The sequence below is a fragment of the Enoplosus armatus genome, chromosome 4 (assembly GCF_043641665.1).
Source record: "Enoplosus armatus isolate fEnoArm2 chromosome 4, fEnoArm2.hap1, whole genome shotgun sequence".
Taxonomy (NCBI): Eukaryota; Metazoa; Chordata; class Actinopteri; order Centrarchiformes; family Enoplosidae; genus Enoplosus; species Enoplosus armatus.
The window spans coordinates 8,294,532-8,406,733 of NC_092183.1; the positions used below are offsets into that span (position 1 = coordinate 8,294,532).

General features: G+C 40.6%; 14 protein-coding genes across 16 annotated transcripts; 5 read left to right on the forward strand and 9 right to left on the reverse strand.

Annotated features, from left to right (window-relative positions):
• The first annotated feature begins 1,540 nt into the window (after positions 1-1,540).
• Positions 1,541-3,738, forward strand: enkd1 (enkurin domain containing 1). The gene is made up of 7 exons (XM_070905040.1): positions 1,541-1,625; positions 1,991-2,215; positions 2,417-2,589; positions 2,670-2,825; positions 3,060-3,202; positions 3,329-3,465; positions 3,578-3,738. The coding sequence occupies exons 1-7, from the start codon at positions 1,541-1,543 to the stop codon at positions 3,736-3,738; spliced, it is 1,080 nt and encodes a 359-aa protein (XP_070761141.1).
• Positions 3,739-4,351: 613 nt separating this feature from the next.
• Positions 4,352-8,657, forward strand: polb (polymerase (DNA directed), beta). The gene is made up of 14 exons (XM_070904216.1): positions 4,352-4,466; positions 4,774-4,831; positions 5,405-5,471; positions 6,381-6,455; positions 6,546-6,604; positions 6,794-6,843; positions 7,018-7,069; positions 7,179-7,233; positions 7,313-7,385; positions 7,486-7,556; positions 7,675-7,761; positions 7,888-7,955; positions 8,147-8,286; positions 8,426-8,657. Exons 1-14 carry the CDS (start codon positions 4,406-4,408, stop codon positions 8,518-8,520), a joined length of 1,011 nt encoding a protein of 336 aa, XP_070760317.1. The 5' UTR covers positions 4,352-4,405; the 3' UTR covers positions 8,521-8,657.
• Positions 8,658-9,896: 1,239 nt separating this feature from the next.
• On the forward strand, positions 9,897-12,214 carry dynll1 (dynein, light chain, LC8-type 1). Its single transcript, XM_070903970.1, has 3 exons — positions 9,897-9,974; positions 10,741-10,879; positions 11,829-12,214. The coding sequence occupies exons 2-3, from the start codon at positions 10,748-10,750 to the stop codon at positions 11,964-11,966; spliced, it is 270 nt and encodes an 89-aa protein (XP_070760071.1). The 5' UTR covers positions 9,897-9,974; positions 10,741-10,747; the 3' UTR covers positions 11,967-12,214.
• A 488-nt stretch (positions 12,215-12,702) lies between these two features.
• Positions 12,703-15,639, reverse strand: rpl6 (ribosomal protein L6). Its single transcript, XM_070903971.1, has 6 exons — positions 15,465-15,639; positions 15,264-15,362; positions 14,712-14,855; positions 13,332-13,380; positions 13,001-13,185; positions 12,703-12,883 (listed from the first exon to the last, which is right to left on the reverse strand). The coding sequence occupies exons 1-6, from the start codon at positions 15,609-15,611 to the stop codon at positions 12,731-12,733; spliced, it is 777 nt and encodes a 258-aa protein (XP_070760072.1). The 5' UTR covers positions 15,612-15,639; the 3' UTR covers positions 12,703-12,730.
• A 2,092-nt stretch (positions 15,640-17,731) lies between these two features.
• Positions 17,732-23,117, reverse strand: acaa2 (acetyl-CoA acyltransferase 2). The gene is made up of 10 exons (XM_070904247.1): positions 22,990-23,117; positions 21,215-21,381; positions 20,957-21,085; positions 20,445-20,561; positions 20,171-20,318; positions 19,845-20,020; positions 19,453-19,582; positions 19,253-19,323; positions 18,489-18,643; positions 17,732-18,396 (listed from the first exon to the last, which is right to left on the reverse strand). The coding sequence occupies exons 1-10, from the start codon at positions 23,003-23,005 to the stop codon at positions 18,315-18,317; spliced, it is 1,191 nt and encodes a 396-aa protein (XP_070760348.1). The 5' UTR covers positions 23,006-23,117; the 3' UTR covers positions 17,732-18,314.
• On the forward strand, positions 21,293-26,126 carry mrpl40 (mitochondrial ribosomal protein L40). Of its 2 annotated transcripts, XM_070904248.1 has the most exons (6): positions 21,293-21,607; positions 23,458-23,556; positions 23,732-23,815; positions 24,391-24,546; positions 25,404-25,485; positions 25,599-26,126. In XM_070904248.1, the coding sequence occupies exons 2-6, from the start codon at positions 23,495-23,497 to the stop codon at positions 25,824-25,826; spliced, it is 612 nt and encodes a 203-aa protein (XP_070760349.1). In that variant the 5' UTR covers positions 21,293-21,607; positions 23,458-23,494; the 3' UTR covers positions 25,827-26,126. The 2 variants fall into 2 exon arrangements, with proteins under 2 accessions (XP_070760349.1, XP_070760350.1); XM_070904249.1 differs by lacking the exon at positions 23,458-23,556 and having other exon boundaries at positions 21,294-21,607.
• c4h22orf39 (chromosome 4 C22orf39 homolog) lies at positions 26,101-28,366 on the reverse strand. The gene is made up of 3 exons (XM_070904250.1): positions 28,330-28,366; positions 27,184-27,351; positions 26,101-27,043 (listed from the first exon to the last, which is right to left on the reverse strand). Exons 1-3 carry the CDS (start codon positions 28,354-28,356, stop codon positions 26,912-26,914), a joined length of 327 nt encoding a protein of 108 aa, XP_070760351.1. The 5' UTR covers positions 28,357-28,366; the 3' UTR covers positions 26,101-26,911.
• Positions 28,367-28,805: 439 nt separating this feature from the next.
• Positions 28,806-32,615, reverse strand: ufd1l (ubiquitin recognition factor in ER associated degradation 1). Its single transcript, XM_070904402.1, has 12 exons — positions 32,490-32,615; positions 32,143-32,275; positions 31,802-31,834; positions 31,583-31,704; positions 31,345-31,475; positions 31,186-31,258; positions 31,034-31,102; positions 30,880-30,948; positions 30,755-30,805; positions 30,560-30,648; positions 29,668-29,752; positions 28,806-29,430 (listed from the first exon to the last, which is right to left on the reverse strand). The coding sequence occupies exons 1-12, from the start codon at positions 32,490-32,492 to the stop codon at positions 29,356-29,358; spliced, it is 933 nt and encodes a 310-aa protein (XP_070760503.1). The 5' UTR covers positions 32,493-32,615; the 3' UTR covers positions 28,806-29,355.
• A 530-nt stretch (positions 32,616-33,145) lies between these two features.
• Positions 33,146-43,908, reverse strand: dhx37 (DEAH (Asp-Glu-Ala-His) box polypeptide 37). The gene is made up of 26 exons (XM_070903550.1): positions 43,806-43,908; positions 43,529-43,698; positions 43,036-43,148; positions 42,545-42,923; positions 42,267-42,415; positions 40,399-40,491; positions 40,133-40,229; positions 39,540-39,653; positions 39,190-39,406; positions 38,444-38,542; positions 38,288-38,358; positions 38,033-38,168; positions 37,861-37,937; positions 36,998-37,230; positions 36,781-36,892; positions 36,559-36,665; positions 36,124-36,312; positions 35,895-36,019; positions 35,631-35,747; positions 35,376-35,548; positions 35,174-35,288; positions 34,508-34,645; positions 34,323-34,417; positions 33,863-33,936; positions 33,637-33,734; positions 33,146-33,538 (listed from the first exon to the last, which is right to left on the reverse strand). The coding sequence occupies exons 1-26, from the start codon at positions 43,906-43,908 to the stop codon at positions 33,462-33,464; spliced, it is 3,471 nt and encodes a 1,156-aa protein (XP_070759651.1). The 3' UTR covers positions 33,146-33,461.
• Positions 43,909-44,554: 646 nt separating this feature from the next.
• gp1bb (glycoprotein Ib platelet subunit beta) lies at positions 44,555-46,636 on the reverse strand. Its single transcript, XM_070903554.1, has 2 exons — positions 46,570-46,636; positions 44,555-45,718 (listed from the first exon to the last, which is right to left on the reverse strand). The coding sequence occupies exon 2, from the start codon at positions 45,704-45,706 to the stop codon at positions 45,083-45,085; it is 624 nt and encodes a 207-aa protein (XP_070759655.1). The 5' UTR covers positions 45,707-45,718; positions 46,570-46,636; the 3' UTR covers positions 44,555-45,082.
• Positions 46,637-47,892: 1,256 nt separating this feature from the next.
• Positions 47,893-55,068, reverse strand: septin5a (septin 5a). Its single transcript, XM_070903551.1, has 11 exons — positions 54,868-55,068; positions 53,170-53,260; positions 52,782-52,868; positions 52,195-52,318; positions 51,948-52,082; positions 51,697-51,814; positions 51,473-51,574; positions 50,526-50,622; positions 50,275-50,410; positions 50,038-50,140; positions 47,893-49,056 (listed from the first exon to the last, which is right to left on the reverse strand). Exons 1-11 carry the CDS (start codon positions 54,940-54,942, stop codon positions 48,994-48,996), a joined length of 1,131 nt encoding a protein of 376 aa, XP_070759652.1. The 5' UTR covers positions 54,943-55,068; the 3' UTR covers positions 47,893-48,993.
• Positions 55,069-66,748: 11,680 nt separating this feature from the next.
• Positions 66,749-91,193, reverse strand: LOC139283589 (septin-2). Its single transcript, XM_070903552.1, has 12 exons — positions 91,116-91,193; positions 85,442-85,497; positions 84,839-84,938; positions 84,666-84,752; positions 84,086-84,209; positions 83,349-83,483; positions 82,556-82,673; positions 71,941-72,042; positions 71,614-71,759; positions 71,341-71,424; positions 71,205-71,262; positions 66,749-68,226 (listed from the first exon to the last, which is right to left on the reverse strand). The coding sequence occupies exons 2-12, from the start codon at positions 85,466-85,468 to the stop codon at positions 68,161-68,163; spliced, it is 1,047 nt and encodes a 348-aa protein (XP_070759653.1). The 5' UTR covers positions 85,469-85,497; positions 91,116-91,193; the 3' UTR covers positions 66,749-68,160.
• A 1,774-nt stretch (positions 91,194-92,967) lies between these two features.
• cldn5a (claudin 5a) lies at positions 92,968-94,708 on the forward strand. The gene has a single exon (XM_070903553.1). The coding sequence runs from the start codon at positions 93,173-93,175 to the stop codon at positions 93,818-93,820; it is 648 nt and encodes a 215-aa protein (XP_070759654.1). The 5' UTR covers positions 92,968-93,172; the 3' UTR covers positions 93,821-94,708.
• Positions 94,709-106,220: 11,512 nt separating this feature from the next.
• cdc45 (CDC45 cell division cycle 45 homolog (S. cerevisiae)) lies at positions 106,221-111,408 on the reverse strand. Of its 2 annotated transcripts, XM_070904710.1 has the most exons (18): positions 111,358-111,408; positions 111,156-111,215; positions 110,428-110,520; positions 110,160-110,297; positions 109,760-109,909; positions 109,603-109,661; positions 109,463-109,511; positions 109,179-109,240; positions 109,024-109,074; positions 108,761-108,880; positions 108,492-108,623; positions 108,254-108,352; positions 107,999-108,160; positions 107,751-107,889; positions 107,566-107,649; positions 107,333-107,451; positions 106,790-106,866; positions 106,221-106,477 (listed from the first exon to the last, which is right to left on the reverse strand). In XM_070904710.1, the coding sequence occupies exons 1-18, from the start codon at positions 111,406-111,408 to the stop codon at positions 106,413-106,415; spliced, it is 1,710 nt and encodes a 569-aa protein (XP_070760811.1). In that variant the 3' UTR covers positions 106,221-106,412. The 2 variants fall into 2 exon arrangements, with proteins under 2 accessions (XP_070760811.1, XP_070760812.1); XM_070904711.1 differs by lacking the exon at positions 110,160-110,297.
• Between the last annotated feature and the right edge of the window lie 794 nt (positions 111,409-112,202).

The window sequence follows — 112,202 nt, forward strand, 5'->3', positions numbered from 1 at the left end:
ACATTCAGCTGTGGGGAATATGCTTACAATGCAATTACTGCAATTGTATTATATATTTATATTATTATATTTATTATTTTTATAACCACAGCCAGTGTGAAACAACAGTGGCAGGCGCAACGGTGGTAATTCTGCATTTGTTTTGGTGTAATAAAACCAAAACACCACTCGGGGGCAATGACCTCTAGCTAAAATCCCTGGTACTTGGGGTCTTGATTCCCTGGCGAGGGCCTGTCAGGCAGACCATAATATCAAAATGTGTGGTGTACCTTCCCAGCACGCTCCAGCAATAAAATGGTTATGTTTTAATTCAAGTTGGGAATAGTTAATATTAGGGCTTTATTTGGGGTTTGGGTGTGGCAGTCGTACTGAATTAGGAGGGGAACGCGATAAACCTGAAAGGTAATACTCAGGGAATAGAGTTAAACACACGGGATCCAGTGGGATTACAACAGAGATTCACCTGCTAGAACTGAAAACTGATCCAAAGGCATGGGAACACAGGTAAATACCGACTTGTCAAGACTAACCACCAATTAAACCATGGGGCGTTGGTTATATATAAGAACTAAGTGCTGTTAGCAATATTATTCCCGCAATATTATTAATGTAGTTATTTCAGCAATCACTTTATGGCTGTGTCCTAACTAATGAGCCACATTTTTGACCGACACTGATTGCGAGATAGTTGCCAGTAGCACCCTATTGTGTGTCTTATTTCGGATAAACTCACAACTGCTTATCAGTTAAATGATTTGGATAAATTCGGATTAAATGTTGATACTTTTGGCGAACTTCTCCCTTCTGTTTGGTCTAGTTCTATGTGCGGCTGCACCGTTCCCATGGTGAAGAATACTGAAACAAGTGTTGATACCTCGGCGTCATCGAGCTGCGTGAACAAAATCCTCAACAGATAAACAAGACGATATTAGAGGTAAACTAATTTACTTGATTACTTTATAGAACTTAACCCTTTGCAGTTGTTTTGGTAAGCTAATGCAAATATTCTTCGTTAAACGCATGTCTGCGTTTCGTTTCTGAGCAGGAATTCGTCGACAAAGCGTGTGTTGATTCACAGCTAGCTAATTTTGAAACAAGCTAGCGAATTAACAATGGCTATAGTTAGACACCGTTAGGTAACGTTATTAAGCAATGTAACGATGGGTGGACAGGATTTTTCATTGCTGTATATCGAGAGTGACTGACTGATTTATTCATCCATTCATTTTATCCAAGTGTTAACGTTACAGATATGCTGCAGCCACCAACCATCTGACTACTGATCAAAACATTTATAACCCTCAAGGACTCATATTTTGAGAATTGCTAAAAACACAGTTACACCACCTGCAGGCCTAAGGAAATCAGTGGTTAATATCTTGATTGTCACTGAGTTACCCTAACCAATTGTCAACTTATCGTTGTGAAAATGTATGTTTGTGTTTGACTTTGATTATATTTCTTAGCTGATACTACCTTTGTACTGTTTTTGTTTTTATTTATGTTTTTTTTTTTTTTTTTTTACATTTTACAGCTACAAATGTGTGAGGGACCCTCATCAATATCTGGGCCGATCCCTCCGGATCCTTCTCTGTTTCCTCAGTACTACAAACGACCTGCTTCAGGTTAGATGCGGCCACAGGGTTCTACATTAATATCCCCCCCCCCTCAAAACAGTCTGTGTTATTTTCCAGTGATTTTTGGGCAGTAAACTTAATATCTATGAGATTAAGATGGATTTCTCCTTTTGTTAGACATCACACCAACACGATTTGAACTGTTGGAACCATTGTGATTTTTTTTGGAGTTAGTCTATTGAGATCAATGAGTCCTTTAAATAACTGAGGCCCCAGATAACATCACATGTAGGAAACTGCTATTTTAGAAGAACATCTTCTCTTCATGTTTTTGAACATTTGGAGAACTCTTTGTTTTTTGAACTAAACATTAGCCTCAAGTGAACTTGTCTAGTTTTTCATTCTTTTTCCAGCTCGTGGCCGTTTAGAGGGAAATCAAGATGGGAATTTGGCCCTGCTCTCGGGGCCACTTGCTCCAGATCCTGTGTTGTACCCTGGCTGCTACAGTGCTCGTACCCCACCACATCCTCCCCGTATTGGCCCAAATGCCACCCATATTCTGGAACGAGGACAGAGAGGGGTAGTGGGTGAACTACTCAAACTAGACGGGGTCTCAATCACCCCTGTTCCCAAACAGAGTAAGTGCAATTGATATTTCAGGTCTGTAAATTTGTACTATACAAAAAATAGCTGCTTTGATTTGTCTTGCAGTCTACTTATTTCTATTTTTTCCATTTTTGAGTTGTTATAGCAAGTAAGAGAGTTTGATTGTGCACACTAACCACGTATATAAATATTATAAAGTATTAGAGACAACTTTTGCAATTCTTGACCCTCAGAACAGCGGGTACATGACTTTGGTAAAGAGAATGTGCGTCGGCTCAGGGAGATCCAGAGACGCTGCAAAGAGCAGGAGGCTGAGAGAGCACAGTCTCGTCCGGTTCCAGTCAGAGCTCTTTGGACCTCCTCCAAATACCAGAACGTCCCATCCAGGGTGATGGTCCAGCTACAGGTAACAAGCATGTCTGCGAAAAGTCCTTGAGAACTGAATATTTCTTCTGGATCACTTTTACTCCTGTCTCTTTCATGCAGGTCTCCAGTCCAACTGCTAAACCACAGTGTCAAAACTTTCTGAAGGCCCACTCTAATGGTGGATCTACTGCCCCACCAAGACCGCACTCCAAAACCTCTCCTGTAGCTTTGCAACGCCCGGCCTCCTGCAACTCTATACAGGACCAGAGTTTGCAAGTGAGAATTGCCAATACATTTTTACTTACTGATACACATTCACATGAACAGACAATAAGAGGTATATTATATTGATTTCAACATATTTTGCCAAAGAAGTTGACAAAAGAAGACTCTTGTCTTTGCTACAAAATGATTTATTAAACAAATAACAAGAATATGCATTTTTCTCACTTTGGTGTGTATCTGCAATGTTCCTGTTTTAATTCTATACATTGTCATGTGTGGATACAGTTACTGGTGCAAGGCCAGACTATAGACTTCATAAAACATAATGCCCGGGCTGCAGGAAAAACTGAGCTGCGTCGGCCCCAGTCACTGACTAACCTCAGTGATAAGCCTATCCCCAGTGCAGTCAAGGGACAAGTGCCTCAGTAGTGAGTATTATTATGCCATATTTTACCTCCCTACCTTACAATCATGATCAATTCAAAAGCAGCCAATTTGGTAAAAACACATGATTTTTTGCTTGTTTCTGTTCTTCCTCTCATTGACACAATCAGTCTTGAGGAAAGGAAGGAGCAGTGGCATAAAGAGGAGGAGGAGAGGAGAAGGAACTTACCTGATCGTACAATCCCAGCCGGTCACACCCTGATATCTGAGAGTGAGAGACAAGAGACACTGAAGTCCCTCAAAGAGAGTATGCTTCTGTTGCTCTATCTCGTCCTGTGCATTAATGATCGCAGCATTACCTTAAAGTACAACATGTATAGTAAATATTTGCTCATCTAATTCTGATTTTGTTTCCTCAGCCCATCGCTCCCTGGTGACTGAGCTGCTGTCGCTGCCTCTCAAAGCTGACAGTCTGAGTGTTCGCTCACGACGGGCTCATCTTGATTGTAGGCTTTCTGAAATTGAGGAGGCCATTAAAATATTCTCCAGGGAGAAAGTTTATATAAAAATAGACTCCTAACACATGTAGAGGATGAGGTAGAGGAGAGAGAAAGAAGAGGAGGAAATGGTCCTGTAAATTCACTGCTTTATTGAGATTCATTTTCATTTTGTAGTTGCATTATGTAACATAACACTGAACCTGATAACATGCATGATTATTTTAATGTTAGGAAAGTATTTTCTTTTATATATATATTTATATATATTTTATATGCAACGGAATAATAATTCTCTTGGAAGAAAAAACAAGCAGATGCACTGTAAACCTATCAGTAAATATCATTAGCTGCTTAAGCATAATCTGCTGAGATGTGATTTGTTTTGTCATTGTGTAAAACTAAATAATATTTTCTTTTGAAGTCACGGTATATGTTTATTTTTAATTATTGGGTATTAAAACATACAACACAGTACATTGTGTATACCGAAAAGGTGCAGAGCGCCAAAGAAGTCGTTTTATTTACTTGAAAATGAATGCTAGTTGAGAAAAAAAAAGCTGACGTATCGATGACGTATTACGCACGCACAAACCCCCTCTACGTCTTTGGTCATTCATTGTTCGGCTTGAGCTAGCTAAGTTGCTAGTTAGAGGCTAGCCACGATCTTAAAGAGGTCTTAACTTTTCATGCTTGCATATAAGCCCTTTTGAATTTCCCACGGACATTTGAGAGCTTGTCAAAGCAACCATGAGCAAGAGGAAAGCGCCGCAGGAATCCCTAAATGAGGGAATAACAGATTTTCTTGTCGGTACGTGAAGAGTCAAGACGGTTGAGCTGAGCTAACAGTAGCTAGCGTGACAGCTTGGTTGTGTTTTTAAGTAAAAGTAACCTCCAACCTCCACTGCATAAGTAGTGTATATTTGTGAGAAATATGCTAAATTATGCTGTTTCTCTCTCGCGTTTGTCATGTGGTTTGCTTGGAACTGATAATCACAGTGTTGTCATTTAAATGTCTCCTACCTTCAGCTGAGGTGGCAGCTCCTAAAGTAGTGGCAATAAACTGCAGGAGTAGGAAGTAAATATAAAGCCATGCGATGTCTTACTTCTTTTTCCAGAGCTGGCCAATTACGAGAAAAACGTCAACAGGGCAATACACAAGTACAATGCTTACAGGTAAGCTGTGAAGCTTCAGCGGTGAGCTGTGCTTTGTTTAAGGATGAGGGTTTAATTGATGCTCATACTACAACGTATGCTAGCAAATGTAATGCTATTGAAACAATACGTCAATGTCGGATGCATAGAGAGCATACACTAAATTGCCAGTTTATAATGCGCAATCATCTAAGATTAATACAGTCTGAAGCCATGAAGACCAATGACCACTTTATATTGAAACTGTTGATATAAATGGGTTGGAAAAACCACCTCTCTGTAAAATGCAACACCGTCCAACAGCACTACAATCTACAGCCTCCAAAATGACTTCATTAAAATTATAACTTATGGTAGGATTTATTGCAGGGCTTTTGTCTTATACTGCTACCAAATAAACTGGCAATTAAGTGTATAATAGGAGAGGATGGTTGATTAGCAATTGTGATCAAACTTGTTCATGTAATTGTAGTTAATATGTTGTGGCATTGAACAAAAGCTTTCTTTCACCATATTGTTTTGTTGCTATATATATCTTTTACATGTGTGTACTTAAATTATCTTTTACAAATATTTCGCTTATTCCCTGTCTAGGAAAGCAGCATCCACCATTTCCAAGTACCCTAACAAAATCAAAAGTGGCGAAGAGGCCAAGAAACTGGTATGTACACTGAATTTGGCTTTAAGGTCATCAGAATCAGAAATACTTTATTGATCCCTGGGGGGAAATTGTACTAAGTTGTTGCCTTTTATGCAAAACACATTAGTGAATTTTTGACACACATTAAAAAGTAAAAAATGTGAAAATGGGACCTGGTGACAGTGGTCCAGATGCATAATAACATTTTGTGTAGCAACTCAAACTGAGGCACAGCAATGCAGTGTCCAGTCCTGCAATAAGTCCTGCCTTTTTGAAGGTTATAAAGACATTGGTGCTGATAGACTGGTCAGTAGTGTTCAGTATGTTTTTCAGTATAACGGTCTGATATTTCATGTGTATCATGTCTCCCTTGTGTTTGTGCCATGCATGTCCTTGTACACATGGATACATCCATCAAATTACTCATCAAACATTGGTCGATGAAGAAATTATTTTGTGTTTTTATACATGTCTGAAAGTAGGGTGGTGTAACTAATGATGACTTTGATTTCCCACTATAAGCATGATAATCCGTATTTCACTTTTCAAATTACAGTCATAACAGAGTTTTATGTTGCCATGTGTGCACTTTTTTCTTGGGAGCTTTTCATGGTGAATTGATTAGATTCACCATGAAAAGAGTCAGGTTTTAATATCTCTCTCTGTATTGAACTTGACCGAGACAGATGACTTGGTCTTTACTGCTTTTAGACAATTAATTTCAGTGTAATGGTGCCTGGAAACTGGAAATGACTCCATCATTGTTTGTCTTCCCTATCACTAATGTGCCCATGTTGGTGTGGTTGTGTGTTGTCTGATGCCCTCTGCTGTAGCCTGAAAATGTTAGTCAACAGCTGCCCTGAACATCTTACGTAACTGCTGCAGATCGCACCATTCAGCACCCTCATGTTTGTTTTCACATTTCAACAGGATGGTGTTGGAGCTAAAATAGCAGAAAAGATTGATGAGTTCCTTCAAACTGGCAAACTACGGAAACTGGAAAAGGTGAGTCTTTGGGTGTGAGAAGACATGATTGATCCACACTGTCGCATCACATTAACACATTACACAGACAGCGCTACTTTTATATTTTAGATTCGAAACGATGACACCAGCTCTTCCATCAATTTCCTCACCAGAGTTACTGGGATTGGGTATGTCTTAAATGTTACTAATCCAAATTAAAAATCTATTAAATGTTTTATATGGACTTTCTCAGTGAAATGCATCATGACCAATTAAAGTGACCAATTCAACTCCAGAGGGGGGCGATGTATTTGTTGATGTAGATTTACTGTACATGCTTCATGTAACAAACTGCATCTCTTGGGTCTTGACTTTAGGCCTGCTGCCGCCAGGAAGTTTTTTGAAGAAGGGGTGAAGACGTTAGACGGTTTGTTAAGCAATTGACTCACATTACAATTGTTTAAATATTGTGTTTAATTTCATTCTTCATCTGTATGATTTTATATTTTATTTGACATTCAGTGTATAAATGCTGTGGACAATGTACATTTAGCTTTGGTATCCCTTCAAGTGAGCAATGTTATTTTTTTCTGTATTTTAGATCTGAAAAAGATTGAGCACAAGCTAAACCACCATCAACAGATTGGACTCAAGTAAGTTTGGCTGAATGCTTTTAGATCTCTAATTCTCTAAAGATTTCTAAATGTGTATTTCATCAGTATCTTAAAGTCTGTGTTTGATGGATTATTTTGCTGCCTTCAGGTACTTTGAGGAATTTGAGAAAAGGATTCCACGAGCTGAAATGGAAAAGATGGAGGTGATGAAGCATTTACATTTTTCTGTTATTTACAAATTAGTTTCATTTAGAGTTTTATGACACTGTGTTCTTTGTTTAGACTCTTATCATTAGAGAGTTGAAGGAGGTTGATGTAGAATACATTGGAACAATCTGTGGAAGCTACAGGAGAGGTAAAACTTCCCATTCCACTTTATTACAGTTGATGTTCAGTTAATGATAGGAGTCCACTCTGGTAATCGTGATATTGATTCATGTGTTCATAATTTCCAGGTGCTGCATCGAGTGGTGATATTGATATTTTGCTGACCCACCCAAACTACACCTCTGACACTGAGAAGCAGGTGATACTTTTCTCTACTGCAGCTCTCTTATCCTGTTGCAAAGGCAGTGTAGTGCCATTAATTGCAGTTTGGTTTGTCTTTTTACCATTAATTTTGGATTATTTATCTTCTTTTCCAGCCCAAGCTCCTGCGGGCAGTGGTTGAACATTTGGAGTCCCTTGGGTTTGTGACTGACACTCTGTCCAAAGGAGACACCAAGTTCATGGTGAGGCCTGTGCTTATTTTCTCTCGTGTGCTCAGTGTTTGATGTTGTGATTAGTAACACAGTTAGTACAGTAACTATACCCAACCCATGAAACGCATGACTGTGGTGATGATGTGCTGGATCTAGGGAGTCTGCCAGCTGCAGCAGAGTGATGAAGATGAGGAAAAATACCTTCACAGGCGTATTGATATCAGGTGCCCTACTTTATATTGCTCTCAACATTTACATTTTAGGTATTTAGCACATATTTATGCAATACAGCATGGATATGGACATACAGTTCTAGTTACAAACAGTTGGATATACCGCAAAAAACAACCTTCTGTTTTTATTTGTTTATTTTTCTAATCAACCATTTGTTCCTGCTCTCTCCATTCCTCCCAAGGTTAATTCCCAAGGACCAATACTACTGTGGAGTTCTGTATTTCACTGGAAGTGATATCTTCAATAAAAACATGAGAACTCATGCTCTGGAGAAGGGCTTCACTCTTAATGAGTACACCATACGACCACTTGGGGTCACTGGTGAGTCTCAGTCAAATATGACATATGAACTTGCTGAACACTTTTTCAGCTCTGTGTGACTTCTGTCATCAGTGAGTAACCAGTGATTCATGCTTTCAGCTTTTAATATCAACTATTTTTCTTTGTGGATGTGTTGTAGGTGTGGCAGGGGAGCCTCTGTTGGTGGATAGTGAGAGAGACGTCTTTGAATACATCCACTACAAATATAGAGAGCCAAAGGACCGCAGCGAGTGAAGCAAATGACAGCTTATATTTACATCTGTATTTGAAGCTACAAACAAGATCAGATGCATGTGTACAAATGTGTGTGTTAGTGTGTCACTCTTTTATATAACATTCAACTGTGTTATTGAAAGGAAAACAACTGTGAAAGTCATTTTAATTACTTGTTTTAGACATTTTATTTGATCTTGAGTTGAAATCATCCCTCTCAATGAAACTACACAATAACACTGGTAATTTGTTTTACTTTAGGTGTAATTCTTCATGGTCATGTATGTTTGTGAACATTTTTGGGCTACATTTTTGAGCACATTTGTAAATCATGTTTTTTTTCCACTTAATTTTTGATATACCAAAAAGGGACTCTAACATAACCTGAGAGGAACAATCTTAATTTAGTCTGGCTTCTGTTACAGTTGTTGTTAGTCTATCATGAACTAAGATGTGCAAAGGTGTTTTAAGTTATAGTTGTTACACATGCAGACAACACAGCAGTATCACTACTATATCTTATTAGTTGTTTTTTTGTGTGTTTTTAAACCTGTAGAATTTCTCTTCCGACTCGAGGGTTCGGGGTAATTGAAATACTTTATTTTCGTGATACATATTTTAATATGTAATGCAAAACTTGACTATTAGGATTAGGACTTTAGTTCAGTTTGGTATGTGGATGATTGCAAACATTTCAGAAAATATTTAAGAAAAAAAAATCAATATGAAGCAATGGAGTTGTGTTTGTTTGTGCTGTTAACACCCAACTGTTAACTTAGAGTGTGCATGAGAATGTTATGAAATGTGTTTATTGTGTTAATATACTTTATACTAACTATGTTAGTCGAGAGTGTACCAGTATCCACACTATATTAGTATATATTTCATCTCTATGTACAACAATGCACACAGGCTACAATGTTTTTAATTTTGCATTTTGTAACAACGCGAAAGTTTTTTTTCTAACGACTTGCTTTAATGAGTAAACATACGCGAAACATTTATTCTTATAACGAAATACGCTGGTCTGTCAACATTTCTTGTAACATTTTTTTCATGTCAGGTACGTTTTCTTTTACAAAACGTGTTATTAAAAGGACAAACATTTAAAATAAAATAGCTTTGCTCGATGGCGTGTGCAAACAAACAATAATGTTAAATCAATTCATGACATAATGGTACTATTGCCAGTTAGGCACGGGCAAGTTATTTACAATGGTTGCCTCAGCAACGATCGTGTCGCAAGGCATGATGGTTTGAAATAAAATGCAGACAGAAACACCGGAAAGATAGACCTGAATGAGCCAATGACAGTGTCCTGTGCATTAATATCAGCCAATGGGAACACGTCAAGGCAGCAGTCTCTTACCGCTACACACCCACATTACTTTTGTGTCAACCACTTCGCGGGAGTTGTCAGTACAGGAGCGGTCGTCTCTTTAAAACTAGACAAACAATATACGGGAGACTAGTAGGTATGTATAAGTATTTCGCATGCATGAAATTATGTGATGGTTAATTTATTCTCTTTTAAGTATTATTGTAACGATAACATCTGCACTTGCTGTTTGACGGTGTTTTTTCCTTTTGCGGGATGAATGACTAGCCAGCGTTAACGTTAGTTGTTTTTTTTAACGTTAGCTAACGTTAATCAAAAGCTCGAGGTGTTGCGAGCTAACCCTTCCCCATATCACACCTTACTTCGGATAATGTAAAGTCCATACCAATAATTATAACCAAAGGTTAATTTTATGAGAATTGGGTGTTTATTATTCTATCCTGCACGTTGAAGCTGATAAAGCTTGTTTTCTCACTACATTCTAGCGTTACGTAGTTGCAGAAATGTGCTTTCATTTTGCAGCCTCATATTTCATAGGATTCTTGTTGAAACCTCGGGTAAATTTGAGACGATAATCTCAAATGTCTTGCGTATCCATAGAAACTACGCAGAGCGCGCATTCAGCGAGCTTGCCGCTGTTGGAAGTTGTTATGCAACACCTGTAGAAATGGCTAGTTCAGATATAATGTGTCAGTTATTATGTAATGATAGCTTCGTCATTAACTAAACGATTCTTTCTTCTTTACTGGCTGACGAGACCCGTTATGCTCTCCATACAGTACCGTTTAGTCAATCGATGGTGCGGACTGCTGGGATGCTCAGTGTCTAGAGTCGGTTGCATTGTGTGTGTGCCAATGAGCCTGTGAAGATGATAAATCCTCCGCTGTGTTTTGGTTTCCCAGAGCAACCATGTCTGAAAGGAAGGCAGTGATCAAAAATGCCGACATGTCGGAGGACATGCAGCAGGATGCCGTGGAGTGTGCCACACAGGCCCTGGAGAAGTACAACATCGAGAAAGACATCGCCGCATACATCAAAAAGGTAATACCACTCTTCCATTCAGTCCAATCCACAAAGTAGCTTCCCACAGAGTGTAACTTTAACCTACTGACTACTGTGGATTTGACAGCTTTTGCAGTGATGTGACTGCAACCAGTAATGTAAAGCTATTATGCACTCACTGACCAACCATCCTGTGCATCATCCATGTTACACACCCAGCCTGCTATATTCAATTGTTCCACTCCTCCTGAGGAAACCTGGACTGACTGTCCTGCAGAAGCCATATGCCCACATTTTTGTCTCCATGGTGGCATTCCTGCTCAGTGTAGGGAGGGGCACACCTCTAACCATGATGTATAATTGTCATAGAAACAGTTTTATGAACTTGGGTATATCTGTATACTGTCTTCTGAGTCTTAGCGAGTGTACACCCTTCAGTTTTACAGGGAGAGTTTCTACTGCTAGGTTATGTTGACAGAATTGTCAGCCAGAAGACAATTGAAAGAAAAACAAATATCATCAAATGGGAAGAGAGATTCATTGTCAATTTCACTTAACAATAACAAAGCTGCTGAGACCTAAAAGACGCCATTTTAGAATCATCACAATGGCCAAAATCCCAGAAATTACCCACCTCAACCTTGGGGTATGTGCTGACACTTCAATGTGTATGGCTCTTAGATCCCAACAATATAGACAAAACTTAAATCATGTATTTCTACTCTATTTAATCTTAGCTTTGAAGGGTGATACACATATGACCAGAAGAAAACCATTTATTTTGATGGCGAGGCAAGTAAATTTCTCAGTTACGATCTAAAAATTGTATAATTTGTTTGTTGTGAGACAAATGAAAATAAAGTTTGCCACTTTTTTTCTACTACTGTACTAGCTTCATTAAGCAATACATTCTTACAAGGAAATGTATCTCTTTTCTTCACACCTCCAAACTTGTTTGGTGAACACGATGCTTCTTTGTCCCACACAGGAGTTCGACAAGAAGTACAACCCCACCTGGCACTGCATCGTTGGGAGAAACTTTGGCAGCTACGTGACTCATGAGACCAAGCATTTCATTTACTTCTACTTGGGTCAGGTGGCCATTCTGTTGTTCAAGTCCGGCTGAGGGATCGCAATTTCTCTACATCAGCTGACCATACATACAGTACTGACTGACTCGACAAAGGCACTTATCATTCCTTGGCAAGGGGCCGCTGCCTTTTTCTGTGCTGCTTTCTACTATGTTGTTTTTAAGGATAAAAAAATGTGGCCATGTTAACAGATGAAACACTTGTATTTATTTTTGTCTTGTTACATTAGACATGTCATTTTTTTAATTAAAGCATAGCTTTCAAGCTGTCTGGGTCCAATGCACGGTGTGGTCATTTCATTGCACCATTAAACACTAATCAAACCGTGACATCTATAATCTTGTGACCAGATACTTGTCATGTTTTGAGATGTACAGATTACTTTGTGGTATTGACATGTATATACATTTCCAGTATATTCATAACAAATGGAATAAAATTACTTCAGTAGTCAAGTTAGTGTCTCTATCTTCCCTATGAACTGACATTTCTCAGTTATCAAGGAAGTGTCTTACACACACCACGTTTAGTTCAACAAGTTCAATATGATTTGAGTCACTGCATCATGCAGGCAGCCTGTGACCTTTCTCAGAATTTACCTTGAATGGTGCTTTGAGACCATTTCTGACGTTCAGTTGTAGCCAGGGATAGTTTCACCCATAAAACGATTGTTAATTCAACAAAAAGTGCACCATTAGGGCTGTGGAAAGTCGCCCAAGCTCACTCCATCCATACACTCAATTTCAGCACAAATGAGACGAGAGGGCAAAGGACGGTGGTACTCTTTATTACAACACATTTAGAAAACCAGCTTGTGTGGGTAGACACCATTACCCAGACAGAAGGAAGAGCGAAGGTACCCTTTCAGTTGAGGTACTTTCTTGATGAGGGGCAGGAGCTGAGAGTCAACAGCTTTCTGGTCCTCCTTCCTCTGCTCTGTCAGCTGGTACTTCTGCAGATTGAGACGAGAAAAATCAGTGAATCATGCATCATAATTCAGGGAGTTTAAGTCCTATTGAACTGGTTAAAAACAGTAGTGTGCTCTTAGACAATATCAGAGTTAGTTTACCTCTTTTTCTGTATCAAAGATCTCTCCTTCCTGGTGACGGGGTCTCCTCAGCTTCTTCTTCTTGAAGTAGGCATCATTCAGAGTTTTGGGGATCTTCATGCCAGAGATGTCGATTTTGGTGTTGGTGGCAATGGAAAACTTCTGGTGAGCCCTGCGCAGGGGGACTCTGTTAAGAGCAAGAGGACCTAAAAGTATGGAAACAAGGATACTAATGTTAGAAAAGGAGTATAAAGATGCCAAACATCATGCTGATTGTGCTACTACTTTGACTTGTGGATGGTTCTACTGTAATGTGCATAAATATTGAGTTACCAAAATCAGTCATCCTTACCAGTGACAAGCAGGAGACCACTTGAGAGCTGCTTCAGGAACACCACACGCTGAAAAACAGGCATCATTAGTATAAAGCTACTGTTTTGAGTCTACTAATTACAGCATCAACCACTATAATATTTAGTGCCAACCTGAAGGATCCTTTAACTATTCAACTCAAGTAAAGAGCTCAGAAAAGTCATTTGTGCCATTTGGATAAGAAAACATAACTGCAATCCCCTTTCATGCCAATTCATTTAGACAAGGGAAAAATAAATGTACTTGACACTCATTGTTTTATCGAGAGGGCTCTCTGCCTGTCAGTTTCATAGCTGAAACATTATTTAGGTCAGCCACTGCTCAAAGAGTGTGTGGGCACACTTGCAGCCTTCCATAACTTGCCCATGTAGCGTTTGAGTGTGGGAGGGAGGGACAATGTCTGTGGTACTGAGGGTGTGTGATTATAGTGATGTGTCCAGCACGCTTGTTATTTTCATGCACAATAAGGATGCACCACTGATATTTATGCAGGGCCAATATCTTTTCACACCATGTGTTCTAGGACTCTTAATGAAAACTGATGATGGACAACAGTACTGTCATTATGTTGCCAATTTAAGACAGTTTTACCTGGAATAGTTCAGAAAAAAAGACGAGTCCTCCACAATTGCAATCAGCAAAAACAGTCAATGGTAGAGTTAGAAATGGTATAAAGATTAATGTCACACAATAGGACATTAATAGACTAAGCTGAAGAACGCTGCTGGCGTTCCCTTAAACCAAGTCCTGTTGCTCATTTTTAGCATTAGACTCCTGACCCCATTGAGGTTATAGCATGTCCATTTTCAAGTGCAAGTTGTATTTTTTTAGTTTACCTGTTACCTGTTTTTTTTGGCATGTTTGCTTTGTTATAAGAGTGACATGATATGATAGTGAGGGAGGCAGGAGAGAGAGAGGGGATGACATGTAGCAAAGGGCCTAGGCTGGAATCAAACCCATAAGATACCTGTCAATCAATGGGAATAAATGCAGATCATACCACGCTTTAATATTTTGATGGAAATATTTGTTAACAGATTACAATGACTAATATGTTTACATAATGCCCTTATCAGAGTCTGCATCAGTCTAACAAGTTTTGAGTAACACGAAGGTTAAATCCTAGTCCTAGAAACAAGCAGATTCCATGCCCTTAAACGCCCATATTGGACATTATAATGTCAACATTTCATGGTGGCACTATGTCATACAAGGGACATTACATATTCACCTTTTAAGTTTTCCCAACACATTAGAAACATTGTGTTAACGCTTTCATTTTTCAGCCTGTGATTTGAGTGTCAATTATTTCTGCTAATCCATGAGAACATTTAAATCGTGTGCTAGAAATGGTTCTCACCTTTCCACGGTGGCGACCAGTCAGCAGGATGAGTACAGTTCCTGGGGTGATGGAGGCACGCAGCTTCCTCTTGTGCTGGCTGAAGGGCTTCTTCCCGTGGCTCTTCAGTTTGCGGGGAACATCCTCTGTGGGGTAGTAGCGGGGCTACGGTAGGAGGACATTATAAATTAGTATGTAAATTTTAGGTTCGCTGCATAAACCCAGTGGAAGACATGCACATACAAAAACAAACCAAAAAGCCATGACAACACTGACAGTTCAGTTTGACAGCACTATCAACTAATAGGACAAGTTGTAATGAGATGGGAAGTGATCACCTGTCGCAGAAATTAAAATTTTGCACACCATTTGTGCTCACAATACTTGTAATAGAAAAAGAAAATCAGTAATGGTGTATATGATTGAGTAATTTCCCCTCACATTAGCACACATACTGGAGTTTTCTAAATGTGTGTGCTACTTATTTTTGAATTCCATTTCTCTGTCAGCATAATGACATTTACAACTGCAACAATCAAACTGAACAAAATAAATTCTGGAGACACAACTCACCATTTTGCGCAGCTTGACAACGCGAGTGCCTCCATTCTTGTCTCCTCCAACAGTCTTGACAACTGTGGCCTGTGGCTTCACCTTCATCTTTTTCTCCACCTGAAACAAGCGCAAATTATCAAAACATTATGCAATCAAGTGTGATGTGCATATGGCTTCTTATATCATTCATTTTGTGGGGTGTCATGGATCGGCCCTCACCTTGGTCTCAGTGGTCTTGGTTTTCCTCTTGTACATGGCCCTGCGGGCGAACATAGCGGACCGGGAGTAGCGGCCGATGCCCCGGGCCAGAACCGGGTTCCGGCTCCCATGCTTCTTCTTGGCAGAAGCCTTGTCTCCCTCTGCCATCTGATACAAAGTAAAACAGATGTTAGTGTACCAACTGCAGGAATGTTGTGTGAAATGTCACAGAATGTATTTGATGTAGTTCATTTCTAATCATCTTAAAACCAAATCATTCCAAACTTGGTTTGAAAGTACACTGTATAATTTACTGTTTCATAGGTATGGTATCAACTACAGAAAACTAGAACTGTATCAATAACCAGTACAGCGTTTAAGTAAATAGTGTTGCAAATCTGAACTACACAATGCAGTGGTAAACGGCAGAAACACCACGAACATATTTCAAAATGCACTGGTAAAGAGCTGAAAACATCACAGCCATACTACAAACTATCACTACATGAATTTGGTTGAGCGCTAAACACCACACCAATGCACAAGAGGCATGACTGGTAACGTTAGCTAGCAGTTAGCAACACAGTACATAAGAGTCGCTTTACTGGTCAGCCAGACACTTCTTCCTTTTCGAAATGTGTCTTTAATGTTTAAACGGAAAACATGAGTGTGTGAAAGCGGAATGGTATGGTAAACAGTACAGAAGACTAACGAAGGACAACACGTTTCTATTAGCCAGCTAGCTAATGTTATAGACAGCACGAAGGCTAGCCGGCGGCCTAGGACCGCCGATACACCAAACTGTTCATTATTACAGAAACATGACGGATACATCATGCTAATAACGATATCTAACGCATCGTCTAGATATACAGATTCGTTTCCTGATATTTGGAGATTGTATTTTTATTCTGTAACGCAGATGAGAACAGATTTTATTCCTACAGCAACATGAAGGCAAGGGTTTCTTACCTTTGCTATGAAAAAAAGACCGACATCCGGGGATGTGACGTTTATAAGGACGCTGCACGACGAAGCTGACGTAATTGCGTCGAGTTTCAAGGACGTAATGGTCCTTGTAGTCCTAAATATATATACTTCTGTATTCTCACTGTAGATTAGAAATAAAAACAACATTGCAATAGTTTTTAACGCAAATTATATATACAGTGCTTAACAAATTTATTAGACCACCACCCAGTGTAAGGTGTTTGCCACCGCTGCCCTAAATTAACAGTATTGCTGATTACCAAAATATTTTATGTTTCTGTAATGGTTAATCCACCAGTATGTGCAAGCCAAGCTCTTTAATCAAAATGATATCTTTAATGCTAAAATATAATTATTGTTGTTATCCATGAATTCTCAAATTTACAAAAAAACAGAAAAAAATAGTACAGCACATTATTATTTTTTGATTGAGATGCCAAATTACAGTTATTTACTTGCATTCCTGAACAGAAACATTTGTTTTGTGGTTGCAAGAATGCAAGCTGTTATCAGGGCCAAAGGAGGTCATACAAAATATTAAGATTTTTGGTTAATATATGTGAATAAGGACTATTTAGTTGTTCCAGTTTGTTATTTGCCTAATAAATAACAATACAATTTTTAGTTTGAAACAAGTTTTTGACAGATTTCTAAAATATTTGTGTTTTCTCATTTTTATGGCAGGTGGTCTAATAAATTTGTTAAGCACTGTATATATATATATAATTTGCGTTAAAGTATTTCGAGTCTTAAAGATCATATCCATGGACAAAGAACAACAACGTTTCTAACTGGACTTTTCTAATTGGTATAATTTTTTTTTAATGAAACAAACCTTAAACAGTCTCTGTAACAGCAGAGCATAAAACTGATTTTCTGGAAGATATTGTAAAGCACATTTAATACATCCATTTTCCATAACTGATTCTCCCTTGCAGGGTCACAGTGGGCTGGAGCCAACTTTTGAAAACGTTTTAAGAGTGTTGTTATGATCCAAAACTTGTCACTAAGTACATGAATGTCCGATATCAAATACCACCCATTCAGTAATTCTTTCTCCACAGTTGTATGCTATCAGTTTTTCTAAAACCATTTTGAGCGTATGTACCAAAATAATCAAGAAGATCAAAAGTCCCTTTACTTGCTGACTAACATATTTTTGGTAAAGAGATAAAACCAAAAAGAAGACTGATTATGTTGAAAACTGAATTGAATTCCCTGCTGAAGAAAGAAAATAGCTTGGCTGCAGTCAAGGGCTGATCATGAAAACTTAAAAAACAGAACTTCACTTCTTTTTTTGAAAATGTCATTTATTGAGATTGAGATTAATTGAGACAGAAATACAAAGTGAGTTTTTGCTGGAGCCATCACAGGTCAGACATATTTTCAGGCTGATACCTGATAACGGAGTGATAGAGAACATTTTAAGGCAAACATCAGAGTTAAGAGTTCCTTGAAACCTTACTATAACCCAACACAAACTATACTTTTTGAGTTAATAAGATACTACACATCTTCATGTGACCAAGGACCTAGCCCTGTATTGCAGGCACATACATAAACAGTCTCTTGCACCCTGGTACAGAGAGCGCAGAAACATCAGTGGCTTCCAAGGCAACACTGGACTGAAATATTTACTGTACAATTTTGAATAAATAGACTGAAACATGTATCAACAGTAAGCAGAAAAAATGCATGTTGCGTGATAGTTTTCTTTGAGTGCCAGAGAAAAACCAAGCAGCAGAACATTTGCTGTTTAAGTGTATGTGAAAGGTTTTTTAAAAAAATCTCTTTTTAGCATGTGTCATTATTTAATGCGAATGGATGGTGGTGCAAGACATTCTTCTACAGGAATTCTTCTGATTCTGGCAGCTTCTTCAGTCAGTAATTTTCAAGGATGATGGCGATGCCCTGACCACCACCGATGCAGGCAGAGCCGACAGCGTACTTGCCTCCTCGTCGCCTGTCGAAAACAAACCTCATTATTAAAAGCTTCTTAATGCACAGACATCTCCCCTGATATACCATTCATATAATTACTGAGGACAAGGCTACCTGAGCTCATGAACCAGGTGGGCAGTGATGCGTGCTCCAGAAGCACCGAGAGGATGTCCGATGGCAATAGCTCCGCCGTCAACGTTGCTTTTATCTGGATTCAGACCAAGAGCCTTGGCAACCGCCAGGTACTGAGGGGCAAAAGCCTCGTTCACCTGTAAGCAAATCACATCAATGACACAACTGAGTAATAACTACCAGAATGAATCAAAACATATATGAAGTACATTTAAATCAAGTACAATCTCTACTCCACTACATTTTTCTGACAGCTGCAGTTACTGGTTACATGGCAGAATAAGATTTTACATTTAATAAAAAAACATGATAAACATATCAAATACAGCACATCCTTAAAAATTAAACCAGTTGTTTCCAACCTTTTTTGACTAGTGTCCCCTTTATAAACAAGCATTATCTTGTGACCCTTAGGAGGGGGCCGACCCCTAGGTTGAGAACCACTGGAGTAAACTAGATAACTGCATATAAAAGTAGTTCAAACTAGCTCCACCTCAACCAGCAACAACTGTAAAAGGCTGCTTATACATGAATGCCTCAGTAATAACAATTTAATAATTTTCCACAGAGCAAGTACTTTCACATTTTGCTGATAATACTTCTGTACTTTGATATAAGTGACTTTTGAATGCAGGACTTTTACTTGTAATGGAGTCTGATGGATTGCTACTTTGAGTACTTCTTCCACTACTGATGAAATGACTTCATAGGAGGGAAGTTACAGAGATTTTTCACTAGAAACAAACCTCCACAAGATCCATATCATTGATGGTCAGACCGGCTTTTTTAAGAGCTTCTGTGATTGCTGGAACAGGACCTAAGATGATTTAAAGAAAACCGGAAGTTTAAGGAAACGTGTCAAATACCGCAACAGTTTATTTAGTCATTCATTGCTTTTAATTCAAAAGGGATTAAATCGCATCTCCATAACAGTGGTGTCACTCACCAATTCCCATAATGCTCGGGTCACAACCAGACACATGGTAGGCCACGATTCTGGCCAGTGGAGTGAGCTTATGTTCATTAAGTGCATCTTCACTTGCAATCACCACAGCAGCAGCACCATCAGATACACCCTGGAGATCAAGAAAGGAGTGTTTTAGTAATAGAAGGTTACGTAACAATAGTTGCACAATATTTATATTAAAATATGTGTTTCTGTGGAACGCTAAATGTCACTGCCTCAACTCATAACTCATTTAACAACTAAATGGATGCTTCTAGCTTTTCACATTACAGCATTAAACATTGTTATTGTTTAGTAAAACAACAACTAGAATGATAAATAACGGGATCACTTCAGATCCTGAAGAGTCAGCACCTCACGCATGAACTCACCGAGGCATTGGCAGCAGTAACAGTCCCTCCCTTCTTGAAGACAGGAGCGAGTTTGGCCATCTGTTCCAGTGTGGTCTGTGGTCGGGGGTGTTCATCCTGCGCCATGGACACCTTGCCTTTCTTAGCTTTCACGTCAATGGGAGCAATTTCAGCTGTGTAGCAACCAGCCTCGTGAGCTGTAATTAGAAGAAAGTTATGATTTAACTATTAATAATGAGCTTGTCTTGAACTTCTTAACTGCAGAAATACCAGATTTCCTGTTTAAAAACAACATATTGAAAATATGAAAATATTTAAAAAATATCAAGAAATGCAACCCATCTCACCTGCCTTCCACTTTTGTTGAGTCTGGTATGCATAGTTGTCACAGTCTTCTCGTGTGATCTGGTATTTCTCAGCCAGGTTTTCTGCTGTGATGCCCATTGGGATTTTGATGTGCAGGTCAGTCAGACCCGCCCACAAGGTGTCCTCCAGCTGTCAAGCAGATGAGGAGAGGTTTTATCTTTGTGTCAACAAGCTGACTTCATGGCCTTCACGTGGCTTCATGTATATTTGTGTCAAGCGTTAGAGAGAAAAGAGAAAATCAACCAAAAGCCAAACCTTGAGATCGACTCCAAACCTTGTACCAAATCGAACATTACGAACAGCGTACGGGGCCTGGCTCATGCTCTCTGAGCCTCCACACAGGACCACCTCTGACTCCCTGAGGCAAATCTCCTACAAACACACAAGGTAACAGGGTTTTGTTTTGGAGCAACAAGACAAAAGGTAAGACACATTATGTTCAATTGATATATGTGAAATATTGTACTTTTATTAATGTATGGATCATGCTCTTTGTAACACATACACCTCTGAATATAATACAGTCCAGTGCAGCATCACAGCTAACTATGACCTCAATGCTAACACATAGTTAAGCCCTACATGATAGTGCCTGACAGGCATCATAAAAGCAGACTTTATGGCAGAACTGTTTTGGATTGGATTGCATTGCATTGCATTATATTAAAGATGTACCTGATAAAGTGGTCACTGAGTGTACAACATTAGAGTTAATTCTACATTTGTATTTCTGGCAGAATGTTTTTTGCTCTTGGTGGAGCGCTTACTTGAGCACCATTGATGATGGACTGGAAACCAGATCCACACAGTCTATTCACAGTGAGAGCAGGCACTGGGATGGGAACACCACACCTGAGGCCCACATGACGAGCAATGTAGGGTGCATCGGCTGAGCTCTGAAATTAAGGGGGTACATGAAGAGAAATTAAAAGGTGAGGAACAAACCAAGGACACGAGTCAGCACACAAGTAAGTATTTTAACATTTTCATGTGTTGGTAGTTGCAATCTGTTAGATTTTAGGTACCTGCATGACATTTCCCATGATGACACTGTTTACAAGTTCTGGTTCCACACCCCCTGCAGCGAGGGCAGCTTTGGCTGCATGCTCAGCCAAGTCTGTTGCACTGTGATCCTTCAGCACGCCACCATAGGTACCGAACGGAGTGCGCTTGGCACCTACAACAAATACACCTGCAGAGAAACGCAGCATTTCAGTACAGCGACAAGGACTTCAAACCACCCACCACTGAGCTAGAGCCAGATCACAGCGTCAGGAGGTACTGGGCGGTGCACACTGCAGAGATGGTTGTGCATTGAGATACAAGATACGGTATAAAGGGGGAGACTAACATCAGATGGATCAAATTAGACTGGAGGGATAAGAGGAGGAACTTCTTGTGGATTTTCAGTCCTCAAGGTAGAGTATACACCTCTTTCCCAGGAATATTTCTCTCTCACACACACAGGCATATGCACACTATTAATGTTCATGGATTATGGAATTTTTCTGTTATTTAAAAAAAAAAAATTACAAACTATGTCTGTTGATTTAAGAGCTGTATCAAAATGAAGCCACAATCAATGTACTGTGAACCAGGGGTGTGGTGGATGTTTTTATCGGCAAGTTAAACCTGTTGGTTCACATGTACTAAACTGTGGTGCCTTCTTTGAAACAACAAAATCATTCAAATTTCCTTTTATTTATATATAATCTTCATTATCTTGGTCAGTTAACATTTATCTTCACCAGAATTGCCAAGAACTCATTTGAAAAACACATTTTCTCAACATTTTGAGTTAATGCAAATGCCTTGATGCAATGATGCACAGTGTTTCATAATAAACAAGTCCCTGATACTTATCTTGAACTACAGCGCTGATATGCCTTTAAGTTTCTAATCAGAGATTGAACTGTTGACTAACCTCTGGTACGTGTCAGGAAGCGCAGGATGCCTTGGCTTGCCATTGCATTTGCACTGCACTGAGCTTTCGTTTTGGTTTTTGACTAACTAACCGTATAAAGTAGCACCTGACAGCTGGAGGTGTGCGTCTAGTGTTGTGAAATATGTCCTGAATTTTAGACTCTCCTCTGTATATGGATTAAAATACAAATTGGAACTGTAACTGTATTTAATTTTTGAGGTACTTTTTCCATTTCATGCTATATTATATTTCTACTCCACTTAATGTCAGAGGCTAATATTGTTCTTGTTACTTCGCTACACTTATCTGAGATCTGTTGTTACAAGTAGTTAAAGTGTGCTGCAACTTGAGCAGCCAAGCCAATGCATCAATATCTATGATCCAAGGATGTAATAATAATAATAATTGCAATAATAATAACACTGAAATAGGTCACTTCGTACTTCATATTTTTGCTTTTTTACTGATAATATTTTTACTTAAATATATTTTGAATGCAGGACTTTTACACGTGCCCCACCACTGGAGATAATAATAAACATTATTAGTAAAAAAGCAAAATATTTGGACTTAAATGGGTCGAAAGGTGAGTGCAATGGACGGCTGTTATTGATCTTGACACCGTCTCGTCACCTTTCGCCTACTTTGTGATCTGAAAACGTTTCACAACTTTTCTGACATTAATATTTACATAGAGTCGACTTACAGTGATGACACTCATTTTAGGTCACAGATAATGCTACATTAATACACAAGGAAAAATATAGCTCTCACATTAACCATTCTCAAAGCAGCATAGCTAGCAAAGTTAGTTTGTCCACCAGCAAGCATGCCTGCTTTTTTTGCTTCCTGATGAACTGAAAAGTGTATGTTTACCTCTGAGTAGTGCCATGATGCCGATTCAATAAACCACCACAGTCAGGATCCAACTTTTCGACTGATAGCTTCTTGTGGCACTCCGAATCAGTCGGCGGTGAATATAAACCCCATGGATAACCGCGACCTTTCCCCTAAATAAAGCATCCTATAACTTTTCACTCGTCCAGTTAGATTCGACAAAAATGTTACATATAAATTCAAACTAAGACATTATTAAATCCTCAAATTGCTGTGAATGTCTTGCTTCGTTTTATTTAGTGGTTGTATTTTCGAAGTTTTCTAAATTTAACGCCGTATGTTTTCTTTGTGCGCAAACAAAATACTCGAAAGTGCGACCGTTAAATTGCGAGCGAGACCGTTCGACAACGTCATCTTACCGCGCCGCGTCTGTTCTGTCACTCAAGCAAGGGGACAAGCGAAGTGATATGTAACTACATGTGAACATTTCTGTTATTCTGACCACAGGAATGAGTTTAAAGTGAAACGACAGACAGTGGGAAACATGTCTGTGGCTTTATCGCGCTGCCTCTGCAGGGTTTTATCCCGACAGACAGCTCCGTCAAGGTGAGTGTCTATAGGATGATGTGAACTCTCTTTGATAGCTAACAAGTCGCTAGCCACCTAGAGCTAAAATAGCTAAGGTTATTCAGTAGAGAAATGCTTCTGAATCAATTCTGTGGTAAACAAAAAAAGGCAGGTGTTTTGACCTGTGTACTGTTTGTTGTGTGTTGTTTTGCAGTTTCTTGTTGGGAGAACATCACCATGCTGTACAGAGTCCTTGGTTTGCACCAGTGATGACACTGAAGACATCTGCTCCACTGAGGTATGATCAAGGCTGGATTATAAACCAACTGCCCTGAAGACCCAGAGCCACAGGGGCTTCAAAAGTCCCAGGTTCACTGCATGTCAGTTGGTTTTTGGTGATGTGATTAATTGCAAATTTGTTTGGGAATATGCACTATTCAAACATATTATTAACTAAAACAGATCCTGCATTTAACTGCTAATCTAGTGGCTCTGTGCCAAAATCTACTTTTAACATCTTTAACACCTTTTATCATTGCAATCACTATATAATTAGTAACTGGAGGTAGAGGTGTTTAGTCAGTAGGGGCCCTAACAGTCCAGATTGTACAGCTGAGGTGTGTTCTTACCTCTTAGGAAAAAAGGTCTAAAAACAGAAGTCAAAGTAATGTCGTGTCAGTTTAACTGTAGAACAGTAAAATTATATGGATATGATGCTATTTGTTGTTCATAATGACAACATAAATCCTAGACAATATTGAGTTTCATGTCACAGTATCAGTATATATTATATTCATATATTCCCCAGATCTGTTTGAAAATATATCTTGTGATTGAATATGCTCACATAGGGCTATACTTTGTACGTTTAAGAGCAGAGCCTAAAAAGAAGAAGAAAGTGGACCCAAGAAGGGAGCAGATGATAAGAGAGAGGCTGAAAAAAAAGCTGAAGAAGCTGGAGAAGGTTCCACCTGAGCTCATCCCAATAGAGGACCTCATCACTCCAGCCAAATGCTTGGATGAAACAAGGTACAGCTCATTTCACTGTTGTCCATGCCGTCATTTTCAAGTAATCACGTGACATTTGTGCTGAAGTATTGTTAACCTACCTGCTGTGCTGGGTGTGGTGACATACATACACAATGTTTTTCTTATTGTCATCAAATACAAAGTATTGCCTCAGTGGCTAAAGCCTGATATAGCTTATCAGAACTATTAAATCTATTAAAAATGCATCAATGAACAACATGTTGGTTTTGGTCTTTTCATGGAATTGTTTTGACAGTAACAAAAAAGTAGGATAACGCCAGCCGCATCCTTTTTGTCTTGATGCTTTGTCACATTTCGACTGAAACTGTCAGAAAAAGAAATATGTTCTCACCTCTCAGCTGTAGTACTGTCGGGAAGCAGCGTCAAACTCCTCTCGCACCGGATACAATTAGCAGCAGGAGGAGCAGTTTAATTAATCCAAGGAGGTCAACATTTTTGCTGTTTCTGCCCACTGGATCTGTGGTCAAGATTATGTTACATAACCAGTGGGCAGCTGAAAATCTTAACTCAGAGACCAGACTGAATCCAGATCTGTTCTCCACAGATTCAGATTTCAAAACAGTCATGACTTGGGTTTTACTTGAATTTTTCTTCAGTCAAGTTTGCTGTTCCAAACAGTAAATTTAAAAAGTCTTTTGGTATTAAGGCTCTCAGACATTAACACAACATCAGAAGACTGGCTAATACTTGCTCAACATTAAAATGACAAATTTTAATATCTTATACGTATCATTCGCCTTCCTTTGACGTACTGTACCTTTTGTTCTTTCCCTGCTATTGTGGTGCTTGCTGACTTTAAAGTGCTATAAATTGGTGTTTATTATTCTCTTACAAAGGAACCGCTCTGCACCAAGGCTGTCATTTGAAGAGAGTGAGGGTCGAGCCCTGCTGCTGAAGGAGTGGTGTCGATACAAACAGGTCACCACTTACCTATCACACCTCCATCACTTAAGCTTTTATAGAAAATGCTTCTGACCTTTGCGCTCCATCATGCATTTATTGAGCTATAGTTTGATGTGCTCGTCTTGCAGGAGCAGCACATGGCGGAAGTGCAGGCTGTTGAACTTGCTCTGGAGGCACAGAGGGAGGCGATGGAGGAGCTGAAGTTAGAGTCTGAAGAGCTGTACCAGGCAGCGCTGAAACCAGACCTGCTTCTGTTTCCCTTCTCTCATGAAGGTCCTACCTACACACCGCCAAAGACCACGTATGAAGCTCCTGATGGGAAATACAACAACATCACTAAAGTTTACACACAGTGATGGACAGGGAGTAGCTGTGGGTGCAGCCTGTGTGTATTGTCATTTATTTGTGTGTCCTTGTTTGTACATGATTCAGTGAGACAAGATGCAGCCTTTGAACAGCCTGCATGTACAGATGTGAAGGACACTGTGCATATGTTCTTTCTTTGTTGAATTCTACAGTCACCTCTGTCGTTTAATTTCTGTATCAAGTGCAACAACATTCATGGAAATTATGCACTGAATAGTCTGATTTTTTTTCACATTCACATCTCTGTATAAAACACAACAGAAGAAAACAAAATAAAAGTTTTTTATTGATCCAATTTGTTCAGAATAATTTTAAACATTGTTATTTAATCAATTACATAAGACAGAAAACGGATGTACAACTCTGTATGGGCTGAAACTGTAAAGCTGAATTCTGTCATGCACCAATATGTATTCATCACAGAAGAGTACCTACAGCATCAAGAACAGCACATTTAATAAGGTTGAAGACCATTCATAGTATTATTGAGAAATGTTGACCGGCTTCTAGAGCCAAATCTCCTGTTTTATGCCAACAAAAGCGTGTGAGTACACTCTAGTGCACCATCAATTTTTTATTTAACTCCTATCAAAACAACGCACGACAGATCATTCATTACCTATGAGGAATCTCGAAAAGGTATTCATTGCATTATTTGACTTAATATTGCCCTTTCCTTAAACTAAACACAGAACAAAACAAGGAAATTAATACTAAAACTAATTTACAGCGAGTCTGTGGGTGCTTCAGGTTACACAAGCTTTGGAGAATTCATTATTTATGAACAAAACACTTAACACTAAACAACACTGCCTTTGCGGAGATCATGTTGTAATTAGCAGGTTGAACAGACGCTGTCATCCTCATCATTGACCACCAGATGCTGCCACCACTTTTTTAACATCTGTTTTCAGACGAGCTCATTGAATACAACTTGAGATGAGTGATGAGAAGTCTCTCCTGCATGTGGCTCTAAACGATTTCCTTAAGTCCATTAAGTGACAAGAATCTAAAATCTTCATTTCACTTTGCTTTGGCCGCCATGGAACAGACATAGCAGGTTTACAGTGACCGCTCAGGAGTCCTGAGGCTTTTCCTGGTTCAGGGGCATGTGCCAATCTCTGGGAGGGTCTCGCCTCAGTTCCCACACTGGGGTGAACTTTCTCTGCTCTGCCACTCTGTTCCTCTCACTCTGCAGCAAGGCTTCCTGCAATACAGATAGATGACGTATAAAATGGCTGATTTCATTTTCAAGTTTACATGCATTTTTTTGGACAGTCACCCTGGATAGTGTCACACAGATCAAAAGTCTAGGTCTTTAAACAATGTGATTTCCTGCAACTGTACCTTGGCCTTGGCACCTCTGTGTTTCTCCCACTCTCTGCAGTTTTGATAGTCCTCTTTCCACTGCTGGCAGGATGGGAAGGTACCGTAAGTGTAGTAGTGGTGAAAACGATTCCACAAGCTTTTGCAGTGTCTGAATTCACACAAATAGTCATCACAGGCCCGGGGTGACTGTGCAAACAGACAAAGGCAGGAAACATCACCAAAACAACTTGTACAAATGATATTTTCCCCCCCTACTGCTGTGTCCGGTGAATTACTGCATCACATCCACTTCTCTGGTTACGCCTAACATGTAAGAGAACAGGATCTACCTGGGAAGTGTTAAAGTTGTGTGGCTGGCCATGGTTTGTGCTTCCAACCTCATTCAAGACCATTTGTCTTAATTGACTTGGTGATACATAAAAAGTGACATTATTAAATAAAACTATAATTGGAAAAAATGGCACTGAACAAAGTTGGGGAAAAGGCCATTCTGAAACAGAAACTCCTGGAATTAAATAAAAATGACCTTATTGTGAAAATAGGCGGGATTAAATAATTTCATACCAATGAGCAGAAGCTAAAATGTTGTGAATTATTTAACAATTTAAAGCATTTATTTAGTCAATTATTCATATGATATTTATTTCGTAATGTCTTTGTTAAACGTTGGGTTTACAAATATATTTGAATTAATTAATCGTCCACAAACAAGACGCCTTCTGAAGTATTGAGGAGCTTAATTCTGTGTTCACTTATTTTAAATAAAGCAGGAATTAAATAGCTGTCTGACAGCACCTCCCTACGGTCGCTAAGGTTTAGATGAACATCAGTCTCAGTGGCTAACCTGGCGTTACAATTATCTATTTTCACATGTAGCGAGTTTTTAAATTGGACTAAGCTAATGTTAGCTTGATTTCAAAGCAAATCGTCGATCAGATAAATAACTGCGGGTTTCTGTTAAAACCTCCTGCTCTATCTGACATTGCTTATTGCTAGCTAAGGTTAGTTCGGCATTTTAGCAAACAGCTAATTTGGCTAATGACTTTGCTAACTATTTGGTTCATATTTGGCACTCCCCACTCTTAATCAGGACTGTCAAGAACAAGCCAGATTAAATTAACTCAGGACATTAAGCAATAACGTAATAAACGATATCATATTTACCCTCCACGGACGTTCTGGCCGCTCCATTGCTAGCTGCGTTAGCTTCAACAGGAACAGTACGTCCGGTTTGATTTCATTTCACAATAAAAGCCCCACCACACAACTTTACAGCACTTCCTTTGAAAAGACTCACTTAAGGCTATAAAGCGCTTTTGAAAAGCAAACATCAAAATGAATCAAGAATATCGCTGAAGATGAGCACACTAAACATTCCATAATTATAGTCACATCATTGTGTCCAATTGATTTAAAGCTACTCTGCATGAAATCTAAGTCAAGCACCTGTTTCAGTAAATTTCTTATTGGCTTTCAAATATTTTAAATATTTTCCATGCCATTACACTTGGTCTAATTACATTATTACACTATTAAATTCCAATCACATTTGGTAGCTCATGTATATGCTTAAGACATTACAAAAATAATTATTACCTGCAATCAATTCATTTCAAAACAGTACTTTATTTGTCTGCAAATAAACTGGGGAAAAAGGAAAAACACTTGCAAATTATTCCTGTAACTCAGAAAAAAAACCCTCAAGCATAAAATGTAATTCTTTTAATAATTAAAAACTGAAGTACTGAGCTATTATTGCTCCCATTTTATCAGTGGGACTCTGGATAATAGTATATTTAAAGAGAAGTGTAAAAATGCAACAAATATGGAAAATGTACTCAATCAAAAGGTAATTCAAATCTGATATCATTACAACAATGCAAGTTATTCTTTGTGTTGGTGGTGTGGTGATATAGTTTACTACACCTGGCTCAAATCAGTCACCCTGGATTTATGAATACCAAATTACAACTGACAGCATTTTATGCAGCTCAGCCTCTGTTGAGCAAAATATTACTGTCAGAGTTTTAATGACATATAATCCAACTCCACAGCAAAACTCAGATTTCAGAGAGAGACACAAAACCCCAATGCATCTGAAGGCCAGGTTTTTTTTTTACTTTGCTGTTGAAGGGGACAATAGATATGGTGAGTCTGTGCACATTAGGCAGTCTCTCCACTTGAAATCCTTCAAGGCTTTCTGCCCTTCTTACGTAGTGACTGTCCTTGTCCAGAGAAGGCGATGAATCTGTTCAAGGCGTCATCCTGAGAGGATTAAAATAGATTTAACAGTGAAATTTAAAACTGGATAATTACAGCATGAGTGCTACATAAGGAAATGTATTTAGAGAATTCAATACAAATAAATAGAATGAATCACACAATAAAATAGTTTGGTTGATGTGCTACAGAAAAAGGCTGTACTGGAAAAGAGTGTGAGAGACTGCAAATACAGCCTAGTTAAATATTTACAAATGCGATAAAATCCTTCACTTTTCTTACATCGTCTACAAATTTCCTGGGCTGAGGCCTCGAGTTTCTGATGAAGGTGATCTTGCCAACTTTGAATTCATAGTTGGGAATGCCTCTGTAATGAAAGACGAGAGTTTAAGATTAGGAATTTACACTCAAGACAAAACACTGGTAGAAAGGTTCAATGTTCAGTGATGTGTGGTAAAACAAAGATTGAACAGGTTCCACTAATGGTCTCCACACAGTGTGGACCTCCAATAATCTCGTGAACTAATATGTCACATTGTGCAAAGTATGAATTACATCTCCTAAAAGCAAAGGAGACCATGTCATGTGACACCAAAACAAGATGACATGGGGAAGTGAGCAACGAGCAGCAGAGAGTTTAATGCCTGGAGAAACCCAAGGATGCACAATTAGAAGGGTGTGGACGCAGTCTTGGTTTGGCAGTGATAGGCGTGGTTTGGTTTGGCAATTCTCCAACAGGCATTAGACTCAGTATTTCCAGTTTTTTGTAATTTCCTGTTATGCTCTACTGTACCATAGTGGCATAGTTTGTACACCAGTCTGTAGCACCAGCAAAAAAGTGAGAACATGATACAGAATTGCTCACACTGCCAGAACCACTCAGAGTTTACAACTCTATGCATCAGCTGACAATCTGCTGTGTCTCACCGTGTCACACTGTAAGATGTAAGATTTACTCCTATCTGAGAGATCTTGTCTAAAACAGCCAAAGGACCAAAAACAACATAATGTGGGTTGACTGGTGGCACTCCCCTCATTTCCTGTCATCTCTCTACCATCTGCTGTCTAAAAAAACAAAATCTAAAAGGAGAAGCCTTATAATGTTGCAGCGTTATCATGTTGAATAGTTAAACCATTGTGTTACACTTGTATGAAATACTGAACATCTTTTCACCTTTTGATGTCACTTGGGCCAAGAGGGGCAGGGCTGGGCTCAATGCCTTTTGTTTTACCATCCAAACGATTGCCAGAGCCGGTGAAAGCCTAAGGATCAGAAACAGGTTAGAAGTTACATTAGCTCCAAGAATCACGGCTATCAGAAGTCATAGGGACATTTATTTGTCACTAACCCACAGCAACATTTACTCACTCTGAATCCTGTATCCATGTCAGCGTAACTGCTGGGATCTGTTTCTTCCTCCTGTGAAGAAAATTAATTTTATAAAATTGTTCAGAGCACAAAATGTAAAGGTGTCTTTAGGGTTTGGTCCTTACTGTTGGTTCTTCCTGGTGCTGAGGTCGTCGTTCAGGCTCTTTGTAACCCAAAGGAGCATCGAAATCCACCTGAGAAACAGAGTCACAACACATTTAAAGTGTAGAACGCAACGGAATACTTTAATGTTGTCTGAGACAATATAGAGAGTCTTACGTTCATATCGCACTCGATGATGGATACTGCTTTATCTGGCTTGGTCTCCATTACTCGCAGCTCATATATCTGAAACAAACACACAGATTCCATTAGCAGAGATAAACATATACACATATTAGTTCAACACTAATTTGAATAAATGTATTTACCTTTTCATTGTAGTTGATCGCTATGACATCACCAGTTGTCAAGCAGGCAAAGTTCCTCAATGCGTTCTCCAGTCTGTAATAAAGTGACTACTCAGTTAATCACAAAAACACAAAATATGAAAAAAGGTCTATTTAACGATCCTAACTGATGTTTCTTACACAGCCTTGGGGTTTGTGATGTCCAGGAAGTCAGGGCTCTGTGGCTGGAACTTTGAGTAAGTGGCCACCATGAGGTTAACACTTTCCACTTGGACCAGACCACCTTCTTCCAGCAGGAGATTCTGCATCATCTGCAGCACACAAAACAAAGCAAATATCAGTACTGCCTTGACTGATACAATACTTTAGAATTCCACCACTGATGACAGCAGACATTAAACTTGTTACTGTTTCTCACCCAGTGTGGCAGGTAGCAGATCCCCTCATCTGCCACAAACTCCAGAACACCACAGTGTGTCATTCTGTCTGAGTTCTTGTTGGTCAGTTTGAACAGCATTGGATAAGTGATATTAAGCCTGCCTGTACAAGGAAAAGGAGGAGAAAGGTTACAACCATGAAGGGTTCGTTCACACAGGACATTTATAATGAAGAGGATCTTGATTTAACTTGGACTTACTGAGCTGGTCGAGGGCTGAAGGTGGCATTATTACTAAGAGAAAAAAAGAAAAGTTAATTAGTTGAGACATTAGCAACAAACAAGATCACGTTAACAACACAAACACATAAGGTACAAGTATGAATGAATGGTAACTGTTTGTTATGAATGAACTAGACCTACTAAGAAAGAAAATGAGAAATTGATCACTCTAATTAGACATTTCTTTCTATCATTTCACCCCTATGTTTACTGCAGAATTCTTGAGATTTTACCAAAGATGCCAAAACCTGTTTGTTTTCAAACGTTTAACTGGAAGTGTCTGAAAGTATATGGCCAACTTTTATGACAATAATACTTACTTTTGCCTCCTTTCTCCACGTCGGAGCGGTCGTTAGGACCTGCCAGCATGGACACCGAGTAGCAGCGGTACTGAGTGGAAAAGCGGTTCTGAAAACCCCGGGACATCGGGTGGTCAAATACGTGGAAGGAAAACTGTGGGGCAAACAAACTCTCATTAACAAACACACACACTTATATTTTACGTGAGTCGGTAACGTCCACGTAGGACTTTAATTCCAACATGACAGGGCACCTTCCTGCTGCTGTCGTGTTGTTGTTAGCCGCTCGCTAGCTAAACTGCTTCAAGTACGGTTTGTTTTGAGATGAATGTATCGTCAACGTTGAATAAAAGCAGAGTGTTACTCACCATGTCGACAGTTTGGGTATTTGGTCGTCAAACGACTCAAATCGAAATGTCTGTTTCTGTTTTCTTATTTGAAAATTTGCCTAGGGGATGCAGATTTCCACTGTTGTCATCCGCTTCTTCCGGAAGTGTACTCGCTGACAATAGGAAATGACGACACGACAGAAGTTGGCCAATCACAGCAGCCCATTGAAATAATCATTTTCTAATTCCTAATAAAATGTTCCCTGCAATATCCTCCATTTTTAGATGAAAACGACTTCCCATTTAGCTTCCCATGAGAATATTAAAGATGAAAATTTTACATTACATTATTATAAATACTCTAACAGCTGCAGTTGGACTCACTTTTTTTAAATAAAAAGAAGCAACAGAGGCTCTTAGTCCCTCGCATTAATCAAACTCCAAAAGCGGCAAATACCATTTAACATCTCACAAGATGCATTTCGTTAGCTACTTAATGGACCATGTGGTGGGTGTCAAAAATTCAATCTCAACCAATACCATCTTCTCATTAGACACTGCCTGCCTGGTAAATGTTCAGATATTTCGCGTAACTCCGCCAGTTTGTTTTCTGTTAAACAATATTTGCCTCCATGCTCAAGCTTTACAGACAGCATGAATAAATCACACAGCAGTCGTATTCAGAGCCACACAGTTTTAATGAGTCTTATGAAGACCAAATCAGACATACATCACTCACAGCAGCACACTGACAACAAGTTAAAAGTCATTATAGAGCTTGAGATGAAATATCTTCTGGATGAAAAAAAACTGTACAAGTCATAGATACAGTATATAAAATACAAAACTGAGAAAAGGCAGTGTTGTGGTATTGTAGTTGCACTTTGAGAATATTTAAGGTGTGAAGAAGCCCTCTGATGGTGAAGAAGGGAGTTCTACGGATCTGTATGTCAACATGGGTCACATTAAGTGTGTAATATCATTTTCTGCCTTCTTTTCAGATGTAAGCCTTCACATCGGAGGCCAACTTTTGGCTACTTCTTGATGCATGGCTTCAGGTAACCACTGGCAGTATGCAGACAACAGAACTGTAGGAGGAGAAAAATACATGATAGAACGACAAGATTAAATAATAAGAATCAAATCAAACTCGGGCAACGTCATGCTAAGCACATTAAATCCTCACATTTATCTTCAGTTTTCCAGACAGAGAGGAGGGCGTCTCTGCAGTCAACTCTCTTTGACACCAGCACTCCCAGCAAAGCCTCCGTCCTCGGCTGCAGCCTGAAGCAGAAAAGATAAAACGGTAAGATAAAAGCCCTTCCATGAAACAAGTCAATTTGTTGATTGACCAAAACAGAGAAATGCCTCAAAGGCAGCAGAGCAGTGTGTATGTGAGAGTACCAACTTACTTTGCCCATGTTTTCAGCATGATGGAGGGGTTTGAGAGAAGGTGGCTGCTGTGTTTCTTTAGTTTAGGACAAACCTGCAAACCAGACAAAGCAAATATTACGCTTAATGCCTAAGCAATCCTGTCAGGTTTGATCAGGCCCAGGCATCACTTTTACAGCTTTTTATTGGGTTGGTGTAGTGGTGATAGTGTCAGTGGAAATATATGTTGATTATACTGTATATAGAGTAGTTTAAGAGTAGTTTTTCCAAGGTAACAACTACTAGGGATCTAAATAAACAATACAAGAGAGGAAGTTCAATAATTATTACTACTAATAATTAATACAAGGTAATACACAATTTTAGCCTCTAGCAGTGGTCAGGATTCTTAAGGACATAATGATCAGGCTCAAGCTTTCATGCCCAATTGAAACTTGAGACTGAACAGAGATGGGGAACTGTCAGGTTTTGCTGCAGTACCTGTCCCTCCAGCAGAAACCTGGCAAACAGCTTGTAACGCTCCAGGCCTTCTGGATATTCCATCTCCACTGCTGGCAGCTGCCAAGCTACACGGACTGCAGGAGAGACACAGAAATCAGACAAATGTAGCCAGAGACACCTTTCAGTAGAATCGTATCAATGATGCTCAACTGTAGAAAACTTACAGAAGGTGCTTGAGCGGTGACATTTGATGGTGCCTGCAGACGAACAGAACCACGGCGACGGAGAATCCAGAGGGGAGCCGAAATGACAATACTGAGGCAGAAGCTGGGGGACCCACTGTGCTTCTACTGCTGACATACCTGACAGAGACAGAAAGGAAGACATTCCACCAGGTGAAACCATCAGCCTGCAAATCTAGCTTCAACAACAGCAGCAACAAAAACAACTCAAGACAAACTTTGTTGTCCTGAAATTTGGCTTGTCACCTCAATATTGTGCAATGTAGAAGTCACACAGATGCAAGAATTCTGAGATACGATTGGCATTTGAACACATCAAAACTTCTGAGCCGTGTGAAGCAAAGAAAACATTACACCAAAAATCCACTGATTTGCCCACACAAGGGGGTTTCAGAGTCTGACACTGTGGTGATAACTTGAACACAGTAAGCTGTCCCTGTGACTGGCTTTAATGACATAAAATGTGGCCCAGCGGCACTTCACATGAACTCAAAGGTATTTTTCCAGTGAGGGCTTGAAAGGGGGGAAGCTATACTGATTGCCAGCTTGAATCTGTGCCACACCTTAACTTGACACTGCATATTAGACAACTATAAATAATAATTAATGAGCCCCCGTTTTTTCACATTCATTCACAAGCTCATTTACCTCTCATGTACATCTTGGTGGTCTCCATGATCTCCTGGTAGACGACAAACTCCGGCAGCGTTTTGAACAGCGCAGAGGTGGGATGAATGAACACCGGCTCGTCCATAAGAGGCGTCTACAAACAACAAGAAAACAGATAGGTGGGAAAGTGAAGGATAGTAGACTCTCCTAAATCACAATTACAGTCCTAAGAGTAACTTACCTTGTATCCATTCCTCCATTTTGGGTCCAGTATATCTTCTGCCTGCGCACGCCTTGCAAGATGGTCTCCCAGTCCGGCCAGAACGATCTGCCGCAAGCAAACCACCTGGTGCTCTGTCGGTGGAGCCATCTTGGGATTCACAAATACTCCCACCTCTGGACACACGGCGTTCACTGGGATGAGAGAACACATTATTTTCCGTTTTGTTTCTGCAGCACATTATGTGTCAGGTTTTCTGTGTGTGTGTGTATGTACCTGCGTTAGTAAGTTGTCCTCTGAGCCTCCTGATCTCCACCATGGCTTTATACCTCAGGCCGTTCTCCTCGCAAAACTTAGGAGTACAACCAGCAAATTCACAAGCACCAACAGCACCTGTAGTCAGAAATATAGTATAATAATAATATATATAATAATCAATGTACTTAATATAAAACATTCTGTACCCCTTCATGCATCTTGAAGGGGTGAATGTAAAAGTTCTGTCCAAAATAAAATGTGTTTGTAGACTTTTGGGTTTACCCAGCATGACCATGAGGTCCCCCAGCTGCAGTGACGCTCCTTGTCCAGCCCACAACCTCCTCATCTGGGTCAGCCGAGCTCGACGCTGGGCGAGCTTGGAGCTCTCATCTTCACTACCTGCAGGTCTGAGGAGAAACAAAAACGTGTTACAAGTAGAAAAATATATAAACAAAATGAAGTAAGCTGCATGAGGAGACCACTGAGCTTTAGTGCAAACATGCGTCCTCACCTGTCAAGGTCTTCAAAGAGCTCCCGCACTGTCATGGCTGCCACCACAGCGATGACGTAGGGCAGACAATCCTGCTGCTTACCGAGAGCTAACATTTTAGCATAACGCGGTGCCACAGGGAATGAAGCCATTGCTCTGCCCAGGGGGGTGATGGGACAGCTCAGCCTCGCCCGCTCCATCTCGATCACCCTTATAGGACAAAAATAAATCAACAGTTGACTTCCCTGGACAACAGGAGGAATCTGATAACACCCGTTTGTTATACTCTCAAATGTCCACAAAAAAGGGCAAAAATCTTTTCTTATTGATTAACAGATTATTCTCTCAAGTAACTTTTTTTTAAGGCTTCACTGTAAGAATCAGAGTGTAGGCAGAATCAAATATCCCTCAACACTAGGTAAAGACTGGGAAACCCATCGACAGACAGTTGGTTACCTTCCAGTGCGAGGCGGCTCCTGTAGAGCCCCCAACGAGACTAATAACTGCTCTGCTGCAACAAGAGCTTCAGCAGAGGGAGACGTGGGGAAGGGAAAATTGACCACCTGCAGAAAACAGTAAATATGACGCCATTTTTATGACAAGACTTCTTTTTTTCTCTTATACAGCAGCATTACACTCAGTCGGCTGGTAAGTTTGAGTCTTTCGCTTTTTACTTACCTTATCTATGTTGAGGTCCTTCATCTGTAAAACCAGGTCCTCCACAGGCCTGCGAGTGATCTCTGCCTCCGAGAACAAACTGAAGTCTCCAAATACTGCAGATGAGTACAACCTGCAGAAACATCATAGAAACAGAGCGACAAACATTATGAATATCCTCCTCAAGTAAAGAAAACAACCATGTAATTATATTATCACACAGCTTCAAAGTCCTGACCTGTAGCAGTGTCCTGGCTCTGTTCGCCCTGCTCTACCTGCCCTCTGATTGGCTGAGGCCTGCGAGGTCCACGTGACCTTGAAGGACGACACTCCGGTCACTCGGTCGTAGAAACGTTTCTTAACTCGGCCGCAGTCAACCACGTACTTGATGCCAGGGATGGTCAGAGACGTCTCGGCCACGTTGGTGGATACCACACACAGACGAGTACCAGGTGGAGGAGGTCTGAACACCTACAGACAAGAGACGCACGCATACAAGATATCATAGTAAGTTAAAAAACCTAAATCTGTACAGAATAGACCACTGTCTTGTTAATAAATCTGATTTACACAATAGCTAACATAAACATACAGAGTAATTAGTTATAACTAGTAGCTGGTTGTGGTGGTTACATGATAAAATCTTAAATCTTAAATACATTTTCTGGAAAACAGTGTGACTTTAATTGTTAAGTTATTGTGTACTAGTAAGCACAAATGAAACGTCTTCTGAACAATCCCCCTGTAAGACTCAAATAAAACTGCCTTTCGTTATTTAAAGTAATATTACACTAGTTTCTAACCGTTCCAACATCATATTTTTTAAGAGAAACATCAAGACAAGAAGTAAGATACTCTTCAAATGCTGTTTCATTAAGAATTTAGTTCACTTAATTCGCTTACGGACTAGAACCAAGCAGGGTAACAACATGATTCTGCAATCGACCATGTAATAAACTGGACCTACATCCACACTACAGCCACCTTTAAAGACCTCCCCCTTTTTCTAGCCCAGTTGTGCAAAAACATCCCTACTTCTACTACGACTCATGGATCAAAGTTTGTTATCGGTTTTGTGCGGACATGAGATATTAATCTCACCTTAGCCTGCTGCTCCGGAGCCAACAGAGAGTACAGGGGGAGAACATAGAGAGGAATGGAGGGGTCCGCCTTCTCCTCTACAGAGACAAAACACAGAGAATTAGTGAGCACTTATCTAAATATGAAATAAATCCGACTGGATGTGGAGAGTTATTCATTTGGAGTAGCTTGCCTGCATTAGCGGGGTCGTCTCCAATCTCCAGGTCAGAGCCTCCGTCCTCCTCGTCTCCAATCCCCGCCTCTCGGTCCTCGTCCCCTTCATCCACCGGGAGGGCGGAGTAGTTATCCAGGTCGATTCGGGGCAAAGACTGGAGGCACAGATGACCCTCTTAAAATACGCTTTAATCACATCCCAAAAACACACACATAAAAAGGGTCTGTTAGGTTACAGACGCCTTTAGGGGCATTTTACTAAAAGTAGACTTACGACAGTCTTCTTCTGTTTGGCCTTCTTAAACTTCCTCATCGCCTCTGAGGTGTCTGCTTCCTCGTCTCCACCTGAACACAAAAACACGTAAACATAGAAAATAAAACTCAGAGATTTGTCTGTGTGACGGGGCAAACAGGTGTGTGTTACACTCACCAGTGGTTGTGTTACCCCTCCTGAAGGGGAAAGCTTTTCTTAGTCTTCTGCACAGAGTGTGAACTTCTGCCTGACCGGTCAGAAACACCAGGATACCACCTGAAGGACAGAGACAAGGCATCAGTGTGGTGGTGAGTGTGTGAAGGTTAAACTCCTGCAACTGCAGTTTGTCCTGCTTACTTACAGCAAATTACTCTGAGTAGTTATTCTAGATCTGAATTGAACATTTGTACAGATAAATATTAACTAACAATTTGCAATTCATGCATCTCGCCACATTATCTCAACAAACACCTATCAGAGAGCTACAAGATTCTCCTTTCTTTCTTTAATCTGATGGATTTAAAAGATATTTTTCAGTTAGTTTCCCCTCAAATAAATAAGAGTGTGTTGTTATATTTTCATTATTGTATTGATCTGTTAATTCAATGACGGTGATATTATTAATGAGAATTGTTTGAATTGAGATGTTAAACATGTGTATGTTAAGACTTTAGTTAGTTAGATAACGCATGCTCGTAGATGAAAACTGGTATCAGTTAGTAGAAGGATGCCAGCTAAATGAAGAGTAAAAAGTATTTTCATCATATAACATGAAAGAGACAGATTGGTTATCTTCCAATGTTCTTTAAATGATTTGATGATCTTTGATTTCATCCCTGTAGATCAATTTAGTATTGTAGTAAACAAATCTTAATACTAAAAAGTACAAAATCTGAGACAATGTGTCGTGTGTGTATGTGCACCTGGAGGCAGCATCCGGTGGATTTTGCAGATTTTGTGGAAAACTTCTCCAGTGTAATCATCCAATGGGGTGCGCTTGTTGAAATGTATAGTGACCGGGAACTGGCGAGCGTCCACCTTGATTACAGGCGGAGGCGTCCGAAACAGCTTGGTGTTGTCTGTGAAGTCCTCCACTCGCAGAGTAGCTGACATGACCAGCAACTTCATGGGCATACCTTTCTGCAGAGACGTGAAGAGTGGGACGAAACAGAGTAGGGATTAAAATGAATAAAACACAAGATGATGTCGTGCATGCTGTCTGTAATTCAGGCTTTAAACATTAAGTGACTTTTTGCACAGCGGAGTCTCTTACCTTGTTTCTGAGCGGGACGATACGAGACAACAGTCCGATGAGGATGTCTGTGTACACACTCCTCTCGTGAGCCTCGTCTATGATTATCACACTGTATCTCTGGAGCAGGAAGTCCTATGAGACAAGACACAGAAACATCGAGGTAATTAAAGGTTCATGCAGATCAAATGTACTGTGTATTACAAACAAGTCAATTGTTGATGCAAAAGTGCTTTCAGTCACAGTTTTCCACTTTTCCATTACTCATATTTATATAAAAAAAACTCCAACGTCATGTCGGCTCATTAAAACAGGGAGTTTTTAAGCTGAATTAGCTACATTTCAGACTGAAAATAATGCGTCTCACCATCCTCATATTCTGTGTTCTGGACTATAAATATGGTTTCTCATCACTACATCAGCACGGGCAGGATTTGTTTTTATTATGATCGCTCTGTCTGTCTGTCTCTCAGTCGTCATGAAGGAAAGCAGAAGTCACCTGGATGTTTCCTCACCACCTACATTCATGGTAAAATCCAAAATACCAGTAGACCAAAGTCTGTCATGTTTACTTCATTTTATCAAAATGAGTCAATGGAGAGTAAAGATGATACCTTCTGAATCTCCTTCAGCAGAACACCATCTGTCATGAACTTGATCTTGGTATCGCTGGTCACGTTCCCTTCATATCGAATCTGGTACGACACCACCCTGAACGCAGACGCACAATTAAATTCACAAAATATTTTTTCCAGCATATTTTTATTTCCAAGCTCGTCACAAAGATTGCAAAAAACAAAATAGTATGTATACTCTCTACGTCTGTGGATTTGAGAATTGAAAATATTTTGAACATCTACAACGAGCAAATGTTTGTTACCGTGTGGACAGGTTCATCTCTTTGGCCACTCTGTGGGACATGCTGACAGCTGCTACTCTTCTTGGCTCTGTGATGCCTATTATTCCACTGCCACTGCACGATAAACCAGAATGAAGAAGATGATGGTACCAGCATGATCTCACACATGAATGTGTCTCCACATGTAAGCCATTTTTCTAGCTAATACAGTGCATCCGGAAAGTATTCACAGCGCTTCACTTTTTCCACATTTTGTTATGTTGCAGCCTTATACCAAAATGGATTAAATTCATTTTTTTCCTCAAAATTCTACACACAACACCCCATAATGACAACGTGAAAAAAGTTTTTGAGATTTTTGCAAATTTATTAAAAATAAAAAACCTGAGAAATCACATGTACATAAGTATTCACAGCCTTTGCTCAATACTTTGTTGATGCACCTTTGGCAGCAATTACAGCCTCAAGTCTTTTTGAATATGATGCCACAAGCTTGGCACACCTATCTTTGGGCAGTTTCACCCATTCCTCTTTGCAGCACCTCTCAAGCTCCATCAGGTTGGATGGGAAGCGTCGGTGCACAGCCATTTTCAGATCTCTCCAGAGATGTTCAATCGGATTCAAGTCTGGGCTCTGGCTGGGCCACTCAAGGACATTCACAGAGTTGTCCTGAAGCCACTCCTTTGATATCTTGGCTGTGTGCTTAGGGTCGTTGTCCTGCTGAAAGATAAACCGTCGCCCCAGTCTGAGGTCAAGAGCGCTCTGGAGCAGGTTTTCATCCAGGATGTCTCTGTACTTTGCTGCATTCATCTTTCCCTCTATCCTGACTAGTCTCCCAGTTCCTGCCGCTGAAAAACATCCCCACAGCATGATGCTGCCACCACCATGCTTCACTGTAGGGATGGTATTGGCCTGGTGATGAGCGGTGCCTGGTTTCCTCCAAACGTGACGCCTGGCATTCACACCAAAGAGTTCAATCTTTGTCTCATCAGACCAGAGAATTTTGTTTCTCATGGTCTGAGAGTCCTTCAGGTGCCTTTTGGCAAACTCCAGGCAGGCTGCTATGTGCCTTTTACTAAGGAGTGGCTTCCGTCTGGCCACTCTACCATACAGGCCTGATTGGTGGATTGCTGCAGAGATGGTTGTCCTTCTGGAAGGTTCTCCTCTCTCCACAGAGGAACTCTGGAGCTCTGACAGAGTGACCATCGGGTTCTTGGTCACCTCCCTGACTAAGGCCCTTCTCCCCCGATTACTCAGTTTAGATGGCCGGCCAGCTCTAGGAAGAGTCCTGGTGGTTCCGAACTTCTTCCACTTACGGATGATGGAGGCCACTGTGCTCATTGGGACCTTCAAAGCAGCAGAAATTTTTCTGTAACCTTCCCCAGATTTGTGCCTCGAGACAATCCTGTCTCGGAGGTCTACAGACAATTCCTTTGACTTCATGCTTGGTTTGTGCTCTGACATGCACTGTCAACTGTGGGACCTTATATAGACAGGTGTGTGCCTTTCCAAATCATGTCCAATCAACTGAATTTACCACAGGTGGACTCCAATTAAGCTGCAGAAACATCTCAAGGATGATCAGTGGAAACAGGATGCACCTGAGCTCAATTTTGAGCTTCATGGCAAAGGCTGTGAATACTCATGTACATGTGATTTCTTAGTTTTTTATTTTTAATAAATTTGCAAAAATTTCAAAAAAACTTTTTTCACATTGTCATTATGGGGTGTTGTGTGTAGAATTTTGAGGAAAAAAATTAATTTAATCCATTTTGGAATAAGGGTGTAACATAACAAAATGTGGAAAAAGTGAAGCGCCGTGAATACTTTCCGGATGCACTGTATATAGTGAAACCTTCAAGGACAGCCCCATAGAGAGGGTAACCTACCTGGCATAGCCGGCTTCATACAGAAACTGAGGCACTTGAGTGGTCTTTCCACTTCCTGTCTCTCCACAGATGACAACACAGGGATTTTCTCTCACTGCCTCCATGATGACCTGCTCCTCTGCCAGCACGGGCAGCTTCAGACGAGCGTCCTGCAGCAACAGATCGAAATACACTCAAAGCAAGCTTGCAAAAAACACACCGACCTGAATGGAAAACCTGTAGTTTCCAGACGTACTCAGTCGTTCTCAGACTCACATATACGGTGAGCACACACACACCTGTATTTCTTGTAATCTGTCAACAGGAACGAAGACTGCCGGCTGAGACGGCTTCTTGTTTTGGACTTTCTCCTGATCTGAAATCTTCTTCTCATTCTGTCCATTTTGTTCTGTTTGGTGTTGTTCTTCCTTCACTTCCTGTTTGTTCTCTGTCTCCTGACAGGAAGAGGTGGTTTCCTTAGATTCACTCATATGCGCAATCTCATTCACTTCTTCATCCTCCTCCTCATCATCAGACGAGGTGTTCAGATCACTACTTTCTTCTGCCTTTTGTTCCTCTTCTTCATCCTCGTCGTCTTTCCATTTCCTTTTTCTGTTTGCTCCACTGACGCTGCTGATCTTTGGCCCCGAGTCTCCATCTTTTACTTCATCTGATGACCTGGAAATAAATTAAAAAAACATCAGACTCCGGGACGCCACCTTCTCCATAACTTCCAATGAGAAAAAGGCCTTTGTTTATCTTAGCTAGTATGTTGCATATGTGCACTTACTGTTTAGTCTGGTAAAGTTTGTCTCCTGTTCCCAGCTTGGACGTGGTGTACAGCAGCTTCAGTTCAGACTCTGGAAGCTGCACCTCAGCTAGTTTGGTCAGGATGTCTGCTCTCTGGACAGGACAGACAGCGGAACACCTTTATATCCCATTTCTCCCAAAGTCTTGTTGGCAGAGTCTAACATGTTTAAGTCCAGCATACCTGATGATCTTATGGAGGACGACTTACTGCGAATAACTGAGTAGGAATAAATTCTCTCTCTCTCTCTCATTTCCTTGTCAACAACCCCTTTTTTCACTTAACAAAAGAAATCAAAGTCAAATGTCTAAACACAAGCAGGCATACAACAGCTCCTAAATAAAGAGTCTAAAGTTGGCAAACAAATCGAAGAGTAAATAAACAAGACAACAAAACTGACAGTTTTGGGCCAGTCTTTGATGCAGATTCTTAAAGCTACACATCTTTGTTTGAATCTGCGGCATCAAACTCTCACCTGAGCTTTCTTTTCCTTACGCTCCAGGACCTTCTGCAGCTCTTTCCTCTGCTTCTTGGTGAGGGGCTTTTTGGAGGAGACAGGTGTCACTGAGAGCTTCTTCTTCGTGGCTTTGTTGGCTGGGAGGACCAAAGCGTTGCTCTCGTCTACACCTTTTAGCCTGCCCCCATCTGATGAAAACAAAGCCCGGACACTGTTACAAGCCACAGCCAAATTTAAGTGGCAACATAGACCAAATAATTCAACCAGTTTATGAATATCACTTTTGAATTCCTACCTTGCAGTTCCACCACAACCTCTGTCTTCTGTTCACCTGCTGGTTGTTGAGGGTCACTTTGCTGTCTTCCCTTCCAGTTGCGTTTCTTTCTTAGTTTTCCCATTTTAAACTGAGGTCTGGGGATTAATAAATAACAAACTATGTATACCAAAGCACTACGTGATAACTTGTACTGTGAGACACCACGAAAAAGCCAGCTAACGTAACAAGAGCTAACTAGCTAACATTACTAAATCTTTATGAGTATTGTAAAATACAAACCTTTTTATTTTAGATGGTCAAACGACGGGGTTTGAGATTTCAACACTTGATGTTAGAAATTACAGCCCTGCACAAACCTCACGTGTAAACATATGAGGGTCCATCACGTAAAACTATCCGCCGCGGAAACGTTGTCTCCACAGAAAGGTTCCGCTACAAAGACACACGAGAAAAATGAATCCCCAATATGTATTTGGTGTCTTGGTGTTGTAGAAGATCTGAATATCTCCATAATATAATAACTCATGACTCAACGTCTTGTCAATTAAAATACATTTCAGAAAACTGTGCATATAATTTAATTTTTCCATTAATTATTTTTTAAATTTCAGCCACAATGAAGGAATTTCTTCTACAAAGTAAATAAAAAGGAAATACACAACACTGCCATACGATGTGAGTAAATCTTGATTACATTACATAATTAATAACATTTGTTTTGTGTTAAAAACATCAAAACAAAGTTCCATAAATAAATATCTAAAATTGTATGTGGGACAAACATAAACATGGCACAATCAGAATCATTTAAGATTTTTATTTTACTGATGATCAAATTTCACAAAGAGAAAATGGCAAATTACTAGATCTGAAATAAACATTAAACTATAATTTACATAGAGAAACTAAAACAAATGCCAGATATCATCACACACATAAACACCCCATCAGCAGTTCATGAAGTACTGCAGACATAACCATTTCTCACTCGGTCTTATTTTAATTACTTACATCCACAAATAAAATATCTCAAGGTGCTAAACAGAAACTGTTACAAACACATCCATATTTGTTCATCAGTTTTTCAACAATTTCAACAAACAACCTTTGTGCCCTTTATGGAAGCCTTTGTTTTGTTTCTTTACTCATTTATTCAGGTTTTTCCTTTAGTTTGTCATGTGTTTGTGCATAAAGATGATCTTTGGAACAATAGTTTGAAACACAAAAAGCATGTGAGACATTTTCTCTCCAAATGACAGCTCTTTCTCTTCTTTTGTGTCCAACAATCATACATCTCAGAAGTTGCTGTCCTTCAAAGGCGCATACTCGTTCTCCCTCAGACCCTCCCCGGCTGTGAAGCTCTCCTCCTTGGTTCTCCTCGCCTCCTTGGTCAGCCTCTCGAACCTCCTCAGAAACACCAGGAGAGCTACCAGCAGAGCAGCCTGCACCACCACAAACACGAACAGACACACCTGCGAGGCCAGAGCCAGGTCGCAGTACCAGTAGTGGCAGGAGTCCAGGACCTCCTCCTCCGTTAAATACACCACCAGCCGCCTTCTCAGGCCGGGAGGGGAGCTGCAGTTGACGCCCAGGTGTGATGTGAGGGTGGCTGGCTGACGCAGCAGCCAGGCTCGCAGGTAGAGGACGCCACAGTCACACACCCAGGGGTTACCATGAAGGGAGACAAAGCGGAGGGAGGTCAGATCATCCAGGAGCCCATTGGGGAGGTGGGTCAGCAGGTTGTTGTGGAGATGGAGCTCAGTGGTCCCAGCAGGGAAATGGGTGGGCAGCGAGGAGGAGCGGAGATGCCTGCTGCTGCAATTCACCTGGCTGCCATGACAGGAGCAGAGGTGGGGGCATGCTGATGACCTTTGACCTCCAAACAAGAGTAGCAGACACGGGAGCAGGAGCCCCTTCATGGTAACCAATCACTGAGGAGAGGAGAAGATGAATCCTCAGATTAACTGCATTGTGAGATGTAATTGGCTCTATTGTAGGAACCACAAGCAGCTGCTGCTCTTTGTATCTCTGGACAGCTGAAATATTTGTTTTTGTCAGATATACTAACATTTACTGTCTGTCTCTTCAGTGTATTCTATCGATTTAAGGCCTAAAAAAATAAATAATTCAGCTGTTACTGGAAGGAATATGCAAGATTAACATCAAACAGTAAGAACACGTCTGTTAAAACATAATATCTATAACTTAATTTTCTTTGTGGGGATTTATCAAATCTTGCCTTATCTTATTTATGTACTTATGTGGTTTTCAAAACCTATTTGGATCTAAAATTATTAGAAAATAGACACTGATGCAGTCCAACAGTCCTGCAGTTTATGAAACTTTATGATTTTCTGTATGAGAGGTACTGACTCAGCTCTGTGGTATCTTGTGAGGCTCTGGACTACAAGTGCATTAGAGTGTGTAGGGTTTAGTTTATTTTGTAAATATGTTTTATTGATTTTCATAATTTTTATTCCACAAGAGTAAAATATACGAAACATGTTCATTTGACTTCAGTTCATCTACTCATCCCCTAAATACAAAGAAGCACTATCCATCCAACATGTCCCATTGATAATTTACAGCCCCCCGCCATGTTCTTAAAAACAGAGTAAATTCTGCCAAACTGAACTTCACACACCAACTTGACAGCTTTCTAACTGCTGGGATATTTTGAGAGCAAGAAACTGGGTCATGGGTCATGAAACCCTGTTTTAATATCAATAATTATTCATTAAAACAGCTGCAGAACTAAAATAGTCTTAATAAGGTCATTTACCTTCAGTTCTGCGTGTCTTTAGGAGAAGACTGTGTTTCTTCAAGTGTGTGAGTTACTGCAAGCTGGCACTCACTGATAAAGACTGCTGTCAAATATGAACACACACACGTACAGTACAGTACACACACACACACACACACACACACACACACACACACAAACACACACATAAACAGGATATGGGAAGTATCTCAATGACTCTTTATTTTAGCGTTCCTTCATTTCTAATGAATTTCTAGAACGTTCTGTGGAAAGAACTGTTTACTTTGGTACTAATTAGAGGTCAAACAGAGACAGATAGAGTTCAGTTAGTTCACTTACAATTAATTTGTTTTAATTAATTGCTGGTGTGACCTTGAGAGTGTTTCAGTGAAATTACAGCCGGTCAGCAAGCACGTTCTTTCCTAGAAAATTAATAGTAAATTACTGACCTGTAAAAGCGTATTTCAAACAGTGTTGAGATCCATTTCTGCATCAGAACATGCAGCAAAGAAGACAACATGTGTCATGATACACGTCAGGTGTAACATCAAGTGTAATATGGATTATTAGCAGTGGAGGTTTACTCAAGTACTGTATTTAAGTACAATTTTGACGTACTTGTACTGTATTTCCATTTCCATGTATTTTATACTTCTAATCCACTACAAGGCAAATATTGTACTTTTGACTGAACTATATTTATGTTATAACTTTGCAGATTCAGATTAATAATACAAAATATAATATAATCATCAAATAAATGATGTTATACTATTATATGTTAAAATATGCTAGCCAGCAGTATATAAAGTAATTGAAATTAGCTCCACTTTTACCAGCTGCAACATTAAAGGGATGAACACATTAATGCATCAATAATCATAATCCATACTTCTGAAATGGGTCAATCTATACAATGAGTACCTTTACTTTTGGTACTTTAAGTAGATTTTGATAGTACTTTAACTTAAGTAAAATTTTGAAAGCAGGAGTATTTTAAAGAGTTAAGTTAAAAGACCTGCGTACTTCTTCCTCCACTGAATATTAAAAAGAAAAGAAATATTTAAGTCCTCTTACAGAAAATACAGATATTTCTATCGTTCATGCTAATCTTATGTCTGCTTGTGCCTCCTCTGACTGGCAGGGAGAAGATGTCGTGTACAGTGCAGAGGAAGAATGGCTGCAGGAGATAAATATGAATTAGCAGATAGTGTTCCTGCAGCAGTCGTTCAGACACTGACGGCCGGAGGTGACAGAGAGGACATTGCATTGCGCTCACTGGACGTTCATGTACAACTCCACAACCTTCAGAGAAAACAACACACAGGCAGTGAAGCCAGATGGACGAGAAACAAGAGTTTATTTGTCACACCTTTATAAACGGGGCACAGGCTGAGCTCACGGCCTTCAGGCAAAATATGTTCCTCAGCATCAGTCTACACACACACGCACACACACACACACACACACACACACACACACAATCTTAACTCACACACAGGACACACATCTTCACTGGCAGAATGCAACAACTCAAAGTTAAAACAGACACAGTATGTGCTCCTCGTTATTGATCTATTTTTACCATCCCAACAAAGTGGCAACAAAGCATCCTGCAGGTCACGATGCATTTTAATACAAGCACAGGCCATCGGCTATAAAGCGGTAAAAATAGGCCCACAGCGTTTGGCGGATATGAGTAATGGCTGCATGCTCTCACATGCACCCTGCACTGCACCAACCCTCTCATTATGTCAAAGGCTCTCCATTCACAGTTAGCCACTGGCAATAAGTGCATTTTCAGCTCAGCCAGCACATATAAAAATGCTGGGAGAGGATATTTTGACTTGCCATTGAGGATCAGAGAGCAAATTAACAAGAGCAAAAGTTGGATTTTAACAAAAGTAAAGTCAGAAGGACAAATGGGACTTTTATGGACGGATAACTGGTGATAATCAGAGGAAATGTCATGAAATACACACACTCACGCACCCAAACACACACACTCACAAAACACGTAATAAAAAACAATATCCATGTTCAAATTTAAACATCACCAACAACCTAAATGTCTTTACAAAACATCTTGTAGCACACACGTTCATACCCTGACAAAATATCCAAAAAGTTTAGCATTGCATTTTATAAATTAGATACACTGAGTAGTAATTTAAATTACGCATTTATATTATATATGTTAAGACTGTTAAACCACAGTGAGGGGCTCAAAGTGGGCAAACGGATAGTTTCAGAGAGAAAAAAACACCTCTGACAAACAACCCTCCAGGCAGACAAACTTTACAAAGCACCAAACTGAGGATAAATGTACAGCCAGAGTTGCCACTAACACGTGATATCCATGTTCAACATCTGAAGGTCTCACTGTCGTTCAGAGGAGAAACAGTAGGCGGCGCTGCAGCCCAGCTCTGCTCCGGCGAGACGTCACTGGTCTTTGTCGTGCATCTGCTGCTGCATCTTATTCAGCATCTCCTGCATCCTCTTCAGCTGCAGACAGAGAGGAACGTTTGGCTCAATGGTCTGGAGAGTTCACAGTGTTTCACAGCATTTAGAGCATGTGATGCTAAGAGTAGCCTTTGAATCGAATGCAAGTGTGTGTTAATCTTTGAATAGATTAAAAATCACACAGAGTGGTTTAAAGGCAATAATCACTGCTGTGGATTTAAATATACGGCAGATATTACAAATAGAGTAATATACTTCTAAATGGAGTAACTACTTGATATCAGTGTAAAATAGACACAACTGTGTTTGATTTATGGTCGTTGTTCAGGTTAAAGACTCGGTGCAGATTGTAGTATGAAACCGACAGGATGACGATGATGATGTATATTTCTTGCACTAATTTGATTATACACTTTTTATGTCATTTTACATGTATTTGCAATGCCAGGCTGTATATCAGCAGCTGGTATTGCAACGTTTTGTAGTTTGGGCCACAATGTACCAGCTCTGTATATGTATTTATGTGTATTTCAGTGCCAACAATATGTGAATTATATTAGTGTTTTTAAGATATACTTATTTATGCATATGTTTCTTCTCTCCTTTTCTCATCTTGTACTTATGTTTACGTTTTAATGTTATATTCTGCTTTTGTTTTATCTGTTGTGTTTTTTTACATTTATTAAATAATGTTTCTATTGTTTTTGCCTCATAACCAAGTAAAATTAATAAAGTATTAATCATTAATGCTCGTGTATGTATTTAAGATAGCAAGGCACCTCTTAAAAGAAGAAGAAGAAGATTTTCTTACACACTATAAAGTTATCCTACTCTCTTAAAAATTAGTAAATTGAAGTGACACTGAATAGTTTGTACTTGTTGAAGTACTTAAGTACAGTACTTTAGTAAAATTACTTGGCTACATTCCACTGCTGGTTACTAGCTGGACCATTATTTCATTATATGAAATATTCTCTCAGTGGTGAACGAGTTTCTTGCAATCATTTCACAGTTGTTTGATACCTCCTCATCTTTCATTTTTATTAGTTTCTCAGTCTCCACATCCGGGGTGGACAGCGGCAGGATGGGGATGGGACTCTCCATACGGTTGTCCTGAGCAAGTTTACTGAGGAGAAGAAGAAGAAGAAGAAGAAGTAAAGAAGAAGAAGAAAAGGAGGAAGAGAGGTGAAGCATGCAAACTGTACTGACATCTGTAAACATCAGAATTTATCTGCGACGTTCACAAAACACTCCACACACCTGGTCATCTCCTGTATGCACTGCGCTCGGTAGTTTTCGTAGTGGACGTCGCAGGTCACGTCTTTGAGGTCGTGCATGTGCGAACGAATCAGCATGTTCCTCAATTTCACAAAGTCACAGTGCGACTGGTTCTCCACTGGAGCAAAGAAATATGTAAAATGAATGAACACTCCGAGTCATGACGTTCAAACTGTGTCTGAGTGGCATTCAGGCTGATGGCAGCTGCACAGATAGATAACATATGAACGAACCTTCAACGATCCCCCAGGGGTACAGCCTCCCTCTCACTCTCTGCCCTCGAGCCTCCACCACTGTGTTGCTGCCGATCACAGCGAACGGGGTGCACTCCTGCACACAGAGATAGAGGGTGGGTCGTTTTTTTGACCCCTATCCACCCAGAGACAGCCGACTGAGCATGCTGAGCCCTGATACACATTCACAGAATTATACAGGTTCACTAAAGGCCTCTGAACAGCTCAAGAGAAGCGTAACTGTAACGGTTGAGACGCAAAAAACGGTTTGTTGTTTATTTTTCTTGCACAGATTTCCCACCTGATCAGTCGATTCATGTCATGAGACGAAAACTTTGAGCGGCTTGTACACTTAAAAGGTCAAAAGGTCCACTTACTACCTACTGAGGAAGACCACGGAAAAAGCTAGTAAGTAGACCTTGAGTTAAGATTATTTTAAGATCACTTAAAACGGTTAAAACCAAAATTACGACTGGTATATTTTTCTACTCTGGTGCAGTGGCACTGTCATGTCTTCAATAACCAAGTTTCAATGCAAAGCAGCGAGTAATAATGTCATTAGTTACAACTGCGTTTGACAAGTCAGCCATGCAGATAGTTTTAGTTGCTCAGGTTTTGGGATATCTGATTTCTGCCACCACTCAAAATACTTTGGGGGTGAATTAAACTTTGCTTGCGGCCAGCCAACAAAATAAATAAATGAAAAAGGATTCACTTATGTCCACTACAAATCTAATATGAAAAATCCATCATAATTTAATTATTATTGTATTTAATTTAATACAAACTCAGTATCTCTAACATCCTGGCTACCCCGAGTGAGAGATATGTTTTCCTGTAAATCCCAGAGAAGTGAAATGACCCCAAACTGTGGCCAAAGGTAGAGTCACTTCCACTTGCAGTGAATCAGTTAATTCACTGGACTCTGCAACAGGGACCTGACTCACCTTCAGCTCTTTGTCAAGCTGTTTAAACTCTTCATCCTCATCGGAGTCACATTCGGGGAACTGGTACACTTTGATCCCAAACTTGTCTATTTCCTCTCGTATCTAGACACACACACACACACACACACACACACACACACACACACAGATAAAATCAGAATCATGGTTACAGTGAACAATCTGCAAACAGTGAAACATGTTGAATTCACCGTGGAGGGACTCACTCTGTCTTTGAGCTTTTTGATCTCGTTGGGCGTGAGGCAGTCGGCCTTCGCGATGAGTGGAATTATGTTCACCTTCTCATGCAGAGCCTTCATGAACTCAACATCCACCGGACGCAGCCTGAGGGTAAAAATACAGACGTTTTGAGAGCAAAGTAAATCCGAATCAAAACAGTTTTAATTGACGAAAATGGAAAATAGAAAATGTGTCGTTTCAATAGTTTGTGTGCGTGTGTGTGTGCGTGTGTTATTACCCGTGGCCAAATGGAGGGATGAAGTAAAGGCAGCAGTGGACTCGGTTGTCCTGGATGTTCTTTCTGTTCAGTCCACTCTCATCCCTGAAGTATTGCTCAAACTGCTGATCGATGTAGTCTGTGATCGGCTTCCAGCTAGGACACACACACACACACACACACACATTAGCAGCTCCTCCAGGCCCTGTGAAATCAAGCCAGCAGGCTGAATCAGGCACACGTCAGACAAGCAGATCTTCCAGCTCACCACTCGTTGTTGTTGACGGCGTCTCCGAACCCCGGCGTGTCTACGATGGTCAGCTTGAGCTTCACTCCTTTCTCCTCGATGTCTACAGTGTGTTTGATGATCTCCACCGTTTGGTTAATACGCTCTGCAAAGCATCGACACAGGGAAGGAGAAGGCGACGGGGAGAAGATGAGGTGAAAGAGTTGCAAAATAAGCCCTGATGGAGTCATTCAGGGTTTTGATTGTTTTATTACAAAAGCAGCTTTACTAATGCCTTTGACATTAAGGCTCTTGAACACTTCACAATACAGTACACAAACATGTGACTAGTTATAAGGAATGAATCAGGAACGACCTGGTAATTAATGAATTGTTAATGAGTAGTTAACGACGGAGCTCTGAGGTTCAGAGGAATAAGAAATATCAGGCTTTTGGCTGTGCAGACAACACTTATTAGTGGGATCAATTCTTTTCAACTGGACTTCTTCACTGCAGCTGCATCACAAATGTAAGATGGATGGTGGTCTGGTTTACATAAATACCTGACCTCAGAGCAGTGCATTCATTATGACTAATGCAGAGAGATAGTAAATAGCATGAAGACTCACCCTCAGCGTTCAGTAACTTCCTGTCTTTGTAGAGGTCTGTGAGGAACAGGCTGTTGACCAGGGTGGATTTACCCATACCAGACTCTCCTGCAGCACACAGACAGACAAAAGGTCACGATGTATGTGAACCTAATCTGAATTAAATCCAAATAAACTAAGATACCAGTTTATTAGGTACACCTAGCTAAAACGAATGCAGTCTAATGCAACAGTCCTGAAATAAATCATTCGTGAGGGTTATAATGCTCAGTTTTTTGTTGAAAATTACTCAGATTGAATTTAAGTAAGTAGGATTAATTGCAGGACTGTGGTTTCAGACTGCATTAGTATCAGCTAGGTGTACCTGAAAGCTTTTCTGTCATGTGTGCATCTTGAACTGCAAACTGACCTGCCACCATCAGCGTAAAATCGAAGCCTTTCTTCACGGACTTCCTGTGGACCTGGTTGGGCAGAGTTGCAAAACCCACATACTGTTTCTCCTGGGACAGAAAAAGAGGACACGAAGAAGAAGAAGAAGAAGAAGAAGAAGAAGAAGAAGAAGAAGAAGAAGAAGAAGAAGAAGGTGTAAAGTATTAATTCATGCTTTGTGAAAGAAAGTATCAGTAACATAAGGTTGTGACTAATGATTGTTTTTATCTGACAGTTATTGTGGAGCTGAAACAACCAGTCCATTAATCGAGCGGTCGGTTGACAGAAAAATAATTGGCAGCTATTTTGATAATCAATTCATTGAATTAAAAATGCTAAATATTCTTTAGTTACAGCTTCTTATTTGTGAAGATTTGTTGCTTTTCTTTATATCATTTGATAGTTAATTGAATATCTTTGGGTTTTGGACTGTTGATCAGACAGAACAGGACATCTCAGGATCAGCTTGGGCTTCAGGAGATTTTACATTTTTCGCTATTTATATTTTCTGACATTTATAGGCCAGTTTTAGGACAGGTTGTCTATTACTAGGAAAGATAATTGTCAGGTTAATTGATAATGAAAATAATTGCAATCCTAAATCATCGTCTTGATTAATCAATTGATTGAAAGTAAAGAAGAGTGAAAATGCCTGTCTCAATGTCATAGAATATTTCTACACTGTGGGATTACTACTTTTACTACAGTAAAAGATCTGAGTACTTTTTCCACCACTGAAAAAGACAAACAAAAGTAACACATCCTCACATTTGAGAAAGACACCAAATAAGTGTAAGAGTGCTGGGAGGGTTTCTAATGTGAAAACAAAATGCATCTGGCAGCGTTCGATGCAATAAAACGACCACAACAGACAGACGGCGTCTATAACGCAGAAGATCTACAACTGCATGGAAAAACACGTGCACGGCATTCCTCTCTGACCAGCTGAGAATAACCAGCGTCTCAGACTTTCCACTAAACCTCTCGCAGAGACACACAAAGAGGACCAGAGGATACCAGTCTCTCACTGTGTCACACAGAGACTCTCAGTCCGGCAGGTTTTCTCTGCTGCATCTGGCAGAGCGTCATCTCTACCCTACAGTACGTGCTGACATGTGTGGATATAAATACACACTCGAGGCCCGTGTGAGAGCATTCACACACACAGACAGAAGCTACATTCAACAGACCTGAAAAGCTCTTTTTTCACTCTGCAAACACACGAGCCAAACACGCAGTCAGCGTCCTTATATGCTGTCATAACTTGTCATAGGCATTTCCGACAGCCCCCTCGGGTGAGGATCGCTTTTACAAAAACACACACATTTGCACAAAAACACCACAGGCGGTGCAAACAGTGCCTGGCAGACCACACTTGCCAGAGAGCCAGAGGCGTAAGTATGAAGAAAGCTGTAGATAAATCATTGAGTAATCATAAAAACACATCTCATCTCAGCAGTAAATCTGACAGTTTGCAGAGCCATCTCAAGAGAAAACACCTCCACAGAAAAGCAGAGACATCACCACAAGATGCAGGCAGTGGGTCTGCGGGTGTTAAGGCTTCTTTGTTTATGCATTTATAAAGTTATCCTGAACTCTGTGTCTTTATTCTGATATTTCCCCCCACTTTTTTTGTCTATTTTACACCCATTTTGTCCCCAGAAATCCGACGTTTTACCTTCTGCCTGGCTGTTCTCACTCGTGGGCATAGCAGCCGTTCCACCAGTTTTTCTTGCAGCATGATGGCATCCATCCTAAACCGCTCCAATACTGACGGACTGAAATAGCGACGGGTCTCAGAAAGTTGAAAAACAGCCCAGCAGGGAACAGGGGAAAAGCAAGTTTGAAGCCTCGAGACCTTGATGAACTCGCCTCTCGCTCTCCGTCTCTAACACACCTCTTTCCTGATTGTGCTCTTTAAATATGCGCCTTTTGTTCCTCCTACTTTCCTTCTCTTGATTCCCTTTCTTTTCTTTCTTTTCTTTCCTTCTTTCTTTCTTTCTTTCCTCTGCCCTGCAGCGCTCTGACTCTCCCTGTTCAGACAGGTACGTAGGAATTCTCACTGAGACGGAGAGAGAGGGAGTAAGAGAGAGAGGTGGCAATTTGAGGGAGGAAACAAGGGAGGGATGGAAGAAGCGAAGGTCTAAAAGGAACTCATTCATTCAGCCTGTATTCCCTCCCACAGCTCCGACAGTTGAAAAATAAAACTCAACTGCACAGAGAGAAATGACCACCAGCTCGCAAAGAAAGACAGAAAGAAAGTCTGGATGCTTTGTTGGCTTCAGTGTTAAAAGATGTGAAACAGAACAAGAACTTGTTTGAACTTGACGGTGACAAAAGGTGCAGTGAAACAAACAACTGATAAAGACACAAACACTGCAAGTACAGACGTGCGGAGTGAGATTATCAGATTATTGAGTAATTTGTCAATCTGTGTGCTTTCTGTGTGTGTGTGGTGAGCAGAGGCGGCTCACCATCGTCTAGACCAGAAATTCACAGTGAGTGCCTTACAGGCGAGTGGTAGAAGAAGTAGTCAGATCCTTTTCTAAAGTAAAAGTACCAATAAAACAATGTAAAAATACTGCATTCAAACTTAAATCAAAGTGAAGAAGTATCGACAGCAAAATGTACTTAAAGAATCAAATTAAAAGTACTCTTTCTGCAAAAGAATGGACCCTGACTGATATATTATAAAATATAATTCATGAGCAGCATTTAACAGTTGTAGCTGGTCGAGGTGAAAGTTGTTTTCACAACTTTATATAAAGTTAGGAAGTTTAATCCGTTCCTAATCGAGGGATCTGGCTCCTCCAGAGGGTCACAAGATAAATCTGAGGGGTCATGAGACGATTAATGGATCTGTGTTAATTTTTTGTACTTTTCTCTCATCTGTGCTTTTTTTGTGGAATATTGGATCATTTTACCTCTTTGGGACTCAAATTCAATGAAACCATCTTTTTTTATAGATGGTCACAACCCAAAGAGGTTGGGAATGACTGGTTTAATCGTTAACAATGCACTGTATTTTGTACTGTAAATGTTTTTTGGAAAATCTTAATCTGAAGAAAATACAGCACAAAATAGAAAGACTCAACTAAAGTATAAGTACCTCTAAATTGTACTCAAGTATAGTAAACTACATTTTATGTTACGTCTTTTAATGTACCAAGACGGAAGAAATAAACATTAAAATCACCACATTAAAAATCCCGTTAAATATGCAGTTATGTTGCAGCTCACAGTTGCTGGTAGTCATAGAAACATAAGACGCAGGTGAGTTTTCCAGGTACACAGAAGACAGAAACACCAACTTTTTTTCTGTTGCTGACTATACGAGTCCTCTCTACTTGTGATACTATTACTACTAGTACTACTGCTACTTTTAGCATTTACCAATTAACCTATAAAAACTATGTGTGGATACAGTAGCTGCTGTACAGCAAAAATTATACCGGTTCATCTTAAAGAAAGACAGACAAGTCACCACTTACTCCCTTTTTTGCTGCAAGTTAGACAAGAAGATCAGTTTCGGTTTGGTTAGCTTAGCACAAAGAGTGGAAACGGGGGGAAACAGCTAGCCTGGCTCTGTTTGTGGGTAACAAAATCAACCTACCAGCACGTCTAAAGCTCACTAACATGTTAATTTACACAATTGCACAGAGAAAACAAACAAGATATAACGTGTTAATTAGTGAGCTTTAGAGGTGCTGTAAGGAGGATTTTTCAAACTTTAGGACAGAGCCAGGCTACCTGTTTCCTCCCATTATCAATCTTTATGCTAAGCTAAGCTAACCAGCCTCTGGCTGTAGCTTTATAATTACAACATGAGACTGGTATCAATCCTCTCATCTAACTCTCTGCAAGACAGCAAATAAATATATTTCCCAAAATGTCAGGCGATTCCTTTAACATTGATGTTTGTCCACATTTATCACATGATGGACGTCAATCAGTCGTATGGTTAGTTGTATGGGTGGACATGGAGGGGCGTCATGGTTTAAAAATGTTTGGGAAGCGCTGGTCTAGACTGTAATGAAAAGGATGTAAAGGAGATCAGCCACCATGTCGTCTGCTCTGGTTACCTCAGAAGTGTGTGTGTGTGTGTGGGTGTGTGTGTGCGTAGAGGTGAACGAGGTACATTTCATGGCAGAGGTTGCAGTCGATTGCTTCCAGATGTGTCAGTGGTGTGTGTGTGTGTGTGTGTGTGTGTGTGTGTGTGTGTGTGTGTGTGTGTGTGCACACGGGTGTGTCCGGCTCATACATGATGTGGGCAGCAGAGCTCAAATGCTCTTTGAAATAAAAGACCTTTTTTTTCTCCTTTCTTTCCCAAAGCAGGCACACCCCGCGGCGATGCCACGTACGGGATGTTACCGTCCCACTCCGCACCACAGGAGGGAGACAGAGGACTCGACTCACATTAAAAAGAGTCCACTGACGCAGTTCAAAGGGAAGAAACAATCCTGGTTTGCTCAGATATGGTGGTGCTGATGCAAACATTAGAGATGCTAGATGAGGAGTTTACGTCATAGTAGAAAGACATTAGAAAGTGTGCAAGTGTGTGTGGAGGGGAGGGAAAGTCAAACTGAATAGAAGAAAGGAACAGATGTCTTGAAGTAGTATTACAATGGCCCCCCCGGCTAAACCCCCCACCTTCAGTCTTTCTCAATGGCCAGCTGTCCCTTTCTCCCATATACACACATACGACCAGACAGACAAACTACACATAATCTTTGCCAGTCACGCTTCTTTTGTTACTTGCAAATTCGATATCATGTTCAATTTTCTCACGACAAAGTGAAGCCGAAAGTCTTGTATAATCTTTTTTTATTCACCCCCTCACTCCAGACACTTAATGTCACGTCTTGTTGCTGCTTTTACTTCTCATGTAAATGCTTGTTATCTTCGAAAGGCATCCATTTCTAGGTTAAGACTTGTCAAAACACACTGTCAAACTCATGAAATATCATTATACGCAGAAGTTGTCCACCTCAGTCTATCAGAACATCTGGATAAAAAAGGCTGAAAACTTACAAGAAATCATCATAGTTGCTGTTATTGTAGCTACACAGGCTCACTAAGTTGTCAAAGTTGCGACTCGGCGTCGCCTCTCTGGCCTCCTCCAGCTGATCAAACACAGGGAGAGAGGGAAGGTAGAGCGAGCGGCAGGTGGACGTCAAGGAGAAACCATGAGTCAGGACTAATGACGGGAAGCAGCAGGCTGTGAGTCTTCAAACTCACTTGTTTCTCTCTGGATTTCATGATCGTGGATCTCTATATTTCGTGGTTTGTTCACTTTGTGTGCATGTTTTCAGACATTGTCTTGTGTGTCCCGTCTGTAACGCACTTTGAAACTACTGTTGCAAGTAACGGTTATTTACTAGAGCCCAAGATGACGTACTCTGATTGCTTGTTTTGTCTGAGCAACTGTCTAAAAGCCCAAAATGTTTAATTTTCAATTATGTTTTAATATAAAACAGAGAAAAAGCTAAAAAATATTCACAATTTAGGAGCTCAAACCAGACAATATTTGGCATTTTTGCTCAACCAGTCACTTAAATCTATCCCTAACCCTTCTGTCAAACAACTAAACAATTCATTAATTAGTCATTTCAGCACTGAATGCACTTTGTATTTATTGCTTTGATTACTTTCTTACTTGTACTGCACTTTTGTTCTACTTTTAATCAAACCTCTATACAAGTCTGCACCAACTGCCAACCTGTTTAAAAGTGTTCAGGATCCTCATGTGGACAAAATATGGTCTTCGACTTTCTCACTGTCAGAATATTATTTCAGTGTATAGATGCACTCTGTCTGTTGGTTTGTCAGTCAGTCAGTATGTCGGACGGTCCTGCAGTGGCAGAGATCCAGAGATCAGCCACTCAATCAGCAGGCAGCGCTCAGCTTCTTCCTCTCAGTCAAACAAAGTAGTGACCTTAAAGGAAACGAGTCTCAAAAGGACCCAGCAGTCAACGCCGCTGCCAGGGCACACACACACACACACACACACACACACACACACACACACACACACACACACAAATACAAAACTTAATCCAAATGAGTCTGGTCCAACAGTGTACCCATCATTCCCTGCTGCCAAGCACTTTCAAGAGGCTACAGCGATGAGACACCACAACACAGACACACAGAGGCCTTTTTAAAATCATAACTGACCATGAAAAGACTGAAAATCACACCAACACACTCGCTTGTCATTAAACTGTCAAAACTACAGGATCACTTCAGATTGGTCCAGTGGCTAATGTGTTTGTACAAGATAATGTACGAGGAGTATCCTTGGTGGCGTGTCCTTGTGTGCAGGCACCAGGTATCATTCCATGACTAAAAACCTTGAAAACACTACAAAAGCAGCTCTTTCAAAGACTATGTTGATTTAAAAGTTATTCACTGCATCATCAGTATGAAAAGGTCAATGTGGTGTCATCTACCAGCCAAACCTTCTCCATTATAGTATTATAGTATATAGTATCTGCTCTGACCAGTGTGGACTCGCAATAATCTTTAAATTCAGTCGTCACAGTGACACCGTGGTAATAACTGGGCTTAAAACTGAGTGCCGTGTTTCCAGCTTAAAGCAGCCAGACGCCCTGTGATGCAGCAGTGAAGAGCGCTGACCTTTCCTGACGACTTCTCTGCATCTCTCAGTCGTCCAGATGACACTTTCACACCATTAACCCTGATTGCCTCGCCTAAACGGTTGTCTGCTGACCAGCAAGTGAGGCAGGAGAGGGTGAAGAGGGAGATAGGAGGGGGGTGAGGGTGGGCTAGACAGAAGGAGAGGGGTACAAAAACAACATAAATGGACACTGAGCACCCGGCCTCCTCTGTTTTCTCTCCTCCTTAAACATGCTAATCTGACAGCATGTAATTGCTCAGGCAACAATAAAATTGCTTCACTAAAGGACACTTGGCTGTCGTAGCCCAGTTTTAGCATCCGCCTATTCAATGACAATGGACACTTATGGGAGCAAGGCTATAACCTCGAATGGTATTAGGAACATAGCATCCTCGAACATTTAGCATTTAGCTAAATGTTGTCAAGACAGAAGGTAGAAGATGAAGAAGTGTTTAGGAAGGTTGGAAGGTATGCAAAACAAAACTTCTCTCACGGGATAAGTCAAACCAACAATGCATTAAACAACTAACACGTGTCATCTGTGTAGTTAAAACCTGATATATCTTATTCTTCTGTGTCATAGAGGTCTTCGGTTATTAAACTATTAAAAACACATCAATGAGCCACATTGTTGCTCTCCCTATTACCATTAACACACACTGTAGTTTATTTTGAATCAATCCCACATACAATGTCCTACAGCCGGAAACACTCACTAATGTACCAAATGTGTATCAATCCTCAGCTGAAAATAGTCCTCAACAAATCATCAAACCATTTACTCCTATTTGAGTAACGTCAGATAAAAACTACAGCGCCCAACTGTTTTAGGAAATGAAGCCACATATTTGTAACCTGTTTTGAAAGTTTAACGTGTTCAGTAGGACTGAGGAGGGAAGTCAGAAGGTGTCAGGAGATTAATAGATTTCTGGTTTTGGTCTGGATGAGAAGTCTTGGAGGTGCTTAAAATCGTGCAAAGTGTGAACAACTACAGTTCCATGTCAACTGAGCAAACTCAATAATGCAGATAAAGACCATGTGACGTGCAACATTTCAGTGTTTTCTAGTCAAAAATGAACTTTGTAAGTGATAGATTCAAGTATAATTCAGATTTGGTCTTTATCACATCGAGAACAGTGATGAAATAATCTTAATTCACGTAATTCGTTTCATTGGATTACTGCTCAGACTCCTGATCCCTATTTCCAAAGAACTTGTAATCCCAAACATATTGAGGCCGACAGAATACTTGAAAAGATTTTTTCAAAGAATCTCTCAGCTATCTGGGTCAGCCTGCAGTTACTTTCTAAAAGCTTCTTGAAACACAGAGCCGGGGCACGACGAGCACTGCTGTGTTATGAATAAAACCCGGGGAAGAAAAGGAGGTGAGCTGCTTCAGGTACAAGACAAACACAAGCCCCACACCCGCTCTGCTGGGTCGCGGGCGTTACATGCATGTTTGCATCATGACAAGATGAAAGTATGTGCATGAGAACACACTGCAGGGCAGAAACTCCTCAAACAAGAACGAGGACACCAAATGTCAAGAGAGGAAAAACACTCCAAAGAAAACTTGCAGAGGCAGAAACTCACAGAGAGGACAGAAGCTGCTTTGTCCTCCATGATATTCAGTGAAGTGTGTTGTACGCTATGTTAACATACAGAAGGATTATACAGAGAGGTCTAATGTAGTGGTCTGTTTAAGGTTTTCAGCCAAGCTGAGTGGGATAGCTCTATAGATGTCAGTCTTTCAAACATGCAACCACTTTGGTACAGACTAATGTCAATTATTACATGTGTAATCATCATGTCAGAAATTTAAAGACATGTTTGACAGGATTGTGAACACTGTAAACACTATACCTGCTAAACATCAGCATGTTAGCATTGTTTTTAAGGTTCCACCATGCCTCAGAACAGCCTCACAGAGCTCGCTTTAGTGTATTCATGTGTTCTTTACTGCAGTCAAACATTGTTAAACCCACAGAACTTTATTTTAAATTCTAGTCTACTTAGAAAAACAAATGTCGGCTAAATTTTGGGAAAAAGTGTATAAAATGATCTACAAGGCATCTAGAATATGATGAAGCCATAAAGAGACTCCATGAAGAGTTTGAACAAGCCGATACAGAAAACGTGATATTAATTCAGTAGATAGTTATTAAAGAAGAAATTCGAGACTTCTTGGATCAGCCACTCTCTCCTTCTCTTCTTACAACTTCTCTTTTCTGCTGAAAAGCCGGAGCCACAGGGGGTCCAAATCCCAGTTTCAACACCCCACCCAACCCCCCTGGATACGCCTATTCCTGCTCCGCAGCTGGTCCTCACTGAGGCTCCCATCTGTGGCAGCGTGTGTGTGTGTGTGTGTGTGTGTGTGTGTGTGTGTGTTTAAAGAGTGAGCGGAGTGAAGCGAGAGGTGGAGAGGAGAGTTGAGTGTATTAAGTACCTATAAGTATTAATGACCTAATGTAATTGACTCATTAACCATTCATAAAGGCATTGATTACAACTTATAAACCCTCATTAGAAAGTTGTACCGTTAAATCTTCCCCTGTTGTATCTGCAACGTTTGATTCTCAGTGGCGATCCAAAGTTTTTGTTTTCAGGTAAAGTTTGTTCATAAAGGCCAAAATCACACATTTGTCTCGGAGAGCTTTGTGATCCGAACAACATACAATACAATTTATTATTTATTATTTAGCAGATTGGAAAAAAGACGCCAAAAAAAAGAGAGAAAAAGCAGGAGGAACAGAGGATGGATCCATCTTCCAGGAAACAAGCAAACGATAAAAATAACATTCTTCCTTCTACAAACGACAAGTTGAATTCATAAGATATAAAACAGACCCAAACTCAATTTACTACACTCACTTTTTCTTGTGTGACCAGATTTCTACTTGTGCTGCTGTTGCACTTTGTAAACATACCATTATCCTGTAATTGTCACTTGTGGCTACAGTGACTGTTAGAAGTAAATAAAGTACAAAACATATAATATTAGTGTATTTGTAGCTGTGTTACATTCTGAAACTTGTATTTGTGGCTCTTCTGTGATTGATTTCTTCTGCCTGTATGAAGACGCTGCTGTTATTTATTTCTTAATTCTGACACGAAAATCCAGAGTTGAACAGTTACTAATGAGCTGCTGTTTCCAAGATCAAGATTGGACTTTAAATATCACATATTAGGCCAGCGTGGACGAGGAGTCCTCCGAAAAGTGGATATTTTTCCTATAATTTGTGTGATTCGATCGAAAGCTACCGACAGACTCTGTGGTCCTGAAAGTGACGTCAAAACATTTACATTTGATCAGGTAGGACGGGATGTTTTACAACGACGACCATTATGTTACATACTTCCTTTGATCCTTGCGTGCTTCGCTGCATCGAGGTGACACATCTCAGCCAACTGTTAATTGTGATTTTCTTGTGATGATAAAATGTTCAGTGAATAACCGCCCACACACACGCACACACACAGAATAATCACCACACGGCATTGTGGGTAGGTCAGATGGCGCCGTCCCTTCCTTCGTATCAGTGATGAAATATGGATTAAAAAAAGACTGTTGCCTGGCAACGTAATATCACAGCAAAAGAAGTGATGGGAGTGTTTCAGGCGATGTGAGGGAGTGAGACGTGGAAAGAGGAAGAGGAAGAGGAAGAGGGGAATGTTGTTAAAATATTGATTTAGGATTGATTATCAGTTATGATTCTTTCAGCAGTTCTGATCTCAGCATTCAGTCTCTCGGTCCTCCTCCTCCTCCTCCTCCTCCTCCTCCGCAGCCTGGATGATCCAGAATATGAGATATTTTTCTCTAAGTGCTCAACAGGGTCAGATGCTGTGGAGTATGTGGGAGTGAAGAGCGGATGATAGCCAAAAAGCAAAACTCACAAGGTGTAAAAACTGTGTAGTAATCCAAACACTGAGAATGAGTGAATCACTCTATGAGTAGATGACTGTTTATTCGAGGAGGGAAACAGCTGCTGCACAAACTGGAAATGCTACATCTGCGAGCACACCACTCTGCAACAATCATACTAATCCAGGTTTTCCAGCAATCTACTCATAAGCTTGCATGTCTGTGTGTGTGTATGTGTGTGTGTGTGTGTGTGTGTGTGTGTGTGTGTGTGTGTGTGCGCTGTGGTGGCGATGCCATGTGATCACAATTGTTTCAACTACTGGATTTGGTCCAACTGTGAATTTCTGGGAGAAGGCAAATCTGTCTGCAACCTGACCAGCTTACATGTGGCAGCAGCGAGGGGGGTGGAGGAGGACAAAGGGCAACGAAGAGACTAAATAGTGGACAAATAGGAAGATGGCGACAAAATAAATGCTAAATACTACAGAGTGAAAAGACAAAGGTGCAGGAATTAGAGACCAAATGCTTTCATGCTGCTGTCATTTAGTAAACGCTTAAATGTTTTACCCAAAGTGGCGGAAATAACATTTACTGAAGTATTGCATGCAAGTACAATTTTCAGGTGCTTGTACTTTCTATTTTCTTCTTCTTTATTCTTCCACTCCACTATCGTACTACATTTATTTGACGTCTATAGTTACGACTTACTGTTACATGCAAACCCGTGACTAGTTTATTAAACTGTCCAACAGTATGTACATTTGTTAAAATTAGCTCCACAATGACGAACTACAACATCAAAATGCTGCTTGAACTTTGACAGTAAAAATGATTAAATATACGATGACATTATAATAATATATACAACTCTGGGGTGTGTGCAGTGTCCCCAGTTCGAGTTCATGTTGCAGGTTCTCTCTTCCCACATTTCCTGTCATCTCTCTACTGTATGCTTTCTAACAAACAAAAAAAAGGATAAAAAATACTTAAAATCATTTAACATTTTGAAAGGTTCAATTCTGCCTGATGAGCACTTTTGATACATTTTGCTACAAATACTTCTGAACTATTAGTACCATCATGAATGTCATCATTGTGGTATTACTACTTTTACTTAGGTAACATATCTCAATACTTCTTTTACACCTGCCAAATATACACACATCGGTAGCAGCAATATATATATATATATATATATATATATATAGAGAGAGAGAGAGAGAGAGAGAGGCCATAAGTGTTCATGTGTTGTGGTAAAATATTTGGTATCAAAACGCCTATTGATGTGAGTGACTAAACTGTAAATCATTTCAGTTTTATCTCTCAAATATCCCCTTTTGAATCATGTTGCTGATGGACCCTATTTTTAATCTCTTAACAATCCGGTTCGCTGAATCATCCACGCACAGTCCGCACGTGCAAATACTCTTCTACTGACATCAGACACTACACGCCAAGAGGAGGAAGAGGGTTGTGGGGAGGAGGAGGAGGAGGAGGAGGAAGGCCCAGGGTCATCAGAGATGCGACCTCCCCTGCAGGCTCATGTGGCAGCTGTGTTTCTGAGCTGAACAATGGTCAGGAAGGGTTCACTAAAGGCAGCAGCGACTCTAATCATGAGTCGTGCTGATGTAACGATGACAATTAGGTCAGTTAATCGGTCGACTAAATGACCAATAATCGCTAATAATTCTGCGGTGCCACGGAGGAGAGGATGGAGAGGGCGGATGCTGCCTTTTGAGTACCATGTTGGCTGCTCGCCTCTCGTGACGCCGGCCTGCTCCACATATGCGTCTAAAAATGAAACCTAACCCCCCCCCCCCCCCCACCATCCGCCTGCCAGTCTGCTGATCACAGCTCAGCCTGTGATGGCATGGCTGCCCTCAGAGCATCTTGCGTTTATGAAACTGACATCGCACATCGCGAAATAACTAAATAAACAGAAATAAAACGCTAAAATGTGAGATCTGAGACGTAAACACTGCTGATGCTGCTGCAGCCGAGGCCGTCCAGTACGAGGCTATATCCTGACAACGCACCATGTTGAAAATGCATCCTCAACAGCACTTAGAAACAAAACAAAATAAACACATAAAAAGGACGTCTCTTACCTCCGCGCTTTCCTCTATTGGCCATTACAGGATGGATGAGGCGGCGGCGCAGGTGCAGGGATGCAGAGCGACGCCCAGGAGACAGAAACATGAAGCAATCACTGCGCTGGTTCTCAATAAACAGATTTGGATGTAAATCAAATCCACGCTCACCTGTTTTCACCGGGATCCGGCTTTTGTACCTGATGTTGGTCGTCATGTTGACCGCTCTCGTCCCCTGGATCTTACCGAAGCGACGGCTCACAGAAAGCGGCCCCCTCGCCTCGCCTCCAAACCCCGGACAGACAGCAGGAGGGTGGGCTGAGCTGACAGATGAAGGCCCCTCCTCCTCCTCCTCACAGGCTCAGCCAGTCACACTGCAGAGTTTTCTACAACCAGGGGTCCTACAGGATGCCACGAGGGGGGTTAGGGTCCGAACCAACCTCACTGGCATCAATGGAGCTCTTCATTTAAGACTTTAAATGCACATTAAAGGCTTTTTAATAACTCCTCAACCAGACTGAACATAAATATCTGGACTATCTACTCACTTGAATTGTGTTGAGCGCCAGTTGAAGCTCTTACAGGGTTTCCTTGAACTATCTCACTCAATTATAAGTTCACACTCAGTCTGTGTCAGCAGACCCATAGAAATAAACAGATAAATACTCAATCTATAATCTTTTCTAAATGTCAGGCACTGGTCTGTTTGCTGCTGTTTACTTTTAATAAAAAGAATATTCTATAATTTTGCTTTTTTCTAAATTCTGCGCTAAAGTTATAGCTGGTACCTATATGGTGAACAACAAGGCACAAATCAGCAAGAATTATATTAAAGGTTAGAACAGAAATACTGCTGATGGAAATCAAAGGGTCTCTGACTGCACCTGCATCTCCACTAAAATAAAGACTAAAATGTTAAAGAAATACAAAAGTAACTCCAGAATCACCTTTGTCTTTTTTCTTCTAAACAAATTTTATTTCAGGGAGAAATACAAAAACAAAATGTTGACGCCTAAAAACAAGTCTTTACTGAGATATGGTTAAGAAATAATAATCATGTTTGTCTTAATAAGCTCAACAGACACATTTGCATATGAGAGTAAAAGACAGAAAAACAAAATAATGCCAGTGGCACGTCAATGACAGCACGGTTAGACGACGCTGCTGAATAAAAGTTAGGATGTTTAGTCTGCTGCTCACAGAAGGCTGGAGGGACTTCACACATAGGACAGTTAAATATTGTAGTATTAAATGGGAAAGCCCAAACACAGTACGATGAAACTGCACATGTCGTGTACCAACAGACCATTTTACACATTAAACGGCATCACTGAAGCAAATATGGACACATATTTAGTTACTGGTCTGAATAGTTTGATTAGCTTTCAGTCTGCAGGTGTAGTTTGGCACTGTCATTGAGATCTGGCAGCTCTTGATGATAAATACAAAAAATGAACAACATGGCAGCTTGATTCAACTATAACATCCTCCTTAAGTCTGGTTGTTTCTCTTTATAACCAAGTGCTATTAGTTTGACTACTAGCATGTAGATTTCCAGCCTAAAAGCCAAATAAACGCCTAAAATAGAAAGTTTGTAGTGTTGGCTACAAAATAAGGTTTCTAGTTGAACACAATTAAAGACAAATATTTTGCCTGGAAAACCAGACACACGAGCGTTCCTCGTTCCTGATATGGACAGTTTGCCTCACTCATAACAACAATTACCTTTCACTGTGGTAATATTTATAGTTATTGCATTAGGCACTGATGGTCAGAAACCATCCAGAGGTAAAAGGTGAAGGGCTACTGAATCACTCTTAAGTTAAAATATGCTTAAAACAATCTTTACCTGATAGTAAAAGAAATGGAAACTCTGAAGATTGGACTTGAACAAAATGCATGATTCATACATATATTTTTGTAAACATGTTAGTGTGAAAACAAAACATCTTAGTACCGTTGTCACTGGACCACAGTTAAGATCAGAGACGAAACAACAAACATGTCAATGACGATCATCCAGTTTTGGAACATTTTCATATTCACGATTCATACATTTTGCCCAGTACCACTCAGAAAACTCGTACCCACAAAACAGGACAATTAGCGAGATTAAGATGTGGATTGTCAGCGGAGTCTTGACAAGATTATGAAGACAAATTAAAAAGCATCAGTGGTGAGCTCCTGAACAGCTGATGGATGGATGTTTGGAGGGAGTGTGCAGATAAAGACGATGTGACTCCTGGTGGATCTGCAGGGCGGTGGCAGGCTGAGATGGATTCAGGAGTACCGTGTGTGTGTGTGTGTGTGTGTGTATGTGTGTGTGTTGGGGGGGGGGGGGGGGTTGGATCACCATGCTTCCCTTCTGCTCCGACTCTTTCACTCGTCTGATTTCATCTTCATCTGTGCCTGCATCTGAGCGATCATCTCCTGCATGCGTCTCAGCTACAGAGGGAAGAAAAATAAAAATCCCAATGATGGAGAGTTTTTTCAAGTAATAGTGAAAAATTAAATATTAGTCATTCAGAATGATGAAAACTGGAGGTACGTTATTTTCACTGAACAAACACACAAAATAAGTGCAATCTGTGAGACAAACTAAGCCAATTAAGAGCGATCAGGAAACAAGGCTCAGATAATGGAAAGGAAAATAAATAAGACATGTCACTTTCTAGATAAAATATAGACAAACTGACAGGACTCCTGGTTTGACCTTGAGTGCGAACATGAATTTAGACTTCATGGTCTGACCGATCAGATCCTCGTGTTCATAAAGTTCAGTATGCTTTAAAGTTAAAGTTACATCGAACCACAATGACTGAGAAAAGAAGTGCAATCTGTACAGAGACAAACTTCAGAAAAGAAACAGCCGGTCGACAGTACAGTGCTGGACACAAGCTGACTGATTGGCAGGTGATCGCGAGTGCAAAAACAACAAGGCAATGAACACTACTGAAAAAGCATCTCATGGATTACAACATGTAACAGTTTAAAGGAGTTATACCATGATCATTTCTTTACCATTACAAGGTAACCTGCAACATCACTGTAAATAAACTAAACAGAGGACTGAAGAAAATCACTGTTTTAATGCGCAATAAATTATGATATAATGCATATTATATTATATTATATCAGCACAGCGGCTGTAATAGCAATTGAAGAAAGTGTTTAAAAATGAATGAAGCATAAAATCAATGTCAAACAACAAATTAATAATGGCTAAATGGTAAATAAATGTTAATGAGATGGGCCCATAAATAAGTGAATAATCTAATAAAAAACTCAACTCAGCTAAAGAGGATGTAAAGTCATAGTCACACTGTTAAACAACAAACACTCCTGTAGCGTTCTTTAATGTCTATCGCCATCTTGTGGCTGAGAACAGAACTTCAAATGATTAATCTGCAGAGATGTTTTTCTTGTCAAAGCCTGTTGCCTTTTGTCTTTCCTCTGGTCTGATGTGTTCAGGAACATATACATTTAATCTACATCTATCTATTTATATTTATATATCGAGGTGTATATGTGGTGCACCTGGCTACACTTATAAAGTGAGTTGTTTTGTAGACAACTAAAAGGCTGACGTCTCCGCTATTCTACAGATGTTTAGACAGCCAAACTTTAGGTTCATGATAAACTGAAAAACATGAAATGTGAGGGCATATTCAAAGTGACTGACGTTGAAAATTTAAACTGTGTATTACTTCAATACAGATTTAATCTATTTATTCATATTAAATCTAGGTAAAGACTGCAACAACTGACAGGGATCAGTTTAAAGTTAGGTGAATGTTTATTTCTTAATGGAAATGTTAGTCTTTATATTTACTGAATTGTATCTTTGCCTGTAATTTAAATCGACACAGGAAGACAGATTTGACAGCTGACCTGCCGTTTGAATAAATTCACTGAAGTGTAACATTTGAACACTGTCTCCATTTTCCCTATAGAAAATACAAATTCCATAACGCTTTCCAGGAACCTTTCTAAGAAATAACAGTTACTTATCAGCTGCTTCCTGGGAGATTATTAGGAAAGGAACCTGTAAAATGAAGTGTTACCTTTTCATGTATAAGTCTACGTGCAGTATCATCAGTTACTGTAATCTTTCCTCCCAACCAAAACCCTGACAACACGTAAACAAATGGACCACTGTCTCTCCGGCTTTGTGTTTGGGCTCCTCACACTACTGAGGTCATTCCCACCATAAAACTGGGCCAGGACATCCAGGCAGGAAGTGATGGCATATCCTGCCTGGGCACATTGTTTACAAACAGCTCTGATTGCACCCCACCCGCTCACTACGGTGCACTGCAGCAGCAACACAAACAGGCCAATCAAGAGTAATCAGGAAACGGGTTATTGCCTGGTGCCGTGCAGGCTCCACGGCCCAAAAGGTAAACAACACATATGGAAGATCGTAAAATATAGTGACACTGAAGCTTTCCTGGTTTGACCTTGATCTATAATGCCATATGTACAACAAAGATGACATGGCAGTTTTCCTACACAGTCAGGGTGAGGCTGCATACTTTACTACATACAGTACTCAGGGTTAATGTGGTTTGAGTGATCAGATCCTCGTGTGTTTTTAACACATTTAATATTGCCATATATAGACTGAAAGAGTGCTGAAGTTCAATTGAAGCTAATATGAGGCTTCAGCAGTCAAATCAGGTAGATACACTTGTCAGGTAATACACAGATATAGTTCATTACACAGGGATTTAAAGGACCATGTAAGTGGTTTTGCATGTTTAAGCCATATAATTACTATCTGCTTACATCTTCCATTGGTGCCAGTCATTTCCCAGAGCATGTAGCCATATTTCACCGTATGAAACATTTTGCATAATTGTTAAAGTTTTCAAATTGTACAGTACTGGTGCTCCCATTTAAGAGTAGAAAGTAGCAAAAATTTAGAACTAAAAGTATGTACAAAATATAAAAATAAGAAATAGAAAAAAAAATATATACACATTTACAATATTTAAGTGAAAAATAAAAGTAAAAAATATATACAATAAATATTATTATTAATCTCTGTGAATTAATTTTCATAGTGTACTAACATGAACTAAAACCAATGGGCCGCTGGAAGGTAAAAATGACAGCGCCATTTGCATGAATTGGGAAATGGTTGTCAGTAATGTGAGTTGTACACAAGATTTACTGGGCTGATTGTACAAAGGCACTGGTATGGTCCTTTAAACTCGGCTGCCCAATATTTAACATAGGGGAAATAGAAATTTTGCACCAAAAAGACTGAAACTCAAACTGCTGAAGCTACAACTGAAAATGACTGGAGCCTGTAACCATCTATTTATATCAACCCACTTGGATCACCAAGACATATGTTTAGCACAAAGAGACAAGAATAAGAAAAGAGATTTTGTTTGCAGCTGTGTGTGTGTTCTTACCTCGGCCTCTTTCTGTAGCAGGATCTGGTCCTTATCCACCACATCCTCGTCCACGGCTCTGCAGAGAAACACATTACTTAAAAAAAACCCTGCCTAAAACAGAGCAACTCATCTGCTTTTCGTGTGTGAGTCTCACCTGCCCGCTCTCTTCAGCCTCTCTGAGCGGAAGTTCTCATAATGCAGATCCTGAGTTACCTCCTGGAGGTCCTGCATGTGGGTCCTGCAGACAAACAGACAAATGCAATCCTTTCTTCACACACTGGGAGGCAGTACAGCGCCGCTGTAAACGTTTTCTCTATAGTGGACTTTTACAACCACCTTAATGAGGAAGAAGTTCTGTTGAGGTTTTAAAAGACTTTCCTTCCGAAAATCCTATTACTTAAGCAGTTTTATTGCCAGGGAGACTCACACAAGCATGGTGCGTAGTTTGAGGAAGTCATTGTGCTCGGGGTTCTCCACTTCAACAACTCCCCAGGGGTAGAGACGACCACGGATCTTCTTCCCCTTCACCTCAATCAGCTGGTTGGAGCCAATCACAGCAAAGGGAATGCTCGCCTGGGAAAGGAAGATAAAACGTCAGTGGATCTGCAGAGAGAAACAAAGTCAGAGGAAGGGATATGGATGGAGACATGGAAGATAAAGGTATCAGAGAGGCGGGAATGAAGTGAAGGGAAGCAAGGACGAATAGGAAGAGAAGGGTATCCATCACTAAACCAGCTGTGTGTCCCTCTCTCACCTTCAGGACTCTGGTCTGCTCCTTGAACTCCTCGTCCTCGTCAGAGTCGGCGTCAGGTAGCTGATAAATTTTGATCCCGTGCTCTGCGATCTCGTCCAGGATCTGAGAGGTGGAAACACAAGAGAAACACAGGGTGAGCCGGCAGGGTCATGACCTCATTGTGAACTCCTGACATGTCCCACTACACGGGGAAAACTTGACTCACCTCTGACCCTGCAGAGGTGTCACTGCAGACACTAAGAGAGGGTCAGCTTGACTTTCTATTATCCATCTGAACTCAAACTGTCCAGAAACCAATGATCTAGACGGCCACCTCATTTAGAAACAATAAAACATCCCCACTGTCACTACCACTAAGGACCCTTTTCCTTCAAAATGTCTTTCAATTAAAATGTCTCCACTTTTTTCGTTTTGCTCATAATGTATACAATATTCTAGTGTTTTTAAAGTTACTTATCCACACTATGCATCTGTTCTTGTACTTGTACTGTACTTGTAGTTTATCTTATCTTAAATAAACTGACAATATAACCTGAATGTAATGTAAATGAAAGCTACAGCCCATTACTGAAAGTTGATTCAAGCATGGCACAGACTATAAACATATATCTATAGATATATATAATGTGTGCATTCACTGTAAACTATGAGTCATATGGACAAAATAACAGCTGCCGCTCTGACCCATAAACAGAAAGTAAGAGGGCTCTATAGACTAATAGGAGGGTGCAAGTACCTGTTGTTGTAGCAACACATTTAATTAAAGCCCCCCGTGGAGGAAAAGAGGGGAGAGACAGAAAGGGCAGACAGGTGAAAATATAATAATGGTCTGTGTGTGTTTAAGTTCTGAAAGAGTCAGAAACAAAGTTCTCACCCTCCTTTAGTCACAGGCCGACCGGTGAAGAAACAAGTTAAAACAAAGAAGCTTTCTTCCCCGCTACCTCGGGGACAGATGTCAGTATTTATTATTCTAAACATCAAAGCTGCATTTTTCTTTTGTTTGCCCCAGAGCAGAATTTTTAAATCCACAATGTAGTCTTATGTAATGGAGCCAAAAAATGTCAAGTGTTGTTTTCCTGACTTTTTGGGGGACTTTCATGTACTGTAGTGTATAATAGGACAGTGGTCCCGGCCAGGAGCCTGGGAAGTGAGCGCAGGTTTTCCTACCGAGAGCAGCTCCTGTTTGAGCCGTTGTTATGGCTGTCGCTTGTTTTCTCAGTGAGCTCTGTGCGCAGTGTGAGCAAGATAGTGTGTGTGCGGGGAGAGTCGGGTATTGTTGTGAGGGCAGATCTAAAAACAAACAGGCTTTGCAGGACTCAGAGGAGAGCGTGACACAGGGCCAGAGCCTCTTTTTCCTTCAGTTACTCAGACACACACACGATTTACAGATCCGTCGAACTTGGAGGCTGGATAAACATCATTCTGGTGGGAGAGAGCATGAAGAATTTTGGGAAACTCTGCACTCAATGGGAAAATAAACACGCATGACACAATGGCAGGAAAAAATGACACAAACAACAAATCCAGTCACACAAGTAGATAAGATAGAGCTCAGATTCAAATGTGATAAAACTGAAAAAAATCCAACTGAAACTCATTTGCCTCAAAGTTAAATGAACAACCAACAAAGACATATTTTATGAACGCAAACTACCATTAAATATCTAGAGCAATCATCTGTTTCCAAACCCTTCTAAGCCAAAAGCTGCAAAATGGCTGTTTACCTGAATTATTCTGTTCCATAACATGTGCTTAGTACAACCTGACACCTATAATCAAGTCCTCTCAGGGATCACCAGTCAAAATCACTGCCTGCTCCAAATCCCTGTTGTCTCCTGCTGATTTACTGTACACAATGTAGGCCCTAATCCCTAATGTTACACCAGTCTCTCCTCCGCCTCCTCAAAGTTGTGTATTTTCGTTGGCACAGAGATGTTGGCAGTGGGAGCCATTTTGATTTTATGACCATCCTGTCCAGCTATAATACACCCCCCACGCCCCACCCTCCGTTTGCTGTTATGGTTGGCCGTGAAGGTCCACTCAATGCTGTCAGGGCAGCGGACAAACAATGCCACACAAGACTCTGCCTCAGTATTAATTAGAAAAGGAAGCTAAAGATTTATCGCCTTATGTTTCTGGCTCACATCGTTTTATGCGAAGCATTGTTTGTGGAAATATTCCGTCGTGTCAGGCAGTTATGATAAGTGGGTGGAGGCTGATGCTGTCCAGTAAGAAAATGGGTTAGAAATGAGACAAATTGCAGGTGAATCATGCCAGACATGAGTTCCCAGTGTAAAGTCCGGCTCATTCAGTTCTAGGTATAGCAGTATTTTATACTGTAGCGGTTATGTGTAGCCCAAATATAGCATGCCCACAGGTCTATACATAGACATAATTACACAGGGTGAAGTCGTGGGAGACATGGCTATGCAGTTTTTCTGCAATTGCACAGCAGGTAGAACCAAAACCTCCAATCATAATGAAACAGGGCGCAAACCCATCATTACAGAGATCAAGTGTTTCATCACGTCAACCTGACGAGGGAATAATATTTTTATGATTTGTTCATTCTCACAAGCAAACCCACAAAAATATGAATGACTCAAACACCTGCTAAGCAATGAGAAAGGATCCCTGGACAAACAACACTGGAAGAAAACAAATAGCTACAGAAGAAAAGAGCAAAGACACAAAAGACGGGATTTGTGGCGAACACTGTAGTCCTGGCATTCAACAGGTAACCGCATGCACAGGCACACACTCGCAATTATACAGTTATCTAGTGATTGTTGAGGGCAGAGTGGAGCCTCCTCTGGCCTGGCATGGTGTTTGTATCTATCAAACTAAAACTCTAACAGGGAACAATACTTGGAAGTAGAAACATGCACCAGAAAATTCTTTAGAAATCAACAATGCAGAGGGAGAGAGAAAAACATCCACAAAACAAAACAATCAAACTGCATCTCGACACTAATCAACCCTTATTGAGAAGAGCAGGGATCGGGAACTCAGAGGGACCAGACCAGCAGCACTTTTACGTAACGTTTATGTAACCTCACAGCTGCCTGCCAGCTCCTGCAGAGTGGCCCTGGGACGGAAACAGTGCATCATTGCCATTAGAAGTAGTGTATCTGATCAGCTTTCAGTCGCTGTTGAACCTTGTTTCATACTGAGAAAACCCCCTGACAGACAGGGGCCCTCTTTTTCCAAGACTGCAGAGTTTATTAAAGGAAAATTCTGGCCATGGTGAGCGTTAAATCTGTTTAGCTGAGTGCTCTCTGTCCCATATGAGATTCCTGTAGATCCAACTGTGAGTCTACATATCGATGCATAAAACAACTGCTTACTTTGCACCTTCTAAATTAATTTCATTCACACAGAAATATCTGCTCTTCAGAGGAAACTTGAGGTGATATGTAACCACAGGTCAGCCGGCAGCATTCAAACTTAATAAAAAGTTACAACTAAGGTGAAAGTTTTGCATGAAAGGGGCTAAACTTCCCAGAGTAGCATTTGTAGAAGCTTTATTATTTAGTTTTATTTCATTTTCTTCAGAATCAAACGTTGTTCCAGTGACACACTTATGCTGTACATGGTGTTATGCTCATTTCCTTGTTTACATTTTTGCCTAATTGCTTCACATTTCCTAAATGCTATATACAATCATGCTTGGCAAATAAACTGTAAACACACATAACTCCAGTTACTCTATTACAAGGACACTGTTTTAGAGTAGAGGAGGGCCACCACACCTGAAACTAAGACCACCCAAGCTAACATCATAAAAAATGAAAATACTATTCCACACAACAAACACTTTATATTTAATAAGTGTGGCTATTGTTTAGGCCATCATCTACTAACTAAATTTATCACAAGACGAGATACATCAAGTACATCTGAGTGGCTTATCACACCGGCTCTACAAATATGCTAGAGGAAACCCTGATTACTACCATGTGGTTTTGGTTTGATATTATTTTGGAGCAGAGTGAAAGCAAGTAGGAAAACAATTGACATAAAAACTGTTTCTTCAACAGTAGAATGTAAAGATCCATATGTTAAAAAAGCTGAGCTTCATATTTGCTGTTGACATTTAATGTCACATCAGGAGATCTGTCCTACAGCGGCTAAAGCATCAAGCTTCAGTCTGTCGCAGGAGAAAAATGAAGCAATTCCAAGTGAATTAATTCCAACTGTCCAGCCAATAAACTATTTAAAATATGAGTTCTGGACAAGCAAAAATATGGTCTCTTCCTAAATCTAAGTCAAGAACGGTAGTAAGCCTTTGAAGTTTCAAGTGCAGACTGCAGACTGCATTATGTCCATAAATTGAAGATGAAGGTTGCTCTATCGTCTATCATTCAGTCAGTCTCTCACATGAGGCATCAATGTGGCAACAAATATAAATATGTACACTGAGTGAAGAGTACTGAGCTGTGCGTCAGTGTAATGCATATTTCAGACAACACATTTTACAAACCTCAAGTATAAGATTACAAGACAAACAACAGAGGTCTGGCAGCATGAAAAGAAAAAGCTGATTCCTAAGATTATTCTTTAGTTTCCAAACTTAATTTGCGAACCTTCAGACACACGAGAACAAATCCTTCTCTCTTGCCAGGAAACGCCTTTCAACTAGCCGGCTCTCTCCTGCCTGCAGGGAGTCTTAGGGGGTGAGGGAGCCCCAACAATACCTGATCTAGGGGGGGTCGGAGGGCTTTAGACCTCATACTAGCCTCCCACACAAACACACACACACTTTCACATACGCATAGCTAACTGTTGCCTCACTTTGTGAACTGGTATAATCTGGCGTCAGGAGTAGGAAAAAAGTTTACATGTGGAGCTTTGTAGCTCCAGGAGGCCGGTGGATCACCAGAGATGGAGGATGACCTTCAGACCATCTACAGACCAAATCCCTCTGACTGTTCAAATATCATCTCCCTAAAAGTACCCATGCAGCACGTAGCAGCTCAGGAAAACAATACCTTTCTGTTCACTGGATTAAAGACACTTGAAAGCATGCACAAAAACGCATTCCAGATATATTCAGTCAGAGTCTGAGACAGAGTGGACAGTCCTGACTGGAGCAGACTGGACCAGAACAGCTGGATTTGTTCTAATGGAAAGTACAGAGGAAGTCACCACAACCATGGCAACATGAAGGCATCATATGAGTTACTGTGATCAACACTCTTGCACGCACACACACCCACACTCCTATTGTCTGGGATAAGTATTAGTACAGTTAAGACCACCCACCTCTCCCTCTGATCAAAGAGCATGGGGAGGAACAATCGGGCTATTCATGTAATCTTGTATCTAAGTGAGATTTAGAAGGGGACAGTGTGAGTTTAAGATTGCAAACACACTTCAAGTTTTGTGACTTGGTCTGGTAATCAAAAGGGTCTCAACGGCAAACTCAACAGCAAAAAGCGACTCATTAGCAGCACGGCAAAGTCCGGAAACCATCTTTTCAGGTTGGCCCTCAAACAAGGAAACCTGCTGTTTTCACACTGTAGTCGGCTTGTACTTGAGAACAGATGACTGTGTGTAATAGAGCTGCTCGCTACATGAGGAAAAACGCATATTTATTGTTTTAAAATCTGCAGAGACGTGGAGCATGCTCTGGCACAATGACCGCTGGAGGGCAGAAAAATAAATATGTCCGCGTGTTTGAAACACTGGCAGGAAAAGAACCGAGCTGACCAGGGGCTCATACATTTACACACATACACACATGCACACACACACACACACACACACACACACACACACACACACACACAGGGGCAGTGAGGTAGGAATGAAGTAATCACCACCCAACCTTTACTCATGGGGCGCTAGCTTAGACATGTACAGGGGAAAAAATATTTAATTATGCAAGTTTGTTTTTCACATCATTATTCAGTTGCCTTTCCTTTTCTAGCTCAACCAACCTGACTGCTGAAGTTTACCCTCTGTGTTGAAAGTGCTTCACTTTCTGTTATTGCCATTTAAGAAAACCTGGTGACAATACTGGCCAGTGCGAGCTGTCCGGCACTGATAATGTGTCCCAGCGGGGCCGTAGAGCTGGTTCACACAGCGAGAGTATGGTGGAGCGACTGGGGGAGACGACAGCGAGTCAGACAATGAGGGGAAAACTGTGACAGTGCCTCGGCCGGGGGTGAAATATGGCAGCTGAGGGAGACAAACATGAAGGAGGGAGATAGTGAGCAGAGATAGGACAAGAGGCTGGCTGGGAGAAGAAATGAGAGGAGATGAGGAAGATGAGGGAAGTGACAAGAGATGTGGAGTGAAGGCAGAGAAGGGAGGGGAATAGGAGGGAGTGGAGGGAGAAAAAAGGGCTGAACTATTGTCTGCTGCTTGTGCGAGAACAGAGGAGGAGCTGGGTTCTCTAGCCATCGCTGACCTCTGGCCTACGAGAACAGCCTTTGGTCTTCACACAAAAGAAAAAAAAAGAGCAATCACATAGACTGGGGTTGAGGCCTGTGGCAAAAATGCATCTGGTTGGCGAGTTGGAGAGTTTAACACAACTTTCTTACAGCTCAGCTTATCGGAAAAGCAAACATGCCAATATTTTTGTACATTTCTACACAATTTCCTAAAGCTCAAATCTTTTGTTTTTAAATTTTGCTTCTTTTTTCTGATTACCTGTCTGAAATTATATTTAGTTTACTATCACATAAGACAAGAGTAGCAGCAAATCCTCTCAATTGACGAGCTAGAAGTAGGGAGTATTGAATATTTATGTCAACTGACTAATCCATGAATTGTTGCAGCTATATAATTGTGTGAAAAAACAGACACACATAAAAAGCACTCTTCTGTTCAGACAAAAGTAGGCATTTTTACTTCTTTGCCTCCATCAGGATTCCAGTCTAAACCAGTATCGTCCTCCGTGTTCAAACAGAAAATATCCAGTAAAGCAGTTGGAGACTAAAGCCCTACACAGGATATGACTATGAGGTCCCAGACTGAGAGGATCAGTCCCTCAATATACCCTCCTCAGGGCAACTTATGAGCTAGAGACCACAGCGACCCCGGTGAAGGAAATTGGCATTAGAGTAAATTGAAAAGAGAGGACACAAAGAGGCAGAGGAGGAAAGTAGGAGGCAGCTGAGTGAGGTACTGCCAGGAGAGGAAGGACTGGGCGAGCAGCAAGCAGAACTAAGGGGATGAAAGGTGAACGGTGGGAGGTTTTGTTAACTTTGTCCGTGAGCCTGAGCAGCACAGGGCAGCAGGTTGTGTCTTGTCAGTGGAACAGTCTTGACGCATTTCAGGAAACTTATATTGTTCTGTACAAGCTGTTTCCCCTTAATAATAGGAGAAAGGACTGGTCAAACCTTGAGAGGAGGGGGGGGGGGGTCCCATTTACTGAGAGACAAATAGCTCCAAATGGTGAGAAAGTACCCTGCAAAAAAACAAACTAATAAATACTGTGGGAGAAACGCTGGGGGTTATCAATCATCCTCTAGCACTCGGCTTTCTGGCAGGTTCTTGGCTGCTGGTGCTCTGACCTCAAAGGAAGGCCTGGTGCCCCGCTACACTGTACTGGACTGTATGGCAGGAATCAGGCACGTATACCTAAGAGCCACTTCAACTAATCTGATCGAACCAACAAATACTCAAGCCAGATGTATTTGTTCTCCTGAGAGACACTTAAAGAGATGAATGAGCATTACTATGACGCTTAACATTAACAATGACTACGTTTACATGCACACAAGAAACCAGATTACTGCGATAAATGAGTAAAGGCAGGAAATCCAAGAACGCATTTACAATAGCTACAATTGTCTTGATTACTCTGAAATTCCAATTTACCTGAAATTAGTGAGTAATCTTATGTCATCCCATGTTTTTTGTAAAAGTATTAACTAAAATATAGTAAGTGAACATGTCACAAGAAACCTGTTTGGTGATATGACGCTGCCATTTTTGATAGTTTTGGACTGCAAAACATGCATTGCTCCCTGTCCCGATATTTGTTTTATACACGTTGGCATGGAAAAGGAAACCAGATTAAGGATATACATGGTGAAATATTCAGGTTTCTCCTGCAGGAATTTAGCTGTGTCAACTTGCCTGAGAAAGCCAAACAGGTTTTCAAAAGCCAGGAATAATCATATTAATTAAATGCATATAAATGCAGCCAGTTCTGTTGAATAAAATCAGGGCAACTGTGTAGATGTGTAATACACAGACACTGCACAGAAGCACCTCTGCAGCAAACTTATTTTTACAAACTGAGATGAAGATAAAAGTTGTATATGCCCAAAATGTGGCCAAACAAGAGATAATATGCCTTCCTTAGGGACACATGATGCCATTTCTAAATGTGGGGCAGATAGCTCAATTAACCATCTGTATTTCCTGACAATAATGGCTTTTACAGGAACTCACTATCATTAGACACAGTCAAACTAAATTTAAACTTTTTGCGTGTGTTACCAGTACAAAATAGACCTATGTATAAATCTAGTTCAGAAATAAACATGTTTTCTTCATTGCTAGAATTAGCAAACGTATGGATTTGGGTAGTGAGTGTGTGTGTGTATGTGTGGGCCTATGTGCGTGAGTTTGTCTGTTTTGTTGAACTCTGCAGCTAATTGCACCTTGGTGTACAGTGGGAAATGTCTGTTAAGGGAACACTTAGCGAAGCATGTGAACAAACTCATTTGGATAGATAGTGCTGTGGACAGTTCAGCAGCAAGGAGGTCAGATCAGAGTGATAGTGTTACAGTATTTCCGCTGCCACACTTTTATCATGACCTGCTCTGTCGCTACTGGCTAACATTTTACAGTATATGATGTCTAAAAGTGAACTGAATCAAAAGAAAAACAGGAACAACATAAGTTATATCAAAACTGTAATCAAGACAGCGGACCTTCCGCACGCTGCCAGCTGGATCAGAAAGCCAATAAGCTTGGGGGTTTTCTGTAGTTTGGGGCGGGGGTCAGTGGTGGCAGGAAACATGGTTTTGTTCATCTTAAGTGCCAGAGGAACACTCAGAAGGTTTGAGGAAGGTCACAACACAAAACAACTCCACAGAGCACAATTCAACTGGTAGGTCCCTTAAGGACAACACAGTGGAGGAATTTCACCTTTGATGCTGGAGCAACTTTCATACGAGCAGAAACAAAGAATAAGTGCAGTCATTGAGTTCTTGTATTGTCCTAATGTAGCAAATGTGAAATGTTGTTGTCTTAAATTCAGGAAGAAACGCTGTGTGTGTCCTGAAACTGTGACCCTGTCTTTCTAAGATGCTGCATCAGCAATTTCAAGCAATCAGACTGTGGGAGCCACGAACAAAGCAGACTCGCTGCTGAAGACAACAGAGCTGAGCTGCACTCCGGTCGGCCTGACACCCTGCCAGACCACCGGCTCCGAGACCTGAATGAGGCAGGTGGGAGGTCTGGGCATGCACGGGCAGGTGGGGAGACAGGCTGACTTCCAATTAAAAACAGGGTGAAGTTGGCTGAGCTGAAAAAAGTCATTTGCAACACCCGCCCACAAACTGCCTGCATTTGTTCTGAACTAGGACTGCAACTAATGATTATTTTCCATTATTCACCATTCAGACATTCCCAGAGCTCACAGTGACGTCTTCAAATTACTTGTTTTGTCTGACCAACAGTCTAAAACCCAAATATACTCAGTTCATAATGATATAAAGCAGAGAAAAGCAGCCAAATGACCAAACTAGATTATCAAAATAATTGCCAATAATTTTCCATCGTTCGACTGATTAATTGTTTCAGCTCTATTCTAAATCCAGCCATAAAGCACACAACAAGCATGTCAATCTACAGTGTTAATCATACAGAGATTAGAGTAGAGAAGAGTAAAATAAAGTAGAGGAGAGGAAGGGAGAGGAGAGGTGTAACACAGAAGACGGAAAATCCTATTAACTCGTCTTGCATGGTAGAGGTTATCAGCAGAACACGTTGCAGTGAGGTGTATGTGTGTTGTATTGCACTTCTGTGTCCTTCCCCCTCTGGACAGCAGGAAGCTGAGGAGCGTGCAGGCAGGCAGACACTTGGGTCACTTCCAACAGGAAGTATCTGGGACGGGTTGAGACTGGATGAGATGTGCAGCCTCTATATTATATACAACACTCTTTTCCTACGTCCTATGTACCTCCTACTGTTTCCTCTCTTGTGTCGTCCCTCCCTGTACTTTTGAACAATCTGGCAGTATCATCAAAAACACAAAATGCAAGCCATACATCACTGCAATTATACATGGAAGTACACGTGTGCTTTCTCACATGAACACGGATGTTTGACACACCAGGCTGCCAATAAGGATGGCCAAGTGATTTTGCCATGATTAGTGTATGATTCAATGATAAACTTTCTAATGGCTAAACCATACAACTGTAGATGGGACAAAAACAACAACACATAACACACCTCAAAAGTCCCCAACATCCTGACAACAAGTGCTTAGACATTCCAGCTTTCTCCTTGTGCCAAGAATACAAATCTACGGTAAAGATGATTGCATATGATATAGAAAACAGTGGACAGCTGTAGTTCAAAATTGTGAGTGTGTGAGTGTGTGTGTGTGTGTGTGTGTGTGTGTGTGTGTGGACATCAAACCCACCCTCCTCTTCAGGCGATCCCTCTCCCTCAGTGTCAGTGTGTCAGCCTTGGCAATGACCGGGACTATGTTGACTTTGCTGTGGATGGCCTTCATAAACTCCACATCCAGAGGCTTTAATCTAGCAAAGAAAAACACCATGAGAAAGACAAAAAGTACAATTAGGAAAGTGGACACAGAGGAGGAGACGGTTTTGAAAAAAAGAGATTAGTGAGAATTTAGAGGGGAGGAGAGAAATTAGAGGTGATAAAACTGGATTATGTAATGTAAAATGACATAATAGCACTGGGAGACAAAGCAGAAGTCATGCGACGCTGCTCAGTTTAGCTACCTACATTAACTTAAATATAGATAAGTAATTACAGTTCAGACAGAATTCGCCCCTTTTCGGAGCACAACAATTACTATGCTTTTTTCCTGGTTGTTGGCTAACTAAGTAGGCTAACTAGCCAAAGATAGTAACGACTGCTGGCTACAAAATGTTAATGGTGTAACACTAGCTAGCAGCTTCACTAGAAATTATTTTGAAATATCCAGAATGAGGAAGTTCTGCTTTGTCAGCTTTAAATGTGTGCTGATGGGTGTGGTGAATTTATACTGTTCAAAGCTCTCACAATTAAAACACACCAAAATCAGGCCAAATAATATGATTATGACTCTACAATGTGTTTCAGAAGAGGAACCATATACTTTTCAGGTAGTCTTAAATGTACTGGAATAGAGTAAACCACAGCTGGGTTTAAGATAACATCAAGTTCAGCTCACTGCTGGTGTTTGTACACGTGTGTTTGTTTACCCGTGTCCAAATGGAGATATGAAATAGAAACAACAGTGCACCCTGTTGTCCACTATGTGTCTTCGGTTCAGCCCGCTCTCATCGTGGAGGTATCGCTCAAACTGATTGTCAATGTACTGGATGATGGTCTTGAAGCTGACATCAGACAGAGAAACAGACATACGCCATTTACCATCAACACTGAGAATGACATTACCAGTTTCAAGGAAAGGAAATCATACACGTCATTTTGATCAAGTAAGAGGTCTAGAAGGATCTTCACCGTCACTGAGAAACTCAAATGCTCTCTTGGACTCCCACGATGACTACTACTACTGCACCTTGATCTATGCTCAGTTAAAGAGTGCCTCATCAAATTTGGATCAATTTATTTACTTTTAAACATGAATAATCTAATTATTGAGAAGGCTTCCTTTTTGGTAGCCTTTGAGGGAGAGCATGTGGGTCCAGGAGTGTAAAAATACAGCTATGCCAGGACAATCAAAAGGAAATAGATCTTGGACAGGGATGCTACAGTGACACCACTGCCATGAGGATGTCACACAAGTAAACACACACAGTTTTAAGATATCTAGACACAGGGAATGCAGAGGGAGGAGAGGAAGGAAATAGGGAGTTTGGGATGAAACTTGAGAAAGGGAGACAAGGACAGGAGGGAAGGATGACAGAGCATGCTGGACAGGAAACATATCCCAAGTGGTTATCACTCCCTACTCCTCCGCGGCACATAAACACACCAGTCCTGGCTGTTGATGGCGTCGCCGTATCCAGGGGTGTCGACCACAGTGAGGCGAAGCTTCACTCCTCTCTCCTCGATCTCCACAGTTGATGCCTCAATCTGCACCGTCCTCTCAATCTTCTCTGTGGAGTGGAAGTAAAAGAATAATTGGTGGGTGGCATAACAGAGGAGACACCTCAGTACCCAAGTGGCCTCATAACATTAATATCCCAAATTCCTGCCTGAGCTAAGTGCTCACACAAGCCACTGAGCTGCCATAGCTGCAGGATTTAAGAAAGTGGATACGCCTTAGAAAATAAAATCATGGGTTTTGTCATCTAAAAGGGCTACGCATTTTCTTATCTACACAAATTGACCAGGGAGGGCCTGGGTAATTGTTTTCAAGCCAGAACAAGTCCTAAACTAAGTTCAGTCATAAGAAGGGCAGGGTCATATCTTGAGACTAAGGCATTCCCAACATTCCTCTTGGAATAATGCTCTGCTGGAGACATTGCTGCAGACATTTCTCTATTATTACAGTGTGCATATTTGTGAGTGTGCATGCATGTGTATGTGGGAGTGTGTACTGGGGAGTGTACCTGCGGCACCAGGGATGTAGCGCTCAGGGTAGAGATCAGTGAGAAACAGGCTGTTTATAAGTGTTGATTTGCCCAAACCAGACTCCCCTGAAAAACAAAGAGAATGGAAAATGAAGCTCTTTTTGCTAAAGAAATCACATGGTTGACATTAAAAGAAAACAGTGACCACTCACCTACAACCATCAGGGTAAATTCAAACCCTTTTTTCACTGACTTTCGGTGCACTTGGTTTGGGAGGTTGGCAAACCCTACATAACCTGTTGCATCTGGGAACTATGGAGCACAAAAAGACATACAAATTGTACAGAGAACCTGTAATTAATAATGAAGTGTTGAACTAGTCATAAAAAATATGTAATAATTCAAATGAAAGGGGATCCTAATTATGTAATTTGAGTGTTACTGTATATGATTTTCTATGTTTTACTACTTGTTCCTTTCACTCAGTAAATCTGCTAACCGACTCCTCCCTGACATTTTTCATCATTTTATGAGGTGTATGTGTAAAGGTGCACATAGTGTATCAGAGTGAGACTGATGATGATGCATATCATTGAGAAATTCCAACAGGCAATAAAGCCTAGCCATGAAACACTTATACACATTTATACAGGATATCCTCTCTGGATGCCTGTGTAAGCGTGTGTGCATGAGATTACAAGTACCATGAGATCTTAATCACCACTGCTCTTATTAGAAACCCCTCCTGTATACCCTGTCGACCTGTCATAGTTCAGAGTAAAAATTATGTGGTGAAATGTCCGCCTGTTACTCACCTTCCCTTTCTCTCCAGACTGAGACATCGCTACTGTTCACTGGATGGCTGACGAGCCTGCGGGTGGAAAAAGTATCACCTGATAACTGTTCAGAGTAACTTCCCCCCGCAAACCACTTCTTCCAGACATCTCGAATAAAATAGTTCTCAAGAATTACCTTAAGAAAACTTTCTTAAACTCACACACACACACACACACACACACACACATATTTAAAATGCTCTGCTGTAAAAAAAAAGAAAGATCTGTTTTGGTTTGACCTAAGGAATCTGTTGAGTCTGATAGGTTGTCTGCAGGTTTTCTTAGCCAAAGCTTTTTTCAAAGCTTATTGCTACCATGGGGATTTGCTTTGAATTGGGTGTTGAAGCTCTCTTTGTAAAACTCAACTTTAAGTCTAATCCTTCCCAGAAATGCTAGAAATAGGTCTTTCTACTATTGTCAAAATCAGACTAGGGGTGGGTGATGTGGATAAAATCCTTTATCGCAGCATATGTTCTTTTATATCATTATATTGAGATATATCTAAAGATTCAGTACATTTCTTTGGAGACTTTGTATGTGGATAAAATAACCAATCAAGAATGTGAGTTTTCGGCTAATCCAGCAAATTTAGTACCTGACAAATCACGGTGCTTTATCACACTGATGCAAAAACAATAAATAAATAAATCAAATATTTCTTAAGCTGTTCAGACTGTGCAAGACATCCATATAGCCATAAGATAGCACTTAGACAGGACACACAGTTATCTTAACATCAAGAAACTTTTGTATTACCTTCATGTGGCTATTTTTTCTCAAGCAGGAATCACAAAACACAACTCCACCTCAGGATATTTATGTTGTAAATTGTGACTCAAACAACTCAGCACATTGAGTCCACGCTGAGACGTTCATTCAGAGGCTGACGACCACACTGCTCTTTAACACTATCACACGGAAGGACCAGAGATTAAGAGCTCTGGGCAACAAATTTATTCCCAGACTCCCATTAAAATGTTACAGTCTTGTGTTCCCCGTGTTCCCGCCCCACTCTATGACCCTGAGCAGACGACAGAGCAACAAGCCCGCTTGATAAATTAGCTGCATAATGACTGAGCAGGAAGAACAGGCTCCATTTTATCACCAACACACTGGCCCTTGACAGGTGGAGTGTGATAAGCATTAGAAAGAAGCAGGCTGCTGTGCGCTGCCAATTGGAGATGCACTGGTTATGTAATGGGGAAAAGAGGTGGCATGGGAACCTGAATTGACCTTTCTCCATTGGCATGTGACAAACACACATTTGTGCGAACCATTTCACACTGTTAAATGTATTAGATGGTAGTTGGGGGGGCCCTCTGTATCTACATGAAAGTGGGCAGAGATCTCTCTTACTGACAGGGTGGTTTCACCGAGCCTGCATGGAGAACAATGGCTGTTTATCCCCCTGGTTCCTGAAGCCTTCCCTATACAGGGCAGCTCAGCTGGGGCAGGAGGGAGAACACGTGCCTCACCCCTGACCACATTCAGGACCGACCACATGTCAAGACAGCAAGGGGAGACACCAATAACTTTGGGTGGTAGCGTACCAGGTTAGGGCCGTAGAGGTCAAAAGGTTAACCCAGTAAAATCAATGGACAGGATGATGTGATATGAAAAAATAAAAATAAGTACTGACATTAAGAATGAGATCCCGATATAAATGTTATGGAAACAAAATAGCATTGTGACACAAATTTAACTCAAATTGAAACAATTAATTGATTAGTCAATCAACAAAAAAATTATCAGAAACTATCTTAATAATAGATGAATTGTTAAAAGTTATTTTTAAAGCAAAATACCAAAAATGTAGTGGTTCTAGCTTCTCAAATGTGAATATTTGTCTTCTATGATAATAAAATGAATAATTTAAGTAATTTAAATAAGTCAAGCTTGGAGCAAAGTGATGGACAGACAAACCAACCGACCGGCAATGCCGTTCCTAGAGCAGCTTAATCATTTCAGCCCTAAAAACACAACAGAGACGATAATAAATGTGCTTTCATTGTTAATGAACATCTAAGTTAATGTAGTGGCCCACACAGGCGTATCCCTGTGTATCACACACACACACCCAAGTGTTATTCCTCGACAGGCTCTGTGGGAACCAGCATTAGTCCGGCAGCAGATTAATTAAAACGTTCCAATATCGCAGTTATAATATCACAAAGACAACACTACAGGACAGACAGGCGGGAGGCGCACTTCAATAATACTCTCTTAATAATGGCCATTTAATCGGCTGGGCTGCTAAGCTGCTTACACACACACACACACACACACACACACACACACACACACACACACACACACACACAGCTATCAATGGGCCAGACGTGGGGGAGATTAAACAGTTTGGCTTTTCAAAGGTGGCATTTTTCCCTTTTGGCCGAAGGTTCTTGGCATGTAATGCATTTACAGTTGATTTATTGGCTGGACTGAAGCCATGAAGGGGCAGCAGTGCTAGTAGAACTATTCACCTTCCTGACAGGCAGTGTCAAGGGCCTGCACACCCGCTCTCCGTGGATTAAGGACTTTCTGCTCTTATTGGAAACATTGAAACAATAATTTCACACCATGGAGATTTGGTGAACTCAGTGGCACAACAACAAAAATGGTAATTTAATTGGCAACTGATCACAGCAACAGGGACCTCAGAGCTACTGAGCATAATAAAGTGATGTTTGGCACACGTAAAAACACAAACACAGTCGTTCCTCTGTTGCTCTCTCTGAGGTTTCTTCCATTTTCTCCCTGTTATAAGCATTTTTTTGGGGTTGAATCAAGAGTCTAACGGCAGAGGGTGTCGTACGCTGTACAGATTGTAAAGCCCCTTAAGGCAAACTGTGATTTGTGATATTGGGCTATATAAATAAAATTAACACACATGGACAGGGGAGTTGACTGTGATTAAGTTGCCAAAGGCAGTGGTGGTGGGCAACAACTAATAAGATATGAAACTGGTTTTTAAGCTGTGTTTTAGAAACACTTTATAATATGAGCCCAGAGAGAGGGAAAAAAGCCACAATAAGCGGAATGAAAAAGCCTTTCAACCATGAGGAAACCAGCAGGTCTGTTCATAACACACACACACAGTTAAAAGCACAGGATGGACCGTTTATGATGATGGGGACAGGATAGGAAATGACTAAAAACAAGTGGGAGTCATACAGCAACAAAATGTTATCCTCACACTGTGCTACTCACACAGCTTCAAATCACAACACTTGTTGTCCCTATACTTGATTATAATTCACATTAATTTCTCGTACATCATCAAGTAAGAGATTGTCCAACAGAAAATGAAGCGCCATCAATTCATCAAAGTAATTTACTGAGCAAAAATGCCAAATAGTCACCTTGTGCTCAGGAAAATTGTGATCGTGAGAACTTTTTCACATTGTTGTGATAATTCATTATACAAAAGGATTATTCTAAAGAATAATTGGCATATTAGGGTTTGCCAAAACACAATATTGCAAAACAAAAGAAATGTGTCTAGTAAGTAAGAGATTTTGCCATAGTGTTAATACCATAGACTGTATATAGATATGGACGACATGACAGACTCCCAAAAGTGAGGCCAAAACTTCTCGATCGTCCCCTGGTGGCTGGCTGCATTATATCAGGTCATAAACCCCACCCAAACTAAAAAAATCAAAGTACACATCAAATACATTTTTCCCAAAGATGGTTTCTGTCATTTTAAGTAGCTCTTATCACGCTGATGTTTGTTCAAGTGTTCAATCTGATATGTTTGGTTTTTATTAGTTATTTGATGCAATAAAAACGGGGTGAAACGTCATGATTGACAGCTGAGATTGACTGTGGTGTGCTCGCGATTGGGTAGGGCGGGTGTATGGGCGGGACCTCGAACCGCGGTTCCACTGGCCGATCACCACTGTGCAGACTCTGGCTCCAAATGACGTCACCAGTGCAAGATGGCAGCGGCCATCTTTATATACAGTCTATGGTTAATACCTAGGTAGCTATCCCTTTAATATCTCCTAATATTGACATTGTGGGCAATGTTGAAAATCCATTGATGATCAATGTAATGATCTACCTTGATTTGTTAGGTATTTCATTTGCTGTATTCGCTAGAACCTACAACAGATTTTTAGATTATGAAAATAAGTGTTAGTTGTGGCCCTAAATTGAGGTCATTATGGCCTCATTACGCCTTCTTTTAGTTTACTTGACTGACTACAACAAACAGTGAGTGAAAGTAGATCAAATGTGAAATATGACTGCTTTCCTGTACTTGTAGGGATCAAAGTTATTTCAAACGTGCGTTTGTTCACCCAGTTTTTCACACACAGTCTGGTGAACAAAGGTATCCCGCTGCGTAATATCATCACTCAAACCTCTGACACAATAGTTCAGGCTCACTTGGGTCTGTCAATGTGAATCAAGTTTTGTTTTTCCATTCACAACAGTGCAAAACGGGAGGAAACATCCCCTTGTAGTTTATAGTGTCAGACAGATGTCTTCCCTTTGCCTCCTGTGAGATAAGGTCACAGGAAGGGGAAAGGTCAGAGAGCGGTGAAGGTGCTGGATCAGAGGCCTGGGACGTCTTTCAGTACTAAGAGATGTTGTCCTTCTGATAGCAAACTGTTCTGTGTCCAGCTGGATATAAACCTATGTTGTTTCTGAAGTAAAGGGCAGCTGCCAGCCCGAGATTACAGCTCACACAGTCTGCCATCGTGCCCATAGTGTTCACCACGCAGCAAGAAAGGAAGTGAAATATGCATGTTTTCACTGAGCCAAAAACACAAGCAAAGATGGATGATAATTCTTCAATAGTGGCCGAAAGCCACATCTTAGACAGACACATAATGAGGATATGTTATTGTTTCCCACTGTTATTGTGCAGTTGTCTAAACACGAAATTTATTTGAGCAAATGTTCTTTACAATCAAAGGTCAAGGATTAATCGGAAGTTAGAAAGCGATTTCAGAGTTCAGGAATGTTACACAATAGGGATTTACAGGAAATTTGTGAAAGTCAATGTTGTGAGCGGCACAACTGATGCAGAGTTTATATGTTACTGATTTAGGAATATGTAGGCCCACTGAAGTGTTTCCCTGCAGTTGTCAAGTATGAAGTGGGACAATAAATGAGTTCAAAAGATAGTGTGGCTGTCATCTCTGTTTTGAAAACCTGAAGAGGAGGAAATGTTTACTTGGACATTTGTGTCAAATAATTAAGAAGAGTATAAAACAATGCTTCAGTCACTGGCGAGGGGAGTTTGAAACGTGTGTGAAGGCCTCTGGGTCTGTAACAGTTGGATGTCCACCACACCCAGTCTGTCAGACACTGACTGAGTTTACCAAACATCAACTGGGACAATGACATTTTAATTTGTACGTACGCAGCTTAGTTAAATAAAGTAGCTGCTTGAACTTTGATTTCCTCTTCAAAAACCCGTTTGATAAACCGAATTGGAGTGTAATACAGCCCTGAAACTTTGTTAACGTTACATGTCAAACTTTAGCAAGCAACAGTTGTTACCGCGGCTGGTGTCATGTTGCCAGCTAGGCTTCAACTGACTCTCTTGCTGTGTCTTCTTCCCCCTGTTCCGTCTCATTCAGACAGTTTGTATAAAAAAATCAAGCAAACAACATCAATCCGCTGAGCAGTGCCTTACCTGAGCGTAACTTTGAAATATTGTTAATCAACAGGAGCTTTTTGCTTCTTGCCGCTGTCCCAGCCCAGGAAGGGAAACCCGGAAACCGTCTCAGTGAGTCCGCCTTCGTCCCTGAATCTTTTCGTTACCAACGGCTGCCTTTCTGCGCTACTGACGCCATTACGGCTCAACGACCAGGGCGGCTGACCCGCAAAACATCATTCCTTGTCAGATCCAATATGGCTGCCTGAGTGTTACGGTTTCTTTAACAGTTCGCCCAGTAACGGTTTCTTCTGCCCGTCGACTCATAACTTTGTGGGAAATGTTTAATGTAGCCTGCTGTCGAACTACAGTATTTCATCATATATAATATAAATTGTCCATTTAAACAGGCAAACTCCATCTGCCAAACAAAATTAGTGAAATATTTCAGAATACACCTGAAATTGTCCATAAATCATTTAAATCCACTGTATATCCTATGTTATAATCTGCTATCCAGTGGTGGAAAGTAGTTAAGCACTACTCTTAAATGTTTATACATTTTGTACAATTTTAGGTCCTCATATTTGCATATTTAGTACAGATTGTTTTATTGTGTCATCATTTACACATTGCCACTTTATTCAACTTCAATCCTTTCAGAGGATAATGCACTTTATACTATTTCACTACATTTATTTGACAGTCACTCATTACTTTACTGATTAAGATTTTGCATACAAAACACAGCCCATGATGAGCTTTTAAAATATTGTTATAGATTACAGACGGATATACAGAAGCTACCCAATAGCAAATAAAGCATTTAAAATGATTTAAAATGAATTGATTGATACTTAGGCCCAAGTGAAACTTCAATAATATTTCATACTTTTAGCAAATTATTTTTATATTATGATAGTGCCAAGTAAAAACTTCATCCAATTCAAAATGTAAGACATAAAGAATGCAGTAAATCCACAAGTTATGCAGATTTACTTTGTCATCAAGGGCACTGGACAGGGTATTTCCGGTGTAAACTTGAACAAATGTATTGTTTACAATAAGGGTCCTGACAAGTCATTACATTTCACACATCTTTACTGTGAGTGGTGCACAATCCCCCACTCCACCAAAAAAAATTAAAACGTAAAAAACAACAAAAAACATACACAAGAACATGGTAGCAATACATAACAAATGAAAAACAAAAACAACAATAATCACAAAATAGCCTAATTGCTATGAATTCACAAGTATACAAATAATCATTAAAAGCAAGAGCAACGTGATTTCAAGAATGAAATAAAGAATATTTTGGATAATCTGAAAGATTTCGTGATTTTTATGTGTGATGGTAAATCGCTCCAATCAAAGGTAAAACAACAGAAACAGAAAACTTTGACCTGCAGACAAATCAAAATGAATGCAGTTAGAATTAATTTAATATTTTATTTTATTTTATTTATTTTATGGCATTTAAAGGTAGCCAATTAAGAGCCTCATACCACAACGGGTGTGAAATTGCCATTTTATGTTAGGCTATATGTGTACCACAGACAAGTGGCATTAGCCTCCGTGTCAGAAAAACCAATAACAAGTGCCCTGATTTACCCAACCACTGCATTTCAGCTGCTCCATACCCTTAAAACACCCCCAGTGCGCCTTCACCCCTCCCCTGCCCCCCTCTATTCATTGTAAATAACTGTTCAAACGCACAATGCGCTCTGGACCGCTTTATTCAGCCTCACAACTTCCCTGCATTTTCATTGGTCCCTTGAGGATGCGGCGACAGCTGATTGGAGGAAAGTTTCTCCTCGAGTTCTTACACCCCCACCCCGCAGATATTCGTGGTCCGGTGCTACTGTGATTCCAGTTGTTTTCACATCCCCACACTAACAAAGAGACTGAGAGCTGCTGTCTCTTACATCTCTGAGTAAATGTGGTGAGTGATGCGCAACTAACGATTGACGCTCCTGTACATCGAGGCGAGAACGAAGAAACAAAGAGCAGAAATACACCTTGCTCTCAAGAAGAGAAATTAGGGGAGAGTTTGAACAGCTTCAGACAGACTTGATTGAACGTAAAGAGCGAAAATGGTGTCGGCCGGACTGGAGATCCTGGGACTATCGCTGTGCGTAATTGGCTCGCTCCTGGTGATGGTTTCGTGCGGGCTGCCCATGTGGAAGGTGACGGCTTTCATCGAAGCCAACATCGTGGTGGCTCAGACAATCTGGGACGGCTTGTGGATGTCGTGTGTGGTGCAGAGTACGGGCCAGATGCAGTGCAAGGTGCACGACTCCGTCCTCGCCCTCAGCCACGACCTGCAGGCGGCCAGAGCGCTCACCATCATCTCCTCGGTGATGGGCGTGCTGGGGCTCATGGTTGTCATTGCGGGGGCGCAGTGCACCAACTGCCTCCGCGCTGAGAACGTCAAAGCCCGGGTGGTGAACGCCGGAGGGGTCATCTACATCATCAGTGGTCTGTTTGTGCTGGTGCCTCTCTGCTGGATGGCCAACAACATCATATCGGACTTCTACAACCCGCAGGTGCCCGCATCCAAGAAGAGGGAGATCGGCGCTGCTCTCTACATCGGCTGGGCGGCCTCAGCGCTGCTGCTGATCGGAGGAGCGCTGTTGTGCTGCTCCTGTCCCTCCAGCGGGAACTCTGGATACTCGGTAAAATACGCACCGACCAAGAGAACCACGCAGAACGGGGACTACGACAAGAGGAATTATGTGTAGCTGTGTGGCTCATAGCAGGCGGTGCGTAAAAGTGACCTGCAGCTTTTGAAAAACTATTTTTGACGGACATTATCTTTGCACCTGCAGTTTTTATTTTTTAGAAATCTGAACTTTGAAAATCAATGGAAGCACCTCTGCTGTTTTTACACTGGCCCTTCAATACGCTCGGACCACAAATTCACAAATCCTTTTTGTATCTACAGGAGATTAAAAAAAGACTATCAACTACAAGAGGTAGCTCGCGACAAAAAGGAGTATCTTTGTTAGGTACCTGCTTTTGTAAGTCTTCGAAATTATTAGTATTTTGAATTGTTTACCGTTGTATCCGCAAAGTTCTTCTTTTCTAGAGGAACTCTTGCCATCGAATATATACACTGTTCTTTTGCCTTGATTGCATCGTCAGCACAAACTTGTACAGTAACTGAGAATGATTGCACTCCCACACATTCAAAGACCCATTTCCTTTAGTGGAACTACGCCGACATGTTGAGGACTCCAACAATGTCCAATAGCAATAAAGAACGAAGAAGGAAAGTGTAGACATGTTAAAGCCCTAATAAATCTCGGACAGGCTTCTGTGTTGTTCAGAAGTTGATGGCGGCGACTCTGAAGTTTGCAGTCTAGTTTTGGACCAGTGGAGTCCGGAGTGCCTGTGATCTGTGGGTCACAACATGAAATGTTACGGTCCGTTATTCGGCTGCACTGAGCACCTGCGACGTTTTTGCATCGTTGTCACTGCAGGAAGTCTTTTCTTTTCTAAACATTCAAGGAATAAACTTTGTTTTCTGTTGTTTTGTTGACGTTTGATGTAATGATTCATTATTCGTGTGTATGAAGATGCAATATTGTTTCATTTTATTAAGATTAAACTGAATATATTGTCTGAAATCTTTAGTTAAAGTGTGTTCTTAAACAAAACCACTGACAACTGAGTGTCAGTGGTGAGCAACTGAGGCTGGAGTGCCCTCCACGGCTGTGCGTAATGCATGCAGTTCCCACCATGAATCCATAAACCCCCACGGCGGGAGAAAGTATTTTGGTTAGCCATAGAAATCCAGATGACAATACCCATTCAGCTAGAGTGGGGCTCTGCTGTTCAACTCACAATACTCCACAACCCCCACCACCACCCCCTTTCAGACCACCCCCACCCCTCCTCGTCCGCAGTCAATGAAAGGCGTTCAAATTGGAGCTATGGAGAAGTTGCTGGAATCGTCTTCCCGCAAGTCACTCCATTCATTAGTCGCCACAACCCCATCTCTCTCCATCAGGGCGGTGCTAAGATAGATGGGCTTCACGACAAAAGATTACACACCATCACTTTGAAGCAATTAGTTTATCCACAGCTGCTTCATGGGCGCCGCATTTATCCACACACTGGCGATGATGTGCATTTAAGTATTATGATTAAGGTATTAAAGATGCAGGATTGTTTAACTTGTGACAACAATAGAAAAACAGAAGAGATTTCAATCCATGAGTAACAGTCCTCTGGATTACAAAAGCTTATCCATACTTGTTTTGCTGGTCACTTAAGAATCTTAGCAGGTCATATGCCCTCTTAAAAGTTGAAAATATGGCCGTGCAGAAAGTCTGAATACAGTGAGGGGAGTGTGTGATCACTGCACTCCACAAGAGAACTTGTAATACCTCTGCCCATTTACTATAGTTTACTTCTGACACACACACGCGCACACACACACACACACACACACACACATACACACACACACACACACACACACACACACACAATTTTGATGTGAAATTAGATGTTGTTGCCAAGTCTCTCAAATGTTGGTTATCATCAGGTTTGACAAAACATTCCCAACTCGGGGTTCACTTCACGCAATCATTTTCCAGAGCTTTCAACCATATCACACAGTCTTCATCAGTGGATGGAGTTTGCTCAGTTGCAAACGATGGAAGAAGTATTCAGATATTTTACTTTTCCACTTTTACTCCTTCATTCAAAATCTTACTTGAGTAAAAGTATTAGCAAAATATATAGGCTACTTAAACTACTAAATTAAAAGTAGTCATTATGCAGGATGGCCCATTTTAGAATCACATATATTATATTACTGGATTATGATGGGCGATACATTAATGTGTTTAATGTTGCAGCTGGTACAGGTGGACCTAATTCTAGTTACTTTATATACTGCTGGGTAGCTCAATCTATAATATTGCAATTACTGCAAAATAACTAGTAACTAAAGCTGTCAAACAAAAGTAAAAAGTACAATGTTTTCCTCCAAAATGTAGTGGAGTAGAAGTATAAAGTTGCATAAAAAAGAAATACTCAAGTAAAGTACCTCAAGATTGTACTCAAGTGCAGTACTTGAGTGAATGTACTACCTTCCACCACTGTTCAGTTGATGGATGGATCTGTTGTCAAAAATCACCTTTTGATTTTGGATGAAAGGTCCTGTAAGTGTGGCTCGAGTTGGGGTTGTTTTGTCGAATGATATAATTATAGACTACATATTTCATATTTCCAAGGTCAAGACTGATCTTTCATATAGAGCTCAAACAATAAGTTGATTAAGCAAGTAGTTGATCAGTCTGCAACAATTTGAATAATTGTTTTATTTCATAAAGAAGAAATGGTGAAAATTCATTGGTTTCTCAGCTTCTCAAATGTGAATATTTTCTGCTTTATTAGTCTTCTTTGATATTAAACTGAATATGTGGGTTGGTCAGACAAAACAAGTAATTATCTGGGAAATTATAAATAATCAATTTTCTAGCACCTTACTTGAACAAACAAATAATTGAGGAATTAACCGACACGGTAATTGGTAATGAAAATAACTTCCCTACTTGCATGCTTAAGTATTATGTTACAGCTTAAGAGATGTTTTCAAACTTGTTAGCTTGTTGTAACTCAGTGAAATGCGTCTGTGCGACTAGCTAAGGTAAAGTTATCAAGCTAACAATACTGTGACAAGTGTTTTTTGTCAGTACTGCCCAGCACTCGCAGTACAGTCGCCTACAGTAGGCGTTCCTACTTTGGGGTCTGTATGGGTTTTTCTACACAAAGACGCTCCCTGGAAGGTCCAGTCTGGTCTGCCTCAGTGAGATGTTTTTGTCGGATTGTTAGTTCCACTCCTCTAGTCATCACACAGAGGGTGACGAAGCGCAGGGTGTGTGTGTGTGTATGTGGGTGTGTGTGTGTGTGTGTGTGTGTGTGTGTGTGTGTGTGTGTGAGCAAGGGGTTAAGTGAGTCTATGTGTGTGTGTTTAGAAAGAGTTGGGGGTGCACCTTTAAAAAGGCCCTCATTCCAATGAGGAGAGAGGCAAACAGGGCCAGCAACGTCACTCAATGGGCGCTCGCCATGGTAACCAGCCAGAACCTGCAGTTGCCTGGTTACGGGAGCCTATAATGTGGTGGTATGGATGAGTCTAATAAAAGGCCTGGCCAGCAGACATTCCAGCAAGCATGGACACACAGATACAAACACGCACACACACACTGCCTATGCACAGCAGTCTAGAAGATGATGGAGGGATTTACTTAAAGCCTGCAGTGGTCACTGTGAAAAGAGCTGTGACAGCAGGAACACATTTGTTTCATTGTGTGTCATTTTAAGAGGAAATGTTGCAAGTGTTTCCAGAACTGTTGCATTTTAGAAACACTTCTTCCGGACAAAGGGAGTGAAAACATAAATATAAGCAAAAGAATAAATAAAGAAATAAATGTCAGGAACGTTGCTGATATCACAAAAAATGTCTTCTACAAACAGATGACATAACACACAGAGAACCATGTTGTCCTCTAAACTTGACCTCCCTCACCCCGGCAGTAGCGAGGGCCTCGCGGTTAAGGTCATGTCAGGAGTCAGTCAGGTTGCGTACTGATTTCAGATCTGTGCTGCCGCCAGTGAGGGCCGTGTATTTTGTTTCTGGAGGCTGGGCCAGGCCGAGGAGTCACTTCTCATGACATGAACTTTGAACTCTGAATCTGGCCTCAGGTCAGATGAGTCAAAAGTCACTTCCCTCGACTGACCAGGCATGATCTCATCGAAGCAGAATCCCCCCTCATTTGATAGGGGTCACAACCCTCAACCCCCGAGCTCCTCACACTAGCAAATAATACACTTATGGAAAGTTTGCCAATTTGTGGCAATTGATGTAGATTCTTCAAAGCAAACATGAATGTAACAATGTACATGAGTCACAACTTAAAGGAGACTTAATGAATGTTTTCATTGGTTGACTCAGACTTACATCAGAGTCAGCAGGTGCATACAGTCTACAGACGTCCCAGCTGGATGGAGCTTACTCACAGATAGTAAAGCCAAGAGTCAGCAGGTGGTTCAACGTGGAGGACAAATGTGGCTTTGTATACAGAGTTAAAGACCCCATGAGCCATTTGTTTGAGAAACAATGCAAGGCCTGGTTAGAGGTGAGAGATGGAGATCAGAAAAAAAATAACACCACCGCGTTATTTTCTCCCGTTATGTCCACTAGGTTTACGGATCGGTGACTCACGAGTTTTTGTCGCAGCCCAGTAGCACGACCAGGCTTCCTGTGCAGCGGACAGCGGAACAGGAAACAGGAAGGAACATGGAGGGTGTGGAAGAGGAGGAGGAGGAGGAGGAGAAGGAGGAGGAGGAGGAGGGAGGGGTGGAGTGTGTGTGTGTGTTGGGATAAAGATACACACACACACACACACACACACACACACACAGGTACAAGGGAATTCATGTCTGTAGACAACAACCATGTAAACTTTCATGTGTTTGGTCAGTTTGATTCAACCCTCACAAAGAAAGGCACACGCAAATGTATCCTAGCGGCTGTCTAATGTAAACCATGTATCTCCAATTTTGGTGATTTTTAATTTTCTCCAGATAAAATTGAGGGAAAAGGAAATTCTCTTACTTCTTAAACTGAATAAACCATTTAAAAACCCAGTGGATTATACGAAAAACGCAATGTCACAGTCACAAAACTGAAAACAATTAGCTCATGACAAGTTGACTGTATGGGACGACAACAACAACAACAACAACAGCAACAACATGGGAAATACCTTTCAGCTTTTTCACACAAAATAAATCAGCATATAGGGACACGTGGTTTTCAGAAATTAGGATTTGTGCTTTTTTTTGGTAAGGGAATGAGGTATAAAATCAACAATGAATTTACTCAATTATGTTATATACCATTTTAAACACTAATAGAGAGATTAAAACCTCTTTAATCTCACCGATTCATCCCGTCCTTCCACACATTTTAAACAAATATTGTTTAAATCTACAAACTGTTACTACGTCAAGTTCCAAAGGTTTCGAGATATATCCGATTGAGCTGAGTACCAGGAAATTATGCTTAACACACATTTTTTCCATGTGACTCAACAGTGTGTATTTAGACAACATGTCAACTTGGATGACTTGATAAAGCATGGATAAAGTTGTGAAACCACCAGATGTGACAGAATGTTTTATCTACAAGATACTTCAGGGGAAATTGAATCTCTTAAAACTCTCTGACGGTGGGTCCGTCACTGATGTCAGACTGAATTCAGGGGAGATATGTATGTGGAAAAAACAAAAGATCCTGCACGCTGTCGATCACTTGTATTTTAGCCATAATATAGTTGTGATACTGTCGTTGTGGCAAAGATGACAAACTTAAAGCAGCTATAATCAATATTATAATAATAATGTATCAAAGGACAATGTGTAAAGGGTTGCTCATAGTGATGAAGCTGCAAAGTACTATTACCTGAATCTGAACCTCCACTTGGCTTCACGCAGCTTTATAGTGAGTTTCAGCTCATTGTTTAGCTGTCCAGCCTACAACTTTACTGTTTTGGTTCACTCTCACTGCTCTCATAGCGTCATCTTCAGCCGTTGCAGGCAGCTGATTTCTGCGAAAAAAGCTCTAAAAACACCACTGTACGCTCCTCTGCACCAAACAGCAGACAGACACATCCGCTGAACATGGTGGAGCAATTAGCAGCTAAAGAGCTGTTGGATATTTCTCTCAGGAGTTGGTTGAGACTAAAACAACAGAGCTAAAAGAGAGTGAATATTGGACTTATATTAATCCGGTGGACAGAAACATGACTCCAGATGAATGATAACATCTCTGTGTAAATAAGCAACACGTTCTAACAAGTTCAACATATCAACTTAAAAGGTGATGATGTGTCAATGTTGAGTTATATTGCAGGTTTAAAGCTTCCTCAAGGGTCTAAGGGGAGTATTGCTTTGTATTGCAATTTCACTAATATTGATACAACTGGAGACTCACACATGTAACCATTGCCTAACATAACCTTAATATTTATAAAATGTGCTGCCAAACATTCAATCATACTTTCCCAAAACTACACAGTATTCGAGTATTGATGTGTAATTTGAGACATGCCAACAACAGTTTTACAGCAACAGACGAAGTGTTTTGTTAACAGAGTGATAAATAGAGTGCACAGTGAAGGCTTTATCTCAAAAATATGAGAGGAGAAGTTAAAAAACAGGGAGTCGCAACTCCTTTCATGCCTCTCTGAGTGAGATCATGTTTCCATACAGTAAATAATCATGAGGAGGCCATTTTGAATAGATACACGGACAGACATGTAAAAGCATGTGTTAACTTGCACAGATACTCTCTCTCTCTCTCTCTCTCTCTCTCACACACACACACACACACACACACATAGGTAAGCGGTGAATGACAGCCCTCTGCTGAGATGAAGAGGAGGCCCGGCAGCATGAGGAATGTCTGGGTGGGATCAGGAGACATTTCTGATTTGGCATGGTTAGCAAAATGTAAGTGATGTCAGTCTCTCTCTTCTGAGACCAAAGAAAACCTCCTCTAACATGGAGGACCACAGCAGCTCACCATACCGTTTTAACTATCAGTTTAAACACAGTGACACAGCTTTTTTTTGCTTTTAGCTGCAGCCTCGACTGGTAATTCAGACTCCCATATTAACATAGGATATTGCAATCAGTGGCTAAGTAAACAAACAGCCTGTCTATAACACAAACAGGATCACGAGGTGTACTAAGTGTATTGTTTCCACACTAATTGCATCTTGCAGGAAAACTCTTGCTTGCTATTTTAAGAACTGTTGAAGACACAGAAAGTGAGCGCTTGATATGTGAAAAAAGTCACATTTATAACAAAAGAAACCCCATGTTAAAGTGCTTTTTCTCTCTCTTTCTGAGCTCTTTCCTCTGTATTAGTGCATGTGTGTTTAAGAATGAAAGTTGTAGTGCATGTCATCCACTAAAAGGAGTCCAGCATGACTGAGCCGCCTACCACTGAGAATTAATGAAAAAGAAAATCCCTCATCACACACGACTTCCTTCAGTTTTCCTCCCTGGCATCCCAGTGTACACATAAACATCTATTGAGTCTGGTCATCCAAGGCACATCACTGATAATCTATAAAACCAGGTTTGTTTTAAAATACGGGAATCTGGAGCACAAAGCACAACATTAACTGATATGATGAAGGAACGCTTTATTACCTGAACCCTAACCCTGCCTCAACATCTAGTAGTAAAGCCTTCACTTTTTCAGCTAATTCTGTGTTTACATGGTGCATATTCCTAAATGAACTGGTGTTTGATCAAATTACCACACAGCAAACATGGAGCGATGTAATATTCCAGTGGCACAGGGGAGACTGTACACAGAGACAAGGAGAGACGGGTGGTTATTGGGGCCCCCAAGCATATCAATGTGGTCACACAATGAGTGATACTCGCAGGATTTATAAATCGTCATTAATGACTTTATTGATATGAATGTAAAATGCTTAAGGATGTTATATTGCAAAATTGATTGTCGGGTGTAAATGTCAATAATAAGTTAGTAATAAAGGATATTGATGTTGAAGCCATTCTCCACCAATGTATGTGAGGAATTCATCTTTATTAATTAAAGCTGGGCTACTTTGCCAGGTGATATACTAAGGGGACACTTCACTGAAAGGAATAGCACAATAATTTGGGAAATGCCCTTATTTACTTTCTTTCAGAGGGTTAGATGAGAAGTTTGATAACACTCGCTAAATAAACGGGAAATATACAGAACAGCAGATGGTTAGCTTAGCTTAGCATAAAGACTGGAAGCAGGGGGAAACAGCTAGCCTGGCTCCGATGTCTAACACTCACTAATCAACATGTTGTATTTCAATCATCTTATCTAACTCTCAACAAGAAAGCAAATAAGCACATTTCCCAAAATGTCTACAAAACTATTCCTTTAAATGCGGCGTCACGGCCTGGCCACTCAAGATTTATTTATTTTATGCATTATAATGGATTATTACCAATTTAGAAATCATTTTTTAGTCCTAATTTATGAGCTTGTATTAATAAAAGACCATATTTGTGAAAGGTGTCATAGTTCTATACATTTTCAAGAGTTCAGGTATAGAAACCTCCACAACTTATTTCAGAAGCCGATTCGGACACAGAATCCAGTAACATCAACCAGCATCAAATTCATGCAAATTGTCTACAGGCAATACTAATCTCTTTTGCCTGAAAGCACTTTAAAACACTGGAAGAGAGGAGACCGAATCAGGGACTGTGAGAGGGCTCCAGGGGTTAAAGGCCACCGGGGTTAAGGATCATTAAGGGCATCTGTGGGCTGACGGGCTGACGTGAAGCGAGCAGCAGCAGGGCAGAAATACCAGTCTGAAGTGAGGATGTTTTTATTGATTTGTGACAATTTTAGTGAAATCCAAGTGTGTATATGAAGTTTGTGTGGTTTACTATTTGCTGAGCTTGTGTGTGTGTGAGCATCCTTTCACAGCATGATGGGAAGACAGGCAGAAACAGTCAGCTGTGGTTCTTTGTCTCTGGCTGTCCAGTAAAACTAATCCTATCTGGAATCTGAGATTGTTAAGAGAGGCAAGAGGGATGAAAACAACTAAAACTGTTCGAGAAATGGAGCAATATGTCTTCCCTTCCCTTCACTTCCCTTAGTCACAGAGTGCACTGTCCACGCTTACACGTGAAGTTTTTTACTTGATAAGTGAAAAGAATTCAACTTCAAATGAGATCAAGAAAGTTTTGAAATGAAAAATATTTGTATATTTATGTCTTGTATAGTTTTGTTTTGATTTTCCAATAAGAGAAAAAGGTCTGGGTGTAAATGAAGAATGTATTTTTGAGGAAAAAGCTTTTCAATAATCTTTTTATGTCTTATAGAAGCAGTTTTGATAAAGATCTCCTCCACACATGTTTTATACATTAATTTAATGAATGTAAAAAGACTTTTAATAGACTTTTTACAAGAATTCTTATATAATCATATGAGCCAGAAAACACTGTATCGGTCCTCCATCATCATTACTCCAACTGAAGCTCCGCTCAGCAGCTCAACTCCCCCCGAGGAGTAAAAGGCAACACGACTGTTTGAGCGTGAGGCCTTAAAAAATGCTGCTCTGCACATCTACAGATCGGCTGTACGATCCTGCCTTTGGGGGTATGTTTTTGTCAGTGTGTGTGTGTGTGTGTTGGGTCTGTTGCATGCCACATTCCTCGGATGCAGAGTGGCGGAAAGGGCAGTGGCCCCACTTCACCAGAGGTGCAAGAGGGGGGATGGAGAGCAAAGTGATTGATGGCTGAGGGGGGAGAAGGCCAAATGATGGGCTGAACAGGTGGATCTCTTTCTGGAACATCAACAGACGTGATGTTACCACTGTGTCTCTGCTCATTGACCAGGTAAGTGTAAAAGGCTGAATAATGTCCTTAAAAGACAACAAAGACAGGTTTCTTATCAGCGACATATCAGGACACAGACGAAAACTAAACTAAAACTAACTAAAACATGAGACTCAAAGTTCAGTCTTGACCAGCAGTTGAGAAAACAATCTCACTACAAGCTCCATTTAGTAGCTGTTAGAAGCTTTGGACCATATTATATGATCTTCATCAGCATCAGGATGTTGTCCAGCTGTCAAGGAACTAGATTTAAAAAATTTCAAGAGCAAAATATGCAACTTTTGTAAGAGGAAATTACACAATCTTCCTCTTTCAAATGAAAAGTTGACTTCAAACACTCAATTCAATACCCTGAGGGGTTTTACTTCTACAGCCTGAACTTGGTCTGGTGTGACCTGAAGCTTATGATGGCTGCTGTTAGCAAACTTTAGATAGATATAGCTGTTTAACTGACATTACTTGATCAGTTCATGACTCTATCACTCCACTTTATATACTGTTTTGGAAGTTTTAGCATGTCACAGCTAAACAATCCAGTGGTTTTATCAAAAAAGAAAAGCAGAAAGTAAGTACAGGACAAACTGTACATAATAAGTAATTACCACTTGTGGCCACTGTTTAGCAAAAGTTACATCGTCTCGGTTTGAGGACTTCTCTAACATGTTGGTTTAAAAGCTAAGAACAGCTACTAAATGGACCTTGTGGTGAAATGGTTTCAAATGCGGCACTTTGACCCTCAGAGTTTTTGTGTAAATGAAGGCCTTAAAAGTGTTGAAATGAAATTTGAAAAGCTACACAAACCCACCACTGGGCATCTGCTGATGAAGATCATGTGATGTAATCAAAAGCTCCAGAGCAGCTATTACATGGACCTTGTAGTGAGATTTTCTTTTCATCCAACTTAAACATGTTAAAAACTCAACAGAAACAAAAGTGAGAAGACAAAAAGGGATAAAACAGATAAAAAACAGAGAGGCCTCTGAAGATGCATTCATCAGCATTTCATGATAATTGTCTCTGTACATAAAGTCTCTCCGCCATGTTAATGATATAAATGTGTCTTTTACAACTTTCTGTATTTCTGCTAACCGCTTCATCATAGGGCAATATTTCTCCTAGATAACATCACTCTGCTGTGATCATTATGGATGCAAATCAAAAGCAGCGATGACGCACACAACCTCCACTGGTGACAATAATAAGTCTGCATTAACATCTCTTGCTGCAGCTCGATGCAGATCACGGCACGTTTCAGTCCCACTGTTGCCAGTCAGTCCGGACTTTCCTGTGAAACCACCCAAACACCCTTCACTCTCAAGGTCACGATCTCATCCTGATCCAAGAGTGATAAGGATCTTAATTACCCCGCAGAGAGCAGCTCAGGCCCCACACTTCCAGTCGCTCTCTGGGCCGGCAGCAAATCACCACCAGGAGGCCTGGCTTACATTCTCCAACGTGGGCCAAGGTCGCAGTCCTCACCTTTGACCCACATGAGCGGGCCAGAGAAGATGTTAAGTTCATTAAGCCTCAACACTTTTACGAGAAGTCTCAGAAATACAATACAGAAATACTGTTTCACTTTCTGTGGAACTGCAAGTTGTGTGTCGGCAAAACAAAAGTTTGGATCAAGATGAAAAGACTGTAATCAGTTTGACCACTCTCTCTGCCAACACTGCCAGATCTTTGTTTTATGACAGGGGAGAAAGTTCCACTTTGTTTTGGCAAATAGATTAGGTCCCTGTAGACATTTTGGGACAATCCAAAAACTATAGAAATATTTGTATAATTCAGTTTTGCCTTGGGGAATAATTCAGTCTAAAGACTTACTTTGAAAATGAAGTTGAAAGGGGTGGAAATATTAACTGGTTGAATTGCTTACCACTCTGCCACGTGTCCTGCGGACTGCTAACAGGTGTTCTTATGTTTTTCAGTATGATTGTTAACTGACTGAAATACCCAATAGGCAGCGCCGATGAGAGTGGGATGCACTAATCTGACAAGCTGGATCTGCATCAGTGCAAATACTGAAGCGAATCAATCAGATACCAGCCTCAGTTACTTCGTAAATGTCATTCAAAAAATTAATTGTTTACGCTGTCAGTTACATTCAGTCACAATGGGCCTCACCCAACTAATTTATAGTGACACAACTGTCCTTGGTCTCGTGTTACATTATATAAAATGATTTTAAATGTTGGAGAACAGAAACCACAGATATCGGATCAGTACTTCTTTTTTCTTATGTCCGTCAGCCTCAGATACACTGACACCTCTTTTACTAAAGGGCTGGAGATCTTGTCACTTCACAGGTCCTTTTACGGCAATATTTAAAAAGGATGTCAGTTTCAATTTAAAATTACATGACCACACTGAAATAAAATGCATATAAAATATCTCTTTATATAATATTAATTTATATTTTATACTAAAAGAGTACCTGCTAATAATGAGTCTAAAGTGAAGGTAGACTCATATCTGTACAAGACTAAAGAGGTAGTGTCCTACATTTCACAGCTCTCATATCTAAAAAAAACTCTAGAAACGAAGAAGTACTTAATACTCTTTGAGGCAAACAAAACATAAATAACGTTTTATGATTTATTAAACAGGTTTAAAATGTAAAAGTGTGATGGACCACTCACATACATAGACAGGAATAAAAGACACATTTAAAAGCAAAAATAAGACTTCCCCACATTTACAAAAAGACTGTACAATATACACACAAAACTGATAAAGAAAATCAAATTGTGGATAAAGTTCTTGTGCTGGTGACTCTGCATATGTCTGACGCGGCTGATTCATTTCAGTCACGTCCAACATAAAGATGTAAACAGCTGCAGCACACTGTTCAAGACTCAAACCAAGAACCTGGACTCACAGTCCCTCTCATGACAGGAGGGTAATGAGTGCATCCAGAAACTTGCTCCTGTCCTCCGTCTTCAGTTCAATGACTGCAGAAAGAAAAACACAAGTAAGAATGAATGAATGCATAAAGAAACAGTGTGAACAGCTGTCAGCCGGCAACATGTTTTCTTTGGGGAGGTTTTCTGAACAAAACAAACGTCATGACATTACACATAGTGTCAAGAACCTCAACTAATATTCGTTTCTTGATGCTCCGTGAGCTCAACTGTCTGACTCAAGAGTTTGACTGAGGCTGAAGAAATGAAGACGAGGCCACCACCTAGTGTCTGATGAGGAGATGGACACTTCTCAGGACTTGGATGCAGCACGTTAGAAATGTAAATGACAATGTCACTTACTTGAAGTGTCAAAGTTGTCATGAAGAGTTCTGGAGCAGGTGCTCTCTGAAGCTTTCTCAAATGCTCGACCAAAGAAACTTATAGAAAAAAGGATAAGAGTTGAGGAAATTACTTTTCACTGTATACATTTCTAAATACATATTACAGCCGCAACAATTAGCTGATTAATCAAATGGTCGACCGACAGAAAATTAATCAGTTACTTCAGTCGTTTTTCAAGCAAAAACACAAACTATTCTCTGGTGTTAACTTCTCCAAAATGAAGACTTTTCTCTCTTCTACATCCTTATAAATCTTTTGTTTTGGAAGTCTGAAGACGTCACCTTGGATTCTATTAAAACTATTAACACACACCCCATCGAATATTTGACTACGTAGTCCAAAATTCAAGATTCAAGTTATATTTCCACACAAAAATGAGTGATTAAAACAAAATAAGATATTGCCCTTTCAAGTTTTTTATTATATTCATCAATGTATTCATAGCTCAGCCCTAATTTCTTTTTTTGTATTATGCTACATATCTAAAAAGTGAGTTCTTACTTCTTCTTGTCCGATGTTTCAGACTCAGGTGGGATTCCCACAACAATGACAGTTCCCTTTTCCACATCTTTGGGAGCAGCCATGATGAGGGGAAGCAGTTTGCAGCGCTTATTCCTCGTCTGACCGACAAAAAGCGAGCGATAGAGTGACATCAACAACAGTGTGTTTTCAGTGCAAGTAAAAGCTTCTTCTGTCACAGTCTGAGTCCAATTTCACATCAATAGGATACTTACAGAATGGACAAAAGCCTTCAGGAGGTACTTGCAGAGCAGAATCAAGGCCATGGGCTTAGAAAAGAGCTTCACATCAGGCGTTCCCTACACATGAAAGAGCAGGAGGAGGGAAGTATTGAGCTGAGCAGGATATACTGTTAAGAAGCAGCCAAACACATTGCTGCAGGGCATACATGCACTCGTACCTCCATGAGGTAGCAGTAGAGGAAGGGTCCCTGAGACAGGATGAGGTTGGTGCAGATGCAGCTGGCTACAGTCTGCTGGACGGCTATCAGCTTCTTCTTTGCCAGGTCAATGCCTGAATGTAGACGGTCGAGGTTACTCCTACACAGAGGAAGAGACCAACAGGGGACAGAACGTGAAATTCATACGTGTTTTTTTTTTTTTTTTGGAATCTAAGTAAATTAACTAAAATTAAGTTTCTACTACGCACCTGGAAAGAGAGTCTAGTGCCTTGATGAAGTTGTCACTGTCGCTCTCGTCTTTCTCCGTGCTCTCCAGTAAGGCAGCAGTAGCATGCACCATGTCACTGGCCAGGAAACGGTTCTTAAAGCCAAAGTGAACGCCAAATGTCTGAATGCGGATGTCCTTCATACTGATGGAGGGAAAAAAAAATAATAATTTCAGGCTGTCTGTCGATAAATGCATCAGAGTGGAACAGCAAGTGAAGCCTTTTCTAGATTCATACCCGTATTTATTGGAAGACTCCTCAATGACGTCCCGTAGGTTCTCTTTGATTGACATGTCCATGGAGTTGAATTTCTGCCTGACTTGCTTCAGAGGTAGCCTGTTAAAGGATCATCAGCAAATATCAGCCATTAACACAAGCGAGGCAGCTCTATTTCAGATTACAGGCTCACATCAAATTCCATTTAATGAGGCGTTTCACTGTTAAAACACAAAGCACTGATTTCTAGGCACCTTACCCCATGTCAGCTAAGAACTCCTGGAGTTTCTTTTGGCCATTTAATGTCCAAAGCTTGAAGCTGCACGATGTGTAGCAGGAATTACAGATGCTCTCATACAGGGACCAGTGCTGGTAGAGGGTTAGACGGAGGCTGAAGCAGAGGGTTAAGGAAAACTAAAAAGTTTGTTCGACTGATTCCTGCCAATATAACACTTGAACGTATAGGGGGGAAGAAAAGCTGGGATATAAAGATCCATAATGACAACATGTCAGATGAATTAAGGATACTCGTATTCAAAGGAAATCCTCATACAGTCGATGGAGAGAGAGTTCTCCTCATCCTCGTTTCGGTGGTTATGCCGGGAAACGTGTCGCTGCATTGTGGCTACGTCTGTTACATACTTCATACTAAAAAGGAAGGCAGACAAGAATGATCCAGTGTGGGTAAACAACATCTTGTAACCAATAATTAACCAAAAACCTATCAATGACTGCAGTACAGCAATTCTAAAGGGAGTCAGTTTATGTTTTTGAAATATTGACTTTCTTACTGTGTGATTTTATCGTGAACCCACTGGTCTGTCAGCCCGATGATGGCCCACCTGCAAAGAAAAAACAGGCTACATCTAAAAGCCTGTACAGTGCAATATGCATTTCCACAATGTTTATGTCATTAAAAAAAATAACATTTTATCGGGTAGTTTACCAGAGCATGTCCTTGGTGTCTTTAGTCAAAACCCACGCCAGCTCAAAAAACATCATTGCAGCCTGACAGAAGACACACATGAAGACATTTGTATTCAGGAATAAAAACAGAATGTGTGAAATGAAAGTCAGCATACATAATGAGTGCTAAAATGTCTATGTCGATGTAAAAAGAAATCTTACAATTTAACAGTTTTGGGAAAGTTTAAGACCAAATTCATCAAATTCATTTTCTATGCTCATCGAGGCTTTCCAGAGCAGAAAAAGAAAAAAAGCTGTACTCACAGAAGTCCCATGATATTCATACTGCTCATAGTCAAACAAGATTTCCCTCCTGAGGAAGGAGTGTAACGTTAGTGTCAATTTAGAAATTGTAACGTCTCTTTGACAAACACCATCCCTACACCACCTTAGAAACACTTCACCTGCGTGCCTCCCATTCTCTCTTCGCTCGCTGTCTTTCAATTCTCCTCTCAACTGCTCCCTGCAAAGACATGATACACCGTCACACAATCATCAGAGTCAAGTCAACACTGTCCTGGTTAATTTCAGAAGTGTGTTCTCATTCGGTTCAATACGTACTTCATCAAATCTCCTCCGTTTCCCAGACGGCTCTGAGCCTTCATCACTCTCATTTCCAGAGTCACCTCCTTCCTCATCATCTTCATCTCGAAAGATATCATCATATGAGGGCACACCAAGGTCATCATCCTGTTTGATTAGTAGCTTTATCTGTGGACAAGATGATACACAATGTTGAATTCCAGAAGTCGAAGCATGGCAGCACAGTTCCCACTGAGATGTGGATTAACACTTTGGTATTGCTCACAAACTTTAAGGGCTAAACGGATGAAAGTACTCAACCAATGCACAAGCTAATAAACATAAATGGATGCAGCTCAAAATGAACAATTGAATGTGCTGTCCAAGTTTGTTTCCTTCATTGTCAATAAATTGAGCTGAATTGATAATTATCCATCACCTGGGTGTCATTGTAGACATTGACCACATCTACAGGCCGGTGAGTGTCACAGATGAAGAAGATGGAGTCATCATCCGGCTGCAGCATCTCAAGTAGGTCAACATTTGCCCCGCAGTTGATGAGAACAAAGTACCGGAACTACAACACACCAAAATAACACATTTAGTTTAGAGTGACAGTGTGGCAAACCTGAACTGGCCTTCCTTGTTTATCCTTCTGTCATTTAGTCACAGTGTAAGCTCAGGTCTTATTTCTGATTTGATCATACCTGCTCTTTGTGTTCAAGGAAAGCAGTGCCGAGGTCCTGCCAGCCTGTAACTGGCACAAGTGTGTACTGGACCTGGTCACAGTGGAACAGCGCCTGGTAAAAAGACAAAAAGATTCAGCAATTATTGTTTAATTTACTAATTCCTCATTAGACTCTCACTGACAAATAAGGACATAAGACCATAATCCTGTAAGAAACTTTATATGTTTTTTATCAGCATTTCATATATGTGGACATGAATTAGATCTTGGAAATGTGCATCTACAATATAGAAATTTGGCAGCTTTTACATCATCCAAGTAAATTTGCTGGCCATAAGTGTAAGAGATACAATTGGGAGTATTTAAATAATATGTTCTTGTGTTAACATGCTTTAACAGATCCTCCAGTCCTGACCTCCATTTAAAAGTGCACAGGTCAGTTATTGTTCACAACATACACTACACAAGGAAGGAGCTGCTAAGTATCACAAATAGCTAATTTTAATAGCTGTGTGTAACTGACACAAAATACAGTACAGCTGAAGAGTTCCACTCATTAATAAAGTCACAAAAAGCTGGTTGTTAATAACAGAGCCGGATACATAATATATTTCATTTTAGAGGTTAAGAGATCTCAGTCTGCGCCCACAGGATCTTGCTGATGATAAGCCAACACAAGCTAGCTTTTTGAGTCGAACCAGAGTTTGCAGGAGCTAATGTTTGCTAACAGTTAGCTGATTATCTTACCTGTAGTATCTTACAGGCGCAGAGAGCGTCAATGTCTGACGCCACCAGGAGTGCGACTCTCTGAAAGCAGATCGTGTTTAGTTAGGTGTATCATGTTAAATAAATACTATGCGTCTCAAAATGATAGCTGACGACAACGTACCGAATGTACCGCTAGCAAGTCATTCACGTTCAAGTTAGCTAACTTCATGTTACAACTTACCTGGTTGGCAACGACTTCATAAAATTCCTTTCTTATGTCCGTGATGAACATTTTAATAAAATGTCGATTGAAAACGTTTAAGATGAGACAAACCCAAAAAAATAACGCTGAAGTGGCATGAACAGCGGGTTATTTTGGTTTGCTGTCAGACACGGAGGTACTGTGTTCCTTGTTGGAAATGTGGCGCCAAATCTGTACGTCACATCCAACCAATCACTGGGAGGAAATTAAGGCACGTCATACGCTCGAGGCCACGCCCATTACATTGGGAAAACAAAGCTGCCTACAAACAAAGAGCCAAGGAGGAGAAGTCCAACTAACAGAAGTTTATATATTATTATTATTATTATTATAGATAGATATTATAGATTATAGATATATGAAGCAGTATATAAAGTAATTAAAATTAGCTCCTCCTTTACCAGCTGTAACATTAAACACATGAATGCATCATTAAGTATGATCCAGTAATGATTCTGAAAAGGGCCATTCTGCATAATGAGTACTTTTAATTTGCTTATTTGCAGATTAATACAGTTCTACATTTACTTTACTGCACTGTAATCAGGGCCAAACTGAGGATGTCCCCAGTGTTTTCTTTTTATCTTAATGACCTGAGGAAGAGCTTACATTGTACACACTACATTGTGTACATACAAATACACATGAATTACACACTGTGGGATTTTTAAGGCTGATTCACATGTTATAGTTAGACTCAGTATCTCTATCTCGGCTGTTTTTAGGAGAATAATAATTGAAAAAACAATAAATTAGTTACAGTATATTAAAAAGGATTTAGTATTTTCCACCAGAATAATATACAATTATCTCCCTGGCAATGT

Excerpts from the sequence above, each read along its gene's own strand:
- enkd1 (XM_070905040.1), top strand. The coding sequence starts at position 1,541 with ATGTGTGAGGGACCCTCATCAATATCTGGGCCGATCCCTCCGGATCCT. Across the intron at positions 2,216-2,416 it reads CACCCCTGTTCCCAAACAGA|AACAGCGGGTACATGACTTT; the intron begins GTAAGTGCAATT and ends CTTGACCCTCAG. Across the intron at positions 2,826-3,059 it reads TACAGGACCAGAGTTTGCAA|TTACTGGTGCAAGGCCAGAC; the intron begins GTGAGAATTGCC and ends GTGTGGATACAG.
- polb (XM_070904216.1), top strand. The coding sequence starts at position 4,406 with ATGAGCAAGAGGAAAGCGCCGCAGGAATCCCTAAATGAGGGAATAACA. Across the intron at positions 5,472-6,380 it reads GCGAAGAGGCCAAGAAACTG|GATGGTGTTGGAGCTAAAAT; the intron begins GTATGTACACTG and ends ACATTTCAACAG. Across the intron at positions 7,956-8,146 it reads CACAGGCGTATTGATATCAG|GTTAATTCCCAAGGACCAAT; the intron begins GTGCCCTACTTT and ends ATTCCTCCCAAG.
- dynll1 (XM_070903970.1), top strand. The coding sequence starts at position 10,748 with ATGTCTGAAAGGAAGGCAGTGATCAAAAATGCCGACATGTCGGAGGAC. Across the intron at positions 10,880-11,828 it reads TCGCCGCATACATCAAAAAG|GAGTTCGACAAGAAGTACAA; the intron begins GTAATACCACTC and ends TGTCCCACACAG.
- rpl6 (XM_070903971.1), bottom strand. The coding sequence starts at position 15,611 with ATGGCAGAGGGAGACAAGGCTTCTGCCAAGAAGAAGCATGGGAGCCGG. Across the intron at positions 13,381-14,711 it reads CTGGTCGCCACCGTGGAAAG|CGTGTGGTGTTCCTGAAGCA; the intron begins GTGAGAACCATT and ends CCTGTTTTTCAG. Across the intron at positions 12,884-13,000 it reads TCTTTGATACAGAAAAAGAG|AAGTACCAGCTGACAGAGCA; the intron begins GTAAACTAACTC and ends CTCAATCTGCAG.
- acaa2 (XM_070904247.1), bottom strand. Across the intron at positions 21,086-21,214 it reads TCATGGGAAATGTCATGCAG|AGCTCAGCCGATGCACCCTA; the intron begins GTACCTAAAATC and ends CCTTAATTTCAG. Across the intron at positions 18,397-18,488 it reads CACCTGGTTCATGAGCTCAG|GCGACGAGGAGGCAAGTACG; the intron begins GTAGCCTTGTCC and ends TGTTTTCGACAG.
- mrpl40 (XM_070904248.1), top strand. The coding sequence starts at position 23,495 with ATGTCTGTGGCTTTATCGCGCTGCCTCTGCAGGGTTTTATCCCGACAG. Across the intron at positions 24,547-25,403 it reads AAATGCTTGGATGAAACAAG|GAACCGCTCTGCACCAAGGC; the intron begins GTACAGCTCATT and ends TCTCTTACAAAG. Across the intron at positions 25,486-25,598 it reads AGTGGTGTCGATACAAACAG|GAGCAGCACATGGCGGAAGT; the intron begins GTCACCACTTAC and ends CTCGTCTTGCAG.
- c4h22orf39 (XM_070904250.1), bottom strand. The coding sequence starts at position 28,356 with ATGGAGCGGCCAGAACGTCCGTGGAGG. Across the intron at positions 27,352-28,329 it reads GGCCAGAACGTCCGTGGAGG|TCACCCCGGGCCTGTGATGA; the intron begins GTAAATATGATA and ends CTGTTTGCACAG. Across the intron at positions 27,044-27,183 it reads ACAGAGGTGCCAAGGCCAAG|GAAGCCTTGCTGCAGAGTGA; the intron begins GTACAGTTGCAG and ends TCTGTATTGCAG.
- ufd1l (XM_070904402.1), bottom strand. Across the intron at positions 31,476-31,582 it reads TCTGCTACCTGCCACACTGG|ATGATGCAGAATCTCCTGCT; the intron begins GTGAGAAACAGT and ends TGTGTGCTGCAG. Across the intron at positions 31,259-31,344 it reads ATCACAAACCCCAAGGCTGT|ACTGGAGAACGCATTGAGGA; the intron begins GTAAGAAACATC and ends ACTTTATTACAG.
- dhx37 (XM_070903550.1), bottom strand. The coding sequence starts at position 43,908 with ATGGGAAAACTAAGAAAGAAACGCAACTGGAAGGGAAGACAGCAAAGT. Across the intron at positions 40,492-42,266 it reads TATGAAGCCGGCTATGCCAG|TGGCAGTGGAATAATAGGCA; the intron begins GTAGGTTACCCT and ends TTTATCGTGCAG. Across the intron at positions 40,230-40,398 it reads GAGATGAACCTGTCCACACG|GGTGGTGTCGTACCAGATTC; the intron begins GTAACAAACATT and ends GTCTGCGTTCAG.
- gp1bb (XM_070903554.1), bottom strand. The coding sequence starts at position 45,706 with ATGAAGGGGCTCCTGCTCCCGTGTCTGCTACTCTTGTTTGGAGGTCAA.
- septin5a (XM_070903551.1), bottom strand. The coding sequence starts at position 54,942 with ATGGATGCCATCATGCTGCAAGAAAAACTGGTGGAACGGCTGCTATGC. Across the intron at positions 53,261-54,867 it reads TGAGAACAGCCAGGCAGAAG|GAGAAACAGTATGTGGGTTT; the intron begins GTAAAACGTCGG and ends TTTCTGTCCCAG. Across the intron at positions 49,057-50,037 it reads TAAAAATGAAAGATGAGGAG|CTGAAGAGGATGCAGGAGAT; the intron begins GTATCAAACAAC and ends CTCTGTCTGCAG.
- LOC139283589 (XM_070903552.1), bottom strand. The coding sequence starts at position 85,468 with ATGTCTCAGTCTGGAGAGAAAGGGAAG. Across the intron at positions 84,753-84,838 it reads ATTTACCCTGATGGTTGTAG|GGGAGTCTGGTTTGGGCAAA; the intron begins GTGAGTGGTCAC and ends TTTGTTTTTCAG. Across the intron at positions 71,263-71,340 it reads AGGCTGAAGAGAGCGGGCAG|AGCCGTGGACGAGGATGTGG; the intron begins GTGAGACTCACA and ends GTTTCTCTGCAG.
- cldn5a (XM_070903553.1), top strand. The coding sequence starts at position 93,173 with ATGGTGTCGGCCGGACTGGAGATCCTGGGACTATCGCTGTGCGTAATT.
- cdc45 (XM_070904710.1), bottom strand. The coding sequence starts at position 111,408 with ATGTTCATCACGGACATAAGAAAGGAATTTTATGAAGTCGTTGCCAAC. Across the intron at positions 109,910-110,159 it reads ATGTCTACAATGACACCCAG|ATAAAGCTACTAATCAAACA; the intron begins GTGATGGATAAT and ends TCTTGTCCACAG. Across the intron at positions 106,478-106,789 it reads TGACAACTTTGACACTTCAA|TCATTGAACTGAAGACGGAG; the intron begins GTAAGTGACATT and ends TTCTTTCTGCAG.